The sequence below is a fragment of the Manacus vitellinus genome, unplaced genomic scaffold (assembly GCF_001715985.3).
Source record: "Manacus vitellinus isolate BGI_N305 unplaced genomic scaffold, ASM171598v3 scaffold_0_pilon, whole genome shotgun sequence".
Taxonomy (NCBI): domain Eukaryota; kingdom Metazoa; phylum Chordata; class Aves; order Passeriformes; family Pipridae; genus Manacus; species Manacus vitellinus.
Window position 1 is genome coordinate 13,154,802 of NW_021938789.1, and position 144,179 is coordinate 13,298,980.

Genomic DNA, 144,179 nt, shown 5'->3' on the forward strand with positions numbered 1-144,179 from the left:
ACGTCCAATTATAAACAGTATATCAGCACAAATATATATTGTAAAGATCAATAATATTTAATTTTCTATCTGTTCAGTACTATTTATTATCTAAATTTGTTCGATTATAAGTCAAGTGTCACAACATTTTCCCTTTTCTCCCATTTTTTTCCAAGTGCATCTGGGTTACAAAAACATAAGCATTGCTTTGAAGCCCAATCATTGTTCATTAATGTTAACATCAAGTTCTAACTATGGAAAACTGGCATAGCTACAGCTTGTGAAGAAAGTTCCAGTTGCTTGCAGCACTCACATTAGTGCTGAAGAAATTATCTCCATAATTTCTGACAATAAGACATAATTAGATATTTAATTTTAGTTTGTGATACATTTGAGATATTCTAACTATAAGCAGTTTCTAAAGGCGTTACAGTTAACAGACATGGGAAAGTGGTCTTATGAGTATTAATACCTTTCACCACTAACACATAGGCAGGAGAGCCTGTCTCCCAGCTGTGCCTCATGCTCATGGAATGCACTTCCACTATGGGGAAAGCTACTCTTGAAAGAAAGGATGTGTGGAAAAAGGTGCTCAAACTCTGTAGACTGTGACGTCTGCAACACAGAAAGGGATCATTTGCTATTTGTATGTTTAGCAAAGTCCACTTTGTTCTACTGACTTTATATTGCATCTTTATTCAACAATTAAAACATGTATGTCAAAAGGTAAAAAGGTGTTTCTGAATTCTTCTTAATTTTTTTATTTTAAAAGCTCAAATAAGTTTTGTTGATCATATGAAAGATAAAGTGTCTTTTTGGTATGTTCATATAAATTTTGAAATTCAAACTCGTACCACTCTTTCTGTTCCAGAGCTTTATCTTCTCCTCTCTTTTCTTTTTCCAATATTCAACAAACATCCTTACGTAGTTTTGCCTTATCTGGTTTTCCTGTCTTTGTGAATTACAGTTTACAGCTTACAGAAAATATAATCCTGTATGATTAGGGCTCTTATCTTTCCCTGAGAAATATTATGTTTCTATTCTGCTGTGAAGGAATCCTGGAAAAACTTTAAAATTTCGGTATTAGTCCATTTCTGCATTAGGTGGTAATAGGCATAAGGGGTAAGTGCTATAGTGGAGAGTCAGTTTACAGTAGGTATTATTTATTTAGGCGGATAATCAATATTCAGACCTGAAAACACACAGTTAAAAGATGAAAGTAGTAGATGCTTGGGCTTGCAACACTCTAGGTTGACAAAGACTAAATAAAGGTTTGAAATCTTAGAAAGCCAAATCCATCAAAGACCTTCCTGTCAGTGCAGTGCTCCCATAACAGTAGGGACTGATGCCCGGGATGTTTTCTTGAACATCCTGTGCCACCATTCTGAATGCAAACACTGGAGAAACTTTGTGGAGAAGGGGTGTGCTGCATGTCTGCCAGGCTTTCTGTTAGAAGGGGATAATGAGAGAGAAGCATGGAAGTTACAGACACCACAGTAAGTGCAAATTTTCTCAGGCTGAATGTTAAACTATGTGCTCGCTCAAAGGTGGGAAAAACCTGTCAAAGACCTTAGTGATCACCTTTCCTTTGAAAGAAATCACACAAAACAGTGTTATGTACTAACTTTCAAGCAGGTAATGGAATATTCCCAGAAAACTCATCCCTTTTACTGAACTTTGGTTGAGGGAAGGGCCAAGATGGTTGATTGCACAAATAAACTTCTTTGTTTTGTATACACTAGATCTTTACACAGTATTCTAGAACATGAGGCTAGAACAAAAGAAAAGTATTGTTTTCTCAGAAAAAAACAGAATGGTGAAACCTGGGCAAAGAAAAAAACCAAATATCATCTTACGTGGTATGTACAATAGGAATCTGTGATGTTAGAGTCTTTACACTTTTTTCTACTTTGTCAGACTTTTCCTCGTCTCTGCAAAATGGTGAAATTGTCCCCCTGAGCTTTTTCAAAATATTTTTCTTGTAAGTAAAATGTAGGGGTTTTTTTAACATAAAGAGCAAGAGTCTCTCTGACATGTAAGGCCCATCTTTGCCTATTCAGATCTGATTTTTTTGTTTTTGTTGAATAACAAACTTTGTATATTATTATATGTATTTGTATTTTCTCTAGTTTAAAAGCATTAACTGTAATCTCACAGTTATTCTGTGTTTTCAGCTCAAGGCTGCTATTCTTCTAGCTAAGCAATTCTGAATGATATTATAAAATCTCAGTTCAGTCTGTTTTACTTTTATAAAGGAAAATATCACCTTTTTTTTCAGCAGCTTAAACACATATGCAGTGTAAAATGTTATAGAAGAAATAGCCCCTCATAGACACAGATTTTTTGTTCACAAGTTCCAAACAGTTTAATGAAAAATATTCTGAGTTACACTGGTTTCGTAGTCCTGCTTTTATAGAATTTACTGCAGATCTCTCAGAAAACTGGGCACAACCCAACCGAAATGAGCATGTTCTCCATGTAAATGTAAGCCACCTTTACAATTTTCTCTAGACTGAAATGTTGCCCCTTTTTAGAAAACACCATGGTGAGATTATTAAATGACAAGTGCAGGATAAATTACTCTTTCCTGACTTCAGCCCAGACATTTAAACACAGAGATGGTTACTGATACTGCTCAGGAAATTGTTCCAATGCAAACAGGTCAAATCTGCTTTTCGTGGGACTGGGCCATTCAAAGGCAGGGCTATTACGGGACAGAAACATTCTTTCAAGACTCCGTGCTGTATTAAAATTTTAGTGAGGATTAATGCAAGCATTCAAGATTTTTATTTCCTCCATGATGGATTGTATTTTAAATTTTGACTACCCCTCCTTATTTAATTGTGAGTTTTCAGGCCATCAGTTAGATTTAAAAGAGGAAGTTAATAGAATTTCAGAAGTACATCACACATCCTTTATGGCTTAAAACTCTAGGGACAAGGCAACTGCTCCACTTTGAGGAACAATACCCACTACCATAGTTTATAGTTTACTGCACTCTCTCTCCAGTAACTCTGGATAGGTGTCACATCTGCCTCAAGCCTTTACAGTTCAGAAGCCATTAGCAACCTCCTAGATGACCTTTAATGTCTCTTCCAACCCAACCCATTCTATCATTCTATTAACCTAATTTTTTGGTTCTTGTAGCTAACTGTTTCTCGAGCTTGTCTGTTTTTACAGATTACAAAAATATAAATATTGAGTAGAAGTGACTAGCCCTGGAGTGATATTGAAACTTCCAGTATTGAATGATCACAGACACTGATTCCAGGTGAAGGAGAACACTGCTGGTGTTAGCACAGCTAATCCCACTGGGAATACATCTTTGGAGCCAGACACTTTGCTGAGTCTCTCTCTAGTCCTTCAAGATTGGTTCTGAAGATATTCTCTGAAATTACTGCTGTGTAAATATGAAGGCAGTTAATAAATAATTAGGAAAAGTTTACCTGTTGCTACTTCATATTCAATCAAACTCCTTAATGCTGTGAATACTTACTTTATGGTTGTTTTCTAGTTATATCATCCCAGTAAGGCCCCTCTCCTCCCCTCATGTGTGAAAAGTTGTCAGATCTTAGATGCTTATTTTAGTAAGAAATGAACAACCTGAAGTTCCCATCACTCTCTATTGATTCTGAAGGGATTAGGAGTTGACTGACTTCGATTTAGACTTTTAGTTGAGCCCTTCCCCATGTTTTCTATTAACTACCATGAACAATTTAAAAAGAACTGCTAAAACTCATTAAACAGTAGATAAATAGTAAAAAATATGACCTGTCCTATACAGATCATGTCAGAGAAAGTTAACAAACTTCATTGAATGCAGAACTTTTTTGTCCCACCCCTAACCAAAACTCTCCCAATTTCATCATGAAGGCAGATAAAGGAATAAAAAAAAAGTCCAGATCCAAGGAAGATCATGAAAGCTTGTTCAACTCCAGTGCTCAAGGATTGCATACAACCTTCCAAGTACCACAGCCTGCAAAGCAGGAACAAAAATGAACTGTGTGTACTGTTTCTGAAAATGTAAGCAATGGATGAAATTTTACTCTTTTCCCTGAGAAATAGAGCTGTTTGTAGTAAGTCATAATGCCAAATGCCCAAGATTGTGTTCTGACAGTAGCAAAACCATCTGTATTCAATGACCTTGTAACTAAGCATACGGTCTCTGATGCTTTTTCTCCATTACCCAAACCAAAACATATAAAAATTGAGGCAAGGACAAAATACCTGTTATGTGATTTTTCTCAGCAGTGGTTTCTACATCTCCTTCAACTTTCTGGGTGATTTGAGACTACCTGTCTCTGCCTCTGCAGAATGATCTTATTTATTATGTGCTGTGTCACTTACAGTACCTGGCAGTGCATGCCATGAATCTAGAGAGCTCCTATTTATTTACAGGATGTGCAACTTGCCTGCAGAAATTCCAGGAAACAGTCTACTTGCTGTGACCTTAGAGCAGCCATTTCAATTTACCACAAACCATCTGACAATAGAATTGTATTTACACGATACATATGTTCACTAGGCTTTTTATTACTTGCTGTTAGTCACAGATCATGAGAATATAATCTCCCACTCACTGAAGCTCTGGCCTCTGATTGAGTGATTGCTCATTCCACTTTTCAATCAACAGCTGCTAAAACTACCAAAACCACACTTGAAGTAAAAGCTCTGGTCACTTTCTTCTTGCTTTTTCATAAGGTCATAAATATTCTTTGTTCTTATCCCAAATTGTCTTAAAGGGGCAAATGATTTCCACTGTAAGGCAGACTCCATCCTGACAGTTCCTGTTACAAGCAAGTAGGAACTTTTTTTTTTCTGAGTGAAAACATACCCAAACACATCCCAGGAGGCAGCCTTCAATACTTGCTGCAGTCATGAGTACATGCTATATTATTATGTCCAAATGATATTTGTTAAAAATTGTGATTTTTTATTCTATTTTTTTTTTGCACAGTTGGTCAGTATGTTTATTATAAGATAAAAGCTACTCGTGAGCAGCAGTGACTTTCATCACCTCCTGATTGTGCTTTTTCTTGTTTCCTGTCTACCAGGAAGGGAGGGAATAAGAAGACACAAAGCACCGACTGTCTCTGGTTAGGTAATGGTGGATTTAGAGATTTACTGAGATTCAGGGAAGGTGAGAGAAAGATTATGTACATACTGGGATCTTTTTTTTTTTTTGCATTTGGCAATGAAATGATCTGTACTCTCTTCCCTCTGAGACAGTCTTTTTCAGTGAGTCACCTCTATAGCTATCACTTCTGTTTTGACATGGATTGAATTCTCACATTGCTTGAAAACTGAAAAAGAGATCCAGCAAATTATTTTTAATGTATGTATTTGTTGTGTTAATATTGCTGTTCATTAAACATCAGGAGTGATTATATTGATCATTTAAAAACAGTATGAACTACAAATGAACCGATTATGACTTTACTGTAGATGCAAAATTGCCACAATCAAAACCTTCTTAAAATTTAATAAGATGTCCAGACTTTTACAGTCTGGCAATCAATTCGGCAAAACCAGTTAGAGTGAGGTATGTTCTGGGTAGATCAGATGAGGAGAGGAACTCTGTTACATCACGACCTCCAAGATTGTACCTTGGCAGTTTTTAACATACTTCTGATCACCTAAATCTGTACTGTATTCATTCCACAACCATTTCTGTGTTACTCCAAATGCCCTTTAGCTGTCAAAACATCACTTTGTTGTAACCTAACTGACATGCCAAGTAATACTGAGTCAGATGGCAAGACCCCTGCTCCTGCATCACTGGTAAGATTGTGTCCTGGCAAGCTGTTTGGCTCCTACTATAGATTCCAGAAATCAAAGTGCTGCCTGAAATGTTTTATTCACTCATTTTGCCATTGTTTTCCTTCAGACTTCATATCTCCGGATGTGCCTCCAGATCTTGTATAAGCAGATTGAGTCTTTGTTTATTTTTGAAATAAACAGAATCCAACCACAGTCTGCCTAGCCAACATCTTCTAGCTGGAATGGCATCTTTGTTCCCATAAAGAATTCAACAAATTGAAAAAAGCTTCCATGAAAATAGGAGACTCAGCTACAATGAACATTTTGCTGAACATGGTATGCTCCAAGAATTCTTTTACATTTGTCTTTACTCCATAAATGTTATAGAAAAAGAACACTCCTGCAATACTAGTGACAATGTTGATGGAAAAAAAATATCTAAAATTAGGAGACTTAATCAAAAAGTTCTTTGTAGCTCTGCAGATCTGGTTTTCACTTAATTGACTGCTCTTTCTTGCTGATTGAAAGATACTTTCTCATTTTCTTCCAGCATTTTAGCCTATTACCAGGCAATTTGCTCATTTGAGAGATACCCAGACTCTTGGCCATTGATAAGAAGATCATAAGTGCTAATACTCTCATCAGATAATGAAGATGTTTCATTCGCTTCCATCCTCTCTGTTCCAATTTCATTACTGGACTGCAATAGCATCTATAACCCATAGTTTCTTAGTCCATTAACAGCTTGGAATACAGGACTATTTAAAATACTTGGTTAAGTTTCCTCTTGAACTAACGACTTTCCCTCCTCAAAAAATAAATTTCAGTAACCCGGAAACAATTGAGAAGGGGTTTCTAAACCAGTCCTCTCATCCTGACAAATACAAAGCGTATAAAATTCCACCTTCATCAGAGGTTTTATCAGTGCATGAAATCTGAGAACTAGAAAGTTTTATAATTTGGGTACAGATATGAGTAACTTCTCTAATCAAGAGAAGACATTTGAATTTTACTCTCAAGCTTGTTCAAAATTAATGCTTCTTTTCACATAATTTGTAGATTTAAATGTTTATTGGACAATTTACCCGTAATCTGGTGGTCATCGCTTATCGGAATTTGAACTTTGTCAGTTTGTATTTGCATTGTTTTTTAATAAATAAATTTCATTGTCTGAATCTTCCTCTCTGTAATGTGACCTTCCATCATTTTTTCAGCTTGTGCTTTGTTTCTGTTTTGCCAACAAGGTTTCTTTCTCTATTATCAGCCTGGTTTATATTTTTGCTCATGAGTTCTCACATCTACCCAGAGAATTCACAGCTTGTACTTTAGAGATATTGTAAATGGCACCAAACAGCAGCAAAAGCATTTTTTTCCCCTTTATTCTACCATTCAAAACTGCTTCAGGGTTATTTTAGAAATGGCTGAATGTATATATTGTAAAGCACTACGGGCATTAAACAACTCTGAAGATTGTTTCCTCTCCCTTTTTCTGTTCAGATAAATCAATGTAGTGATTAAGGCTAGGTGAATGATAAAGTTGCTGACAGAAATGGCAACTCAAAGCAGTAAAATACACACTAATGAAAAGAAAAAAAGCTTTCTGCTCCAAAGGTCAATGGAAGGATGGAGGACAGGACTCAAAAAAAGTCTCTCATGTTATCCATACAGCAAAGTACACTCGGAAAATTCAACCAAGACTGTAGGAGCCCATTAATACTGAGCAGGATTCATGACAGAAAATAACATAAATGGCTGAATTCTTAGATGTTAAGACCAGTTTGCTTCCTGCAAAAGATAAACATACCCACTTGTGGGAAATACTGTTGCAACACTCTATCAACAGTGTTGCACAGGCCAGTGCCAGACCTGCAGCTGCGAAGGTGGATGTATTTAAAGCAGAGCAGGACATGAGCTTCCATGAGCCTGTGCAGCCATGGGGCACCACAGCAGTGGTGACCAGGCTGCCCATTGGCCATGGCCATGTCTATGTCCAGATGCTGTTAGGTCCAGCATCCATTACAATTATGTGGGAGGGAAGTGACACTGGCTGTGAAGATCTCCTCATGTCTTCTGGGTTCTTCTTAGGCTGGCAACCATGCACAGATTTTGAATATGCCTCTTGGTAGCCTTTAGCAGCTGATAGTGATCAGTGTCCCCATCCTGTCCCACCTCTGTGAGTCATCAGGGTTTCTTCATTGCCCTTTTTCTCCAGAAAGGAGTGTCTTGTGAAACTGCCCAAAGATGTACTGGGTGATGACCTGCTAATCTGGATCCCAGTAGCATAGTCCATGCTGAGAGCCCTCTCCTTGTTGTGTGCTCCATCCAGTGCCCCCACACCCAGATATTACCATTCATACTCCATTCACACCAATGCCAGCATTTCTATCACAGCTGTCTACACCCAGAGGCAGAGAAAACCATCAAACCAGTCTCATTACAAGCAAGCAACCCTAAGAACTACAGGCTCTGCTGATGAATGGGCAGGTGACCTAGGAATGAAGGACCGTGAAAAGGCTGACATACTCAAAGCCCTCTTTCCTTTGTTCTTTACTAGCAAGGTCAGCCCTCAGGCCTCACAGAGCTCTATTTGGCAAAGTCTGGAGTAGAAGACTACTACTAACTGTAGAGGAAGGTTGAACTGGGGACACTCCAGCAAATGAGATGTTTGCAAGTCCTTAGGACTGGACAGAAGGTACTTGTAAAGGTGCTGAGGAAGCTGAGTAATATTATTAGGCTGCTTCCTATCACCTTTGAAAGGCTGTGGTGATCAGATGGGATTTCCAGTTACTGGGAAAAAAAAGCAAATGTCACATCTATCATCAAAGCAAAGTACAGGAAACTACAGAACAGTCATCCTTACCTAGCATCTCTCTCAGAGGAGATAATGGAGCAAATCTTTTTGTAAGCCTTTTCTGGGATGATGAAAGACAAGTCAAGACAGAAAAACCCGCACAGTTCTATCAACACGATTGCCTTCTGTCATGAGATGATTGGCTCTATGGTTGAGGTGATAAGAGCAGCACACGTAGCACAGTTTTTGCCACGGTATTCGGAGCATCTTTGTAGTCCTGTAGGGACTGGGTAAGTCTGAACCACTCTACTTGAAAAGTAGCCATCAACAGTCCAAAATGAAACTGCCATGTGGTTATGAGTGGTGTTCCTCAGGCCTGAGTAGGGAGGTTATATCAGATGAACACAAAAGGTCATATATTTTTCTCTGATTCTGTGATCAAGCCTTATAGGGCACTCAGCAGAATTTGTGTCCTCATATTGAAGCCAGAAGTTGATTAGGTTACTGTGGATTAATGGGTTAGGCTGAAGCCCTTTCTTGATTCTGAGCTCATGCAGCTGATTCTGCACAATATGAAGTGGCAGTGCATCATGAGGTGTTTCCAGTTAATGTGCTTCTCCCTGTGAGATCTTCTGCTAGGGTGACCTTCCCCCAGCTCCAGAACACAGGCACTGCTTGAGAACAATCCTTTTAATGCTTCCCTGTTTGGGTCGTAGTTGAAAGCAAGAGGTGAAAATGAACTGATATTGAAAGAGGATTTTTAACAAGGATAATTTTCTATTTCAGGCCCAGGGCATTTTCACTGAAGTGTTCTCCGTTAGTGCCCCATTTCACAGCTATTCTAATGCATGGCTTTTCTTCATAGGACATAGGACTCATGAAGTCCATATCCTTTGACTGCAGTGGCTCTCAGCTAAAATAGTTCACACTCCAGGAAACTTGCCTCTTCATGTACCCTTCATGAATACCTCTCTGTTTGTATTTTAAAATTAACTAATTAATTAAATTAACAGCTGGTTTCTTCATTTCCAGCTGGGAAATTTACTCTGCTCCAGCTCCCCTCCCTTAAGTTAAACAAACTGAACAAGCTTTCTTAAGATACAGGCTTTACATTTTTCTCTTTGCACAAGATCTACTCAGATACTATTGGTCTCTAAAGGCTGTTGTATTAACCAACAGAAATAATAAGGCTGTGCACGGACTTCACAATTCAAACACAACCCATTAGGTTTAGACACATTTTCCGAATCTTCATATGATATATGAGTACTTTAAAGTTTTGGTATTTTTTTTTCCCATAAAAATATGGTTCAGCTGGGAGGGAGTATGCACGCCAACTATGTTGCTAGAGAAATTGTTTCCTGCTGCATTTAATACTATTATAGGATTTCACAGTTAGCTTCACAGATTTTGCTGACCTGCAGAAGTACCTTGTACCACTCCATTTCATGCTCCTGTCTGCTTAGGGTCTACGAAGCCCGCAAAGGCTTTTCTCAAGACCCTTTGAACCCCTTTCTGTTATTTCTTAGGTAATTGCGACAGTTAATAGGAAATGTAATGTTTATATAGCTTTTGGCATCTGTGCTGCATTATTTTCTCATGTATTGTGTACCTAAAATATTAGAGTGAATTCGATCTTTAAAGGCTATGTTATTCTTGTTAAATGTCTCTAAACAGAATGGTGGAAAATCCCACAGGTTTCAACAGGAGAAATAGATTTTACTCCCATTCAGTGGCTTGATGGAAACACCTTAAACAAAAGCATTTTTTTTTCAGTCAAGGTTTTAATCACAATGACATCGGGGTTTAATCTCTGTGAAGACTTAGTTTTCTTGATTTCAGTTTGTCTGATCATATGTGAAACACCTCTTTTTTTTTTTTTCGTTTTGTTATTGTTTTGAGCGTGCTGCAGCACACACCGAAACTCCTTTCGTACTTCCCGTTCAGAACGCTCCTCTCAGGTGCCTGACCGGCGGCGGAAAAAGGGCAATTTTAACAAAGTCTAAGGTCTCGGTTTTGCGCTGTAGCCCAAAATGCCTTGTTTTCCCGTTGTGCCTTTCCTGCATTCGGCCAAGCACACGGGTTGCTCTGAGGGGTTCAGCGGCCCGGGAGAGCGGCCCCTCGGCGGGGTCCGGGGCGGGCTGGCCAGGGCCGCTTCTCCCGCAGCCGGACACAACTTTCCCCACCGCCCGCCGGCACGGCCCCGTCTTGCCGCACTCCGGCGCGCCGGTCCGGTCTGCCCGGGGCTGGGATCGGGGTCGAGAGCGGGACCGGGATGGGAGCCTGCACCGAGAGCCGCACGGACCCAGCACTGGGACCAGACCCGCGCTCCGCCCGCCGCCCCTGCCGGTGACGTCACGCGCCGGTGACGTGTCGCCCGGCGGCGCGGGGGCCGCCGGAAGCGGCGGGTGGTGGCGGGGCCGGCGCGAGCGGGTTCGACCCGCCGGGGCGGCAGCGGCGCAGCCGGAGCTCCTGCCCCTTCCTTCCTGCCTTCCCTCCCTCCTCCGTGCTCGTGTTCCTGCCTTCGCTCCGCTGCAGCGCGGCACCGATGAGCGCGCTCGAGCGCGCCGGCGTGCGGCGGTGCCGACCTGGCTGCTCCTGCCGGGGCTGCTCCTGCTGGCGTTGCTCCTGCCGGGGCTGCTCCTGCCTGGCGCCGCCCGCGGCGCGGGCTGCGACCTGGAGGCTGCGGCCGCTGCGGCGGCCGGCGGGAGGACGGGGAGGTGCCGCCGCCTCTGCGGCGGAGCCGGCGACAGGTAACGGCCCCGGGGTCCCGCCGGGCTGCCGGCGAGGGAGCCTTTCCCGCGGTGTCCGCGGCGCTCCGAGCGCCTCCGAGCCGCCCCCTTTCGCCGCGGGCAGCCGCGGTGCGGCTCTGCAGAGGGCGCCGGGCCGGGCTGCGGGGGGTCCGGCTGCGGCGGCGGCGGCACTGCGGTACTGCCCGACGCGGCCCTTCCGGAAGGAGCCCGCCGCAGGATGTGTGCCGGGTCCTGTTGAATAGCGATATTGTTGGGAGCCGGAGCCTCCGCTTCCGCGTTGGCTCCCTCCGTGCCGCCCGTGCGGGGTCCGTGTGTGAGCGCCGAGCGCGGCTGCGGGACCCGCCCCGCACCTCGCGGGTCCCGCGGTATCGGAGCGCAGCCCCGCGCTGCACAGGCAGGGGTGTCCATCCCTGCCCTCAGGGGCGTTCAGTTCTCCAGGAAAGTGTGGAAAGCATTCCAGCCTTCACTTAATTCTGTTAAGAAAAGTGAGTATGTTCATACTAAAGTACTTTAGGGCAAATGGTAATGCCTGCAGTTAAAACCAGCAGTTGGGCTGAAAACGTTTAAAACAATCTAATTTCAGCAGGCTCTGATGGCTTTGAATTGCTTATATGCATTCTGAATCTGTCTTGTAATGAGTGGTAGGAAGCTTTACCGTTTTTCAGACAGTTCACTTAGGAAAATGGGATTAGCATGCAGGGAAGTGCTGTAAAACATTCAGGAGTTTGTCATATCTCATAATGTGCTTTTTAAAAAGCTCTGTAATTGGAAGGAGGAGCATGGAAGGTGGAAGAAAAAAAATAACCCGTACCCCTTCATAATCACAGTAGTGTGGTTTCTTATCAGAGAAAAACTTCTGATGTTGTTTGGAGTAGTCTTGACACCCTGAGCTAAAATTACTGAACTTCAGCGGATGGGATGTGCATGGATTTCTTCCCAGCCTAACACCTTAAAAACATGAATTTTAATTATAACTAATGAAACTTCAGCAGTATTCACGAAATAACTCTGAGAGGGAGATGCAAGGCTACGTGATCTAGCGGTCTTGTTTGAGGACATGACACTTCTGAATTCTGAATTGTCTAATCTGTTGGCTTGCTGTATAAACTAAGGAAGTTGGAACATCCGCTGTCTGTGAAGCAGCAGTTGTACCTCCCAAGGGTGCTGTGAAAATGCTATATCGGAACAGCTCGCTCTCTCTTGTTTTTTTTTTTTTAATCGTAATTAGTCTGGCTGTAGGTGGTATTAAATGTTTCTTACTATGTATAGTGCTGGTGCTTTCTACATTTTGTACTTAATCAATTTTGATGTGTCTGTATGGAAAAAAGTAATTTTTTTTTTTATGTTTTATGGACTAAAATACTGAGATGCCTGTCAGCCAGCGAAGAAATACAATCCTTCTTCTCCGGTGAAGAAATACAATTATTTGAGAAATGTAACATGTTATAAGTGGGCTTATTGTGTTACATAACATTTTGTTCTGAAAAATAAATATGGTTAAAAGCCATCTTAGAATCAGTTTTAAACTTTAGGAGGTTTCAACGTAGTTCCATGTTCATCTGGTTGGTCGATACGGTATTTCAGTTGATCCTATAACTTTGCATGTCAAGTAACTAATCCCTAAATAGCTTTAAATTACCTTTTGCAAAGCTGGAAGATCTCTTGAAGGTTGGGAGAAAACCAGATGACTTGTTCTGAGGGTGATTTTAGTTATATTATCTATCATTTTCTTGAAAGTTAAAAATTGCAGATGTACCATTGAGTTAGGAGGGAATGCCAACACTTGTCTGGAGAAGAATAGAATAAACTTTTAATTCAATCATTTTAACAGGTTTGGGAAGTACAACCCAAAAGTTAAAAAGCTGCTATGTACAAAATGCCACACTAGGAAGAGGCTGTAGGATGCTCAAATACAGATGTTTGGGAAGCAGAGGTGTAGGAAATAATTCAGGACTCCTAGTCACAAATTGGTCTGTGAGCAACATGTGGATGGCAAAAGTGGATGTTATCCTTGGATATGTGAAATCAGTTTAAGTTACAGAAGGCTTTTATTTTTTCTTTTTGATTGCACTTTTGTGTTTAGTCTTGAGTATTAAACAACCCAAAAAGTACAGGGGAAAGTAGCAATGTGGATTGAGAGGCTCCAAACCCATGAATAATTTCTTTTTTTTTTGTTGAAGTATTGCATTATTTTGGTGTGGTGGAAAAGGCTGTGGGATGGGTATGTATGCATGCAAGAAATAGTTCACAGAAGCACTGTTTTCTTTTTAAAGTTTTTTTCCGTTTTTTTTTTCTGTGGTTCTGATGTAGATTAAGAGGAAGTAAATTTTAGTGGGCGAGATTTAGATTAAATATAGGCTGGAAAGTTTTTACCTATAACAGTCAAATTTCTTAGATTTTTAAACAAGTTCCCATTATCAGAGGTTATTAGTGGGTTAGAGCAGAAGCTGGCAAAGATAATCTAAACACTTGACAGAAAAGGGATGTAAAATGAATTTTAGGACTAGGGAAGAGCCTAAGATTCTATTTTTGCCATATTTCCTCAGGTATTCAAGGATTTATTTATTTGTTTATATAGATTATCTTTACTGTTGTTTTGCCTGTGTATACGTGCCTTTTTAACAGTATTTTTAAATGACAGCTAAATAGGTAACATCTGACACTGTGCTTGAAGGTATTTAGTTGTGGTTATGAAAATTGGATCAACAAAACTGTGTCTCCACTGGATGGAACACCATGAGGCTGTTTCCCTACTCACGCTGGCTCTGCTTGTTCCCTAGTTAATTTGGTAGAAAGTTTTAAGGAACCTTCTGTTCTGAGACTGCAGATGACACTGGGATTTTGCATGCTGTGTATTTATTGACTTTTAAGTTGCTTTGTAATTCTGGATAATTTTTGATAATTCTGGATTCTTGTCTTGTTTAAATTTAATCCATGATTGTGGATTAATTTGCTGCCTTTGAGGTGAGACAGAGAACCTGGACCTTTATTTGGCTAATAAATTTCTCTCAAATTATGTCTTATAATATTGAGCTAGATCAGTTTTTAATACAGCACTACATTGTATTTACTGAAGGAACAATGCACTGCATAACATAACCTTTCCTTAAAGTAATTCAAAGATTTTTCTTTCAATTGAGTTTCTATTCTGGAATTAGCCATCATCTTAACACTCTGAGCTCTTCAAATTAATCAGACTTTGGCATTTGAGAAGTGAAGGTTTCTGGAAAACGGGTTTTTAGATGCAGTGTTACAATTGGCTTGAGCCATTCTCCTGTGAGTGACTGTTAAAGTGTGGCTTTTTTCTCTGGAGTTGACCCCAGCTGGCCATGCAAACAATATTGTTAGCACAGGAGAGCTAGTAGGAGTAGGCATGCTCATCCCACTACTTGAAACCCACGAGGAGGGAAGGAGTTCATGCTCCCTTTCTGCTTTGTACCTGGGTTGCCCCTAGTGCCCATGAGCACTGTCTGTTGCTTTAACTTGCTTGGATGTAAAAAAAACCACAGGCAACTGGAAAAATTACGAATTTCTTATCCTGACTCGCTTTAAGCACTAGCACCAGTGCAAAGAAGAGGGAGGACCGTGTGGGTGGGGGTCAACAGGGGTGAACAAGGATGGTCTGCTTCCTGTGATGGCATCAAGTGATGGTCTGAACAGAGCTGCCCGTAGAATTGTATCACTAAGGTGACTGTGAAACTGAGGCAGTGACCTTTTGAGGCTTGAATAATGCATTTGGAATTTGGTGGTTGTGTGTTAGACTTCATGTGTGGTGGACTAATATAAAGAGGATGATGAATTTGGTCACACAGCAAAATGCTTTTGCATGATTATTTTGGCATGCACTGGTATTAAAAGTTTGTGAGCTGTGAGATTTCTGCTGCTTCCTTAGTAAACTGCTTTTTACGGCTAGTAGATTTTGCTAGTGATGAAAACTCAACATTACAGGTTTGGGATATTTTTAATTCCATTACTTCTATTTGTTTGTCTCTAGTTAAACTTATCATGATCTGGTCTTACCATTTCTGTTGAGAGGACAGAAATTTCAAGTCCTCTCTCCTCTAAAGGATGATGACTTCAAGCTGTCCTTTACTTTTTGATAGCATCTCAATGCAGTCATCTGTCTTGGAAATCCAATTAGTTTCTCAGTTTAATTAAGTTTTTAGTTTCTTATTATATTCTTTATTTTTAGTGATAAAGAATAGGAGAAATTCAGGAGAGATCTATGTTTGGATAGCTCAGTCAGCAACTGACTTGTTGTAACTATGGCATATAGCTAAAAAAGCTGTGGATGGCTGGATTTGCAGAGGATTTTGAAGCAAATATTAAAAAACAATTAACCAGGAAAATTCTTGGCCTTTAAGTAGCTGAGTGGCATTGGACTCCCACGCAGAGTTAAGATATCAAGCACTTGTAACTTCCTTTGCCCATAGTTGAGTATTTTTGCCTTCCAGCCTTCCAGTGTTTTGACTGTAACTCTTCTGTGCTTCTGCTAGTGCATTCTGCACCTTCTGGTGTCCTGTGAGCTTTTTTCCTTGACCATCAGCTTCACCTCTTCTGAAGATTCGACCTTACTGTTGTGATTTAGTCAGATTATTTAGCTGGTATTTTGTTCTCGTTTTACAGTAGTAATCCGTAGTGGACCGTTTCTTAAAACCCTCTCTCCCTGAAACATTTGGACTCTGTGTCATCCCTCTCTCAGCAGGTTTTTGTGTTACCCTTTCAGCTATAAGCTTTCTGAAGACAGCTCTGCTTTTCTGAGGACCTCCTACCAGATTCTGGCTGCCTGGTCCTACGCAACTTGGGCATGACTCATTTTCTTCTGCCGAACTCCAGGGATACTGATCTATCATGACTAGATTGAGCTGCCATATGTTTGTCAAAGGAGGACTGTACCCAGTGACAGGCGCAGTTGATCTGGATAAGATTTCCCATGATGATACTATCACTATGAAAAACACCTAAAAATACAGGGGTTTTCTAATATTTGTGTGAAGTAAGCAGTTTGATATCCTTTAATTGATTTTTAGCTTGCCTGCTCTAACTTGTATGTCTTTTTTGTATTTAGGATCTGTTTTCAATCAGCATTGAGGAACATGTAGCAAAGAGTTGTGATGAAGAAAATTAGTAGTGCTCTCTTTTTTTTTTTTTTTTTTAAGGCATTGTCAGAGAATGCTCAGAAGTCAAGAATATGTTATTTTAGACATAAGTGTTGAGTAATTTACTGCAGAAATCCTGATGTGTGAAAAGACTTCTTTGGGATTAGTCTGTTACATCCTATCTGTGAAACTGACTTATTAAAATACAGGGATTTGAGATGTTTATTTTGACCATAATAGGGTGTGTGTAAAGAATAAATAGCCACTGTGTTTGTTGTCCTAAAATAAGCACATATACATTTTAGAAACCAAGGTGAGTTTCAAGGTATTACATAAGTTAGTGCTATTCTGCCTTTGGTTACTACTAAGTCTCTCCTGTTACTATGGAAACTGTCTTTGCATATCTCAAAGGGGAGGGGTGAATAAAATGATAATGCGTTGTTAAAATTTAGAATCAGCATAAACAGAATGTGATGATTGTGTGGATACTAGAAAATTTGCATTTGTTTACTTCATTCCTCTGAGCACTTCAAACAACTGAAGGGAGTTTTATTTGTGATAGCTTTCTTCCCCCTGCCCTTTTCTTCTGGATCTTGCTCATTTTCTTTCAAATCCAAAAATCATGGCATTTTTCAGAGACCTGGTACAAATATCCTGAAATCTGTGTAATGAGAAGTACTCTAGAGTTTTAACTAAAAACTGTCGTGGAAATTGAAGGTAATGTGCTTGTCAGAACAGTTAAGAATTTGAGCTCACTGTGCTCAGAACTGTTGACTCATTTGATTCAACAGAATTTGAATTAACAGGTAAGAACCACTGACCTTTTAAATCTTATTCCTGTGGTCCCTTGCAAAGATCTTGAAGTATATCTGGAGAAAATTTACTCCCTATGCAGACAGTGTTATGCTGCTGCAGATGAATCTTGCTTCTCCAGTGATTCCTGGATGCTGAGGTGGGAAGGAAATCCATCATTGACTTATTGCAGCTTGTATTGCCAACCACAAGCAGCACCACAGAAGCTTGTGTACACTGGAATGGTTGTTGAGGCTACGTGGATTGTGTGAAGCTTTAACTTTTGCAGTAGCTGAGAATTTATAGGAATGCAAAGATAGATTTGATCTTTTTCCTTTAGGGAACACTTTCTGTTTTCTACCTTTTCTTCTGCATCATGAAGCTTTTAAAAGTGAACAGCAGCCCAGCCCTCTGGTACTGTCTCCAGTTAAAATTTTAATACCTGATTTTTTTTGTGTGTACCATATTTCTGTGGTTAGTGTTCATTTGTAAAAAGTTGGCATGTTCTCAGCTTCTAAAACTGAGATGAGCAATAAACAGTAGTTTATCTGAACCTATTTAAAGCTGTGTTTAAAAGCCAACAAATCTCATGGTAGAGTATTAATTTAAGCAAGATTATGTTGAATAAAAAACTGATGAAGACATTTTGGTTTTTTAGGCTCTGTGTACTTACTCCTTGGAAAGGGAAACCTTCCATACCTGAAGGTGTTGTATGAATGCTTTCTTGCTTTGTGGGTTAGAATAAAGTAAGGATTTAATTGTATGTAATTATTAAGCATGTGTAGTAATGTGACACAGATAAAGGAACAGTTTTTCTCAGTTCCATCTAGTGTCTCTGTGCACTGAATTACTTAAAATTCAGAGTTTTCTGCAAGTTAAATATGTTCTTTAGAAAGGAAATTTTCACACAAATGCTGTTTTATTCCTAATAGTAAATACCTCCTCTTGGCTTCCCTGGAGCTTGGTTAATGTTGATTCCTGAATGTTTCTTGTTTGTGTGTTTTGTTTTTTTTTCCTATGTGTAGCATTTGATGAATGAGTGAATGGCTCAATAAGTGATTTTTTTATTTTTGAAATTTATTCTGTTTACATGTAGAAATATGTTCAGTCAGCTTTTCTAGGGAATTATCAATTTTGACTAATAACTTTTGTCAGTCTGCTGAATTTTTTTTTGCCAGACACAGATTTTTACTTGAAATGCATTCCTACCCCCTGCCCTCACTAATTGCAGTAAGCAGGTGAATCTAAAGCAAATAAAAAGAATGTCTTATGTTGTTTCTCCCTGGCAGTCTTACAATAACAAGCTTGATTAGTTTTTCCTCATTTTGAAATGCTACACAATATTTTTGTTTGAATAACAACAACCAAAAAATACTATAGTGTTAACAAATAAAACCCACACCCAAATCATGTGTTCTGGGATGATTTTGAAACAAATATGAAAGGTAGTTATTCTGAGTAGGAGACTTTCCCCTACTGTAGTTTTAATTCTAGATTGCTATATATAGAAGGTTGGAAGGTAACTTGCTGTAACATTGTATGCCAAAATACCTTTGTCTTAGTTATTTTCATTGCCTGAAGTATTAAAAATTATTTTGAAGTGAAAATTAAAAGACTTTTTTAGTGCCAAGTATTGTTTACTGATTTGCTAAATATGAAAATTGGACTATGTAGTGTCATATAGTTCCAAAATTTATATTGTCATGTGTCAGGAAGGGAAAATATATTTATATCCTTTCCTAGTTGTGGTTTTTAGTTGCATACCTGGTTTGTGTTCCCTAAATATATTTACTGAAGCTGCCGGTGCCATAGAGGGTATTGTAGTTACTTTGGAAACAACACAGCTATGTGTCAGTCTAAAGTACAGATAAGAGCCCACGAAATGGATTCTATTGACTTCAGTGTACAAACCTCTATTATGTATTTATTCACTGGCATTTCATTCTAAGGCTGCCTTTTGGTTTTGGTCTTGTGAAACTCCACTTAGGATAATTGGCCTTGCTGCGTTAGTGTTGCAGGCAGCAGTGCCAGACCTGTAGCTCTGCAGCCTTTAAAGGATGTGACTTCCTTACTGGTTTAACCTGACCTTGGAATCGGCGGTTTCTCAGAAAGGGGTGCTCCTGCTTTCTGCTTGTTGCTTTCTCTCTCTCCCGACCTATTCTGTGTGTTCCAGTTGCTCACTTATCACATCTGGAGTTGGACTAGTTTGGGGGAATTGATCAAGATGAAAGTTGTGACTGATTTTTTTAATTTTTTTTTTTTACATCAGTATCATGTCTTTGCTTCAGTTCAGTGCACAGCTGCACAACAGCATCTGTGAGAAGGTAGCAGGGCTGGAGGAAGGTATTATTAACCATTTTAGTGGAAGCCCACTCATGGCAAGTAAAATAGCGACTGAGAGAGGTCGGTAAGGGAGACAGAAAAAGCAGTGTTTTACACAGGTAATACCAACTGTGAATCTGAAAAATGACATTCAAAATTGATAAGGAAATATCAAACTATCCATAATATTTGCAGAGGGAGTAGAGCCATGATTTTAGTAGGGCTTCTTAAAGAGATTAGTTATTCTAGATGATAGTAACTGATGTTAGATGATAGTAGGTAGTAAGCTTATCTAAAAATCCATGAATGAAACTTGTGTTTCGGGAATTAATTTGGGTTTTGCCAGTTGATTTATTGTAATAGAGGTCACTCTCAAAGCTAAAATTGCATGTCTGGCATAACTGTTTACTTCTGTAAAGTAAATCTGATGAAATATGATTTTATTAATACAGGATAATAAGAACACGTCCCATTCTGATTCAGCTGTAGATGTTTGAAAGAAAAAAATTCCACCTATCTGAACTCTAAATGCATCCAATTGACTACTTTTAAGCACTATTATAAAAGAATGCAAGTAAAACTGGTTTGTTTCCTCTATGGAGTAAATATCCTAAGAAACTATGCATCTGTGATGTTTCTCTTGTCTCAGAAGCACTGGGAAGCTTGTTTTATGTTGTCTCATGTCTGTTTATAGTATCCTATGAAGAGTAGTCAAGGCTCTAATTTCTCTTGATGTTGACGAGTGGTAAGACTTCCTTATTCCAGCCAAATGGAAGCTCTGTGTGCAACCTGGCCTGTGAGCAGTTTCACAGAAATCGCAATTTCCTTCTGAAAGAGTGATGAGCAGTCCCAAGTACAGTGTTATCTTAATGGAAAGCAAAAGGATGCATCTTCACAGAACTAGAAGGTTACAGATGGAGCATTAGAAGGCAGTGAAAGTTTGGTGTGTAGCAGGATGATGAAGTGGGACTCAAGATAAACTGCTATTGATTGCAGAGGTCTCTGGTATTTCACAGTATGTGTGACTGTGACAGGGTGATGAGATGGTAGTATTGAAGTGCAAAAAAGTGGTGCAGGGAGAGAAGAGAGGAAGGAGCTTACTTTAATCAGTACTTTCAAACCATTAAGTGTATACTTGGACTGGATTTAACTGATTAATTAGATCTCTGATTAGCTGTTATACTTGAGATTTTTTGGGAGTAATAGTGGATTGTTCTTTGGAAAAAGCCTAGTTATTGCTCAGGAAGAAATACTACAAATTATGAAGACAGGGAAATAAAATACTAATCATTGTCACTTGAAAGGATATGTAAAACTAGAAAATGTTTGAATAAAGTTTGCCAGTCAGTGCTTTTATATGTATGTTTTTGTTAAGAAAAGAAAGTAGGACTTCTTGGTGTTAAAAGACCTGCCTTGTGGCTGTAGTTCTTCAAAAGCTTAAGACATTATGTGTTGGCGGCTGTGGTTTAGGCCTTCAGCCTGTCCTCCTTCTCATGCTGAGCTATTTTAGTTTAGTTGTTGGATTCCTTTTTTTCTGGAATAAATATGCTGAAGTTAGCTAAACAAAGGTTGAATGAACAGTGGACTGGCAGCAAGGAAGGCCAAGGAGAGGTGGAGAGGGGGATGGAAAAGCACTGTGGCAGCCAGATGGGTTTTGGGTCTTAGGAGGTGATAGTGAGGATGTGGTAGACCTCTTTGAAATCTTGAGTATTGTAAGGGAGGCAACTATAGGAAGACTGGTACTTATTTTCATGCTGTGAGGCCTTGAGGCATTAACTGAAAATCAGGAGAATGTTTAAAAATAGATATATCCCCACCCCACTTCCCAGTTTCCAGGGCAAAGGGGCAGAACATGCCTGCATGAACAAGTAGAATTGAGCTAGAAAACTCATTACAGCAGACTGTTTTGCAAAATAAAAAGGTATTGTTTTGGGGAAGGTTTGTACTTCCATTACCCTTTGTCCTGCACCATTTGCTGCTAACTGGTCCTCTGCAAGGCTGAACTAGATGGACACCTTTGAGTCAGTGTGGCCAATTCACATAGTTGTGCTAGTCGTCTGTGAAACTGTAAGGTATGGTTGTGTTGTTTGAGACAAGACACTTTGACAAAATAGTTGCTCTTTCCATTAGCACTTCAGTTTTGTTTTTGTGCAAATGTTTAAATTAACTGCTAAAGTGGAAAGCCTAAAGATAAAATGCTTAAAGGAGAATGTCATAATGTTGTAGTAAGCTGCATCATAATTTATGTGGTTAGTTTTTGGGAGGTGTAACTAGGTGCCAATTTGAGGACTGGCAAAACTTTTGCTGGCACTGGCTCACTTTTTAAATTGATTTTATTGAACTGTGTTTCTTCTGTTGATTTGTATTGGTTTTCAGTCTCCTAAGACTGAAATTTCTTTCCTGCCAGGAGTTAGCAAAATTACAATGACTTTTTTGGTTTTGATTTTTTTATCACAGTTAGTTTTCTGTGCCCAAAAGGTTGTCAGAAGCAGATTAACATTCTTACAGAATCCAAAGAACAAGACAGCCATTGTTTTGTTACCCAAATTATTGCTTTTATTCTTTAAATATAAATATAATAGTTGATTATTCACTTGAATTGAATTTTTTTGATGCTTTAGTACAAATGTTTTAAAAATGTTGCTTTAATTCTAGTAATTTGTTGTTTTGATACTGTATTTTTGGGATCTGTGAAGTGTTTGAGAAGGGTTTAGGCAGAGGACTAATCATACCAACTGAATATACTGAGTTTTCAGAATACTGTAGTAATACTGTAATTTTCAGAATACTCAATTAAAGACTAGATATTGTGCCTTGCTATCTGTGATGGGAGAACCAGTCTCTGGTCTTTCACCTTCCGTTCTGACTGTGGGTGAAGATTTTAGGCAACTGTAGTGTTTTAGATAGTAATGTGGCAATTTTAGAGGTTGATCAACCCATTTTTGAAGATCATTCATCTAATTTGCTTAGGAAAATGGGCATTCACTCTGTAGTTCCTACCAGGCCACTCTTATTTGCAGGGTGTTGAGGGAAAATCACTGGCTGTTCAGACTTTGTGGCCTCTTGTATCTTTTATTCCAACCACCATCCCCCCCCCCCCCCCAAAAAAAAAAGGTTTAGAAGGCTTCGTGGAACAAAAGTATTTGTTTCACTGCTTCTTGTATGATTGTCAATACTTGAAGTGAAACTGTCTGGTCTTGCCTTGGGTTCTGCTCTGAAAACCGACTGCAGAAACGTTTCATGGATGTCTAGTTTAGTTTGCCTTTTTCAAATTTTTTTTGCACACGATTAAAACGAAAGTGGAAGTGAAACAATCTGCTGGTAACAAGGACATTTTGCACATGAAAATTAAGAAAAGTATGGTGTTCCAAGGAGAGAAAATCGAGTTTGCTTTTTCAGGTCCGTGCTGTATTTTTAATGATCGTAAAGTACAAGCTTTATTGGGAGTGTAGTAAGAGACTGGTTAGCAGCTGGAAAGGAGCATGTACTTCACGATAAAGACAGAGCTATAATTATATTTTCCTTGGCAAGTTTTGCATTCAGAATTTTGAAGAAGACTGACATATATAAAATTCTTCAGTGCTTTCTGCAGATGGATGAAAACAACAGCTTATGTCCTGGGATCAGCACAGAGGCTGCCGTTTGTACAACTGCTTGAATATTTCAAAGAGCTCCTTTTGATTGGCTGGGTAGTGAATTTAACATCAGAACTTGACTACGGAGCATTCCGTATTGTGTGGAGCTAAAGCATATAAGGCATTTCTTAAAGTATTTTACTTAACCCTAGAGTTGTTGGACACCTAGTGGAGAGCATAGTTCCTGAATATTTTCTTAGTGTTGGTGTGTGAAGTAAGTTAGAGATGTTGTAGAGGGTGAATTTTGACGTTCATACTGGTGTCAAGTAGAACCGCCAACACCAATAAGTTCTCAAAGTGTTGCAGTTGGAAGTGCTAGGGCAAGGTAAGTGCTGTACTTGTCCTGTGCATCTTGTCCAAGAGCTGTAAGTAGCCTGTAATATTTGCATGAATCCTGAGCCATTGGCTCTGACATGTTCAAGTGTTTTATGAAATACCCTCACCTGATGGTCTTGGATTTCTCGCTTATAAATATTTTGAAACTTGCTACCTCTTTGGCCTATCTTGAACTGTTGTTAAATAGAGAATACTTCAAAGTGCAAGTTTGAGTTAGTTGGTTTGTTAAATAGGAGAAATCCCTTGATTTTACTGATTGTAATTTTTTGTTTAGCAATTAAAATGGATATGAAGTTTAATTGTAATGAAAATAACTTCAATTATTTAATTCTTAACCTGAAAGATTTTAAAGACAATAGGTATACCTATATATCTGAATATTGGTTAAATACTTCTATGAGAAATTGTATTTTATTTTTCTTGAGGTGTCATCATCCAAAGGATGCCTTTCATGCCTCCTGCAGCTCTTGTGCAATTGTTCCTTTCAGAGGAAATAGGGAAATAATAGTTTGCATTTGGCAGAGCAGGCAGGAAGTTTTGCTGTTGGCCTCAGTGCTGGGTGAAGCATTTGTGGTGGTTACTGGTGAGGTACAGGGCCCAGAGTGGAGGAAAGCAGCCAGCCCAGCAGCAGCTGTTACTGCCCACACTGCATATATCCAGCAGCGAGCCTGCTTCCTTCTCCTTGGCTTTTCTGAATGGCTGTTGCTCATGTCAAGGCTATTGTTGTCATACTAATGCAGAAAGAATCGTGTCTTGCAGGATGTACCACCTAAGGAGTCTTTCTGCTGTGCCTTTTGCAATCGGATATGTCTATCTCGTATTGGCCTTTTCAGCCACCAAGGCCCTGGTAACAAACGTGGGTAGAGCCCTTCCCAAATCTTCGTTTGCGAAGCCCAGCCATGATTGAATGAGACTTTGAGAAAGCCAGCATCATTTGGGAGATGGTGATTCAGACCATGCAAACTTCAGGATGTGGTCAGAAAAACGTACTTGGGTAGCCATTGTTATGCACAGTTTCTGCTTCACCTATTCATATTACTTTAATTTGGTGTTTAACATTGTCGAGTTTGTAGGGCCCAGAGGTGTTGAAGCACATACCCATGGTGTTACTTGATCAGAAACTTTAAGGATGGGATTCATTTCACATCTCTTGAGGTGTCACCATCTGGGCTCCTTCTCTAACAGAGCAAACTTGTTTTGCCATGAGGAGAAAGCCCTGTTTCGACATATGGATCTTGTCACTAAGTCTGCTCACTGTTAATTTCTTTTGAGTGTGAAGAGGACACTTAGTTCAGATACAGTGCAAAAATATTGCTCTTCTGGCTTTATATATAGAGAACTGTTCTAGAAGCAGTGCCTTATTCTGTTTAAGGAGCCTCTAATCTGTTTAAGTTTATATGTAAACTTAAACTCTTTTTAGTCAGGTATTTTTGTCATATTTCTTTCATGTCTTTAAATTTTTTGAATGCTACAGAATGAATAATTACTGCTCAGGCTGGATATTAATTTGATATTTATGTTTGCAGTGCTTTCTAAGTGCACTTAAGCTTTGTTTTCTATGTGATTTAGCTTTCAAATGCTGCAGGATAAGGTTTCAGCCAATCAGTAATAGTACCTAGGAAGCTATAATTAATATGTTACTCAGGGAAAGGGAGGTGGTGTTAACTCCTTCTCCCCATCTTTGATAGCCTTGTTAGAAATAATTTATCACTTTCAGAAGGTTTGAGACTTAGTATATGACTTATTTACTAGAGAAGATGATCTATGTTTGCTTTCTCTTCACCTTTTGAACCATTTTACTGACTTCATCTGAATGTTTGGATTGCAGCATAAGGAAAATTTTTACTATGTAATGTTTCATAATATATTTGGTAAAATTTTTAAAAAATGTTTTATCTGTTGCATTTACCTTGCCTACTTCACCCCAACAAATCTTGTGCATGTTTTGTATGTTCTGATTGTGTACCCCAACCCTCTTTAACAGGCTTTCTCAACTCATTTGATTTACCCCTTATTTCTTGCTCCAATTTAAGAATGGAAAAGGAATATTGAAAAGCTAAATACAGCATTTCTCTACTGCTAAACTTTTGCTGCAGGAGTTGTGTGGGTCTTGTAAGATGCTGGGTGCAGTACTACATAACTGAAAATGCTGTGTAGGTTCCAGAAAGAATTTCCTTGCTTTGCTAAATTTATTTTTTTTGTGGGTGTAAGATGCACAGCTGGTGCTGCCTATGTTCATAAGGAATATCAGAAGTAAAGAGTAGCCATCAGCTAATGTAGTTCTGAAAACTCTTAACAGAAATATTTTAGATCTGTAGATAAGACTGAAGCACAGCTATGGAAAAAGGAAAGAACAGTTCCACCTCTGCATTAATTGCATCAGGGAAATTCAAGTAACACTTTGTACTTTGTAGCAGAATGTTGTACTAAATTAGAAGTAGTGATATCCTCGCCCACAATTGTTCAGTATCATGCAACTGTGATTGGTTTAGTCACAAGCAGAATGCTGTGCTGCCTACTCTGCTTTTGAAGCTACCATAGCCCTGGAGTTGCTCTGAGTGGTTCATTCCTGTTCAAACGTGTTTTGCAGTTGGAAGGATGAGAGTTGTGGGCAATGACTTTTCTTCTGATGGCATAGGCTTGTCTTTGAAAGATATCAGACAGACAGAGAAAACCCAGAATCTTCAGGAATGTTCAGTGACATATAATCTGAAGCTTGTTAGGAGGCTACAGTTGTTCTGCCTTTGAGGATCTTTTAAAAGTTGTTGGGAATATTTTATAGGATTCTCCTGAGTGTCTGTTCATTTTTTTTGGACTAACACTGGAATCTGCAGAGAAGTCTTATCTGTTATCTCTGATTAATGCAAGTTGTAATAAGTGAACACTTATGCTTAAGTTCTGTACTGTAATTTTGAGCACAGCTGAATGTGTTTCATGTAATTAAGACTTCTAGAAATCTGCAGGGTAACTCTTTATATGCAAATATTTTAATAACTAAATAATATATTTAGAAATACTGTTTTTTCTAATATAGAATGACTTATTCTGTCATGTAATTTTTTAACTTAATGTCTTTTTTTTTTTTTCCTTGGGCAAAACTCTGTCTTTGGATGCCTGTCCAACATGACCTTTCCTTTTGGTCACACCTGTTATTTACTTCTTCACTTGAATGTCCAAAGGAACTTGCTAAGCGAGGTGTTCAAAAAATATTCCAGGAGTAAATTTCTATGCAGCTTTTGCTTTTATGTTGTTTATGATATGAGGGTGAGTACTTGAGAAATCTGGAGCTTGTTCTTAATAAATATGATGCAAAGCAATTTAGATTAGTTAAGGCCTCATTACTATCTGAACTTATTTTGACTTTTTGTGATTTCTGCCCAATTAGTGAATGCCTGTATCATTGCAGTCGGAGTTTGATGATTGACCCAACACTTAATGTTGGAAATGATTTTTGTGTTCAGTTTAACACAATATATGCAAAAGGACCTTTGTATGTTGTGTGACTGTGTTAATATCTCCTCTGAACTGGGACCTTACTTAGGTATAGTAATGCTGAATATTGCATGAATATTAAATATTCTGTAATTAAAAGTAGCATAGTCAACTTTCAGCAAAAAGTATGTCAAAGTTAAGTCTTCCATTCTGTCCATGCACCTGCTTGGACTAATATGTGATGTCTCAAGCAGCTGTCACTGTTGCCCTACCAGATTGTAGAGAGAAAAGAGTAACTAAGGAGAGTTTGCCAGTCTGGCCTTATGAACGTTGAGCAGAAGATGGATACTGACTGAGCATGGATAGAGAAACTAAGTAAAAGTTGCCAGAGGAATAAGGGATGGGTCGGGAAAAGCTCTGTAAAGGGAGGGTAGCAAAGATTGTCCATGATGCACAATCCATTGTAAAAAGGCTGCATGTGTTTAGAAAAAAACCCTCTTGGCATTAACAACATGCTATCCTAGAGAAGTGCAGGTGTTTAGGATAGCAGTGGTGACAGCTTTGATTTGTGCAGGGTTTAAAGGGTTGCATATGCAGTTCCCAGCAGTAAACGAGTCAGGAAGCTGTGAAATGTTGCTCAGGATTATTCCTTGTCTGTTATTCTTTTGGTGTGTTTGTTCATGTAATTAAATAATAATTTTTTAGCTGTATAAAGTTTATAACTGCATAAGAAACAATTATAAAGCAAAACAGAAGTGCTAAATTAAGAAACATTTATAATTACATAGTTTATTTTTATATGAGAAATGTGGTGATTCTGAAACTTTCCACTCTGAGGGCGCCTGGCAGGTTACATTTTGTATTCTTTATTCCACTCATGGCATAGTCTTGCATACTTTTGTTACGTGACTGAAAGTTCTTAGCTAATTCATTGACAAAGCACCTTTGTTTTTAGGGTAGGTTTACTTTTTAAAAAAAACCTTAGTTTAGCAGAATTTATGTTAGTGTATGCATGAGAACGGATTGTTCAAAAATTACTAGTACTGAAAATACACTGCAAAAAACCCTAAATGCTTTTTTCACTTTTCTGTGCATAATTTAGCTTTACTTATGACTATTTGTTTACTTCCAAAGACTTGGATAACAGACAAGGACGATGCATGTATCACATTCTTCTGTTACCTTGTTTTTTAAAAAGTATTAATGGAGTCAAATTTTGGATGTGATTGTAGATCTTCACAGACTATCAAAATATTGTGTTCAGAACAAAGTGGTCTTGGGCAATATTTTTACTGCTTTCATAAAAGAGCCAACTTACTTGCATTTCTACAGAGCATCTATCACTATCTGTTATTCAGAACCATATTGGTAAAACTTCACTTCCTGAGGAGAGAGGATTCAATTCCTCTGGGATCAACTTTACTAAAACATTGGTGTCTACTTCTTTAAGCTAAAAGCCATGTATATTATCCATGATGGTGTAATGTAGAAATCCATGGAGACTCCTTAGGGAATTGTATTTTTTTCCAAAGATTACTCTTTCAGACAATAATTGATGCTATTCACAAGTAGGCTTTTAGGCATATTATGGTGTGCTTCTCACCCCTTGCTGGTCCAGAAGTAACTGGTTAAAACCTTGTTTAAGAACCTAATAATTACCTTACAAATTCAGAAAAATAAATAGTTTATCTAATATCTTGAAATAACCTTTCCCTGGAGCTTGAGAAAGGATATTACAGGAAGTCTAGCACATAGTTGCAGCACAGCAATTTAGTATAACTCTTCCTAACAAAAAACATTCACTAGTTGCCTTGTGTCCTGAAGTGTGAAGACTTGTTCCAGACTGCTTGATTTTTTTCTTATCTAAAATAAACATGGCTTTATGTTCCAGCATGTAGATCTCACTTGGAAAAAAGTTTGATGTCTTGGACATGATGATCAATTGAACTTATTGTCATAATGGTGTATTACACCATGTAAAGGCAGTTTGTCTCTCTCTCTTTTTTTTTTTTTTAATTAGTAGCTTTTCAAAATACTATCGATTTGAAAAAAACTCACTATTTGGTTTACTTTCCTTTACTTTGTTTTCTATCGTATGCTTTTTGCATATGAAGATCTCCCCTTTCTTCCTTTGGAATTATGCTCATTCTGTTTAGAGATGAGCAGAACAGCACACAGTACTCAAGCAAGGAAGGTGTAATTACCTCTGCTTTTCTCTATTTAGCAACTTTTAATAGCTGCTTATTAAGCAAATAACTTAATGTAGTTAACACCAATTAGCAGTCTTTCTGGTAAGAAGTTCTTTAAAACATTCCAATATGTTTAATTACCTTGGGTGACTTAGTGTGGAGATCAGCAGTGGTCAGCTGTTCTATCCCTTCCCCTCCACATCTCCCTCTCTGCAGCTCAGGCTTGGATTTCTCTGCAAATTGTCATAGACGGCATTTTCTGTTAACATACTTTCCTTTGTCAACAGCAAAACTCAGTAGGAAGGAAGAAGATCATTATGCTCGGTGTCATTTCTGCAATTGAACTTGTAGCTTTCCAGCACTGACAGGAAAAAAGGAAGTCTCAGTGTTTGTTTCAGGTATAAACTGCATGGTTCTAAGCCTCTGAGTACAAAAGATCTGCTCCATATGTTGTGTTCAATATTTTTCTTCTGCATTTATATCCTGTCTCTGAAAATTGTCTTTTGTTTTGTTTTACCTGTTGTACTCTCTCTTCTGTGGAGTACAACAGCTTATGACAAGGATTTTGTATGATTTGCTGGCTGTTGAATTTGTCTTCAGGTAAAATACTATCTCACCTTCAAGAAACAAAGTTGAAGCTTTTCAGGCAGAATTGAATGTAGCTGTTTTTCTCCTAGAATATATTTATGCAATATTTAGTGTATTGATGAGCGAAGAGAAAAACTCAAGGCACTCTGATAGGCTGAGTAAAAAAAGGCATTAAGGGGAGAGGTAATTTTCCCATATTTGGTAAATGTGTTAAATAGCAAACAAATGGAGGACATCATATCAGGAATCTGTGGCTCTTTGTGTCCAAGAATTCCTGTGGATTCAAACTGAAACAAGGCAAAATTGTCTTGATTTCTGCTAATAAAACATTTTACATACCAAATGAGGAATGGTTTGTTTTTTTTTTTTTTTTTACTAACTCCTATTAAGAAGCAACATTTTATTTACATATTATGCCCATTTTTCACAAACCTTCTTTGGTAAGGTTGCTTAGATTCTAGTGCGTTACAGTATATCCAATTGAGTATGTAATTATGGGGATATTATTTCCTTTAGTTTCAACACATTTCTTGTCTCTCTTGTCCCCTAACAGAAGAGAAAGTATTTTCCTACCTGTGAATTGAGCATTGTGCAAAACCACAGGCTGGTGGTTCTAGTTGTACTGCTCAGCGATGTGCTAAAAGTGATTATGTTCACTTTGTAAGTCCTGCCTGAGGCGTGTGCAAACCGAGTTAAATATTTACACCCATACAGAAAATCTCAAGACTGACTTAGGAAATCATCTTTCTGTTATCTTCCTGATTAGTTACTGACGCACCAGAGGCTGCAGCTTCAGCTTGGACTGGGCTTGTGCTGCAGTTTATTCTCCTGTCTCCAGCTTGTGCCAGGGACCTGGGAGTGTCCTGGCAATGGGGCTTTGGCCGGACAGGAAAGATGCTAATGAGAAGAGAGAGGTTTTTGGGTTAGTTTGCAGTCTCAGAGGTGACAGGAAGACATGATGCAGCAGACATAGCTGTATGTTTGGCCTGATTTCCTTGTTTTTGCTTGAAGCCTCTCTGAGGCGTGGCTTCTATCAGCCACATCTTCATGTGGGTGGGTAACTCTACACTGCAGAGACAGATTAAACTAATGTAGAGTGTGCAGGCAGAGCTGGGGTGGCATTTTTAGGTTTGGATCAAGATCATGGGGATGACTGAACAGATTCTAACTGACGTTTTTTGGAGGAAAAATGTAAAATGAAACTGTTGCCCAGGTTTGTTCTTTTTAAGTTGCCATTTGGCCTAATTTTGACAAGGTGGAAAACCATTCTTGCTTCTGTGTTTTACTGGGCTACTGCAGGTGTTGTTCATATGTAGGTCAACGGGCCTGTGCTCAGTTATTGTTATATGAACTTGGCATGTACTGATGTTGTTTATTGTGTAGCAATACCTACAGAAATAAAAATAAAATATTTAGAGGAAACATAAGTCTTCAGACCTCATTTGCATCAAGATGTCCCTGTGAAAAACTGCAGCTAAAATCCTGCTTGTCTTTATTTTAATTTTATGCAGTTGCTTGTGTTCTGTTACTTCAGATATCTTTTATTTAGCAATTATCTACACTCTTATTTGTCCTGATGAGTATACTGGGGTTTTTTTGTGCATACATAGAATTATATTATTCTGACAAATGCTGATCTAATTTGAAAAGTGCAAGTGGGTGTTTAAGCATATAAAAGCTTATTTCTTTTTATGACAGCCCTCACCCTCGTGCTGTCTCTTTTTTGGAGTCATTTCAAATAGGCCCGCAGGTAGAAAGCCCTTTCAGATAAGAAAAACGTGTTCTTCTGTTCATTTAAGGAGTTTTTTTTTAAGTGAATATATGATGTTGCATATGATGGAGTGTGGGCAGGAATTACTTGTTACTTGTTTTTAGAATAAATGGAATACTTGCTTTTAAAATAAAAGGGTGTAAAAATCCATGTTCTAGACTGATCCATGGAGCTGGGTATTTCATTTGTCACCTCACTGGTCTGCATTTATGGAATTTCCTGTATTTGTTTGGCCTATTCTGGAAAAGTACTGTAAATGACGGCAAAAGGAATGATTTTTTTCAAAGCTGTGCTTTGGTAGCAACATAAGATTGTATTTTTAGTAAAGTAGATTTTTTTTTTTTATTATCTCTGTAGGTATTTGCAGAATTTTGTTGTAATTTGAAAAATTGTACTTGACTCTGAACTTTCCTGTTGTTAAAGTTAGGGTTTTTTTTTTTTTACTTGTTTGACAGTTTCTGTAAGTTTTTGGTATTCAGTACTTGGAATAGTATATACTTAATTTTTGCCGCGGTCTGGGAGTCTTGCAGTCCTGTCTATGGCTTTAAGTTTGTGGTATAATATTTATTTTAATTGCCAAGGTAAAGGAATTCTAATAATCAGGTTTTACTACAACAGATAATCCTTTGTAAGGGATCAGTAAATCAATAACCATGTGATTTTGCATGAAACAAGGGAATTTAAAGAACCCAAGTGTTTAAGTTTGTTTGTTTGTTAAAACTTCTGTTGAAATAATTACGCTTCTTGGGGGGAAAAAAAACCCCAACAACAACCGAACAAAGAAACCCTTAGTGCTGAGATTAAATTTTACTATGAGTAATTTACATTACCTACTGACTTCTGCATTCTCCAAACCTTTAGATTTAAAAGCTCAATGAAACTTGCAGTTGTTTACACCATTACATTTAGTAAACTTAAGCAATGTTTGCTGCACTGATTTCTCTGTTAGTTTGCTACTTGAGACTGATTAAATATTGGTACTTAAAAATGTTAATAGCTTTACTCTGCTTACTAGGTAAGCTATTCCTGGCAAGTGTTAGAGAAAAGGTTTTAATTGATTGCATTAAAGCCTACCCTTAAGTAATGCCCAAGTTCAGTGTGCAGTTACATGGAACAGCTGATGCTGTTCAGAAAAGGTTGGAATGAATTCTTGTTGGTGTTCTGTTTAAGCCCTGAATGTGTTTCAGAGTTTGCACCTTCCCTAAGATGATGCTGTGGGTAGTTACACACTACTGAACTCAGTATTTTTCATGTTGAGGTAGAACTTGTTTCAGCTTAAGAACTGATCTATTGGATTAGATTTTCAGGGTGTTGGTTGCATTAAATCTGCATATCTCCTTAATTTCACTTCAGTTTATCTGATTTTGATTGTTTCTCTTTCTTAGTGCAATAATATATGCAATAATTTCTACAACTTTCCAGTCAAAATATGGCTAAAGTCTGTTACCTAAAATGGCAAATAATTATTTTTTGTAAATATATTAAATGTTTTTTGTGAGGTGGTGTTTTTACACCGCTCTTAATCAATCAGTAAAACTGATGATTTACTATCTTATCCACACCCTTCTCTTTCCCTTCCCCCTGCTCTTAATGGCAACTTAGCTAACAGCATCTTGAATCTTATTTTTGATCAAGATTGCAGTTGTAGTGCAGTAACTTATGTAACAGTTTTCATTAATTACTTTTACAGGTTATAAAAACAGTAAAAGCATTTTGAAACACCCCTGTCTTTTCTTCCCTTCTACATATGAAAATTGCTAATCGTTCTCAAAATATTTACCTTTAAACTTTGTAAATGGCATACGGCCGTTAAAACTTTTTTAATGTATTAGTCCCTAGAGAATCTCAGATGTCTCAATTTTTAAATCACTGAAAGGAAAGGTGAGGTTTCTTACCAAAACAACATGGAATCTTACCGGAGCTTTAGAAAACTAACCGTGTCGATGTTTCTTTGCTCTAGCCATGGCACAAATATAGACTTTTGCAATTGATCTCACTTAAAAGTGTGGGTTGTCATTCACTTGTGGCTAGACATGGCCATGTAAAGTAGATTTCTAGCTTTTTTGCCTTTATAAGATTGTGTGTATAAAATGTCTCTTTGTGTAAAAAGTATTTCTTATGGAACTACAAGATGCAAAGCAATTTTATACAACATAGTGTAGCTTGAAAGAAACCCCTCATTCTTGAAACGAATGTACCTGTTCTTGTTGAGATAGATTTTCAAGCTCTGGGCTTCTATGGGCATAACAATTCTTGACACCCTGTTCTCCTTAGCATGCCTTAAGTTCAGCTGAAAGTCATCTCTCTTCCTTATATACAATGTACTGGTTATAGCTGAAGTGATGGTAAAAGCATACAGATTTTACAAGGCATTGCTTAGGAGAAGTTGATTTGTATGCATGAATAGTTACTATTGACATGAGGAGTACATATACATGTTGAAAGGAAGTAAAACCTGTGCACAGATTTGGGATTTAAGCAGGATTTTCCAGGGGGTTCTTCAGAGTTGCCTTGTTCTTTCTTCTGCTTGTTATTAGGTATTTACTTCATACTTTGGGATGTAAATATGCTGGGTAAGCAACTTCTTCAATAAAGAGTGCTTCCTAGGAGCATCCTAGGAACATAGGGTGAGGATACAATTAAGATTTTGTAAATAAGGTTGGCTACTGCAATTACATGTTTATTTGTATTTGTGAATTGGAGCCCCCAGTATGGGGGGAAGAGAGCAGAAGTGATGATGACCCACAGTTGTTACTGTAGAATCGGCCTTTCAGAAGAGGTGATGGAGATGCTGATTGAAGAGGGACCACTGAATGTCAAACTTGTGCTTTGAGCAAGAATGTCACCAGTGTGAGATGATGTCATCTGGCCAGGTCCTGAAAGCTGAGAGAAGTAAATCTGTAGACTTGTTTAGAAGAAAGGTTTCAGATTGAATTTCTGATATGCCTGGATGGAAGACTTTTCCTTTAATGCTATGACACTTCCTCCTTTAAATATCTTAAGAATACCAAATTTAAATTTTAAACTAGAAAGGAAGGACAAACTGAGAGTTTAACTGATAATTGCTAAGCTAGTAGGGAAGTGGGTCAGTAGCGTTGTCTGTCTGGTATGGGCTGTGTGTAATGTTATCATAGGTAAAGGGAGGGAGAAAATAATTCTGTGAGATTGTTGTCTGCTTACAATATGGTGAGCATACTAAGCTCTCGATTTGTGATGCTACCACTTTGAAGTAAACTATGAAAATCATGGTTTTCAAAGTTGGGTTCTGTTCTCTTCTTGTCATAGCCCCATCTTTGTCGCATATACACATATTGCTGTTCTCTGGTCTGTCTCCAGCATGTTTTTCCAGAATTTCTGAGTAGGAGGGAAATTTTCCTTGAACATATCCTCCTAGTTTGAAAAATTTTAATTCTTTTTGTTGTGATAATGTTAACTGAGTAAGTTTAAAAATATTTTAGAGGCAGCGTTACCTGGCTTTGTTTTAGCATAGGTAGTAAAACTTCACTTGCATGAAGAGAACTTCAGCAAATGTTTTAAATGTCAGAAGAGGGGTTTTTTTATGTTTCTCTCTTTTCATGGTAACTGGAAACTTTTACAAGTGATACTTTATGGATGTTAATTTAAATATTAGTAAACTAATGACATTTAATGAAAGAGGGAAACTATTTCCTTTGTGTTTTAATAGAACAAATAGAGAACGTAGCATTTTGTTTTGGAGAGCAAGGCATAAATATGCTACCCGTTTTCTGGTATCCACTGTAGGTCTATGGTGCTTGGTATTCCTCAGAAATACAGAATAGAAAAACACTGTCCCCCTGCCCCTAGCTGATGACTTGGTATAAAAATTGCTTTAAAATTGTTACAGACAAAAAAAGATTTAAAGTAAAGTTTTATAACAAATCACTGTGTTAGTATAGAAAATATTAAAACATTTGTGCTGGTTGGTAGATATGACTGACATTGAATACTTGATTTTTGGATGTCAGCTTTGTCAGGTATTGCATTTAGGGCATGAGAGTAGGCCTTGGAGATAAAACCTGGAGTATGGATGTCCTTGTATTTGATTAAACCAAAGTGAAATTACAAGGCAGAATAGTATTACAAAACATGCCTCTCTGAGATAGGAGGCACTTCATTGTCTATGAAAGCCATAAACCAGCAACAGGACACCTAACAAAACTAGACAGAAACCCCAACACTAAACCCTACTGGTTTAGTAAAGGTGTTTTTTCTGTCTGGTCTATTTGTAACATGTTTCAGTGGGAAGCAGAAAGTGTTGTGTGAAACTAACTTCCTGGGTTTTTGAAAATGGAATCTAATTGAACGTAATGAAGTAGAATTAATCTTTCATGGTTCTGGTTTGTTTTTGTTTATGTTTAATGATGGGCAAATGGCTTTCTTTACTTTATGAGGTCACTTGGTTTTTGATATTGAAAATGACAGACTGCCTATATGTGTTGATATTTGATATATTAAAAGGAGGTAATGTAGTGGAAACACTTGTCTCTTGCAGTTTGACTCTGTGCCTGTTTTCCTACTGCTGTCTGTTATGGAGAGCAAATAGCAACAGAAGTATTGGTAATGCTGTGCATGAGACACACAGCTCAGCTCTGTTCACAGTATGTGTCCAGCAGAGTTTAAAAAAAAAATTAGGATATAAATTTTCATACTTTATTATTTTCAAATATGATAGATACAAATCAATATTAGTGTTTAAACTCTTATGCGAGAGTCTAAAATATAGACTGAAATTTTATGTTTAAATAAATTATATGCATATATGTCATAAAGTATTTGTAATGACTCTAGGAAGTAGAAGTAGTCATCATCTGGAAAAAGCATACTACCCTTCATTTCATCTTGACTTTTCCCAGTATATGTCAGGAGCATAAGACTTAAGAGTAGATTATATATCACTTAGCGTTAGTGGCTACCTTTAAAGATATCTTATACCGATATTCTTTTGCAGTTGGTTGTAACCTCAGTTATCACAGTCTTAAATTATAAAAGATCTTTATACTTTCTTGTTCTTCCCTTTAAGCTTTCCCTAAGTATATTTCTGGCTGTTTCTTATCTTGAGAAAGCTGTCATCTCGTGCTGCCAGTAATAAAAATTTAAAAAAGGCTCCGAAGAAAGCAAAAAAAATCCCCAAACACAAACTCATTTGGCTTTGTGTAGCCAAGTGTCATAGTTTGTCAGCCTTGGGATGGATTCTGCTATGCTGCTTTTTTTATAGTCCTGTGTATTTAATTCTTAATGCATGCTCTGGCGCCAAGGTTTTGGAAAATGAATCTTGAATGAAGGCACAACATAAATTACAGCAGTATTTGGGGCAGACATGCACTTAGCAGACACCTTGAGCTTGCTGGTGTGTGTTTGTAGAGATGTGGTGTCTCTCAAGACCTACTGTTTACGATGTGGGACTGACTGCCACCAAAGCCAGCTTTGCCTGGAACTTTCTCCAGGCTCTCAGGGAGAGCCTTGGAGAAAGGACAAATTCTGATTTTGCTGGCAGTGGTGGTAGAAGTTGTTTTGTCAAATGTTGTGGAGTTTTATTTGTGTTTGCTATTACTTCATCTCCTATAGCGTTACACAAGTCTTTTAGGTTTTATAAGGCCACAAGATCCTTGAAAAAAACTTGGAAAAACACTTGATAGTTAGTTGCAACAAGTTGTCTCGGAGACAGCCTTGTCCTATGCCTCCTAGTAGCAAAACCCAGGATCTAAAAAATGAGGTGGAGTTTTTCGCTCAAGTAGTGTAGATGTTGTTCCACTACATTAATTCAGTTTTTTCAGTTATTGGTCACCTAGCATGTTGCTGGTTAGATTCACTTGTAACATGGGGCACATCAGGACCAGGGTTTAGCAGCAGCACTGACTGTGAAGTGCATTTTTCTCTGCTTCTACATGGATTTCTTCCTCCTCCCCTGCACCGTTGCTGTCACAAGTGCTTGTGCAGGCGCATAGAGAAAACATTCAGACAGAATCAGTTTTCTGATCCTTCTTGCATCATGATTGCACAAATGTGCTTGTATTGGTACAAGAAAGGAGATAGTACGGGGACAGGAATGAATGGTGGGATGGTGGGGGCGTGAACAATTAGGAATCCTTTTAGCATTAGTCTTTGGCTTATTCTGCCTTGGAGCATATGTGAAATTATTCCTTGGCTTTTCCTTGCATCCTGAGTATGCTTCTGCTGTTGGGGAGCACTGATGGTGTTTGAAGTTGTATAAGTAGTATTTGGCAATGTGTGTTGTTCAAGCAAATGCAGAGTTTTTGGGGACCTTACTGTTTCCTTCTCTATGCAACGACTTGAGATTTATGTAGAGGGGGAATACTGTACTTTAAACTTGTATCCAAATTGTATCTAACTCGTTTTGATGGGAAGAGCCATGTGTGAACTTGTGTGAACTTTTTTTAAAAACAATCCGTCTGAGCTAAATCTCTAACATGATAGGACTTATTCTAGGTTTTGGAGTTCTTATTTAATTGAATTGAGTTTCTCTTTTTCTACTCTGAGTGATTCCAGTGCATGACTTTATGCACAGAGTATGTGCTGAGTGTGTGCTCATTCTGTAAGAATTGCCTTCTGTTTTATTCACCACTTTAACAGCTACAAAACACATGTTGGAAAACTACAGCATTTCCTACTCTTTTTATGGGCCTAGAAATACATTTGTTGGAACGGTATCAACCAAGATGTATCTGAGATATGTGCAACTATGGCTTTTTGTAACATTCTGATAATTGTAAATCTTACTATTTGTGCTAAGTTTGAGCCTGAGCATAATGATGTTATCTCCAGAGATGTGTGAGTGTCTAATTCTTAAATTTTTTTTTGCTTCCTTAAAAGGTTGTTTTTTTTAAAAGGCTCTTTAAATCTAATTTGCATCAAATAAGCCAAGGTGAACTGAGACACCATAAGCAGATTTGTCAGCCTGTTTTATCACTTGGTGAAATTCATCATGAGAAAAATATTTAGCAGCATATTAGTAGGAGCAAAACTGCCAGTTATGCAATCTGGAGTTGGAGTGCTAACAGCAGAGCAGTTCACGTAAGCTTCTGGAAGTAGGTTAGTCCTTAACTAGCCAGCAATCTGTACCACTAAATTTTTGCATAAGCTAATAGGACTATTTAAAGAAACTGATATTTATACATACTTACAATTACTGATATATTGAATGGTGCTAAAAGGAACTGTTTCATTATGCTGTTATTGATTAAATAAAATGAATCTATGCACTCAGTGCCTCTGTATTTCTGAAAGTATAAACGTAGGCTGGCAATTTAATACTCAAATGCTAGAACCCTAACAGACTGTGTCTTAAAAAAGAGGGTCCTGATGCTTTATTTCAATCTTCCTTTATTGTTAGTATTATGTTACATCTTTTTAATTTAAGTTTCAGTTGTATAATTCTGATATGATCTCTTAAAGTATAAATACATCCTGACAACATGTTGTTACAGGAACTTTGAGGGAACTGATGATGCTACAGATGGTGCTCACAGAGGATTAAATTTGATTCCTTGGTTGGAACAGTTAATAATATGCGTACTAGATCAGATGGTGTAGAAGAGTGAAGCAATTCAGTAATGCCAGCAATGTCATGCTTACATGCCTGATTCATGGATATAGGATATGATTATGAATCACATGTGAAAAAAAAAAATCAGAGGAAACAATGACGTGATTAAAACTTTAAAGTTATATATAAAACATTTTATGAAATGTTTTATATATTTATGAATTAAATTAATTATGAAATATAATTATTAATGAAAATAATTAATTTGACTTTATTACACTCCTAATTTTAGCAAATTTCAGTTTATTTGTTTGAAAGTGTAAGATGGCTTTTAAATCTTAAAACTACATCTGTAAAAATTTTATGCCTTTTACTACACTTTTTACAAAAATTTATAACATGATAAAATCCTCTTCCAGTGCTTCTCCTCTTCCTCTTTTTCAGTCTTAAAAGTTCATACCTTTTCAGTATGAATAAAAAAAATTGTAAATTTTTAAATCATAAGCCATACTATCCTGGTTGCTGTATTCTGCATGTCACTGTCTTCCAAAAAGGAATTTAGTGCCTTGTGCTCTTTTTAACTCTTGAGCCATATCTAGATAGAAATTAGTCCATTGAATATTGACTATAGGCTTTCACCAGGAGGCTGAAGATCCAGCTTCCAGATTAATGTGTTAACAAGGATGAAATTCTAAGCAAGAAAATGAGGTTTTAATTAGAAAATGATTACTAGCAAGTTTGCTTTGGAAATCACATGAGCATATTATCAGTCATTTGGAGATCACCTGTAAATCAGTCCTCTGATTTCCTGGCCAAATTAAGAAAGTCACTTAAATGCTACGCTGCTGTTCTTTCTTAAGAACTGAAAAACTCTTGGGCAGATTAAAGTAGACCATCAGGGATATACTGCATCTTTTTCAGCTTCCTGATGTTAGAAAAGGGAGGAAATAGTTAGAACAGCAGTAAAGAACCAGTCAGACCTAAAATATATAAAAACTTGGATATGTGTTGTTATATGTGCTTAGATGCATCTTATGCATTGTCACTGAATATATATGAATACACGCCTGTAACTTACTTCATCAGCTTAATGAGTGTTCAACTGACAAATGAACTCAAAATTCACAATTGTATTTCTCAAATAGCTGTAACTTCTGAACACGTATGGAATATAAGGCAGAGATACTTGACTGTCCTTTTTAATTTTGTCTGAGTTAAGGATGTGTGTTTATTCCAGGTGAAGTTAAGAATTTAGGTCATATTCGAACCCCTGTAAATTTTTTTTTCTTGGAGCTATTATAATTTTAGCTGCTGATAATTGCTCTAATGTGCAAAGAATACATAATACATTTTTAATGATGCATAATGTAGTTTTCACTACCAAATCATGAAAACTTAGATTTAAACTACTTTAAATACTCCCTCTCTTGGTCTTGTACTAATAAATACAAGTAAAGTGAAAAAGACCTTACTATTGCTGAGAATAAGAATGAGACATCTGGAACTTTTTTTTTTGCACTGAATATTCATATATGTTTGCAGCTTTGTATAGTAAGTATCATAGAAGTAAAGGTAAGGTTGGAAGGAGGAAAAAACAGAATTTTAGAGGGCTTGTGTAAGATGCATCTCCCAGTTTCCTCTCATCCTGCTTTGTTAGGGTTGGCAGGAGTTCCTTTTCTAAATCAGTCTACTTTGACCATTGTATACAATAATTGTCCAACTTCCTCTTCCCTTCAAACTGTGTCATTGCTCAGGGAGGGTGTGGGAAGGAGATGGAAAAGCCATGAATCCATCTTCTCGATTTTTATATAGTCAGAACAGTGTTGTAATTTTATAATTAATTTCCTATCAGTCTAAATGAAGTGTTTATACCGATATTTTTGTCTTGTCAGAATAATCCGTGGCATGATTAACATATTCAAAACCCTTTTTGCAATTTCCTTTTAAAACAAGCATTGCTGGTTTGGAATAGTTGCTTTTAATGCGGTTAAATTAAAGGAAAATTAGATTTGCCATCAAATATAATTCTCTGGAGAATTCCTGTTGTATCTTTTCCTTTGAGTAAATGTTTTTCTGGCTACAAAGTTCTTAAATAGTTATCTAAGATAGTGTAAGATGTTTTGAATGTCTTAACAGGTGATCAGAAAGTTAAGTGTCTGCTGTTCTGCAGTTTGTTTTGAGGCTTTTTATTTAGGAAAGATTAGAAAAACTTTAATCTAAACCTGTCCTAACACTTGGTTTTACTAATGACATTATTTGACTGAATTTCTGCTTTAAATAAACCAATCTCACTGATTTCCCCCCCCCCCCGTATAGAAAATGAAGTTCAGAATTAGACAGATTTTTTGTGGGTGTGGAGAAAGCAGAGATGAGCTAGTGGTGATTTAAGAAAAAATCAAAGCCTTGCTTGCCTCATCAAGTTTCCATGTGGGGGAAAGGAGGAATATAATTGATCTGCATATATTTAAAGATACTGAAGTAGCAGAATAAATGGACAGTTTTCAGTAGTGACAAAACCAGGTTTGGCTCCCTCATGCAAAGATCAGTTGTATACGTAGTGAAGTTGTAATGATTTATTTTAGAGTTGTTTGACATGTCATTTTTTTTTAAATGAAGAATGTTTAGTGGATTTTAAAAGAATCATGGCAGCTTTCATGGGGCCTGACTGTAAATAGGTGGGATTTTTTGGTGGTATGTATATATATATTTGTTGTTAAACTGCAGCATTACCAGCTACTAAGTATTACATCTGTATTCAGAAATAAGTGCTCCATATACCAGACTTTGCAGTCAGGAGTTTAATTTAGGAGTCTAATCTGCTGTTATTGAGCGAGTTTACAAACAGTTTCAGAGGTTAGTTCAATTTCTAATACAGAGCAGCAGAAAAACCTAATGTGAAACTTTACTCTTTCAAATTTTTTGGAGACAACATTGCTCTGAATCTCCTTTCCTGTTACACCCCTTCCCCTTGCCCTGCTGTCATTAGGGTTATTGCATTTTCCTCTTCAGGAAGCTCAGTTAAGTAACATCAGTGTTGTGATTAGAAGACAAGGTACTCTATGCTTTTTGTCAAAATTTTGTCTGTTTTTTTAAACTGTTTTTAGTGGAAAGATGTGTTGCAGTGATGAACTTTTATTGAAATGATTGGAGTGAAAAATAATGCCACAAATTACTTTGTCAAGTTAACTGTTAGATCCTGCTCAGCCTACTTGCCATATGGAGGAGTTTAATTATTAAGAGTAGGAGTGATTTGCTTTGGGAGCTTCTAATTGAAAGATTAAACGAAGCTCACTGTGAGGCTGTGTCTCAAGCATTTGAAGATTTTTATTGACAACTTATGTAAGGGTTTAAGATAAAAACATGTTTATTGCCTTTACTGTGAATAGCTGTTTGAATGTCAGGCAAAATTCTTGAAAACACTTGCTTTTTTCAGTAATTTCATTAGTCCCTCTTGTATTTGACACTTGGATTTGTACTCAGGTCTTCAAAAATTTTTGTTCTTTTACAGGTTTTGTGCATTGAAAGGAGTCATATTTTGAATTGGTGATGAAACTGTAATGTATTGAAGTACATGTAAAACTAGAGCACAACAGAAATATAAGGAAATAGAAATCCTAGTTAGGGGAAGATACATTTGGTAGGGGGTTGGGGGTATTGCAGATACCTTCTTTGTCTCTGGAAAATGCAAAGAAATCCACTTCTGTCATCAGGGCATGCTGGAACATGGTTATTTTAAGCTGAGAGTACGTACTTAGGAAACCGACACTGTATAGTGCTTGCCTTTTCTGTGAGGCTTCCCTTTATTCCAGATGGCTTTTTAGGAATGAGGAATCATAAACCTAGCACAACAGTGCTGAATTCATCAGTAAAAGGCAGTCATGGAAACACTGCGTGTTTCCATAGGACGGCCATATGTTATCGTAAAAACAGTGCTCTTCCTTCTTGGTGAGCGCTCACAGAACAAAAGGGATATGTAGTAGTCGGTCTCCAAACTTCCAACTGCTAAGTTTGAAATAACTTCCAACTGCTAAGTTACTCTGAGTGAACTAATGGGAAAATTTAAAGGCATTTAAATCTTAAATTTGATGGTTTGTACCTGATTCCAGGTAGCCCTGAAAAATCATGAAGGTTTTGTTTGTCCATTCATTCTTAAAAAGGCTCTTTCAGGCATTGAAAACACTCAAAGGCTCAGGCACTTTGGGGACAGATTGGAACTGCAAACACCTGGTTGGGGTCACTGTCACAGGCTTTGGCATAGGCGTAGCTTTTGTGATCCAGGGGCCACATGCAAAGGAAGTGTGTGAAAAAGAACTACCGTTTCTTATCTGTCAGTCCTTTTCGTTCTGAAGTCTGTTACACTCACAGCAGTAAATGCAGGATAGATGAAAGACTATGCAGTGCATATACCCTTTTGATTTGGAACCATTTCTAATGATGTTTCCCTAAATAAATTTCAAGGGCTTTGCTAACATGAGCTCTTGAAGATATCAAGATATCAGTGTAATTAATTTTCCTTAATGTCTTGTGTTGACAGTGTCACTTTCTAAGTTTAACTTCTGTTGTATTTTCCCCTGGCCTGTAAATACAAAGTTTCCTGTATCTTGGGTTGGTTAACTGTGCTTTGTTCATTATCAGACTGTCTCTCGTGAGAGACTCCTGTGGACTGGTGAAGACTTTCTGCCCTTGCCTTAGAGCTGAGAGGCAGTTACTGCCTCAAGGCAGGAGAGGGGTTTGTTTCAAAATCCTATGCCAGGTTTGTTGAGCCATGAGTTTGGCATTTAGTTTTTAGTAAGAAATTACCTCCTTATTATGACCAGTAATTCTGAAACTTCGTCACTTCTGACCAACATGAAAAACTAGGCTGTAAAATTACTGGTGCCTGGAGTGACATATGCTGTGCTTTTATGCCTCTTGTCCACCTTCTCTCTTTTGTTTGCTTTTGCTGATTCTTCTGTGCTTTTTGTTAAAGGAAGCCTCAAATTCCAAGCTATCTGTTCATTCCATGGGCAAATTTATCATCTCTACTTTTTCCTGTGATGATTATTTTGGACTAAGTGTATTTATGACAACACACCAGACTAGGACAGAGAAATTGGTCCAGACGTGAAATTAGGTTTGTCCTTAAAGTACAGTAGAAGGTTTGGAATCCCAGAACACCTTCAATAGGGTGGATTCAAAGTGAAAAATAAATTATCAACTAGTCTTATGACTTCTTGTGGGGCCTCAGGGCTATATCTGTGGTGTTTGCTGTATCTTAAGACTTTTCCTCTTGGCTTTTATCTTGGAAACTTCCCAAATAGCCACTTAACTAACCATACTTCATCTAGTATTAATTTGAATCGTTTTTACCATGCAATTGAGGCAAAATACTGCATGATAGAATATTCTGCAGAGCTGCAGATGATTCAGTTTCTGTCAGCTGTTTTTTGGATTTGGTAGGGCTCCATAGGTGTGCTTGTGAAATGCTTTTCACTTGTTCTTTAGGTTGGAGTGGCTTTCTAATTTGTTTTTGTTTTGAGATTGTTCTCTGAAGAAGGGGATGATGACCCGTGTTGTCAGTCTGGGAATGTTTAATTTTACCAGCTTCATAATAGTAAGTAGCTTCGAAGTAAATCTGGATTCTGTTTAGAGTGGGTTAATTTTTATTACAGTTAACATGTGGTCCTACTCTGTTTCTCAGTCTCAAAATGAGCAATTGGCACTCTATCGTTTCTTAAGAGAGAGATCAAGTGTTCTTGGAGCCAGCTCGTGGGACATTTGAAGCACTAGCAGCCTGTTTACTTCTCTCAAGAAGAACCATAGCTCCTTAAAGTGCCTTCATGCTTAAATATCCTAAAAAGGCATATTTAAGATAAGTACTCTGATTAAGGAACTGATCAGGCTCAACTGTGTGAAATGGTACTTGGAGAAAACCTTTTGATTTGAAAAGCTGGGCTTTCAGCTGAACAAAATGGAAGAACATTTGAGTGGGTGCTTGCAAATTGTGAACACTATCTGACGTTTTCTTCTATGTAAGAATAGAACTAAGTTCAAATTAAGCAAGTTGGGTGTGTTTGGGGGACCTCTTTATCAGTTTTTGATGTTTATACTTTCTTCTAACTTAAAATACAGTATAGATCTAAACATGTAATACAAAGATGGTTCTTCTAATTTATGGTTGTATTTTAAGTAAATTCATATCCCTTTTTCATGTCCACTGGAATTTAATTACTGGCAGAGGTGATTCATTACAGTTGCAAGGGAAGCCTTTCTACAGCAATTCTATATAGTCCTTTATTTCAGGGCTCAGTCCTTTAATGCCCCTGGCTATATTAATGTTTTAATTGCAGGGCAAAAATTTAAAGGCTGAGTATTGCGAAATAATACCTTTTGTGATAAAACAAAGATGGAAAAATAAAATAGATATTTTTTAAAAGTAAAAAAAAAAATTACTTGGTTTTTCTTAATAAAATATTGGTTGCATTCCAAAGTTGAAAATTATAGTTTGCGATTGGCCTGGTTTAATATTTAGTAATGAATTATTTAGTAATATTTAATACTTAGTAATTTAGTAAAGAAGAGATTTAGAAGTTTGTCTTTCTGAATTACATGAATTATTTCTGAAAGCAGCATCTGTGTTCTGGGACAGTGTCAGTGAGGTGTTTGAGTTTTTTTAATGTTGATTTTTTTTGTTTGTTTGTTTTTGTTCATGGACATAGAAGACAGATTTCTGTTGGTTTCTGTATAATAAAACTTGACCATAATTAAGAATGCGTTGACTTGCATCTAGCCTTGGGAATCAGTTATGTTAATTATGCATCTGAGATTCCAACTATGTTGTGGTTGTTATCTTCATTCTTCTACTTTGTAGCCTTATACATTCCATTATTTTTGATTTTTGATTATTTTAGAATTCATAATAGAAAAGCAGAATTATGATAATCCAACTAGTATGAAATAGTAAAACAATAAATTAGGTTTTCTGTGCAAACTCTTCATTCTCTCTATTTCTGTGCTTCCTTTACATTACTTATATAAAAGAGCCTTTAAATAAATTCTGTAGCAATATGAAAGCTTAAGTGTCTGATAGACTGGAAGAAGCAAAAATTACTCACATGTTGCCTCAATTTGTATTTGCATTGGTTAAAGTGTAGTGCACCAGTTTATGGGACTAGTCACTGCATTTTTATAATGGCTATCACGATGGAAATTCACTATCTTATTAAAGCTGAACTTTCAAAAAATGATTTCTGTATCCTTCTCCACATTCTGTTCTTTGATGGTGTTGGATACATCAGAATCAATGAAATAGTTAGCTATTAGTTAATGCCAAGGTCTGTGAAAGACCAGTTTAATGATGGTTGATCATCATGCATTGCAGATTTTTGGAGCATTTGGCATATGCCTTGTAGAAGGAAAGAACAGAGACTTAGCAGGCTGATATGGTGCAAGTCGAGCCATAAGCTGTGCACAAATCATGAGCCTTCAGTAATGAATGCAAATGAAAACATACTATTTTTGACTTGGAAATGTGCTCCACAGCGACTGCCGTTTGTAATCAGAGGGTACATGAGCGATATATCATGTATTATATATAATGTATTATATAAAATTATATTTTATATATCATATATTATATATAATGTATTATATAAATATATCAGCTGAAATTTTTTTGCAGTGCACTTTCTTCTCTTGCAGTCCTCTTTGAATATTTTGTGTTCAGTAGTAATACTACTGACTTAGGTTTCTATCTGCAATGTGATTACCATCCCTTTCTTATCTGTTTATAAAGCTATGATTGTATGACATGACAGTTCTTTTCCTTCTCCGCCACCGCTCTCTGTGTAGCCCAGAGGTTCAGAAAGGAGGTTGGGAAGTGCAGTGACTTTATTTGCTATTGTAGTGACATATTACTGAGAGTGGATGATAGAAGAAAAAGTGGAAATAGTAAGCTACTGGGGTGGAGAAAACAAAGTGTCAAAACTATTCCAGCTTATTTTTGGGGACTCCTTCCTGAATAAAAAAAAGAGTTGATTTACACACCCCCCCTTTCGCTCTTTTTGGTAATAATTATTATTTTACAGTTAAATTTGATGTCTATTACCTGGTGATTATGTGCAATGAAGTACAGGTACACAATACAGAAATTAAGCCCTTTCTTCTGCTTGGGAAAATTATATTCTGGAGTGACACTAACTAATGGTTTGTTTTTGGTTTTTTTTCCCCACTTTAGATCCCTGCAGTTCACTCAGCCCACCATGCTTTACTGAGGAGGACCGATTCAGCCTAGAAGCTCTCCGAATGATCCATAAACAAATGGATGATGACAAAGACGGTGGTATTGAAGTAGATGAAAGTGATGAGGTACGAATAAAAAAATCTTCACTTGTGCATGCATGAGGTCTCTTTTTTCCCTTCATTGTTTTGTATAGCTGCTCTTTATCTTCCAGCACTTGAGCAGTTGTTGCTGTTTTTCTTAATGCAGCCCTTCCCTCAGCCAAATATGGAAGGAAGGTCTAATTTCTATAATTGTCTGAAATGGCATATTGTTGTCCACTGTTCTAGCCTACAGGAAAGTTTTGTATGACTATGTATAAAAGCTGTTATTTTTGTGATTGGTGTAAGAAGTAGGCAAATGGTGTTGGCTTAGCTTGCAATGAGGTTGTTGTGATCCATCACCTGGTATTAGTTTCTTTGCTCAAAGTTTTCTTGCTTAAGGCATCACTGGCTTTCCTATTTGCCTTTGATCTGTTGCAAATACTTCATGGTGCAAAGCAATACCTTTTACAGACAGCAGTTTAGAAAGATTTCTGGTTTTGCTTACATTTTACAGGGAAGTAGTAATCACCTCCTGCTGTAGGCTAATGGTAGATTAAAACCTATGAACTAAGGAAGGTTATACAGACCTGCCTGAAGTTTTTTGTGTCTGCGTTCAAATGAGTTGGGTAGGCAGGCTCCTGATGGTCCTGGCAAAGGACATGCCCTTGCACTTACTCAACTTTACCATCAGGATTCTCAAAATTACTAGTAGGAGTGGAAATATCTGTGTAGTTTTGTTGTGTTTACTTTGCATTCTGGCAGTTGTTAGGCACAAGCTTTAGAAAGGAAGGAGAGTGATGATGTCCCCTAAAAATAAGGGTATTGCCATGTGGCTCTGATACCCATTGTCACTGTAGATGAATGGGAGAAGAATCTTGCCCTTCTTTGTCATCCTTTTTTATAACATCTAGGAGAAGATTGCTCTCCCTGAATGAGTTTGGTTATGAATTGTCATTTGTCAAGTTTAATATGATGCTACTTACTTTTCTATGTGCCTGTGTGCAAACAGCATCAACAGGCCCCATCCAACCTGATCTTGAGTTCTTTCAGGGATGGGACATCCACAGCTTCTCTGAGCAACCTGTTCTGGTGCCTCACTGTCCTCTGAGTAAAGAATTTATTCCTAACATGTAATCTAAATCTCTCCTATTTTAGTTTAAAACCTTTCTCCCTTGTCTTATCACTACTTGCCTGTGTAAAAAGTTGTTCTCCCTCTTTTTTATACCCTCCATTTAAGTACTGAAGGTCACAATAAGATCACCCTGGGGCCTTCTACAGGCTGAACAATCGCAGCTCTCTGTCTGTCTTCATAGGAGAGGTGCTCCAGCCTTCTGAGCATCTTGGTGGCTTCCTCTGGACTTGCTCCAACAGGTCAATGTGTTTCTTGTGCTGAGGACCCCAGAACCGGATGCAGTACTCCAGGTGGGGGTCTCACAAGAGCAGAATAGAAGGGGAAGATCAATTCCCTTGACCTGCTGGCTACTTTTTTTTTGATGCAGCCCAGGATATAGTTGGCTTTCTGGACTGTGAGCACACACTGTTGGCTCACGTACAGCTTTTCATCCATGAGAACCTCCAAGTCCTTCTCCGCAGGGCTGCTCTCAGTGAGTTCTCCCAGTCAGTGCTCATGTCTGGCTTGGCCCAACCCAGGTGCAGCACCTTGCACTTGGACTTCAGGAGGTTCTCCTGGGCCTACTTCTCAAGGTTGTCCAGGTCCCTCTGGATGACATCCCTTCTTTCTGTTGTGCCAACTGCACTGCTCAGCTTTGGGTCATCTGTAAACTTGCTGAGGGTGCATTTGATCTCACTGTCTGTCATTGATGAAGATATCACAGAGCACTTGTCCTGACAGAAGTCCCTGATGGGCACCACTCATTACTGGCCTCCACCTGGACATGGAGCCACTGACCTCAACTCGGGCTATGTCCATTCAGCCAGTTCCTTATCCACCGAATGGTCCACCCTTTTAATCCATCTCTCTCCAATTTGGCGAAAAGGATGTTATGTGGGATCATGCCAGAAGCCTTTCAGAAGTCTAGGTAGACAACATGGGTTCGTGTTCCTTCTCTGAGCGCTGCAGTCACCCTGGGGCCACCAGGTTGGTTAGACACTGTTTGCCCTTAGCGAGGCAGTGCTGGCTGTCTGGAATCACATCACTGTGTGTGCCTTAACATTGTTTCCTTGAGGATCTGCTCCAGACACAGAGCTGAGACTCACTGTTCTTTAGTTCCCCTGTCTTCCTTTCTTCTAATTTTAAATAGGAGTGATGTTTCCCTTTTCCCAGTTAGGGATTTTTCCTGACTACCATGGCTTTTATAATATAATGGAGATAGTCTAGCTCTGTTATTGCAGAATGTTGGGTGGTTGTCATTAATGTTTGGGATAGGCACAGTCCAGTCTGAAAACTGAAACATCAGTGATGGAGTGTGATCTTCCTAATGAACTTCCCAGCACTTTGATTGATTCTCTTCACTTGTACTGCATTTGTTATACATGGAAGCTGAGAAAGTTAGAAGAAAATACAGAAATATTTATACATTGGAAACTTTTTATTAGTATTCAGAAGATCTGTCCTGGTTTTCAGTGGACCATCTTTATATCTGACCTTAAGTTTCTTCCTGTTCCAGAGGAAGCAACAGAAGCTACTCTTAAGACCTGTTTAAGAGGCTGAAATTAGAACAGCTGATGAGGGATGCTGTTTCAGCTGGGGTACTGACAGATGAGTGAAACTGTGTATTCAAACTACTCATTGTGCATAAAATAAGATGACCGAAATGTAGCCCTTGTTTCTGCTAGTTCATTTTAAACTATTGAAGAAATATTTAATAACCCCCTCCCTGCAACCTAGCTCTACGTATATTTTCCATGCAAATTGGTGATGAATATGTATTTGCATAGGGTGTTTTCTTCTAAGGCATTAAATGCAAGTCTGAAATAATTAAGAAATGCAGTTTAATTGCAAGTTCAGCTAATTTTTATGTTCTTCTTTTACTTAGTAGTGCTTTTACTGGATCTTTACAATAATCTTAAAAGATCTACATTTCAACAACACAGTTACATAGTTCTCTGATTACAGTAGGTCTGAATATACGCTAAGTATATCCTAATATACACTATTTCAGAACCAGATTTTTTTTTGTTCTGTCACAGTGGGTAGTGCTGCTTGCCTTGATTAAAAATGAGGACTGATAATTAAAAAATCTCTATTAGAAGTAAAGCTTACATGAAATGCAGGGATTTTACTTAACAGCAGGGAATGGATTTTCTGTTTTATGCTGCATGGTTTTTACTTGCAAGAGTCCTGGAAGAGCGGCATATTGAGTATGTTGGTTAGATATTCCTCAGCTTTATATTTGGCAGGAAGAATGTCACAAAGTAGAATAACTTTCTGCTCTTTTACCAGCACTACAACACTATTACAAGTGTATATTTACACCAAGGAAGGAAGTTCTTGTAAATAAGTTATTTTGAGAGGGAAGGTAAAAAGAGCTAAAGGTGGACTATTTATTTTAACTATTTTAATTTGCTAATCCAGTTAACTCCCAATGGTGATTTCAGACACTTCATCTGCACACAGTTTATTTTTCCTAATGTTTTCATGCCCTGTTTTATGTTGTAGTTTGTTTTTCCTCTGTAAAATGAAGGGTCACATAAAATCATTCTGTAGAGAAGGAGTTTTTTTAGGATATAAGAAAATTAGAACTTGTTAGAAGAAATTTCTTATTTTCTCAGAAATGATCTGATACTGGAAGCCTGTTTGGACCTACTTTATATGGGCTGGAAAGAAGCTTGTATTTGACCTTGATGACATTAATGTGGGGAAACCTGATCTACATTTTTAGCACGGGATTTAATAGTTACGGAAACACATGAGGGATTTGTTGAAGTCTTCTAAGGAAGTTAGAGGGCCTCTAGTCTGAGCACAGACTAGTTAGATTTTTTTCTTCTTTATTTTTTGGTATGGTACAGCAGAGAAAAGGAAAAAGGAAGGATGTGAAAAAAACCCCGAACCTATGCTTATTGTTAGGGCAGTCTAATATGAATTTTTCTATCAGATCTAGATCCTGCTGTTATTACTTTATTATTAATATGTACAAGATTGCAATTGTTTAAACTGGTTTCAAGAGATATGCTGTAAATGGGTAACTTTCCCTTTAAAAGGGAGATGTAATATTACTAACTGAGATTTTAGTTGTGTTGTGGGAGGTTATCCACCTCAGGAAGCATCTGTTGCACCATGTGAACGTGACTTGTTTTAATGATGAGGAGGCACAAGAAGTAAGGCAGACTTATCATATGTTCACTATTTACATAGGTTCTTCCTGTTTCCAAAGAACCTCCATATGTAGGTTGTACATGAAGTAATTTCCTCAAGGAATCTCTCTCTAGTATTAGAATAAATTGATGTTTTTGAAATATTAGTATCTTACTGTGTGTCTGATGTCATACCAAACTAATGCCACAAATTTACATCTTTGCATGGGATATTTGGGTAGGTCACTTAGTGTATTCATATTTTGTTTAACTTCTTTTAATGAGGGAATTTGCATTATTACTTAACAAAAAAAAAAACAAACCCAAAACCAAACAAACCCCACAGAAAACAAACAAACAAACAAAAGACAAAGTACAGTATGGAGAGGAAAAGACTGCAGCATTGAAAGCATTGAATGGCTTTTAACAGAATGGTCAAAGAAGTTCAAACTGCAGAGATGAGATGCAGAAGTGCCTGACTTAAAAATGTTGTCTGGAGACAAGAATCAAATAGAATCTAGCTTTAGTTGCCTAAACCAGGGAAGATGATTGTCTTCTATACAGTGATTAAAGCAGGAAAATTAGCTAGTATGATCTGATCTGGAACAGTAATAGTAACGTAGCACTTTGGCTATAGTAACTCTACCAGGGGCAGAATGTTTGATAACCCAAGATCTTCCTTTTGAAGTGACCCTTTCTGAATGGATGGGCTCTGTGAAGATATTGTCTGAGGATTTATGTTCATATTTGCATCCATGATGCAAATAATCTGAGAGGTTCAACAAACGTGATGTCTTGAGAGAGAGCATACTTTGTTTTTTGAGAGAAGAAAAAAGGTCAAAGGAAGAATCCAGAAGGAAATAGAAATTGATAAAATACAGAGGTCAAGTGTAAACAACTCAGTTAAAAATTAATAATTTATAGAACGGGGATGGGTTCAGAAGCATATGCTTCAGTATATCCTGCCTTTAGTGCTAATTTATGATGCAAAGTTTTATAGTAGAGGAGAATCAGTCCATGCTGCTAATACTTATTTTTATTACGTAATTAATTTGCTAGTCATATTTTTGGTTGTTTATGCATCCTTTCTTTTAGCAGTTAAAATGGTACATGCACTGGTACATCATAATCTATTTTATAAGCTTACTAAATTAAATTATTTTGCACCGGCAATACTATTTTAAAACAACCCGGAGAAATAAAATTCAACATCTAACTTTGCAATGTGAAATTATTTTCTGAATTACTTCTGAAATAGATCTACCTATTCAATTTGTATGACGATGAACTGGTGAAAGAAGGCTGTAGATATCTTTGTTCTTTATTTAGTTCCTTAAGAGATATAAAAAATGAATGAGACATGAATTACTACTTTGGACCAGAGACCTATTCATTTGAATAATCTGTTCTGGACAGTAGTGAGCACCAAACACTTAGGGCAAAATTGCAAGAAATTCCATGACAGGAAATCTTCAAGAACTAGATGCTGAGCTGGTGTGGTGCTCCCATTTTAAGTATGTGTATTTTGGATATTAGGAGCATAAAGTGTGAGGTGAAAAAACATTTTGAGAATTTAACATTAAACGTGGAATGACGCTAATTGAATAACCCTTCTGTCTTATTGAACAAAAGCAAATTCTTATGCAAAATTTGTCTTTCTTTTGATCTTGGGGGGAGTAAAGATTTAGCAGAAGATTTTGAAGAGGAGGAAGTACTGCTGTGTATGGTGTAACAGATGATGTAGTTCAGAAGCTTGATTTCCATTTCTTTAGTGCATCTTAGGCCCTGGTTAAACTTCAGGAGCCTACCTCAGGTGTTATTTCAGCAGAGAGACGTTCTGCTGTAGACCAAGTTCTTAGTTCATTTTGTTCTCTGCAAATATACTCTCATTAAGATGTTAAATGTCCTTTAAAATTCCCTTAGTATTCTGGTTTTGTCCTTGTCATTTGTATAATAAAGGTCCTTAAACTGGTGTTCATATTTCTGTAAACTGCTTTATATTTCAGTGTCAGCTGGTTAGGCAAAATTCTGCATGTGGAGAAATACCTGCTGCAGTGGTTCAGAAACTGAAAACATTAGAACTGTTCTTTTCATGATACTGGGATGGCTCTTGAGCACGTTTTACATCTCACTGTACAAGAACATTCTGTTACAAACGCTGATCATTCAAATAAGTATTTTGAACTTCCTAACCAGTGTCTCAAACCCTTTCCCCCAAAGCTATTTGGTTACTTTGATTCCCTTAATTTCTTGTGACTCTCTTAATAGAGGCCTTTTGTGCATTAATTTTTTTTATTCAACTGCTAATGTATTTGTCCCCAGGCAGAATGTCTTTTAGTCTCCCGAAGTTTTGTGAGCAATTCTGAATGTGTCTACACAGTTTGTTTTTTCAGAGCAAGATAAGGAGCCAGGACTTGTCTGAAAACATTATGAGCGTGTTAGTTGACAGCTAACTTGTGCTAAGTCCTGTAGAGAAGCAGTGTATGTTATCATGGGTACAGTTGCGTGGAAACCTATTCCAACGTGATTTGGATCAGACCTTGCCTCCTTGGAGGTACTTAAGCTAATAATATGTAGCTGTCTGCACCTGTTTATGTAGCACTGAGGGCATTTAGTCCTGCTACAATGGAATGCCCCCTTGGAAATTCTTTGGCTTTGAAGAGTTGCAAAGTTTACTTTGCAGTAGGATAGCTGCAGTTTGTTTTGAGCTGCAATAAGTTTTTTTTCAGTAGAATGTGTAGATTACTTAAGGTATACTTGGTAGAACTTTCCTTATTATGTCCTACGTTTTTCTAGTAATGTTTTTATTATGCTTGAATACATTTTCTTATTTTACTGTGTAACACCTTTAGAAGCCACTTCTGTAGGGTAGGCAGTTGCAAAAGCTGTCATACCTGAATTATAGTATGTTGCCTTTTAAAAGCACATTTGCCATTATAATTTATTCAGTACATGTGACATTGCAATAGCTGCAACAAGTCTGCTTACAATAGATGAGAAGGCTGTCTAGCAATGACTTGGGTGTATCTGAAGGTTTATAGGAAATCTGAAGGGTTATAGGAGAACTGAAGTTGTAACTTTTGCAGGTTTCCCTTTGAATCAAGGAATAAAACTGAAGGAAATAACACTACTTGAGGAATAGAGTAATACTTAGGCAGGAAATATGAATTACTCTTAAAGTAAACTTGTCAGTTAGAGGGTCTATTTTATGTTGATGAAACTGAAAATCATGAACTTGAGCCTTCACCCAGAACAAAATATAAACAGCATATGAATGCTTCCTGCTGCTGTTAGTGAGTGTGGTTAATTTTACTTTTCTGCTGGCATTTGCAAAAATATGCAATTTCTCATTTGCTCTTCAAGGAGCGTCTCTTACAGCTTCCATATTTTAACTTGAGTTTAGTTTGTAAGCACTCTCTCTGATACCAGTCAAACTTGTATTGGATTCTGGGATGTCTTTTTACCTCTTTTACAATGGTCAGATTTTTTTTTTTTTTTTTTTGTGGTTCTTGCTTTAGGTTGGTCTTTGTTTATGAGTTGACTGGATTTTGGTGAAAGTTACAGTACTAAAGGCTTTCTGAAGAGGAAGGAAGGTGGCATGTACCTGACTCTGGAACTTCTCCAGGGCTCCACAAGTCCTGTCCCCTCCAGGCAGGCAGAAGTTTCCTCTCTAGCTATTACACTACCTAACCTTGGACTTTAGGATGTTGATCTTTGTAGAGGTATAGTTGTTATGGAGTTTTGGGATCAAGACTCCTTTTCAAGTCTAGGTGTGGTGTTTTTTTTACTATCTACTTGTTTTTGAAGTAACTACATTGACAAATGATTTTTTTTTTTGTTTCTCACAGTTTTTAGGTGACTTATCTGTTGCTTTCTTGGTTTCAACTTTGTAGTCTTAAAAGGACTTCTCCTTCCTGAGTAATTATGTTGGCTAAGATAATCCCTAGATGTGTTTTTGTTAGAGCTTATTCTTTTAACCTCCCTATTTAGAGTTATTTTTCTAACCTTTTCTTTGTATACTTAATGACCAGGGCAACAGAAGAGAGATTAGCTGCCATGACAAGGAACAGAAAAATCCTCTTTTTACTAGAGTTGTTCTGTTTTTGTCTTTCTTCAATTTAGGACACGGTTCTTTTTCATGAAGAAGCACTTCCATATTAGGCCAGTTTCAAAACGAAGATCCTTTAAACTAAAGAAAGATATTTGATGTTGTTATTTACCTCCTCTTTAGTAAATGCATTCATTCTTGGAAATACAATGGCCTCTTTCTAGCTATGTGTACTCTTAACTTTAGTGCTGGGACCATGTGGTGCCAGAGAACCTTGTTGAGGAAGCCATCGTGATTATTTTCACAGATCTGGGAGCAGCGTGGGTAGGATAGAACAGAAGAGGGGCTTTTCACTTGGGAGAAGTTCTCATGGGTGTAGAACCTCTCCCCCTGAGCAATAACTGTACTGGCTACTGACTGCAAGCTGCTCACAACTTTGAGTGCTGACAGCCCCTTTTTAAAAAAGGACGTTAGTCAAATCCATCTGTCCGCGTAAACGAGATCCGCTATCCCGCTCTCCTCCCGGGAAATCCCGTGTTGCGGGCTTGGATCCGCGCTTCCCGGGCCGCCGTGGGCGCGGAGCGCGGGGGCTGCTGCGCCCTCTGCGGGCGCCGGGGCCGAACGGCAGGAGCGGCTCCGGGACTCTATCGCTGCTGCCGAGGCACCGGTGTGTCCGTCCTGTGTTTAAACCGCAGTGCTCTCTTAGTGTTCCTTGTAGTGCTTAGTTTGGGGTGAGATGTAGCACCTTGAAGCTTTTCTGTTTATCATTTGGCATCTTCCTTCTCTCCTTTACTTCTGATCACGTATTAACCATTGTTAACAGCAATTCAGATTTTCCTTGACAGCACCTCCAACTGCACAAGTGTTCTCATCCTTCAATATTTTACAACCTTTGCTGACAACTAGCAGTAAAGATAGGAGCAAGTTTGTACAAACAAAACTGCTCTGAGTTTGCAGATCTGAGAAGATGCAAAATGGGTTTAAGCCTGCACATGCAACATATGTACATGTATGCATTCTGTTCCTCTTCAGAAACGCCATCACCCTACAACAATTTGTTTTTAAAACAAATGTCCATACCTGACATTTGGAGTCACCAAGGACAATCTTATCATCAGTCACTAGAAAGCTGAAGAGTGTTAGCATTTACCTTAACCCTCACATGAAGAGAGACAATCTTTACAGGGAGGGATGTAGAATATATTTTTTTGCTGAATTTTTAGTATACTTTTTCCAAGTTCACAAAAGATATGCTGGGGATGTCAGCTGATAATAGGTACTTGCAGTCTGGAGGGAAAAGGTGAGGTGGGCAAACATCAATTCTTTCCTGATGTCCAGCTACGAGACTACTTTACTCTGGAAAGGCTTACAGGCACAAGTGGATAAGAATATTATTTTGCTTGTTTTCTTACTGTTTAGTTCCTGCTTTTCAGTTTACCCTTTAATAAACATGGTATGGGAATGAATAAGATAATCCATCTTTGGTTGCACATTGTAGAATTTTCCAGCTTCATGGTAGTATTGCCAATGTGGGAAGGTTTTTCAGAGTTCCTGCTTGGACTATGGAATATGCAGCAAATATTTCTACATTTGCATACATTTACAGCATACAGTTCTGTGTTTATTAAACATTTTTACTGCTGCTGATCCGTAATGTTTCAGAAGTCCTGTAATAGCCCTTGCTCAACAGGCTGCTCTTTTCAGTTCTCATATGTTTCATAAATTTCTCCTATATTTCTCATGGATGTGCATGTTTGTGCATGTATATTTTTTTATATCTGAAATTGTACCATTCACATGGGGAAGAGGAGTTGAAAATGCTTGTGCAGTTCGTATGGGCTAAATGGAACTATTTTAGGAATCAAAAGGCTTTAGAAAGCTAATGTCTGACAATCAAAAAAAGTTTTGAAGTAATAGATAAATGAGAGAAGATTTGCATACAATCTGTATTGATACTATGGCTCTATGGCTGGCTTAGAGAAAGCAATTAGTATTGTATCCCAAGTTAGAGGAGAAACTTGAATCCTTTCACATAGTTTTAGATTTCCTTACATCCTAGTAAAAATATTCTAGTAAGGGAAAAGTGTTAGCTTTTGCTTGCATATTTCTGGTTTCATACTCTATATCTTGTTATAAAGATATGTTATGGTTTAGCATTGGCTACTTTTCAGTCTCTCTTGCAGTTTCTTGAATTATATAACCTCTAGATTTGTTAGAAATGGGGCCTATGCAGGAAGCTTTGCACATAAATTATTCCTTGGACTAAATTTTAAGAATTGGGCTCTTCTGCAGTGCATCACTAACTTGGCCTTCTTCCTCCCTTCTGCTTGAAGTGATGATGACATATGACCAGCCACATAGAAAAGCTGGTTTTTACTTAGCTGTTATGTCTATCTGTAGCTGGTTTTGTTTGAGCAACTTCATCCTTCAGGAACTGAAGAAAACAAGCTCTCTACTGTGGAAGATTACTTAGTTTTCTGGTACTGTTTGTACCAAATGTTAGTTATCTGATATGAATACTAAGGTCTTCACTCATGGAGACTGCTCATACTGTGATTTTAGGGACTGATACCTATGCAAGGTTTCCACTATTAGTGGGAGGTTGTTTGCCAACCACTATTCCAACTTTTCTAGGCCTGTACGAAATAAAAATAGAATGGGTTTTACAGTTCCATGGGGGGTTTTTGTGCATGTATTTGGTGAACCTGTTTGTAGTGACTTGTGAAATGCTAGTGCAACACTGCTGTCATAAAATCATAGAACGGTTTGGGTTGGAAGGGACCTTAAAGATCATTTAGTCTCAATCTCTGTGTTGTAGGCAGGGACACCTTCCACTAGATCAGATTGTTCAAAGCCCTATCCAACCTGACCTCAAATATTTCCAGGGATGGGGCATTCACAGCTTCACTGGGCAACCTGTTCCAGTGCCTTACCACCCATTATGTTTGACATGATTGCATGAACTTCTTTTATCATGTTTACTAAAAGGCTTCCTGTTAATTACTGAGAATGAAGCAGCTTTATGTAATGCTTCTGTACTTGGAGTGTAACCACCAAGGAATGATTAGTGAGAAGAAAATTGACCCTCAAATGGCTTCTGTTGTTTGATTTGATGAAATAAAGTCAAATTTTTGTTGTCTAATTAAAAGACTTTACTAATACTTAGTCAACAGTTTACTTTCATCCTCAAGCAGTTGCATTTAACTGGTGTTGCAGGATTCAAGGATTACTCATCCATAAAGGAGTGATGCACTTTCAAATCTTACGTGGTCTTATTTTCAAGTAGACAAAGTTGGTTAAATGTCTTCAGAGTACAGAAGTATGCAGTATGACTTGTGTGGTGCATTCTTGTAATCACTGTAAATCTAAGGCATGCTAAAAATGTTGTTAAATCTAGTATACTAGCAACTGAACCTTCAGTTTTTCTAGGATATAATCATGGTGAAAACAAATCTTATAAGAGATTTCTGATAATGTGCTTTCTGAGTCTTTTTAGAGAACTTAGATGAATTCTGTGTCGCTCGCATGGGGAAGAGATAGCAAAGAACTCTTGTCTACCTGATTTCCTTCTAGTTTCTGTTCAGAAATTGTTATTTTGGCATTTAATATGACATTTTTCCTTTTTCTTCAGTTTCTAAGGGAAGATATGCAGTACAAGGATGCCTCTAATAAACATAGTCACCTGCACAGAGAAGACAAACATATCACCATTGAGGATCTGTGGAAACGCTGGAAAACATCTGAAGGTAGGTAAAGAAGTATAGCTAAAAATGATGGTGGTTACTGACAGAGACATAAGTCAAGAATTTTTCCACCAAGTATAGAGTAGTAAATGAATGACTTGAAACATCTTCATTAATCCATTTTGATACTTTTATTTATAGGCACATGTAAACCTGACTAAGAACTTATTTAGTACAGCTAGTGTTAATTTTCTCTGCATGTCCTTGGTGCATTGTAAGTAAACTAACATAGCTTACACATTCATCTGTATAAGGTTCTAATTTATCAAGGTGACTGGTGCAAGTGCTGAATTCCAGATTAGCATATTTTTAATTTAATAAACCCTAAGGGTTGCTCTCAAGCTATTTTTAAATATTTATTGCATGTTGTATTGAGTTGAAAATTCAGTGTACTTCTACTTCAATGTAAATTTTATTTGGGTTATGAAGAGCTAGAATTCTTAGTCTAAAGCATTTTTGAAAATCCTTTTAAACTTGAGGCACAGTAAAATGGACTGACGACACCACCAGCCCTCCCTCATGCTGTTTTAAATGAAATAAGTTGAGCCAAATATTCCAAGTATCAAAAGACAGTATTTAATGTACAGTACAGTGTTCATTGCCAAATATGTTCCAGGATATAGTGATTTAAAAAAAATTCCAGATATCTAGAATGTTAGAATTGTTAGGAGAAAAATACTTAACTTTCCCCCCCCCCACCATTCTGAAGATGTTGTGCTGTCCTGGTTCTGGCCAGGACAGGGTTAATTTTTTACAGTATCTGGGAGGGTGTGTGGCTAAGGCCCTATGTTGTCCATATGCCCTAACATTGTTGCTGGGGGATGGGAAAGGAACTGTCTCTCTTCTGGGGAGAAGGGGTTCCTTCTATGAGAAATGTGGGGGATGGACCCATATTTGTTTATTGTGGGGGGGCTTTCTGTGTATATAGTTTCTTTTTCTTATACCTTTTGTTATTAATGTTGTTGCTGTTACTGTTAGTTTTCTTATTTCATTGCCTCTTACAGTAAATTGTTCTTATCTCAACCTCTGGCTTTCCTTTTTGTGCCTTCAGTTGGAGCTGTAGGGGAAACCAAGTACTATATATGAGAATACCGTTCCTAAACTAGGACATGTGCTAATGGTGCACATAGAGAGATCTAAAAGTTGGTATTGGTCAAACAACTAGAAGTAGGAACAAGAGAGGAATGGAGCTAGGAACATGCCATTGTTCATTCTGCTTATGTAGGAAGTCATTTAAGTGCAGTCTGAAGTAAGAGGTGTTTGCTATGTAGTAAATATCTGTTTTAACTAGTGATTTTTAGCCTCATCTCTTCAAATATTCTGTAAAGACTTATTTGCTGAAATTCTTGTTCTATGGAAGTATTACAACTGAATTACCAGAAAAAATTATCTCCCCATAATTGTTGATTTAACTCATGAGTAACTCTTCAAAAATGTAGGCTATAATGATCCCAGAAGTATCTAATTTGTCTATTACGTATATCTTTATTTTATGTTTCTTGAATATAGTGAGTAGTGTGAGTAAGACTCAAAAGACATTAAGAGGAATGTCATGTTTCATAGTGTCTGCATATAGTGGCTTTACTGGGCGTGCTGTTGAGAGAACTTAAGTTGCACCACAGGAAGACCTTTAGAATGAGACTCCTGAGCTCTGTTACCAGTGCTGTGCTGACTGTTAGAAAGCAGGAAACCCCTCAGAAAAAGAACTACCTTCATTTGATTTTAGGTGACATGGAAAATACTGTTTTTCCTTTCTAAATGTTTTAGGAATTTTGATTGATTTGTTTTCTTATGTGCTGCTGTTTTATAGTGCCAGTTTAATGCAATTTGACAACATTAAACAAGAGGAGGGAAGGTAGTGTAAATGACAGTATCAGTAATTTGAAACTTTTAAGTACTCTATTGAGACTGTGTGAGAATTACAAGCTCTAAATAGCGCTCTTGACAGTGTATGCAGAAGCATCTTATGGATCTATTGCTGCCTAGTTTATGCTGAGTAGAATTGCACATTCCTTGCCATAAAGCTGCTTTATGTGAATGTTTGTCTTAAGTATTTGTCAAATAGCTTAAAGGTGCTTTCTGTTTAAGATATTGGTGATGCAAGACAGATAAGATTTGAGGGAAGACAGTGAAAACGTGCCATTGCTGTTTGGTGTCTCTTTTTAGCATTAAGGAAAACAGAGTTTCCTTTTAAGTAATTGCTTCGGAAGGATCTTATACAGTGAGTGGAACCCTGAGGATTGGCTCCATTCAAAGCTTTAAAAATTGCCTAATAAAAGAAGGAGCTTCAGAATATTGCTTTTTAATATTCTTGACGCTGGGCAGGCGTTTGGTGTCCCTGCCTGGTGCAGAATCTTCAAGGCATAGTCTATGCTGGTGCAAATTAAAGGAATTTCAAGGCTGCTCTAGGTTTTACCTGCATGGAAGGAATCATATCATAACTTAAATCAGCATCCAGCATTTTGTTACTGTGTTGCCACACAGTTGAAATGAGTCCTTGAGTACAAAACAAGATTTTAATTTAATTTAGTTTAGTTTAGTTATGATGTGCTTTTTGTGACCTTTGAAATTTTATAATCTCATAGTCTGATTCTACAGAGTGCTCTATTTAGAGGAGTGACTATGAACTAGCACACCTGTTTAAAACAGAAAACATTGCTCTCTGAGTCATCTGACTTACTGTGTGTTACTGCTCTTTAAATGTAAATGCCAGTATATGCTTGTTGTATTCTTTGACTGCCTTGTCTTCTAACTAAGCAGTATTTATACATGCACTAGAGAACCTTTCAGCTATTCAAAAGTAATAAGCTTAGTAGCTACTGATAGGTTAAAATCAAAGGAGCATCTTCAGTTTTTTTTTCTACAAGATCCTTGAAGAGGTAGAGGTTTTGAGTGCAGACAAGGGGACAGATGAGCATTTGTTTTGATATCTCAGTACCAGTCTCTGTACAATTATCTTTGAAAGTTCTCTCACTCAGAGGTGCCTGCCTTCTCTTTTTGCCCCTGTGATGGGCCATGATCATATGAATTTTCTATCTGTGCAAGGTGGGTGGGTAGGTATTTAGTCTCAGTAGCAAGAGAGACTTAAAATCAGTGCAGGGCCTTCAGCTGGGTAGTTCTCTGACATGTCTCTGAGTAGGGTATGGTGCTGCATTCTTGGTGATGTAGCATTGTCCCTTGGGACTTGATTTTGTAATAAAGTAAACCCGGAGTTCATGAATGGCCAGCTATTGTCAGACTAATTTAAATCCTACCAAACCTACTTGTTACAAACTGCCTTAGAAAAAAGTAACTTTTTTACCATTATGGCATATTTGAACTTTAATATATAGTATGTCCTGCAGACTGCCCTATAATACAAAAACCTTCTCCCTTGCCTTGTATTTGTACCTTTTTGTTTTCTTTAACTCTCTTTCCTTCTCTTTGAAAAACAGATAGTGAACTAAAGTCTGGTACCTTATTTATTAGGGTAAAAAGATAAAAAAATGTTTTTATGTTTGTATGTGTGATCATCTGTTGTATTCTGATTTACTGTTGCACAAGTATTGCAGCAACTGGGACTAAACCGTGTACCACAAAGATGTTATGGTTGCCTTGCACTTTAATAATTTGGTTTCTCAGGTTTTAAATATATGGAGGTTAGAAATGTATGCCAGCAGGGGTTGGCTAAGGATGAGTTACATAATGCTGTGTACTGCTGATGTTACTGTTGAAGGTCCTAAAAACTAAGTTTTGAATGGTTTTGTATGCTTGATACAGAACAATCTTGTGGTCAGCCTGTTCTCAATTTTAAGCTTAATGTGTGGCTGTCATTCACTCCTTGCCATGAAATACTCCTGTAAAATGTAATTTGATTTCTGAAAGGAGTAGGAGGCCCATAAGAGTACTGAGGCTGACACTGCAATGTTATTTTACTTCAAGCCTCCCTGCCTGGAAGCACTGTGCTATGTGATAAATATTAAAAAATGATCTTCTAATCGGCCATTAATGTGGGTTAGCAAGGACAAACTTCCAGACAGGGCCAGTTTAAAGCTACTTTGGCTGTCTTCGTCTTCAGCATGTTGATAGGGCAGTTAAAAAAAAGTAGGAAAAAACCCAACCCAATAACTTGTGATCTGAAATAGAACAGCTGGTGCAACTCTAGAGACTGAGTGCTGCTCTGAGGTGTAAACACTAGTGTTGCTTCTACACCTGCCTTCCCAAGGCATGTTGTTGGCATCCTCTCTCTCAAGATATCTGTCTGTGAAAAGAGGTGTGAGAAGGAAGGATGTTATAATTACTCTGTAATGCTGTATGCATTTAACTTGGAGTATCTGTGACTTGCTACTCCACTGTCTGAGGCACTGTATTCTACTCCACTGTCTGAGGCACTGTATTCTTTTTTGGTGACTAAATTAAGGAAGTTACAACCCCACCTAATTAGTAGGAGTTGGCACATTATAACTGGCAGTGCTGATGAAGATGAGTTTCAGCTGGCCTGCTTGCCCTTCAGTACACCTGGTGTATATCACACTTGCCTTGTGTCGTGTTTCAGTGGGCTGGAACAGCTTCTGTTGAAGAAAGGCCAGTTTGCTTTTTGGTACTGTATACTGTTGTAGAATAAACAAATATGTGTTTCATAAGGTCTTATTCGAGATAAGTGAAGCAATACTTTTTACCAACATACAGCATATAGAAGATACCAACAAAAAGAAACTGACAGAGTTGGAAAGGGAGAACAGAGTAGTTTAGTCTGAGCCAACCTGGAAAATTTGGGGATTTGCAGACTCCTACAGTGAACTTGTGTGAATGAAGTATTAGTTTACATAATAAATCTAAATTTCTTGTAAAATACGTGCATGAGCAGAGATTCAGACTGTGAAATCTCAGAATAAGAGATGACGATGTATTGATAGCCTAAATGATGAGTGGTTGTTTAAAAGGACACAACATAATCAAAGAAGTAAATGATATTAATTTTTAGGTAAACAGGTAACAGTGTAAGAAGAATACAGGAAGTACAAGTTCTGATTCTATTTTTGGATAGACTTTAGTTACTTCATTTTACAATCTCTGTACTAATGGAATTATCTGATAGATAATGAATAATAAAGTTTTCCTGAATATAACTGATTTGTTTGGGAAAATATCCTTTATATTCTATGAAGACAACGTCACACCAGTCTAGACAGTAGAAAAGATATGATTGGCTCTATGGTAAACCACTTAAATATGTACCTAATTTCTTACAAAATAATATGTTTGAAATTACTACTTATAAAAAAACTACAAATTTATGTAAAATTTGATGGAGTGTCTACAAAATACTTTCAGCAACAAAAGTGAAACGTCTCAATGGTATTTTTTTCCCTTCCCCAAGATTTATGAACTCAGCGAATTGTGTGGCTTCTGAAATTGCATGTTCTGTCCTGTCAGTGATAGTCTGTAGTGTGTAGTGGCTATTTTAGGTAGGTTTTTTCCACATGTCACATCAAAGCAATGCTTTTGCTTTGCATCAGTCTCTGAACATATTTCTAGAATGCAGTTAAGGTGATATTTTTCTGGATTATTTTACCACCCTTTTGAGACTCATAATGACCAGTCTTGAATGACTTTGAATGACATGTAAGTCTGATTGCTTATTATCCACAAAAGAGTTAAGAATCTTTGCAATGGGAACACAATCTGTTTACAAACAGAGCCCAGACATTTTGCATAAAATCTTAGAGTAATATGATAAAACTGTTTCAAATCAATACCTGATTGTGGCTCAGAAGGAGAGAAGGAAATGGGACAGTACACTGGGAAGGTTGTGTAGGCATTCATATGGATAGAAAACAAGCTGTTTGTACCGCAAGTTTGTTTCTTAAAGCTATAAGTGGGTCTGTGGAATGTGTTCTGTCTCTGGTTTTCTGGAACGATGAAAATCTAAAATGTTTGAGCTTATTTTTCAGCTATGCTAGTGTAGACAAGAGACCTAGAAGTCCTTATTTCAGTTTCAGTGTGAAGTGAAATATGAATTTGAACTCACAAAAACTTCCATTGCCTGCAGCTTTACCAATCAAGCTTTTAGCAGCTCTTTTGAAAGGGTCATTGTCAAAATTCACCACTGAGAATGTGTCTTTATGATAAGGTTTCTACAGAAACCTCTACCTAGCATTGTCACATGCAAGTGGTTCTAGGTAGAGAAATATTAAAAAAAAATTAAAATTTTTTTGTGTGAATTGTCTTGAAAAGGAGGCTGTCACAGTTTCTTTCATGTGTAGACAAACTTTTGCAGAGTCATAAATGGAACAAATAATTTCCCTTCTATTTTGTCAGTGTGAAGCTTTAAGCTGTAGCAGGTGGCCTGTAAGGACCACAAGTGTGACCTCCCCCCCCTTTTTTAAAATCTCTCTGTAGGATTTTCTTAGAGCATTTGTAGGTATGAAAGTTTATGTAGACTATTGATGTTACAGAGGAAAACTGTTAATTATTCTCTACATACTTAAATAATTATTCTTAGTGGAAGTATTTTTGCATTTAAACCTGCTTTTTTGGGCAGGTTTGAGAGAGATTTAAGTGTTTTCCTGTTATATTATTACTGTCTTTTGGTGTTTTCTTTCAGTCTCCTCTATTCATCTCTCATTGGCTCCCATTTTGTGGTTGGTAGGCATGAGCCTGTAAGAAAATTCTTGTGAAAACAAGCTCTTAAGCCACCATCCAGGGAAAGATCTTGGTGTGTTGCCTCAAATGACTACATTACCAGCTGATGTGTGTTTAGTTCTGCAAGGGTAGCAAGGACAAAGGGATTGAGGCTGAGATCAGTTTAAGTAGATCAAAGTCACAAGAGATCACAAAATGCTGTCCTGATTTAAACTAAAGCAAAAGACTAAATTATTCTGTGGAATTTTTAATAAAGAAATGTTTCTATTTGTTCCATGCTTGTTTTTTTTTATAGTTTGCTTAAGCTTTTACTGAGAAGCATATAATGAAAAAGGCAAAATGCCAGAAACACCTTAGTGCTAATTTTTCTGCAATTATATTTGACTAAGCTCTCTTGGTCATTGTAGCCTGCTTTTCTACTGCTTGTCTTCTGTGTCTTGCTGTTAAATTTTACAGAAATGTAAGGTAATTAAATGGAATTTTTCTTTCAGTTCATAACTGGACTCAAGAGGACACACTTCAGTGGCTTTCAGAATTTGTTGAACTGCCACAATATGAAAAGAATTTCAGAGAGAGCAATGTCAATGGAACAACACTTCCCAGGTGAATGTTTCTTCAGGATTGGTTTCAAATAATTCCTTGTAGGTTTCTCTTTTAGTCTGTGTGTGGGAACAATGATGTGAACCTAAAGTCTAACAAGACACGGTCAAATGCTAGAAAAGAAAAACATCCTTGCAGTTTTGAAGAAGTGGCTGCATTTTTTTCCTGCCAAAATATTTTAAAATATGACTTTCATGAAAGTTTTGTTTCTTGCTGTGGAAGCTTTTATCAAAGGTCACATAATTCTGTGTGGTAGCAAACTTTCTTTTGAACATCTTCCAGTCTATTGTATGGGTATATGTAACAAACTATCTGTAGAACTTGTTTCCTGGAGTGTGACTACCACAACTGAGTATGTTGCATGTATTACAGAGTTGGTGTCACAAGTCTACAAATATATCTTTACCTTTAACTTTGTTAAATGGATTTATTTCACGATTTTTCCAGAAAGAAAAGAATAGGTAAATGATTGTATGTTCCTTTTTGCCACGTTCTGATTTGCTTTTTTTTCCAGCCATACTGTTGTATTATATTTCTTACTCTTAATTGCTTATCTGTAATCTATAGAACTATGAGAAATGTTGTGTATGTCTTTTTTTTTTTTTTGCATAGACTGATTCTGAGTATAATTTATGGTATAGGTAATGTTTTGTCTTATCATTAACAGGATAGCAGTAAATGAACATGCTTTCATGATCTCTCACTTGAAAATAATTGACCGGAGCCATAGACAGAAGCTTCAGCTTAAAGCCTTGGATGTGGTTTTATTTGGACCTCTTACCCGTTAGTAACTTCTTGGAGTTTTTTCTTATCTCTTAATTATAAGAATTCAACAGAGCATATTTTCAATGACACTTGATACTGTAGATGGGACAGCTTATCTATGTTGTGGATGTACTGATGGATTGCTTGGCATGTGTTGTGGAAGTCTGCAGTGAATTAAAAAAGATTGTTGAGGTGCTGTGACCAGGACAAAGGTTCACTTCTGTATATAAGATCATGTAGAAATTTTAGTATAACCCCACTTCAAAGATGGAAGTTGGCTTTTGTGTCACAAGATGTGTCCTCTAAATGTTTTTGACTGCTTAAATTACAGTTACAGCTAATGTTACATTCACTTCCCAATTAGCTTGGACAGTGCAGCTGGGATGCTGAAATGAGAGGGGATAACCTTCCCCAAGAAGAAAAAAGGAGAGGGTGGTGCAAATCCAATAACTGTGTCTTTTGTGCAGAGTTGAGTTTAAGTGTGGTTAAACTCAATGCAGCAGTTCCACATCTGACCTATTTTACCATATGCAGACATGTCTATACCACATCACCAATGCTCTGCATTCTTGCTTGTACACAGCTACAGATTTGTTGTGGTGCTGTGCATGTCTGGTGTTCCTGAATCAGTCAGGCCAGATCTGAGCTGGGAATTTTTAGGGGGGGAAAAAAAGCACTTTGTATTTGTATTATACCTTTAATGCTAGCAGAAAGTCTTACAAAAGTTCAAATGACTAAAATTGTACTAACAAAGATGTGTACGTGAATCTTGGATATGATAATTTGACGATCCAAGTTTTACTTTTAAGAAGGGCTGCTGTTAGCCACTACCATTTTAAAATGTACTTTATTTTTTCCAAGTGCATTTTTAACCCAGCATAGGGTATTCCAGAGGGTGCAAACTGGGGAAAATTTGCTCAAGCATAATTAAAGCTCTTACTGACCTGATAAAGTGTAATTGGGGAACTCTATTTAAATAAGTAAAAATAAAGATACAGAGTGTGTACTGTAAAGGTTTGATAAGCTTTTCTCAATCTAATGAATGTTGTAGTGTAGATTAAGTAAATTGTATTAGAGCAGAGCTGCTTATGTTGTATGGAAAATGCTCTGTTGTCTGTATCAGTGAACTAGTTAATGATGGTGTTATTCTCTGCACAGGTCCCCCTCACAACTGGATGAAGGATTTTATATTAACAGTTTCTATAGTTATTGGTTTTGGAGGCTGCTGGTTTGCATATACACAGAACAGAACCTCAAGAGAACATATCACAAAAATGATGAAGGACTTAGAAAGTCTTCAAACAGCAGAGCAAAGTCTTCTTGACTTGCAGGAAAGGTATAAAACCTAAAAATAAAAAAAGTTAATGTCTAGTTGTACTTTTGTTTTGAGGTTAAATACAAACATAGATCCTTTACAGTCATAAATTATTTGCATTAAACTGCCTTTGGATTTTGTTCATCTTCCCTTTGCATGGAAATTGTGATTTCATTGATACTGGTTTTATGGGTAGAAATTGCACCTGGATATTTTCGCAGGCAGTACGAACTTGTGGATGAAGGTAAAGAATAGAGGCTGTCTTTTTTACCTACAGATTTACAAGTATGTATTGTTATTTTCATATAATTACAGTTTACTTTGGAATATTTACATACAGGGGAATGAGCACATTTCTCCTGTTTTTAAGCTCTTAAGATTGAAACAAACCAGGACTGATTACTTTCTACCGCTTATATAGCAGTGTGAGAATTGAAAGTCTTCTCCAGTGCACCTGTAACTCAATTGTATATGGAGTCTTGTATTTTGATATTACACCTTTAATGATGATTCACTTAAAAGCTTGTGTATTTTGCCTGATGGGGATATCACAGTGTGATGCAGTTGCTGCTGATTCACGAAGCTTGCAGAGTCTTTATTATCACAGAGAGGTTGAGGTTGGAAGAGACTTCGGGAATTCATCTTGTCCGGCCCTTCCTGCTCAAGCAGGATCATCTGGAACAGGTTGCCTAGGACCATGTCCAGGTGGCTTCTGAATATGTCCAAGGATGGAGACTCTACCACCTCTCTGGGCAACTTGTGCCAGTGCTCAGTCACTCTCATGGTGAAAGTGTTTCCTGATGTTCAGATGGAACCTCATGCTTTGGTTTGTGCCATTGCCTCTTGCCCTGTTGCTGGATGCATTTTCTTCTTCTGAGGACTACAACTTTTAACAAATATGCTGTGTATTTTCTTATATTTTTTGTTCAATTTTGAAGGCTTGAGAAGGCACAAGAAGAGAACAGAAATGTTGCTGTGGAAAAACAAAATCTGGAGCGCAAAATGATGGATGAGATCAATGATGCAAAACGGGAAGCTCATCGCCTAAGGGAATTAAGGGAGGGAGCTGAATGTGAGCTCAGCAGGCTCAAATATGCAGAGGAAGAATTAGTACAGGTATCTGCAAACTGTTTATAACTTTAGTGTTGACTTTGAATTGGTTGTAGTTTTATGAGATCCTTAGGAGGTTTTAAAGCAGCATTCCTCAAATGCTAGATTTTAATGGAAAAATTCTAAGCGTGCTTAATGACTGTCTTTCAATCATACTAGATAAAAGTATGATTTTATCGAGTAAAATAATCCTGAAACTATAAAAAACCATAAACTTTGTATATTAGCTTATTGTAACATTTTTGGATTCACTGAACAAAAATATATACAAAAGCTTTTTTTATCTCACTATCAGAAGAGAGATAGTAGCTTTATCTCCTCTGAAAAGCAATAAATCTGGATTTATTGTACTAAAAAATTACTGTCTTACAAAAAAATTTAAACTCCACATTAGGAACCATATATCAAAAGAAAAAAAAATCTGAGTATAGTACAGTATATGAAAGGTCTTATGCCAGATTTCAGAAATGCCAGATCTGTCTTCCTGGTATAAGGGTGCTTATACTTCTCTTTCTTCTGCTAATACTTCACTTTCTTCTTGTTCTTTCAGTTCTAATGATACTCTTGGTGACTCTCTTATTTCTTATTGATTGCTAGGTTCGCATGGCTTTAAAAAAGGCTGAGAAGGAGTTTGAGTTGAGAAGTAATTGGTCTGTTCCTGAAGCTTTGCAGAAGTGGCTTCAGTTAACACATGAAGTTGAAGTACAATATTACAACATCAAAAGACAGCATGCAGAAATGCAATTAGCAATTGCCAAAGATGAGGTAATAACTTATTCTTCAGCTACTTAAAGACTTTTCTGATCTGTTGCTAGATACATGAAATAGTAAACACAAAGTGGATAAGCATTTGGGTGTTTTTTTCTTCTCTGAATTGTTTGCTACCTCTCAATATTGCTAATGTTTTATCATCTGTTATGTATATTACTCCTAGTTTTATGCATTTCATTTTATCTTGCCTTTTAGGCAGAAAAGATAAAAAAGAAGAGAAGCACTGTGTTTGGAACATTACATGTTGCACACAGCTCCTCCCTGGATGAAGTGGACCATAAAATTCTTGAAGCAAAGTAAGAGGATTACCAGGACAGGTTGCATAGTCTTTTGTGCTTACTTATTCCTGAAACAATGGCATTTTTGAGAGTTACAGAATTGAGTGTCATAGTGGTTTTGCATTTTAAGAAAAGCAGTTTAAAATATGTTAAAATCTGAATATTTGAACTGTCCTAATGAATCTTCTGGTATGCTGGAATGAATGCACTTGTGTTGCTTTGCTTTATCATTAAGACCAACGTGTGTAATTTTAATGTGTGCTTTTCTTCAGGAAAGCACTCTCTGAGTTGACAACGTGTTTGCGAGAGCGTCTTTATCGATGGCAACAGATTGAGAAGATTTGCGGGTTTCAAATCGCACACAATTCTGGGCTACCAAGCTTGACCTCCTCTCTCTACTCTGATCACAGCTGGGTAGTTATGCCTCGAGTCTCCATTCCTCCTTACCCAATTGCAGGGGGAGTTGATGACTTAGATGAAGATACTCCTCCAATAGTTTCACAGTTTCATGGTAAGTGGTGAGCTCAGTAAAAAGAAGGGGAAAAGTTGTGGGGACATGGGAGTTCCCAGTTAGGAGGAGAGTGCTGAAATCAAACAGGATTAGATCAAAGTCAAAACTCTATCTAGCATTTCAGATGCTAGGTCATGTGGGATTTAATGAACTGAAAACTGAGTTTTGCAATAAACTTAACATGAAGAAAAAGCCTTTATTCTGTTTCAGTGGTGGAGTGGGGCAAATCCAGCTAAGGTTTTGAAAGTGCTTGTCAAGCTTGGATTGCTACTTACAAAAATTCGTAATGAATAATGCTGAATTTCTATTTGCACATTTATTTTTTCAGATGGAAGAGATAGTGTTAATCTAGAGTCCTTTGAGCTATTTGGAAGATCACACCCTTTGAGAGGCCGCATGCCACATAGATGTGCAAACGTTCTTTAGTGGTTGGAGCAAAATCCTGTTGACAAGGAAAGCTTTCAGGCAGAATGTTTGTGTTTGGATACAGTGGGTTGTTTGAGTGCAAGGCAAAGAAGCCAAGTGCTGGAGGGAGGGCAATTCAGCTTTGGTTAAACTATGATCAGAAGATATACACTGGGGACTCAGACCACCCTGGTATCATGAGTCATTGTGTCAGTACAAGAGCCTGTTTTGTGGAAACTTTGGTTAACTGGACTCTAGAGGAAAATCAAAAAGATGAGCTCCCATGTAGCTATTCAAACAACCAATATCAAGCTGAGGACTAAGCAGGGAAAAGAGCTATCATATGAGTATATTTTTCTTCCAGGGCTGGGATTCTCAGAAGAAGTACAAACTGTATTTTAAAATAGCTTAAGATCACCACTTCGCTGGCTTCATTTAGCGTGCCTTGGGCACATGTTTTTCTTCTAAGTGTACTAACCTGTTTTCTACAGACCACATTGGAAAGTTCATTGATCCCCTTACAACACTGCTTACTACAAGTTCTGATCACTTTTAAGGCATGCTGTTTCTCTAGTTGTCTTCACTGTGAAGGCTTTGATTTAAACCCTAGCAACAAATTTATTGGGTGGCCCAATACAATATGGATGCCTAAACTTCTAATTCAATATAGAGAAACCTCTGGTCTGATTTCAAAATGAAGAGATCCATTTATTATCACGATTTTCCAGATAGTCTAAAATGACAACACTTGGATATGTATATAAGACATCAGACTTGTGTTTTTTTTTTCATCACTCTTCTCATTCAACTCTTGCTTAGAAGTGAAGCCAGAGAAGAGAGTGCAATTGGTTCAGAGCAACTACAAGTAGAAAGGGACTGTAGTTCGTACGAGCATACTTAGCTGAAACTTTACTTTATGCTTTTTCAATTATGGTTGAATTTCTGTGTATTAAAGTTCAGTTCATTTGGAAGTGTTTCTGTCTCAGTGATGAAAGTTATCTGAATCTTAATAACACTACAAAAACTTTAATTTTAGTAAGGCCCAAAAGCCTGATGTTGTTAAAGTGATCACATGAAGGAAGTAGTTTATCCTTAATTTACTGGCTTTTAAAATTTCTACTCAGTAAAAAAAACCTGTAAACATTTGGGAGCGGGGAAGGAGAGGGAAAATATGCTAAGTGATCTGTTGTTGAAACTAGTTTAGGAGTCAAATTATTGTAGGTTAGTTTGGTAACTGCTGAATTACTCCCATCCTTCAGAGAAAAATAACAAATGCACGCAAGGAAGGATAGAAGCAAAATGGCTTGTCATGCTCATGAGGCTTCAGGGAAAATGCAGCATGCAGAAGGTCAGTTAAGAGTGAGACTATTACAGTCTCTGGATCTAAACTGAACCGGGCTGTTACCTTGCCCCTGCCCTTTGATCTCATAAGATTGACAAAATTTGAAGTCTGTCAGACAGGCTTCTTTGTGGCAGAGCAGTTGGGTTCATAGGCTGAAATGGTGTCAAGTAATAGAGTGGTTTGATCAATCTCAAGCTGAAGAACAAAAGGCGATAAGAAATAGATGTACGACACTGGAACAAAGACCTTACAGGAGGGTGATAGTGAAACTTCTACTCTTCCATGGACTGATCAGGATTCAGCTGGTTCCTGGATTTAGTGACTTTCATTTGCACTAGAAAATTCTATATGTTAAATTGTCATAGCTGAACCCTTCATATTCCTGGGTATATACACCTACAAGGAATTAAAATACTTGTAACTTCTCTCGAAATTCACTGATGGTGCAATCTTGGGATTTTTTCTTATACCAGTGAGTAGGATGGCATCTGATTTACCTGGACATGTAGCACAAATTTACTAAAGGGATTCTTATTCCTATCTCAGTTCACATTTGCTCTTTTAGGAGTACTGTTATAATGACACAAGATGATTTCTGAGCTCCCAGCACCTGCTTTTAGGGTCAGTAGGGAGTTCATCAAAAGTAAAATGAAAAGTTTGAGATACATGACAACTCTCATGTTGGGGCTTATAAACCTTTCTTTTCTACTCAGGAGTGGAAATGAATTTATGTGCTGGTAAAGGTGCGGTTACTCACTGTTTTCTAAAAGTTGTGATTTCCTGTACTAAAATGGACTGACAACCTTTTCTGAGATTCTAGGAGGCGAATCTATAACTTACCTGATGCTAAACTGGTATTGCGAAAAATAAAATATATTTTGTCAGGCTAGACAGAAATAGTTGAATTTTTTTATTGTGTTGTGTTTGTTAAATATTTTGAACATCAGTAAGGGTCTGGTGTGTCTAACGTAAGCAGTGATGCATTCTATGGGACAGTTTGAGGAGGGGTATGAAAAATCCTGAGACTCATAACAGCTAGCCTGAAAACAGGTCTGCAGCTTTATTTCTATACTAGTATTGCTGTCTAATAACCTTTTGAAGGAGGAATTGGATTAGGAAAATTTGAGTTTGTCACTTTCTGTTGAGACTTTCCTGGTCAAGTCTTGTGTTGCTGTTTCCTCCATACTTATATTTTTGTTTCTGGAAATTCATAGTTAGCCTGGCAAAAGAAAGTGTTATCTGAAAGGAAATTCTTGAGCTTAAAAAGAGGTTGAATTATATATTTTCTATCCTGTTACATAAATGAAATTGGTCTTCCATGTCTAACCTACTTTTCAACTAATGCAGTGTATTTCAGTTGGCTGTTTGGTTAGGCATACCTACATTGCAAAACTTTTGCATATTTCTTTTAAATTCTAAATCACCACACAAGTAAAATCCAGGATATTGTGTAACATACTAATTTCAGCCCTGCTATTTTTAGTGTATAAGGGGTTGTGAGTTTCAATAAAATCTCTCTTTTTTTTTTTTTTTTTTCCTCAAGAGAGCACAGTGAACCACAGCTTTGGTGTGTGGTTAGTGTAGTATTTGGCTGGCACAAAATCTCTGCAGTTGCATCTTGATTAGCTGCTGCATCTAACTGTAGAATGTATGAGGTGTTCAGTGTTTCTTGCTCTGGAACGGTCAAACAATGTTAAAGTTGTTTAAAAATCACTGTCACTGAAGCAGATACCTGCTATTTAGGCTTCAGAGTAGATATTGTTAACATCAGTGTAACTTGGAGGGTTATGGTTTGCTTTTTCTCTGCCTCAGGGTCCATTGTGAAACCTCCCAGCAGCACACTGGCAAGAAGCAGTAGCTTGTGTCGATCAAGGCGCAATGTTGTGCCATCATCCCCGCAGTCTCAGCATGCTTTGCACTCCCCTGACCCTGACATCCTTTCTGTGTCGAGCTGCCCAGCTCTTTATCGAACTGAAGAGGAGGAGGAAGCCATTTACTTCTCTGCTGATAAACAATGGTACGGAGATTAGCAAACAGCACTCAGAACTCTGATAGGATTATTGAGACTAATAGTTTAGAATTAGAGGTTAAACCAAGCCAAAAGTTAAAGTAATCTATAGGGTAATATAAACTAATATAGTCTACGTGGAACAGAGAGTTCTTGTCTGGTATGTGTATGTAAATAGCTAGCTTGTCATATACAGTTAAGTATGTTACAATCCAGGGTGCACTGAACTAACCCTGATTCTCCATTACAATATGTTACTGGCTTTTACATCTGAAACTAGGATCAAAAGCAATGTCAGCTACTGGGCGAAGAGAAGATGGATGGTAACACAATTCTTACAGCATGTTGAGCGTGTACCTACTCTTGTTACATGGCCTCATAGGAAAAGGTTAAATTCCTTTTGGAAGGAGCAAATGAGCTTGTTGAAAGGTAGGGACACTTGTCCTGAAGAAACTTTTTATATATGATAGGCTTAAATCTCCTCCTTTCATTTCATAACTTTTCTGACTTCATGTGCCAGAAAGATAGTTTTGTTCTTTGAAGTGAGATACAAATGACTGATTCTGGGCAGATGTTGCTGCCCACAAAAGCAAGATTGCACAGATTAATGACCTTAAGTTTAGATAATAAAATGATGTAATGCAAGTTTTAACTTAATGTTTAACTTTATGTTTTTTGTTTAATTAACTACTAAGGAAAAGTGTGGGTGGTGCTTTTAGACTTAACGTTATTGATTCTAAATTAACTTCCTTTTTAACTGTATGAAGGAAATAGTTTCATTATGTTTTCTCTTCTCTTTGCTCTGACTCAGGGAAGTACAGGAAACCGGTTCGGAATGTGACTCCTTAAATTCATCCATTGGAAGGAAGCAGTCTCCTCCAGCAAGTCTTGAGATGTACCAGACAATTTCTCCTCAGAAAGTATCCCCAGAAGAATTCTCACTGGAGGAATCATCTACAGGAGACTCCTCTTCTTTAACTGCAGATATTTCTAGGGGCTCTCCTGACTGTGTAGGCATGGCAGAAACTAAGAGCATGATCTTTAGTCCTGCAAGCAAAGTTTATAATGGAATCCTGGAGAAGTCCTGCAGCATGAACCAGCTTTCAACTGGGATCCCAGTCCCAAAACCTCGGCACACCTCGTGTTCTTCGACCGGCAGTGATAGTAAACCCAGCCATGAAGCTGCTTCTGTCCCCAGGATAAGTAGCATCCCACAGGACCTCTGCCAAAATGGTGAAAAAAATAAAAAGCCATCAAAAATAAAAAACCTCTTTAAGAAGAAGTGTAAGTGAGATGGGCAGAAGAAAACCTATAGTAATGTTATGAGAACTCTATTTTTTACACCTTTAGGAATGTAATTCCATTTGAGCATTCCAGACTGGATGCCTTAGTGGAATGCTCGGTAGGTCACCTATATTTAACTGACTGTAACGGTCGTGCCAGCTGTCAATGAGAAATCCATTAAAAAGTTCAGACAGTTTACATTAATTTCTGCCTATTTATTTCTTTTTTTATTTTAGTTTGTCTTTTTCAGTGTGTTTTTTTTTTTTTTTTAAATTTGTTGTTTTTTTAAAGTTTATTCACAAACCATTTTTAAGCCACTTTGGACTCCTAAGCTTTAATGGACTAGTAAGCCTTCCTGGGCTTGCCAAAGTTTCTTGTTTACTGGAGCATCTTCCTATCTTTCCATAGAACTAGGACATTTGTCTACTGGACTTTAACAAAAATAAAAGAAGTAGAACTAAATGAATTGCACTACTGTTTTACAGACTGGAACAGTCTCTGCAAGTGAAACTGAAAGACTTGTATTTGACTGAGAAGATAAATCTTTTCACTTTTAGATCTTTTGGGGTTTTTAAGTAGAATTTAGCATTTCTAATTGACTTGATTTCTGGAAATGGAAATGTCATGCTTTTATTATGGGAAGCTTTGTTAGATGCGTTTATTATTAGAATGGTTCAAGTCCTGCTGTAAAGATCATTTTTTTCCCAGGACTTTCACTGTGATTTTACTTCACTGCAGGCTGTATGACAAAAAAAAAAAAAAGTAATTTATCAAGAGAAAAGGCTCTTGATTCCTTATGCAAGTGATGGTTGTGAAACTTGACTGAAGACTGAAAATATTCACTCTCTAAGTGAGGAGAGGAAATAGTAGCTTTTGTTTACAGACTGAGAGACAACGGACATTTGGGTTGTGAAAGTTTGTACTGTGGTAAAGATAATAAATTGGAAACATTATTGTGCTTGGGAATGTTCCAATTTTAGCTAATGCTTGTTTCAGACATGTTTCAGAGTTCCTGTTAATTGAAAGCTGTCGTAGGCTACATTGCTTATGCTTACTGCTGTGTATAAGTTATTATTATATTTTTTGAATTAGCTATTATTGTCTTAATGTCCTCCTTTTGTAAGATTTCATACACTTTATTTTTGTATAGTTTGAAGATCTAGCTGTTCAGACATGTCTGAAGTAAATGATATAATTTTATAATGCATACTGTCATACTAACTCATAATTTCAGATATAAAGATAGATATAAAGGTGAGACTTGACATGCTTCAGATAAAAGCAATTTTTGTTAAGCTTTTACAGGGAGAGATGAAATGACTGCGAGGTAACAAGGAAGCCTTCTTAGGGTAGTAGTAGTAGCTAGTTGTTCAAAAACATCTTTTTATTTTTTTTTAAACAGTTGGAGACAAGAAATATACTGCTTAAGCAACAGTGCCTTTTATTCAGTTTGAAAATATTAATACTGAGCAGGAATTTCTTTTGAGACAAATTCCAAAGAAATACTCCCTGCTCTAGTAAACACAAGCAATTTACCCAATGATGACTAAATGGTTTCAGCTCTTCCATAGGGGTGTTATAGTTGCCTCAGTAGCAGGTGCCATTGCCAGGGACCTGCGATTAGGGCCTCACTTCTTGCCAATATGTATGTGATGTACTGTACGAAAGAACTAATTCACTGAATGCCTAAATTTTTTCTAGCACGGAGTCTTCAAAACTTGTAGCTAGTTGAAATCAAGTGATATGTGTATTTTCTATCATTCTCTACTTAGGTTCCACTGTACATAACCAATGTGTTAGTTCTGTCCTTGAAGTGGTGGTGATTTTAACGGAAGGCATTTACTGTGGCTAGTGAAATGGTTAGAAGAGGATGGTTATAAAATGGGATGGAAACCTTACATGTGCAAGTACCTTAAAAGTCCTGATACATTGATTAATTCCTTAAGAGAACACAATGAATCCCAGAATTGTACTGTCTAACAAAGAATGATTGTATGCCATCTATACAGAAAAGCATAGGAGGAATCAACTGTTTGGCAGAGTTTGGAGAAGAAAAAATTGGGGGGAATAGAAAATAATGACAGCATAATATTGTTCCATTATTCTCTGAATCATCAGATTGAACAGCCGTAGCTTCAAAAAAAAGTCATTACAAGGTAACAATGGTCCCTTTGAACAAAGATTGTACACCCTGTACATGGCAGAGAAAAAAAAGAAGCGATGCAAAAAGACTTGTGCTAGAGAACCACCTCAATGCTAAGCCTTCAGAGATGTAGTTAAAAGCCTGATGAAGTACTTGAACATCTACAAAGGGAAAAATTACTTTTATAAAAGTAGGGAACTTATTGTGCCTCCCTGACAGCATGGAGAAGGCACTACCAGAAAAGTGTTGATGCAATTGAGAAGTCTATAGCAATAATTGAGTTTAAAGTAAGATCTGGGACTGAGTAGTAGATCTTGGTGTAAGGTTTGAGGAACTCTGTCTCTATTATCAAAAAGATGAAGTGGCATTTTGATACTGGAGAGAAAATATTTACACATGAAAAAAAATCTGGTACCAAGGAGTGGGAGGTCAGCTCCTCTTAATCTTGATATCAAAGTCAGGCAAAGTCAAATACTGAGAAGCCAAAACAGGCAAATTCAGTTTTCTGTAGTAAGTATAATTAAAAACTTAAATGGAGGACATGTTGAACTCATCACTGGCTGTGAGTTTAAGTGTTAAGTATCTTTTTAAAATAAACAATTTAACTATCTTAAAAAAAAAAAAAGGTGTTATACAAACAAATCAGATGAGAATATCATAGTGATAGATTTTGACTTCAAAATAGCAAACCTTTGGAGAACAGACTGCTCTCAACACTCAGTTTATTACCAGCTGTCCTCTTAACTTTATAGCTGCTTCTTAATAAATATTAGATATCTAAAAGCTTAAATTAATACAATCAGAAGTGGTGAGTATTGTATGTTGGAGCACAAACTAATTTTAAGTTAATTGAGTTAGGTTTATATTTTAATTACTTTAATAGACCGCTTTCATTTCTTGCTGCCTGAATTTGTCTGCAATGTAAGTGGCTTCCATTGCTCCTACTGCGGCTAATGCAGAAATTCCTGTCTTGAACCAGTTAGTGTCCTTTTAGTAAGGGGATGTTGAGAGCACTGACACTAAGGTAGATCCTCATTGGCAAACGTCAAATCCAATCCTGATGTTGAAATACCTGGCATGGATCAACACATCAGAAGTGAGACAATGTGCTTCGAAGGTCCTCTGTTCTGACTCCATTAGCTTACCAGTGTATCTTGAACTCGCTGGCAGTCAGTGAGTCTAGCCAGCATTCCAACCACTGGGATTTCATGAGACACATCAGTCATCCTAGACAATCATCTAGTGTCATTAGACATTTTTTTTGTTTGTTTTGGGGTTTTTTTGTTCTGTTTAACTTTTATAGCTAAAATCTGTGTTTTATTTTAAACTCTCCAGTATTTCAAAAGGTGAGGATCTTTGCTTTCTTCAATATTTTGTTAGAGTATTTTGTCAAGACAGCAGCCCCTTTGTGGAAATTGCCTAAAAGGTTTCTCCCTGAAGAGGTTATCGTTTAAGTCTTTTACCTGTAAAATGAAGAAGTGTCAAGTGTGTAGTTCTATACAAAGAAGAAGAAAAACCTTTCCACAGTTCTTACTAAAGCTATATGACAATTTTTTACTAAAAGCGTAAAAATTTTAGGAAAGGCATTTCTACTTGCCATGGGAAATACTTTTGACCAGTTTACAGTGGACTTAAAGATTAAAGCAGTTGATTTTTTTTTTTAAATTTTATTTTTTTTTCACTGCTTGGTGAATGAATTTAAAATAGATCATTGACAGTTCCAGGCCTATGTCAAATTTTCTTTCCCCACTGGTACCTACGTAGTAGGTTACCCTCATTTGGAAGCCTTGAGGATGGTGAAGCCAAGAATACGTGACTTCAGTTTTGTTATGATATTTATAGATGCCAACTGGAGTTAGGCATTAATTTATGACTGATTGTCTAAAAAGATAAAATTAATTAGAAAGCTTTCAAGATTTTGCCCTTTTGCTTCCCAATATATAGGAAGATGGCATGCTCAGGAGGGAAATGAGCTAATTAGCATTTCTCATACCACCAAGTTTTAGAGCTTCAGGATAATTTCATTCCATTTCCAAGATACGTTGTTGGAGAGGGATTACTACCTTACATAATGTATACAAAGAAATATTTGTTTTTCATTTACTTAAAAGTATATTTACAAGCAGTGGAGAATGTAATAAAATACATTTTTTTAAAAATCAAATAGAGGAATTACTAGTTCTTGGACCTCTTGTCTATTTGCTTATCTCCTTGTACAATATGTTAAGTAGGGTGAACAATCTTTCTAATCTGTTCCAGTTGCTCTCACTTAAGGGGTGTGTGGGTGCCTTACTATCATGTTTGAAACACTGCTCTGAAATGCTTGTAGGCATTTTGATCCTGGATGTTGCATCTTCATTGATTAATAGTTAAACCCACCATGGCTGTTTCATTCTAACTGCTGCTAAAATTTTCTACCAGTGGCAAAGATGTTGGGATAACTAGTAACCAAAAAAGGCTTTTGCCTGTAGAGTTGGACTGCCTGACAGTGTAAATGTTTGGGTAACCATTCTTTAAGGCTTCAGTAGCTGTTCAAAGGTGTCATACATATGTTTCATTTCCAGACCAGTAAAGTTGGTGTTTATCTGACACTCCACTTAGTTCTCTGTTGCATAAACAGAAGGCACTAATGATAACAATGGTAACAATATTAACCTTTAAATTGTTATTCCTGAGTGCTCTTGCATCTGACATTGCTTAAGCAAGATGGCAGTACTCACAAGTCCACTTCAGGCCTTCAGAAACACAGCAGATTTCTGTTACCTTTTGATTTTCTCTGCAGTTTTGAATCTCAAATTTACCAAATTGTGTGTGTGTGTTCTGTGTATTTAATGTTCCACTGAAATGAAAGTGGGAAGGTTGTTCTCAATTTAGCTGTTAGGGAAAGCACATTTGAACAAGGTAAAAAGAAATTCCTCTTGCTCATTGCAGAGGATGAAAAAGAGTTCAGAGGTATTTCATCTGCTCCTAAGTCAGAAGACTAGGGAACACTCACAACTTAGATTGCTGGAGGTAAAAGGTATACTCAATCTCAACCTTTCCGATCAGTAACTCTTTATCCAAGAAAAAAACCCCACTTTCTTCTTTAGGTGTATTCTTCAGGGCATTACCTTTGTATTTCTAATTTCTATTCTGTTTTTGACCTAGCATTAAGTTTGGTAGTCACAGCACTAACTTAGGTGATTGCCAGACCTCAGAGCAGTTTCAGATAAATTTCTGTAGCGTGTCTTAATTTTGTTTTAATATGTGCTAAAGACATCTAAATTAGAACTTTTCCCTTCACATTCCTTTTACTTTAATTCAACTCAGTTCTTTGTGATCTCTCTACTGTTAAAAAAATAAACAGGTACTGATAGTTGTTTATAGTTTAGAGTACTATAATTTTTTTCAGTTGGGAATTACTAATAGATAAATGGTAAATAGTTACCTTTTAAAGACTAGATCATGGTTGGATATTATAAAAACACTGCTGTACTTTAGTTGAACTAGGTAGAGCATTGACTGGTGCAATTTGTGAATGAATGGTAAATTTATCTTTCTTAAATAATCCTTTGATTGTTTATATGTGTCTAAAGTTAATGCTGCACAATTATTTTCAGACTTGAATTCATTTAAAATTAAGGTCTGTATGTCCAACCCTACAAAAGTCAGTCTTCAGTTGTCAGCCATCACTCCATTCTTACAGAAATTAATTACAATCTTGAATATTTGTACTAGCATATTAGGTGGTAGAATGGATTCCTGTAAGTCTTTGGGTGGAAGGCAGAGAACTTCTGAAGTGAACCAGGTAACCTGTGTTCTTTATCAGCTTTCAAATCCATCTCCCAGTAAGATGGAGTCTCCCCAGGGGAATGTAGATGTACTTACTGCTTGGAACTTTGTAGTTAATTATATTTGGCTCTCTAATTCTAATAACTTGCATGTGCGCTATGCTTGCTTGCTTATCAATCGCTGACAAAAGCTATAGGAGATCTTGGGGGTTTGTTTTAAAAAATTGCTGTGGGAAAAAAAAAAAAGACTGGCAAGAGAAATCTGTCAGGCTGTGAACTGAACAGAACCAGCAAAGATCCCAGCTATTTGTCAAAAAGTACTATTTAAGTAATTCTTAATGAAATGAATTGGGTAGCACGTGTATTTTCACATTGCTCTTCTCCAAGCAACAAATGTAATTAATATACCCTAGACTTCAGCAAGGCTATTTGGGAAATGTCTTGCCCTGTTTTTATTTTTAATTTAAATAACACTGAGTTGTAGTGAGTGTTCAGCATATTAATGCCTGACTTAAAAGATTAACAGAATTTGAATGACTTGCATTGTTTTGTTTAATTACTGCTTTATAAAAATGTAGATACTTGCATAAAGCCCATCATTGGAGCTGGGTATGTTTCAATGACATAGCAAGAAGAGGACCAAGACCAGTAAATATATGCACAATTTGAATCTTAAGATGCTTTACTGTTCGGGGAAGAGATGTTGTTCTCCATGCAGGTTCTGCTCTTCCTCTGCTTGCTCTTGGCTTCTGTTTGTTTTCATTAGTTGAACTAAAATAAGAAACAAAACCCTCAGACTGACTAGTTTCTGTCTCTAATATATACACTGTACTTGCTTTTAACCTCATTTACTGCATGTTGTTAATGCTGTACACAAATGCATTTGGAGTATTTCTTTGGTGTTGTACAGCATGATGCATTTCATTCCTTTTTCTAGTTTACCTCCCATTAGCTATATATTGCTTTACAACTGGAAAAAACTGAGTTTTTGGGAATTGAGTCTGTTTGCATATAAAAATATTTTTTTTTCTTTTCTGTGAGTCTTATGAGAAATGTCCTGCTTGGAGAGTCTCAGACAGTATTTTCCTGTGTTTATTCATGTTACTTTGCTTTATTTTATAAGTGGAAATTGATTTTATTGATTTCTGATGTGTTGTTACACTTAATGTTGAATAAATCTGACTTCCATTTTGAAAAGTGAAACTGTGTTAGTGAAAATGTTATGTAGTGTTAATCTTAGACTATCCCCTAAGTATAAAAACTTTGATTTTATTTTTTTAAAATTTTATTTTTTTTATCTTGAGATAAATTTTCTTTGTTCTGCTTAGGATTCTGGCCAATATTTCTTTGCTTCATGCTATTATTAAAGCTTGACAGCAATCTTACTGGGAAGGGAAAGGTGGAGACAGTTGTTTGGCAACCAGGGTGCTACAGTTAGGCTTAGAAATCCTGAGTCTTACTGCTTTTGCTGGAAAGAGCCTTTCTGAGTAAGTTGCTTAACATTTTGAAGATTTGGGATTTTGGTTTTGTGGGTTGCTTTTTTTTTTCCCCCTGAACAAGCTGAAAAGCCTTTCCAAGTGACTGCTGGAATAATGTGTAGCCTTGTAATTTTGAGCATGAGGATTAGTTTGAAAGCCTGTGGCTCTCTACCAAAAAAACCAAACATCTTTGTTGTTGTTTAATATTCCTTTTAACTTGTAGTGGCTCTAAGAAGGAAGAAGCTCAAGCAGAGCTTTTTAAAAGTGGCTTCTCCTGTAACCAAAAATCCCACCTATGTGGAGGTGACAAGATTGTAGTGCGGTAAAGGAGTGAGTGGCAATTCAGGTGAATTCAGGCAATTCAGTGGACCATGGGATCACTAGGAGTCATGTTTAGAGAACTTACAGTGCAAAATAAATTATTTTTTTCCTGGATAAAGAGAAAGGATAATTGAATCTGTATTTAAATTATTTTCAGCTGTAGTTTTCTAATACAGCCCACTTCAGAAGCAATAACTTGATGTGTGTGAGTTGATCACTACTTTTCACTTCGATTTGTCCTTATTGTTCTTGATTAAGCAGTGGTAACTGTTTATCAGTGGGAAAATCATATAGGCTGGCAAAGCCTCTATCAACTCGGCATCTTCAGAGGTAAATGCCTTTCTGTTGGGGACCTGCTGTTAATTTATTCTGCAAATTTTGATTGAGCTATTATAGCACAGCTTATGTTAAATGTCTTATTTTACTGTAAGACTTGGCACCCAAGCAAGTGGAACACAGAGCATTCTAATCCCATAGGACATTACTGAGCTTTGGTTAATTAACAGCTTTAATAAACTGGTATGCAGTTACTGAAGTCAGGGTTTGATTCGTTGGGTTTTTTTCCTAGACGAACTGCTTTTGATTACTATTGAATCAAAGTTGTGCCTTACCCTGCCAAAACTAGGCTTTTAAACTGATAGTTTTTCCAACTCCACTGGGTAATGGCATCACTTGTGAAATTCTATAGCACCCTGCTTGCCCTCAGTGAGATGGAGAAGGTGGAATAGGGTTGAAATGGGACAGGTAATCTCCTCTAAGGTCCTTTGGGCATTTAGCTGTTCCTAGGCACAGAGTGCTCCTGATAAAGTCAGTTCTGGAGCAGTTTCAGAAAGGTCTCCCAATACTTCCTGTTATTTTGAATGCCTTATAAGGATGTGCTAAGTATCCACAACCATAGCTATACGGTGGAAAATATTTCTTTATTCAATGAAGTTACCTGTATTTGAAGAGAGGTTTAGCTGAATTTTCTGTTGGCTTAATGCTGCAGTACTTGTCTGCTTCGATCCTTTCTCTCCTACTTCTGTACTTAAAATTATCACCATTTCCCTAGTGTTTGTAAGAGGAGGTTAAATAGTTGAGTTCCAAAAACCACATGTATTCTAAGAGGCCTTATCTTTCAGCTAGTGGCTGGTCATAGTCTGGAAGTGATTTCTGAACCTCATGTTGGATATCCTGTTTGTTCTGTGTACTACTAAGCTACTCACTCTCCAGTTTTTCTCATTGGTTTTATACAGAGGACACTTAGCAATAGAGAAATATTCCAGAAATTGTATGTGACAATTGCAACATGGGGGTGAAGGCATGTGAATATGTGTTTGGGTGAAGAAAGAGACTGGGGAGAGGGACACAGGAGAAACAGTATACCATTAATTGTTTGTACTCTGAAATGCAGGAGTCTGGAAGAATGATTGAAGGGATAAGGTTTGTGTAAGGGAAGTTTGAAGACAGACTATGCAATTGTAGCTCTTGTTTCGTTTTCCCCTCCCTTACTCCTGCTTTCATGAAATACACCCATTTCTAAGGTTTAGGTAGAAAATCCTAAGGAGGATTGTGAATTGAAATACTGCTTTGTGGGGAAAAAGAAAGGTCCATTCTGCTTTCTCCTTAGCCTATAGTTTGTATAAATAATTTTGTAGCAATTTTAGATAAAATATTTTGAGAAAGATAAATAAAAAAACCAGAAGTAAAATCTGATATACCACTGGAGATAAAATGTTTTTTACCAGGAACACTCCAAGATAGATAACTACCCTAAATTTCTACAACAACAACAGCAAACAAACAAAAAAGCAACAACAAGAAAAAACACACACCAAAACCAAACCAAACTCAAACAAACAAACAGAAACCCCAAAACAAAACACAAACCAGAAAAAACCCCAAATCCTGCAGTGTTTAAAGTGTTTTCTTTTTTTTAGATTGCTGTTGCCTAGTTAGAGCATATAACAGCCTGGATAATTGCAGTTGACATGGTCAGAGACTTTGATTAAGTTCTGTTCAGGGTGGAAGAAGCAGCAGAGACATAAATACACACTGAGTTTTGATGAAAGTTGATGAAGTTAGTGTATCACCAGTACCTAACAAGCAAAGGGCTTCTGAATGTAGACTTTTTCTGATAAGATTCCTGTCACTTTAAAAAGCCCTTGAATTCATGCATCTAGTCATTGCTGAATTGTTCAGCCACAGGGGTGCTTAAACTGTGTAGTTTCTGCTTTGATGTATGACTTCTGATTTGTAAACAATAAAACCTCTAAAATTAATATGTAGATGTAAAAAAAAAAAAAAGGCAATTCCAAAAAACTCAGGTTAGAAACCTTGAATAGAAAAGAATACATCCTCTTAAGTTTTCTGATGCAGACTAACTAAATATGACAATTAGTTGTGTGTTGGTGATCTTGATTTCTTTCAGTAAGCAGCTCATCCCTCAGTCCCACCATCTCCCTCAACGTGAAGTTATGTTTTGTAGTGAATCTCACTTTTGTCTTGTGTAATAAAAGTTTCTGCAGTGCAGTGTAGGCCCTCCAGTTACCTCTGCATTCTCCAGGTCTCTCAGGTCTGGGACACCTCTGCTGCTTTGCTGTTGGTGATATATCTCTTCATCTTACAAGCAAACCCAAGTTTTCTGGAAAGTTCAGATTTTTTAGTTGGAATTTTGTTTTGTTGAGCCTGGAATACTTCAGTCAGGCAGGTCTGGCCAGAGCTGCTGGGCATTGGTAGTAATCGTGTGTCTGAGTCAACTGCTGTAGCTACTTGGTGCCATTGCTAATATTAGCCATAGGCAAGTATATTAGTTGAGGCTCTGCAGGCAAATGGAGAAAATTCTCTAATTTCAAATCATGCCAATATAAATTAAGGAAAAGCCTTGAAGGAGTTCTAGTTATTGCAGTCTTGAATTAGGTTCTTTTCTTGAAAAGAAAACATTAGTATTATTTTGTTCTTCAACATCCCAAAGTAGTGTGAGTAAAAGGAAACATAGTAGTTCTTCTGAGAGGTCTGCAAGCTCTGTGTTTGTGACAGTGTTCATGACATAGCAGCCAGGAATTAAGAAACTAAAAGGAGTAATATACTTACATAGCTGATAGGAACAGTGAAGGCACCTTGATAGATTTACCAGTCTTTAATTTCATTAAAGATAAGAAAGATGGAATTTGCATAAAAAAGTGTAGAAGAGCAATTAGATGATCAGTTTTGATAATGTCAACTACTTTATTCCCTAGAATGCTCTAGATGTCATTTAGATCTCAGGAAAGAGACTTGGCAGCCTCATGTAGGATTTGGTGTTGAGCTGCTAATGAACTTGAACTTGCCCAATGTCGGGATTGGAATTAGGTGTGTAGAAAATATGATAAAGACACTTAGGGTGTTCCCAGTTGAGCAAGGCAATCATTAGCTGCTGTGATACTAGTTTCTCTTTAAGAGTTAACTTTACTCTTCTTGAATCAATCATATTGAGAGATATAATGTATTCTTCAACATTTACGCAAACTAAAGAAAAAAACAAATGGGGCTCCTCCACATTTCTGAAGAGACTCCTGCTGTTCAGAGCCTCGTTAGTAACATTGAATGGTAATAATTTGAGAATTATCTAGAGATTCTGTAATTAAAAAATAAAGGTTCTGCAGGAGCCTGTGAAGGAGAGCTGAACAAGAGCAGAAACTCCAGCTGGCATTTTCACAGCTTAAAGACTGTATACTTTTCAATGCCTTGGTTTTGGGTGTGTAGCAGAGAATACAGCTCTGCTGCTCATGCTCCCCTTTTTATCTAGAGCTATTGAAATCAAGTGTAAGATCCCAATAACATATACTCATTCAGTCCTTTATCTAGATTCTCTTAGAAATGTCCTTTACTGAAATAGGGAAGAATATTTGCCCCATGCAGCCTTCTTGCCATACACATCTGTAGATAAAGGTGGTGTCTTTTGGTTCAGATGATCATCTGATGTCTTTTTTGGCTTCTGCCAGATCTTTCACTATTTCTGTGGAACCAAACTGTTCTGAGGTTTGCATGGAAATAATTCAGCCTTCCTAGCTACTAATTTGCTGAACTGCAAAGGCTATTTTGGATTTGTATCAACTGTAGTTAAGTATTCTCAAGTGTCCTATTTTCCAGGGGAGCTCAGACAAACCTATCATCAAAGAGCTGTGATTGATTTTTTTTTTTTGTTGCATTACAACCAAACATAATTTTCTTCTTTTGTTCCGTAGGGAGAAGGGGATGTATGTTTTCCATGTCTTTAAAGACACACTCCATCTCCAAGCACTGTGTAAACCGGCATATGTTAAATTTCGAACATCAATGGAGAAAGCAGCACTGTAATTCACACATTTTGATTTGACAGTTAGGTTGCAAATATGCTAACGTTCAACTTGTTGGTTATTATTGCTGCTCCTTTTCACAAGGGAAAATTAGTATGCGCATTAGAAGATGACTTCTCTGCAAAGAATTACATAAACTAGGCAGGCAGCTCCATTTCTTAGCTGTTTGTGAAAAAAGCCTTCTACTTCTTACTGTATTCCCTGCCTGGGAGAAGTCAAACATTCATTTGAACAGAAAGGCTTGGAAATTAAACAAATAGTTTCCTCACTTTAAATGCAGCCTGAACTCTGCTAAAACATTAGCTATTTCCTCTTTTTTTCTTCAGGGCCTTGCACTGGTGAATGACTGTTTTAGTGCTGTGTTCATGATATGGCACATTCATAATTTGCCTGCTGAAGACTTAGGGAAATCTCTGTGTCCTACTGATAGATGCTTTTCTAGATAAGAAAAGAGGATTGTAGCAGTAAGACACTTGCTTTGATCAGTACTCTGCTGTAGGGTGTAATAGGAGCAATGAAGAATTTGGGGGAGAGAGAATAACAGAAATGGCATGAATTCAAAGGTCACATTGATACTACTTTTCAGGAAAATACTACTGGATTGTGAAACTATAGTTGGAAGTATCCTTGAATCTTTATGGTTTAGTGGTATAGACACCAGAAAGATTTACCGACATAGAAAGATTTACCAACACTTGTCATTTTTAAGTTGGTTTAAAATATTATCCTATAAATTGGAAACACTTGAATAGTGCTCCATCAACTTGCTGACTTGAAATTATAGCTTATGTAATTTAGCTCAGGAGTTTCTTCCGAATAAAGTATTTTCCGATAGAATTATTACTAATGTTTCTATTCACTTCTACCCCCCATGTGATCAGCTGAAATCAACAAATTCTTACCAAGTCCTACTGGAAGTGCAACTAAAGCCTTAGTTACTGAATCTTTATTTACACTTTCCACAACACTGTAGAACTGGTTTGTAGAAGTACACAGGAAACATCTCTTGTATATGAAGACACAAAGTGCAGTTTCACAGTGTAACAGTATAATTTACTATTACATATATTCTGCACTATTGCAAGTCATTCCCCTGTCTTTAGTGAAAATGAGGTAGAGTGGTGTTTATTTCTCTTTTTTTTTTTTCAGTGATAACACAAAGTAGTAATGCCTTGCTCACAACTGGGAAGAAGTTTGCTTTGTGAGCCTTTCTTTGCATAACTCTCTTCATCTTATGTGGTGTTGGCTGCTCTGGAAATACTTGAAAAAACACAGGTCTTTCAAAGCTGCTTTTAATGAACTGGCAGGACCTTGTTCTTTTCTGTTTCAGGAGCCAGATAAAGCAGTCCCAGCTGAGGTTTCCCAGTGCACTCCAGCTTAGCATTTGATCGCTCTGCCTAGGCTGCTGCTGGCTGTGCTTTGTATGGTTTGTGAGCTGTACCTGATAGAACCCAACCCTGAGCAGATCAACCAGGTTTAGTCTAGATGAAATAGCTACCGCCTAACATGGCAATCTTCACAGTAACATGACAGGAAAAAAAAAGAAACCAAACTCCAAAAACTTCCTTAAAAAAAATTGACATTGTCTACTTCAAACTCCATCTAATGTGTGTGTACATATTTTGTGTATATATATATATATATACATGTACATATGTATGTATAAAATAAATATATGGCTAAGTATCGATATAAATTGCCGCTTATACTTTAGAGCAATGAATCTTTCAAGTGAAAAATTCTTTTGTTTTTTCTATTGTCACTTTGAAGTGAAAGATTTCTTTTGTCTTCTGGCCCTTCAAAGGTGACTACCGGCAAAGGTAGTGCCTTTAGATCTTTGCTCTAATGAATATAAATAGATAACATAACACGTTTAGTTAAACTTCAGAAGTTGAAATCTAGTTCTCATTGTCACTTATTTGTTTTGTGACTTTTAATCTGACAGTTCAATTGTTCTGTAACATAAATGCAATAGTGACTGGCTTCTTGCAAGGGGTTGAATGAATGTTAAGCTTCTGTTAATTAAAAGAACTGTTCTGAATTCACCAGATTAAGGGATAAAACTCTTCTGAGAGCTAAGCATTTTCCTTTGCGAAGAGAAATGTTGATTTTCAAAGATACATTAAACTCTCTTCTGTCTTTCAGAATACTCAAACCTACTCATATTTGGGGAGGGAGTGGGGGAAAGTGAATGGAAAGTAAAATGAAAAGCCAGGAAGGAGTATAATGTAAAAAGCAGGTTTCACCTTCCTTCATCTTAAACAGGGACTTTCATAGTGACATGATGGGGGAATGGAAAAGACACTAAAGTATGAGGATGTAAAGCATAAGTGGTACGAAACCATCAAAAAGACTTTCAATAGTGCTCTCTATGTATTTCACATCTATGTTGGTAGTTATTCTAAAAACCTCTATATATTAATGGAGTACACACAAATAGGAGAGAGGAAAGCTCAAGCTTCCCTGTCATTTCTGCTCATTAGCTGATGCCATTAACATAATGACTTCGCTAAAGCATAGTCCCTGTTTCTGTAGTTTGTATTTCCAGTGAAAAAGTCTTGCAGCTTGACTTAATTGGAATTCAACGTGCCCAGTGAACCCACCTAGGGTTTCAAAAGTGTTCTGACCTTTTATGGTATAGATGTCTGATGGGTTAACCTGCTGGTGGATTGCAGTTCCTGTATGAGAATGTCTAACAATCTCTGGTCTCTTGCCATATGTTGAATTTGAAACATATTGAGGAACAGTCAAATGTTAAAAAACATTTTATTTTATTTTCATCTTACTTGATTACCAGAACATGGATCACAGAATCACAGAACCTTTAGGATCAGAAGGCACCACTGGAGACTGTCCAATGTAACACCTCTTGCTGAACACAGGGTTACCTACAGCAAGTTGTTCAGGACTGTATTCAGTTTGGTTTTGTTTGTCTCCACAGATGGAGACTCCACAATGTCTCTGTGCTGTAATTGCTCCAGTTTGTCCATCTCTCCCTTGTACTGTGGAGTGCAGGGGTGATGACAGCACCTACAATGTATATCAACAGTGGAATTACCTCTACATGCTGGCATGGCTCTGCCTAGTGCACCCTGAATGTTTCAAGGGTACAGCGGTGACTCAAGTTCAATTTCTTGTCCACCAGGATCCCCCAACCCTTCTCTGCAGAGCTGCTTTCCTTCCAGTTGCCCCTCCAAGCCTATGCTTGAGATTTGACTTCCCTGAACTTCACAGGTTACTGTTGTCTCATTTCTCTAGACTGCTGAGGTAGGTCCCTTGGAACTTATAGCCACCTGGTGTATCAGCCACTCCTCCCCAACATTTATTGTCTGCAAGCTTGCTGTTGGCATGCTCTGTTCCATCTTTCAGTTCTTTAATGAAAATGGTAAACAGTACTGGCCCTAGTATCAACCTCAGAGATATTACATTAGTGACTGGCCTTCAGCTAGGCATTGTGCTGCTGACCACAACAACCAGTCTGAGCCTGGCGGTTCAACCAGTTTTCAATCCACTTTATTATCCATTTATCTAGTCTGTATTTTGTCAGTGAATCTATAAGAAAGTTATGTGAGACTGTCAAAAGCCTTACAAAAGTAAAGATAAACCACATCCCCTACTCTCTTCTCACCTGCTAAGCTTATCACTTTATTGTGAAAGACTATTAGGCTGTTCACGTATGATTCCTGCTCTGTAAGTTTGTGCTGACTCATCACCTCCCTGTCCTTCATGTGCTTGGAAATATGTTCCAGGATTATCACCTTGCCAGGGTTTGAGGTGAGATCAATTGACCTGTAGTTTCTAAGATCTTTCTCCTTGCCCTTCTGGAAGATGACACTTGCTGTCTTCCAGTCCTCAGAAACCTTCAATCACTATGACCTTTCAAAGATCACTGTTTGTGGTCTCACAATGACATTGGCCAGTCCTTTCAGCACTTGCAGGTGCATCGGTTCTCTATTGACACTGTCTTCCCTGCTCTAGACTTTTCTGCTAATTTCAAGAAACTGAGATTTCTGAAAGGCAGATTTTGCTAATAAGGACCAAAGTGTAGGAGGCATTGAGTACCTCAGCCTTCTCTGTGCTGACTGCCACCATAGATTGTGTCCCCCATTCAGCAGGTCCACACTGGCCCTTGTCTTCCTTAAGTTGCTGATGTGCCTGAAGAAACCTTTTTTTATTGCCTTTTCTGTCCTTCACTGGGTTCAGCTTCAGATGGGTTTTGATGTACCTAGCTCCATCACTACACACTTGGACAGTGTCTCTGTATTCATTCTGGGTCACTTGTCCCTGTTTCCATCACTTGTTTTGTTTCCTTTTTGATAGATGAGTTTTTGCACATTGAGATAGACAATTATTGAGCTTGGAGGAGGTGATCCTTGAACAAAAATCAACCAGCTGCTATCAACCCCTCTTTTCTTCAGAACTGCACTCTGCATGGCTCCTCCAAACAGGTCCCTAAGGGAACGAAAAGTAATCTTTCCTGGAGTACAGGATCCTGCTGTTTGCCTTGTTTCCTCCTTTCTGGATCTTAAACTCCACACCTCATTATTGCTTCCAACCTTCATACCCCCCTTACTGGGTCTGGCTGGGATGTAGTTAATTTTCCTTACGGCAGACTATAGGGTAGTGTGTTTTGGGTGGGTGTCCAAAGTGATGCTGATTGCATGCCAATATTTTCACTATTGCTGAACAGTGCTAAAACAGTACCAAGGCCGCCTCTGTTTCTCACTGTGCCTGCTGCAGTGAGTAGGCTAGAGATGGACAAGAGGCCAGGATAGCACACAGATGGGACAGCTGACCCCAACTGACCAAAGGGATATTTCATAACGTGACATTGTTCTCAGCAGTAAGACTGGGAAGGAATTTCCCAGGTAGTTTCTGTTGCTGGGGGACTTAGCAAACAATTGCTTTTGCTAATTTTTATTTCAACTTTTTTTTTTATCTCAACCTACAATTTTTCTTATGTTTGCTGCTCTTCCAATTCTCTGCCTCATCCCTCTGTGGGGGTAGTGAGTGAGAGGCTGTATGGGGCTGAGATGCCTGTTTGTGGTTAAATCATAACACCCCCAATTATTTTTTCTTTCTTTGTAAGTATGAAATCCAGCAGAGCATCTCCATTTGTTGGCTGCTTGATTACTAGTATCAGAAAGTCATCATTAATGTGCTACTGAAACATCCCTAATCTCTTGAGCTCTGCTGTGTTGTCCCTCCACCATAAATTGGGGTGATCAAAGTCTGCATGAGCACCAGGGCCTGTGCATGTGAGGCTTCTATAGTTGTCTGCAGAAGTCCACAAATATCTAATACTTTGGATCAGGTGGTTGATAGCAAACATTCACTACAGCACTACCAGTTTTGGTCTGCCCAGTGATTCGACGCATAATCTGTCAACTGGTTTATCATTCATGCCCAGGCAGAGCTCTTATCCAACCTCTGCACTGCTCTCACGTCAGGGGCAATTCCACCTCCTTACTGTCATGCCCTGTATCCACTCCTTTCAGCAGGTGAGCTGTGTGAGCCACCCCACTATGTCTCCATGGTCCCAGGGAGATCGTAGCCCTGCAGACTTCGTGCAGACTTCTAAGTCCTCATGTCTGCACACTGTGAGTGTTGGTGTACAGGCAGTCCAGAGAGGTGCTCTGTCATCCTGGCTTCTTGTTGATAACATGACTGATGCTATAAAGACCTATCATAACACGGAACACACCAGTTACTGAACAAGTCAGGACACATTCTTCAGTGTGTTTCTGCTGTAATGGAGAGGAGAAGAAAGGAAGCAGGAATGGACACTGAATGCTTACTGCTCTTTGCTCCCAAGATCCACTATGTCTATTTACTCCCTGTTCCTAGCAATAGGAAATGATTTGCTCCCCAGGGAGTCAGGAATGATCAGCGCAGCATTGAAAAATGTGGTAAAGGTTGAGAAAGGAAAAATGTTCTCTGACTTCTGAGGGAAATGTCAAGTGAAAGAATTTGAGGTATAGGGTGTTTGGAGGAAATGTGATACTCAAAGGTCAAATGATTGGAAGTAGGTCAAGACTAGCAGATTTGGAAAGAAATGTGTATGTATTCAAGGTTAGAAAGATAACAGAATATACAGAAATAATAGTAGGACTGGGAAATGCTAATAATATATAATCCTGCAAGTGACAAGAAAAGAAAGAAAGGTCAGAAGAAACCAGTACTTTTAAAAAGTATCTATGCTTCATAAATCACATAAAAATCACCTGCTCTGTTCTGAGTAATCCTTGACTTTACTTTCTTTGTCCTGTAGGTTGATGTGAACTGTAATGGAGTCATTGTGCTTTCAAGGGCTTGCTTCCCTATACTTTGCTTCAATGGCTTTCTTTCCTGCATCCCTTGGGTGTGATAATGGCATTCTGTGAATCATATTAGCAGTGCAGAGCTTAATTAATGTTTGCAAAACACTTAGATCCTCAGACGAAGTGTGCTATGTGCATTCGGTGCAACATATTACTGCCAATAAGCACAGGCTTTTATAATTCCAGCAACAACTCATTTTTGGTGCTTTTTTATCACAAAAGCAACCACATGAGGATGGCTAGGAAGGGTCATGCCAAGGTTCAGCTATCTCACTATCTCAGCTTCAGGAATAGCAGGTGTTTTAAGGAAGACAACTGCAAAAAAGACAGATGCTTTATCTGGCAAACTCTCCTGGCTTCTAGCAACAAATTTTTAAAGACTTTGTGATCTGAAGGTTACATCCAATACCTGCCTCTGAAGGGAATTCTTGTGCATGTCTTTGCAAACAATATGTGGTGAGCCACAGATTTAACCCTGCGCACCCTCTATAGGGTGTTCTCCATTCTCTGAGATAGAGAACCTAGAGGAAGAAAATAATATTTTTAGCCTGTTTAGTTGCAAGCAAATCTCCATCTACCATAATGACAAATGTATTTGAGTCACTAGTGGAAAAATTATGTGCTATTTGGTACTTTGACATAACTGCTCATGGAAGAGCTCAGCATATGTTCTTTCAGCCCTCAGAATGGGATGATTTATTGCTTTAAATTTATCAGAATCCTTAAAACCACAGATTTATATTCAAGGAGACATAAGTTCTTCATCCTTGTGAGATAGAAAACTGGGTATAGATGCATTAATTCATACTAATAAGATGTTAAAATCCTAGCTTTTATATAATTAAACTGAAGATCATCAGCTCTTTGTAAGGAATTGCTTTGCCTTGTCATTGCCTCACTTTTCCCCTCCCAGCTAACAGGCAGTGTTTTACATATCAAATGGTAGCCTCTGAAATAGGAATCTTTAGAAATATAACACACACTCACACATATATATATATATATATGAAGGAATGAACTGGAGCCATTTTTCAGTTCAATAGGGTTATAATTTTCTGATTTGCCCAGATAGGCTAATTCCTAATTTAAAACCTTGTTAAGGGAATTCTATCCCATTTATATGGGGAAATGGATAACTATTTTGTGAAGTTGTGCAAATATTTGGATATATATGTAATGAAAAGGCCAATAAAAATGTAAATTATCTCAACTGTATTTATTATATATTTCACCTGGTTCTCTGGCAATGCTGCTGATTTTGATAGCAAGCTGCTGACTAAATATTTGTAGCATGATTTAAAAAAAAAGGTGAATAAACCCATAATATTTGCATTTCATTATCTGCCACAGAAAGTACCTCTTCCATTTCGAATTAGTCAAGCATGTAGTGCATGTTCACCAAAATCTTTTTATCTTGGACCTGGATTTTACTCTAGGTGGCAGAATTGCTCTACCTACAGCACATGAAGAACAGATTAGAAACAAAAAATGGTTAATGATATAGATCTCCCTAGTGTTAATAACTCTTGTTTCTTAAATCAGCTGCCTTATTTTTCCAATAGTGTCAAATGTACCAGTAAGCAGGTAGAATTCATAAGCTGTGTTTTTTACGAGGGGAAAAAATAATAAAGCACTTTTCTTCGTAAAAACTGCATGGCTCCATTAGAAGCTGCAGAATTTTTTGTAAAGTATAATTGCTATGAAATGCTGATATTTGAAGCAACTTTGAGGTAATGTGTATGAACTGCCACGTGTATATAGTTTCCTAGGAGGGGTTGAGGTTGGGGGAAGAGTTAATCTTTCCAACAATGTTGTGTCAAATTCTTTGCATATGGAGGAATTAAATTCTAACACAAAATGCATGCTAAACAGGGAGATGGGGCACTTTAGACACTGTAAAGAAACTGTTCTTTCAGCCTAAAATACATGTGCATAGACTGAGTGAGTATGGGCTCTATCTGTTCTGTGCATTGTAAGAGCCTAGAAGGATTGAGCTGCTCTAATGATTACCTAGATTAACACTTTGACGAAAGCTCCACCCTGAATTCTCTAATTCCAAGAATATTGTTTTGAAATATTGGATACTATTTCTTTAGCCAGTGTAATATATTTTAAGCATAATCTCTTGTGTCTTCCTGACAGTGTTTCTGAACTTTAGATTACAGAGAAAATAAAATAAAAAAAAATTGACAATAAAAGCTTTCAGGGGAAGGGAGGATTAAGTTAGACTCTTTAGGAGATCAGACATTTGAAGTCTTGAAACTCTTTCTGGAACTGTGGAGTGGGGTAGAGAATTCCAAAGATGTCATGTTCTTCCTTCCCCAGTTTTAATGACACTACATTTGTTTAGTGTGTGTTTTCCCTGACTGAGTTGTTAGACTACCTGTCCATCCTTGGTGAGTATGTTATTGCTACTTCTAAATGAAAACTACTTAGAAAAAAAAAATCTTCTCAGTGTGCTTACCATTTGTTCTGGATTTTGTAGCAGGGTTGCTGTTGTGGGAGTTGTAAGCACTATTGTGTAGTGCTACCCCTGAAACTGATATTGCCCTTCTTTGCAAGGTGAGGAGAGTGAGCTGGGCACATATTGAATAGAGAGTTAGCTGGGCAAATATTGGAACATGGGGGAAAGAAACAATACACTCTTTCAAAATTATGCTATGTTTTACTAAAAGCTTTCTACATTTTTAGGGGTTTAAAAAGAGAGGGAAGTGGTTATAGCATTGGCTTGCTTAAAGTTGGAGAAAGTATAATAGTTTTTTTCCCCTCCTTCTCATAGAAAATAGAATTGTTGACTACATGCTTGTCTTTGGTTTGTGGACTAAGTAGGCTTTTTTTTCCCCCTCTGAATGGCTGTTGCTGTATAATCTGCCTTGTATTTTGAGTCTAAAGCACCCTTTACTCATGCTGAGTGTTACTTTCCTTCTTGGAGGATCCGTTGGAATAAAATGGAGCTGCTTTGAAAGTGCAGGGACTATAAATTCTCTACACGAGTGTGAATGCAGTCCTTGCCTGAGCACACCAGAAGCAAGAATAAAAGGTGGAAGACTCCCATGACAATTTATCCATGGATACTTTTGAAGTGTATTTCTTGATTTCGCTTCAATCAGCAGTTTGTAAGGCCATGTGGGAGAAGGTAGGGGTATGTCAAACTAACTGATAAAGAATGTGGGGGACATGAGAACACTTATTTCTGTAAGATTATCTGGTTAAGGGCCTTCTCAAATGTGATGTAAAGGACAAGGGGGAAGCAATAACTGAAACAGAGAGACAGACCTGACAGACAAATATAATGGTACAAAGACAAGAAAAAAAATTAATGAACTATTTTTAAGCAAACCTGGACGTTGTAACTGATAAGGCTGTAAAACCTGAGGGTCCAGGATGTTGCAGTGTGGTACTGCTCAAACTGATGAGGGAATATGCAGGGGAAGAGGGTCAGGAGGAACAATGTGGGTGTAGACAGAAAGGTGTGTGAAAGGGATTGGTCACTTGTAAAACAGAGCTGGTCAGTATGTTTGCCTGGCTGAGCCCTGCACCTGATCACTGCAGTCTGTCCTGTCTTCTGGTTAAATCCTGTTTTAAAGATTTCTCTCTGTAATCTCATTGTGTGTGAGGGCTGCAAGGAGCATCTGCCAGCTGCTGAGGTCCTGTGTGAATGGATTGGGGGCAGCTGGAGTCAGACTGGGGGTGTGGGCACACCTGACCTGTGATGTCACCCACTGGAGCCAGTGGCATCTTTGTGCCACCCACTGGAGTAGGCAGAGAGGTCTCATGTCCCACCACTGGGCCAGGAGCAGTGTGAGTGAGGCGAGTGAGGGGCTCAGCGCCCGCAGCTGGAGGGGGAGTGTGGGTCAGAGCCTGTGTGCTGGTGCCGGCTGCTGCTGGTGGGGTGAGCGTATGTCCCCCAGATCAGGTGTGGGTGCGGGTTCACTGGCAAACCCCGGGCAGGACCGGCTGGCGAGGAGAGACCCTGTGGCGTGGGTAGTAGGGCACAGGACCTGGGCAGGGGAGTTGGACGGAGAAGCTGTGTCGGTACTTGAGCGACCCACAACGGGGCATGTTTGTGTGCTTTCACTAGTGACCTTCTGTCTCCACCAGCTGGAGAGGAGGAGGGGCTGTCTGGCTGTCTGGCTTGTGTTTTGTGAGCCCGGTATGTAGGTGCTGTTGAAGGCAGCACCTTGTGTGTGGCAGCCTGTGTGACCGGCTGTGTCAGTGTCCTCTGTGTGTGTCTGTGTGTGTGTGTGTGTGTCTGGGACACGTGTAGCTCCACTACTGGTTGAACCTGCAACTTGGAAAGCAGCAGCCATGTCCCTCGGGCCGGGCGGAGCCATGGGTCCCCAAGCATTGGGCTGGGCTTCAGCAACCGGGACAGAAGGTGTTGGACTGGAGATGCTGGAGGTATCTGCACCTCTCAACATCTCTTAACAAAGCTCTTTTTTAAAAGAAAAAATTAGGAGAACCATACTGATGAGGTTTTTGTTTGTTTGTTTGTTTGTTTGTTTTTTTAACAGTGAAAAGCGAAAGGAAGTATAAATAACTAGAATTTTTAATGTAAAAGTTTCAGGAAAATATGAATATTTGAATTTATGAAAAATCTATCATTCAGCTTGGCTCAAAGACTCTTAAATATTTTTAAACAGGAGTGAAAGGATGCCTTGCCTATTTCTGAGCTTCATCTTTATTTATGTATAAATCCTCAAAGCTTATAAGTTTAGCATTTCTATAGACTATAAAAGCAGCATTTTATTGACTAAAACTTGTATGAATTTGTACTCTAATTGCTTCTTAAAAAAATAAATCAACCCAATTACTAAATAAAATTGAGGACTGACTTCAATTGCTCAGTTTGTTTGTAGGAAATCTGTTGTGTTTACTTTCTAAAACTTTCCAAAATCAGTGATATATATTTGTGGAAATATTTTGGCTCTCAAGGGATTTGGGCACTCTGCATGCTAACTAGTGCTACTGCAATGCAACCATTTATCATTAGGGAGTCTTGAAGGTCTTCAGCATTAATGCTGCTATGCACTGCTTGATATGACAAGACTGGTGTTTCTATAGATTACTCATACCCTGTTGTCAATGGGAAAGGTCATACAAAACTGAATTCTTCCTAATGTAATCATATTTCTTAATTTGTAGTTTCTTAAATTTAAACAAAATACTTTCTCCTTGCTATAGGAGAATTGAACTAATCCTCCTTAGCTAGTTACTGCAATTCTTGTGCTGTTCTATTTTGGGAGAATAGGTTTATATTATCACTTCTCTATAAAACTATTCAGAGGTCACCTTTTGCGACATCATTTTTCTTCTGTCTTGCTCTAGTCACCATGAGAAGATTCTGTTCTCTGTGAAGCAGGAAGCTCTATGCTAATATTGTTTAATGTGTTTTCCACAGGGGTTTGCTATCAAGTAACATAAAGTGATGTTCAGGAGGTGAGGGTTACTACCTTTGTAGCTGTTCTCTGTACAAGAAGAATGTCATACTTTTACATCTTTTTAATGTTAATGAAGCTATCTCTTACAAAAGGCTTTTGACTGTGTTTTATGAAGCTATTGTACAAAAGGTTTTTGACTTTTCTTTCTCTGGGAGCAAATACATCAGCAAAACCTTAACACCCACTACTTTACCAACTATTGCATACAATGTTATTTATGTGAGCTGCAAACAGTATTGGTGTCTATTCCACCCCTTATTAACATAGCATTAAATAAAAGTGTCTCAGCTTCTCCCTGAGATGTCAGTTTGTGCGCTTTGACCTTCCTCTGTATCAATGTTTCCCTCATTTTCCTTCAGCAGTATTCTTTCAGTGTTTTAGTACTCAAACACAGTGATTGAAATTATTTGTCTGGCCTCTTGAAAGCAATGTGCTGTGCTGGTGACTGCCCACCTGGGTGAGCCTCTGTGCTCCTGTGGAGCCCATCAGGGAAAAATCTGTTGAGATATGTTTCCAGAACCTAAAGCTGGTGTTCGTTGTGGCTGCTGTAATTTCACTGAGAAAACCTGAAGACAACTTAGTAATAAATATTTGCTCAAATATTTTGCCTTTTAATCAAAAGAGAGAAGTTGGTTTTCAGAGATTTTTTTTAATTTTATTTTTTTTTTTATTCTCAATTTGAAGCTTTCTCTATGGAAAACTCATTTTAACAGAAGCATAGGCTGTTCTAGGTAGTGGTTGTTTGTGGGATGACCTGCAGAGGAAAGAGAGGTGTGAGAAATTTGTGCTTGCATAACAATGAAATATAACAAATTGTAGGTCTGACCTACAAAGAGACAGAAAAAATAATTTAAAGTTGAGTAGTTTTCAAAATGTTGTCTGAAGAAAGATATGAAGTCTATGCTGCATCTCAAATCCAGTTATTAAAAGGGAGCATTACAACACAGTAAATGCTGAAAATAAAGTAAATGCTGAACCCCCTCATGCATTAATGGGGGTTGATCAGAATAAAGATAAATATTTTGGAATTAAAAGATGTTTCAATGGAGTTTGATGATGCTGAAATACTGCTTAGTTATTAATTGACACATTTCATCATTGTTAGAGTACCTAAAATGTGTCCCTAGCTAAAGTTTACCTTATAGCCTTGCCCTTAAAAATGCTGTTTATGGGACAGTAACTCTCCTTACATTTTGAAGGAGGAGAAGGTCTGGTCTTCTTCCTGCAGCCACTGGCAATCATTGCCTGTTCTTCTCCCATACAACGGAGATATCACAGAGTCACAGAATGTTCTGATCATTGAATCCAACTTGTAAGTGATCAAACAGGGATCAAACCCACAACCTTAGCATTATTAGCACTGTGCTCTAACCAACTGAGCTAATCTCAGAGTTGTGTGTCTGGTTTGCCTGTATTTTTGACCTGAATTGGTTTTCTCTGTCTGTAAGAAAAGAGAACATGTGCCTGTGTCATTACTTTCATTTTAAGGGACAGTTCTGTTTCAAAGGGAGGTGAAACTAGGAACAAATTGGATCCATTTATGGGATGGATTTTCAGGAGTTATGGAAATTTTTTTTTAGCATTTCCTGGTGTTTTTTTTGTTTGTTTGTTAAAAAAAAAAGCAATCCAAGCAAAGATGCTACCTGAAAACTAAACAACATTAAAATTTTATTTCTCACAACATATTTTTCCTGACTGAGAGAGGCATTTGCGCTTGCAGTCTTACTTAAAAAAATTGTAATGATGAGTATTTAAAATCCAATTCATGGGAAAACTGTTTCTAAAAAATGAACTTCTGGGATAGAGATAGAATGGGCAGAAACAGAAAATTATGTGGGGAAAAAAAGAATACTCCATTTTAAATCATACTTAGTCTCATAAAACTCTCAGAGCAGACTGTGGCTGCAGGGTGTAGTTTGTAGTTTTTTTCTGCAAATGGTACAAAAATGGGATTTTTAAAGTTTGTACAATATGCTAAAACTCTCTTCATCTCATCTTGGAATGGGTTTTTAAGCTTTTCTTGATGTAGCTCAATCCCAATTTGCTTGTATTTTGGTAGTTTTTAGCTTTTCTAATGGCTGCTAAGTAATACATGTGAATACTTGATGTTTTACTTGAAAAGGTCTATGTTAGTTCTTGAATCAATGTGGAAAAAAAACCCCAAACATTTCAAGATATAATTGCAAAAATAATTTTCATGCACTTCATCTGCACAGATTCTTAGAATACAATATTTATTCATAGTATTTGGAGTAGATGGATTTTAGACAGCAAAGAAACCTATCCTTCCTAATATTGAGGATACCTGAACTTGTCTCAGGCTCTTTTATTTCTGGCAATGAGGATCTGCTTGCTTTTCTACATATATAGATTTGCTATTTCGTTAATTTTTCTTTTGTAGGCTTCAGGGATTTTCTCATTTTACATTCTTCCTCTTTTTTTGATGGTTGCTTGAATGGGGAAGGTAAAAGCAGAGGACATTGCAAGCAGCCTGGTGTAAGCCCCAAAAGCAGCTTACCTGGCATATTCACCTCTGGTTTCAATGGGTCTGTGTGTCTCCAAAGAAGCTCCTGAAGCAGCACACGTGGTCGGTTGCACAGAGCAGGGATGTCTGTATAGTCTGTGGGACAGCTTATGCCCACAGGGAGATGAGTGTCTTTGGAGAGACTATACAGGTCACATACACAAAAAATGAGAATATAATAATATCTAATACAGCTACCGTGGTTGTAGCTTGATATTGTATTTTCACTGTCACACCTATTTTTTCAGATTTTTCATCTTTCTTTTTAAAGGTCAAATCCTATTACTTCATAAAGTCATGTGGTGTTTTAGGTATCACCTGCACTCTCTTGTGTGCATATATCTCTATATGAGAATTTACTCACACAAATTCTCATGATTTCTGGGTACTGTTTTTGAATATTTTGGTGACTACAAGTTTGTATTCATTGCCTTACTCCCAATACGTGCAATGTTACTTCTAGAACTGAAGTTCTTTTTATCAGCTATGACAACTGAAGAACAGCAATAAGGAGAACAAAATATGTGGGTAGGAAAAGGGTCTAACATGTTCTTTAAGCTCCTACAAAAGTCAAGCAATCATCTGTAAAGACTCCCTTCTGCTGTCGAGCAGTAATTTGGACACTACCACTTGTGGTGAATTTGTACCCTAGTCATACCTATTCAGTACTGAAATATGTTTTAAAGCAATTATATCCTGCGTATTAAGGTACTGCTCTGTCATGCTGTGTTAAGAGTATAAATACTCTGGTGGAAACAGGAAGGGAATAAAAAAACCTATTTCCTATTCTACACATAGAAAACTTCCTAAAATTTGTTGTTGTGGTGTTTGGGGTTTTTTCTTTTCTTTTGCTTACTATTGGACATACAATTTTAATGCAATTAAACTATACTGTCTACATTGGAAATCCTATTTTTTTAAAATTATTTGTGAGAAGAAAGGGAATCTAACTCATCTACAAAGAGAACTCCAGTGCTGGATCAAGCCAGACTCCCATGTACTCGGTTTATCCATGTGACGCCTTGAAAAGCAGAGAGAATCAATAACTTTTGGTTTTGACTTAATCCAAGTGGTGTTCAGTCATGTGACTCTGAATGGGGAACAAATTTGCCTGAAGATCTTCAATAGGTCCCTTCTGAGGGGTGTGTCAGTCTGTGGACAGAGCAGGATTCTGCAGCCAGTGTAATTTTCCAATGACGCCAGAGTTACCTTATTTCACTGTGTTAGAAAAGCTCAGAGATTGTCACTAGAACTATTTTTTATTTGGAAAGACTCCTTAGAGTTCAGGAGACTGTACTCCCTTATTGTTAATTAAAAAAAAAATTCTCACCCATATAGCCAATTAAGAAACCCCACTTATGCTAAGAATACTAAAGTTGGCATTAAACACTGCCTGTAGCAACGTTCCCCAACACTGCTGGCCCGGGGGTAGTGATACTGAATGAGTCATGTGCTGCAGGCCTATTGTACTTTGTTCTTCCCTTCAGCTAAAATTCAACTTTATAATTTCTTCTGCCTGTGAGGGGTGTTGGAGGGTACCATGGGCAAACAGCGCTCATGAGCTGTAGGGATGCAGGAGTGGCCTACGGTGCCTCTCCCTCTGCTGCTTCTGATCTGTCACATTTGTGCTACTCATTATGGACTTATTCCCAGAGTTAACTAAATTCCATGAAAAGTTTCATAAACTGAAAACTGAGCTGGCAGAGAAGTGTGTGGCATGTGCAAGGTCTGTCGTATGATGATGTTACTATTGCACACAAGCGGGCACAATTATGCTTTCCCATGCAATTCTAATGTTTTAATAACATCTCAGGAAATTAAGCAAACATACTCCTGTTCTCTGAAAATACTGGGGTATTTAGTACAATAGTATGTTAAGCTGGAAGTCAGCTTGACATAGACAGAAGTTCTCTATCAACCTGCACCTCAGGAAGTCTTCCTTCATCCCCATATCACCGTTGACCAATCAGAACTCAAATCAGTTCATCAGTTTAATTACCTAGGTAGCCTCATCTCCTCAGAGGGTAAGATTGATGGAGAGATAGACAACAGGTTAGCAAAGGCACACAGTGCTTTTGGAAAGCTTCATAAAAGAGTTTGGCGAAATAAACACCTGAGGAAAAGTACCAAGATCAGTGTTTACAGAGCCATTGTGCTGTCTACTCTCCTGTATGGATCTGAATCATGGGTCATCTACCAACACCACCTGCGCCTCCTAGAACACTTCCATCAACGCTGTCTCCATTCAATCCTAAACATCCACTGGTCAGATTCTGTGACCAATACATCTGTTCTAGAACAAGCGCAGTCACTAAGTATATGAGGCCATGTTTGCTGAGAACACACTGCGTCTGGGCCAGGGCACGCTCTCAAGGATGAAGGACCAACGCTCCTCCCTACAATCTGCTTTATGCTGAACTTGCCACTGGCTGCCGCAAGAGAGGAGCCCCAAAGAGAAGATACAAGGACTCCCTGAAACAACATCTCAGCCTTGGCCATATTGATCAACATAACTGGTCTATTCTGGCCTCCAACTGGGAGGTCTGGAGACACACTATCTTTATTGCTACTGATGCTTTTGAGAAAGCACGCAGGATCACTCTCGAGGAGAAAAGACAACGCAGAAAGAATCGTGCCTTGCAGAATATACCACCTAAAGAGTCTTTCTGCTGTGCCTTTTGCAACCAGACATGTCTATCTCGTGTTGGCCTTTTTAGCCACCAACGTGCTTGCAACAAACATGGGTAGTGCCCTTCCCAAATCTTTGTTCGCGAAGCCCGGCCATGATGATGTTAAGCTGTCCAAATTCCAAGTTGGCTTTTTTAAGATGCTAAACTTGTGTTTAAACTCCATCTCTCTAAACAATTACTAAATCCAAAAATAGATTTTGGATCTTGTATGAGTAAAGCCTGTCACATATAGGTACATTGCACATTAACGCTGCACACTAACTGTGAGTTAGGTGATCAATTCCAAATTGTTGGTTTTCATCCACATTAAGCAATTACAGATGATTGTCATGGCTTTCGTTCCTCATGGGTTGTTGAGGCAGGTTAATGTCATAGTCTGTATCCTCTTAAGTGTCTCATCATTATGTTGTCTAGTTTAATATTGACATAGATCAAAATATTCACTTTTTCTCAGGTTCTTTGATGTCCAAAACCCCGATACTAACCCAGCACAATTCATAGTCTGATGGAGAGTTGTTGATACTACTAGAAATGAGTTTGGCACATTGATTCATGAACACTGTTTCTATTGTGACCTCATCGGAAAGCTCATGTCACATTAATGTATGCCATCATTTATGTGAAGTGTTGGGTAAACCTGGAGCTACTAACACTTATTTTCCAGGCAAAAATCTGCTCCTCTAGAAAAACCCTATGGATTTGGTTGTGTCTGATACTCGAGGCCAGATCAGATGTAGTGTCTAGTTTAGAGTCAACGATGTTACATCTTGCAAATATTAAGCTAATTCAACTCCAAGTGGTGGAAAAGAAATTCCTTTCAAGTAAAATTTCAAGGATGCCTATTTTATGAGCTTTATTTAATTGTTTTCTCTCTTCACTAGAGAGTTGGTTCAGATATGAACAGATTTAGGCATCAAAATTTCATCCTAAGTCCTGAAGCTTTTAGACAGCGACTTAAATATATATATATGGGGGTGTGTGTATATATATATGTATCTGTCTCTAAACGTGCTAATTCCTATTGTCCTCAGTGCTATATCTTGTTTTCCAAACGACAGTAAAGTGAGATTTTTTTTTACATGTACTGAAGAAAAAGAGTTGTGCCTGAATTGTCTCTGTGGCAATTTATAAGAGTATGCAATTATTATTTTAAATACTGACCAGCTTTGTAGCTTCACATAGCAGACATCATCTTACTGAAGGCCAGCAATAACCATTTCCCCTACCCTTGGTATTTCACTGCTTTGCTTGGGAAAATAGATTTGTATTTCACTTGGAAATGTACTGAACACCCTTCTGTGAACCTGCTACAGAAAGGGCTATTTTCACCTATATTTGGAAATGGCAATGTACAGTAGAAAGTGGTGTTGCCCTGGGAAGGTCAAAACTTCCGTTTAAAAGCAAAATGCTTTTGCCAATAAAGCTGGTGTAAAACAAGCTTGAGTTTTTAGATGTTTGCAAATCTAGGGCCTGCTGACTGCCAATGCTTCATGGATGCAGTATTGTAGCTTTGATTTAGCCTAAAAGTGCTGATAAATGGTTTGGCACAGGCTTAAGCTTTTACTGTGTGTGAGGTCTAACTGGAAACCATTATTGTTGAAGGAGAGTTATTTATATTACATGTTAATTTATATGTAATGAATTTTATGCAAGAAAAAATCATTTTATGCATATAAATAATTTTCAATATATATACACATGCATATGCTTGTCGGTGCAATGCTATTAATTATGGGCCAACTGTGACTGTCTGATCCTACAGCATTATAGTATTCTCAGGTGTAACAATTTATGCATTCTGTTGATGGGGATTTCTGCAGTAGTGTCTGTATTTCTTTCAGACATAATGCCTCAGAGCTCTATAAGAAAGTCTACAGGTTCTGGACTTATACTAGCCTACTGCAAAAGACCACCATTAATTTTTAGGGAATAATTGAAATAAAGTTTGCAAAAATCTAAGCATACCTATGTTATTATGACCGTACAGATGCAAAAAACCCTTTCATAAAATCAACGGGTATGATTTTGAGCGGTAGATAGACATTTATAATTCCTTTGAATGCAGTGAGTTTTGAAAATAGGCTGCAACACAATGGAGTTAGTGGCTTGACTTTCAGGACTGTTGAAGTTAAAGCTTCTCTTCTGTTGTCAAACAAGAAACTCCTATATGACAAAGATGCTACCAGTATCAGGACAAGAATCTTTTTGAGGGGAAAATGGTTAACCAATTTTCATCTGTGATCAGTATAATATGAAGCTGATGCGAAATCTTTGCTATAGCAGTTCCCATGGAGGTGATGAGCTGCTAGATGAAGGGTTTATACTGGTGTTATTTTTGCTCCTTCACTTGTGTATTATGTGTATGTGATATAAAAGGGACTTGAATGCTTTCTTTGTTTCTTTTCTTCTGCCTAAAGGAGCTTGCAAGCTTAATTTTTGGTGCGTACCAGAGAGTCTCCTACTCTGATGACTCTTTATTCACAAGAATTCGAGTGATGTCTCCCAAAGACTGCATGTAAGTTGATGTTGTTGCCTGAACAACACCAACTGAAGATTTTTTTGTTGTTGATGAAAGGAATGCTTATCTTTTTGGCTATGCTTTTTGTTGAATCTGAAATTATCTCTGAAATGATATTTATGTATCATGATTGTATAACCACATTCACAGCTTGGGGAGTATACAGAGGCAAATTACTGTAAACAGTAGTCAGATAAAGAAAAAATACATACCCAGATGGGCTGTGATTGCTAACACTACAGTCAAGCACAGTGAACATGCAGATCAAAAAAAGTATGGCTTGTAGCTGTTTATGGAAATAAAGCTAGGAAGAAGCTGTGAGGAGCAAAGTTTAGAGATAAAAATGTGTAGGAATCCAACTTGCAGTTGAGGGCACAAAAATATCTTGGGGACAATAGATATTCCTCGCTTCTGAAAAGGCTTTTCTCTTCTTCTAGTCAAATATTTTATGAGAAAAATACCTCACCTTGGAGCAGTAATATGTTGTAATATTCCTTAGTGCGATGAAAATCTAGGAGGGTTAAGGCAACTTCTCTAGATGAAGTTGATGGAAGCTGTTGTGTCTGATCAAGAAATGATCAAAGGGAAATGACTTCTAGAGATGTGAGCTTTCCTTTTCTCTACTACTAAGCCAAAGAATGCCTAAATTGTCTAGTTTCTGAGAAATATAAGTCTGGAAGCGTTGTTAAAACAGATTTTGCAAGTGTTCACTGATCTTATTGATCTTTTTAGATAGCGTACATAGTAATGGTAGAAACAGCCTTCAGCAAAAGCTAGAAGAGACCATCAGAAATGATGGAGGGAGAAGTTGAACCTGGTGACTCTTGCACTTAATGAAAAAAACTTCCCTTTTACTAAAGTCCTGTCCTGTCTACATGACTGCTGGCTGTAACAACTGAGTATGTTGTGTTTAATCAGCTTTCTTCATGGAATCTGTGAATATCCATTTATAGATTTGTGGAAGAGGGGAAATAAGTTACTTAGTATATTTGAGCATCTCAGGGTCTTTACTCAGGATAATAGCAATTTGATTCTCTGTTTAGGCAGAGCTCTCCCTGGTTTCGTAAAATTCTTGATGTACATGAATGGAAGTGTTGGAATTAATATTTTTCTGTGTCCCAAACAGAACAGCTATCATAAAAACAACAAAATTGGAGTGAGTGCCTTATGTGGGTGTTTTTCTGTGAATATGAAAATGTTAGTTTTCAGAAGTTTCCAAACTGGCTGATGCTGATATTGTGGTGTATCTGGCAAATATTTAGGAAATACTTCATTTAATGACAAGACTGTCTGCAGCTATGAGCTAGGACTAGGGACATTAGCTCTGTCCTTGAATTGCAATCTTATCTTGCCATCTATTTATTCTATTTGTTACTCTATACTTCTGCCTTTAAAGTGGCTTTACTATCTCTCCTATTGGATGTTTTGAAGGCTGGCACATGTATGCTGCCTTGAGCCTTTCGGATCGACAGCAAAATGGAATTGCAAAGGTTACTAACTTTACTATTTGCTGGCAATCTGGAAAGAGCTTGTATTCCTAAGGGTTAATACAAAAATAACTTTAGCTTAGCACAGTTGTCAGCCAATTTAAGGTGAAGATTTCAGAGATTAGTTCTGACAATCCTGTGGAACACACCATATGTCATCTTTTGAAAACTGAAGAGAGTATTCCTTCTGGTCTTTGTTGTGAACTTAATGAGGTTAGAGAAATGTCCTTTGTCTTTTACAAGACACAAGGGTAGAAGGCCTTGATTTGAAGAATACTGATCAACAATGTATCTTTAGTGAGAACCAATTGAATTATGCTGCTGGTTTTGTTCTATGGTGCCTCTCAATAACAGTTTCATCACAGAATTGTTTAATTGTAATTGCTCATAAAACCCACAGTTTGTTACAAGCCAAAGTGGAATCCAGTAAGGATGACTGATTATTATTGTGTTTGCTTACTGCATTTTAGGATATCTAAGCCTGATGGGACAGACTAATAGCTATAACAAAGGTGTAGGATCTCTCAGCTGCAGAGCTGTTTCTGGTTGGGAATCACTGGAGGAATGAGCCACAATCTTCCTCTGACTGAAAGAACTGACATGTCAGCATCCCTCAGGCCAATTACAGCACGATGATGTTTTCATTGTTTCACAGCTCCAAATATAATGAATGTTGCTGCTATGACAGAGAAGTAGTCTTTATTAGGAGAAAAGAGACTGAAAATAAATTGTGCATCCAGCTGCCTTGCTGACTATATTTTTTTGCTACCTGGGTCTCTTAAATGACAGCTCGAAAGCTACCTAGTTGCTGCACTACCAGCTCTGATCATTTTGGGTATTTGCATCTCTTTCACCTACGACCTAGTTAGCCAAAAATGCTTCTAAGTAAAGTTTTGAATATTAGAAGATCCTGAGGAATGAATCTTTATGATTTGACTGTTGTTCTTATGTAATTAATATTATGTACACCAAATTGAACTAAAATGTTTGTATCTATCTCTAGCAAGTTACTGTTAACAAATACTTGTAGATATTTTCCTTCCTTTTTTAATAAAAATTTCCTCATTTTAAACAAAAAATGTCCACAATTTCTGCTATTTATTTGATCTCTTCTTTTTTAATCAAACTTAAATTTTGAAGTATAGGATGTAGGGATGATGCTAGGTTCTTCTTTTTAATTTAAAACCAAACCAGGAAAATAAAGGACAGCTTGTCACTTATTTTTAATTTCACATTGAAAGTATTTCAAACAACTGGAATGAGAAATATGTCATAAATGAAACCAAGGTGATGTTAAAAATAAAGCACTTCTTGAGACTGTTGGATTTAGATCAAGTGATTGGAAGTTTTTCCAACTTTCTGATTTCCTAGGTGATGGTGTTTAACTTCTCTGTGTGTTTCTGCAGCCACTCTTATCTCATAAAATTTTCTTATACTTTGCATCCGTATTTTTTTATTAAGTGATATTTGGAGGGAGGGGAAAATTAAATAAGGTGCAGCAAGAGACACTGACTCCTTACTTATCCAAATGCTATCAAACTATGAGAAAATGTACTTTCTGAAAAGAGTAATAACCTGCAGAATACAACACTGATAAATCAAATGGATTGAAGTCTGTGTATATTTAAGATGAATGATCAAAAGAGCCAAGTGGCACAAAGCAGAAATGGGATGAGAAACAACAGTAATAATGATGGCAATTAGTTTACTTTCTCTGAGAGAACAAGATGCTTGCTGCCAACTGAATATCAAATTGCCTGGCAGCTGGGGATGGCGCATGAGGGGCAGGAGCAGAGTGGTGAGTTGGCAGCAGTTATACTTTTCTCTGTTTCCCAGAGAGGTTCTGGGCCTGGAGCAGATGGGAGAAGGACATTCCTTCCTGCACATGTAGGGCTGACCTGCCTTCCAGGACAGAGAGGTCTTGCACTGGTGAGCTGAAACTTCCTGCAGGTGGCACTTCTCAGGAGGTTCTTCTGGAAGTGCCTGAAGCCCAAATCCCAGGGATGAATTAGTACTTTCCTAAAAGCCAGAATATCAGGATGCCTTTAAGTCTGATGAGATGAGTTCTTGACAAGGTGAATGAGGTGGAGAGAGTTTGATGAGTAGCAATGGATGTCTTCCAGAACACAAGATTTGGATGTCTGATTTCTACATTGAAAATGTAGCTCAGGGTGATGGCTCAGTCTGCCTGTGATGTGAAACACAAAGTAAGAAAACAGCGATGTGCCTGCTGAACAGAGAAAAGATAGAAGGCTAGAAATGGTGCTCTGGGGCTGCTGGCTTGTAGGAATGGATTATTAGTAGTTAACTATCAACGGAATTTAAATTCTCTGATGAAACTGTCCTTGGACAACTTTGTAGGAAATACATTTGGGTCTTAAAAGGCAGCTAAACTAAGTCATCCTCTCATATTCCAGAAACTAACCGGTGATGAACATTCTTTTCATTGAGCAAAGCTAACATGAACAGCTTTATTTTTTTGCTGATAGTAAAGAATGTCTGCAAGGTATGGTGTTTTTTTTTTTTGTACCAAAATTATTTACCACATCTTTATGATGTAATCACTCAAAAATGGCAAAGTTCAGGGCCTTCCTAGCCCAATTTTAAGTAAATGAAGTGCATAAGACCCATGTCTGCTTAACAGAAACCCTTTCTCATGTGGAATTATTATCTAAGTTAAAAGTACTTCGATGTACATTTTGTACAGAAAAAAGCAGGAACAGAGAGATGAGCTTTTGCTTTCACAGCATGCATATGATTTATCATGCGTTGCATTCTTTCCCTGGGGAAAGGTAGGTCAGCTGAAGCATGCAGTGGGGGATGTAAGGTGTTTTTATGGGGTTGCTTTTTTTTTTGGCCTCATTTCTGTTACCTTCAAGATATGCTTTGTACACACGCATCAAGATAGCTTTCGTTAAGACTGCTTTAGAATTAACACTATTAAAAGCAAACTATTGGATTTAAAATTTCTGTGTTGCTAAGATGAGTTTTCTGTTGTGGTAAAAAATTATAAATTATTTTCACAGAAAAGACAAATGCATGAAAATACTTGTTACTGTGAGAGACGACAGTTCTATGGTATTATATTTCGAAAAGCTGCCAAAAAAATACTGTATGAATAACTAGCAATGCTCTGAAATGTCTAGTGCTGTGCCTGCAAATTGCTCCTTGGCATGAAATGTGTTTTGCAGCTGTTATAAAGGTACATCAAAGCCTGGGCTGGGGGAAAATTCAAACTGGCAAACAAAGAAAAAAGTCCTGGGTGCAAAGAGTTGATCTGCCCAGAGTGAGATGAAGCCAAATATTGTTTTTTCTGCATTGTCTGACAGAAGCATTGAGAAAAACTACACACAGGCCAAATTCACTCCTCGCGTAAACAAGCTGAATGTCACTGGAGTCAGCTGTTTGCACCAACAGTGAATTTGCCTTCCAGGTTTTAAATGATTCTTACATCTTTTAATGTCAGAACATAAAACAACGCTCATTAGAGGGTTTAAATTAACTAATTATGCATGTTTCCTGTTTCTCACTGCAGAGGTGGGAGTAAGGCTCCTTGTTCTACTGGGGAGCCTCCTGCCCTGGTTTGTGTCACTTGAATCTGGCACAGGGAGGTTCTCTGTGGATCTGCTCAGGAAAATGGATATAAAGGGTGGGGATCCTTGTCTGAATGCAAAGACAAACCCCTGGCAAGGCCCATGGGGTGCAGAGTGGGGATCAAACTGCAGAACACAAATGAACTGTGAGGCTGCAGTAGGGGAGGGGAGAAAATGTTTTGATTCTCTCTCTCTTGACTGTGTCAGACTTGGGGCCCTTGGGTGCTGCTTCTCCCGACTTGTGCACATGCCACAGCCCTTAGCTCTGCTCTGTCAATTCAGATCAGTCCTAGGGATATTTTGAACAGACTGCTCTAAGGCCCGCCTTAATTTTGCTTATCTTTAGCCCTGTTGGGTGGGTGGGTGGTGTTGGGAGCCTACAGGGAGGCTCAGTGAGAGGCCAGAATTAGTCAGAATTAGTGTTGCTGCCACCCACGTCAGCCTCCCCTCTCTTCCCTGCTGTTGTCCTGTTATCCTGCAAGATGTGGAGGTAGATGAACAGGAGAATAACTTCTAAGTAGTTAATACTTTGCAGGATGCATCCTGACATAAGGGACCCGATCCTCACCACATGTAGAAATATGATGGTAATTGAAATCTGGTTTATTTTTCAAATCCCTAAGTATTAATACTAACACATTACTTAATTTACAAGCAAAGAGAATAGTTTTGCCTGATAACAATGGCGTAATATACCATCCACATCTGTTAGTAAGGTCCTCTGGGATCTTCTCTCTATTTAACACTCTGTGTAATCATCTTGCTTTCACTGTTGTTGGGTTTTATTTAATTACCTATCTTCCAACAAGGGCAGAAATTAGTCAGGGTTTTTTATTTTATTTTAATGGTTCTGCTTTAAGTGACATGATGTTTTCGAAGGACCAATTGTTTAAAATGAAACAATATCAAAAACCCCTCCCTTCCTAAAACAGCTAAATTCTTTAGGAGGGACAAAAGCTTGTTTTTTTTATTTTTCATCTGGCCATCTGCAGAATAAAAATGTAATTCTTCTTACTTTTTGAACATAATTAGTTTTCTACAGAATTTTTTTTATACATACAATTCTGTGTTTTGCACAGATACAATGAAACATTTTGCTTCAGAAAAATAAGTCATAGTTGAAATGTTTTGGGATGAATTCCACTTAATCTTGTTCTTATCAGCTTCCAGATGGGAACTAGATGGAACTTAGGAGCGATTGCCTTGCTTTGCTTTGTCTTCCATGGCATCATGTCCTGCAGGAGGGAAAACCAATAAAAATAAATTGGAAATCCTTATGACATTGGGAAAAAGTATTTTTCTGATTAAATTGTCTCTGCTTCTTAACCTTTTATTACATCTTTTATTGATTATTGGTGTATACTGTGCTTTATAAAACATATGACAAAGACTACCCTGTGTGGCTCCCGTAAAATACCTGACTGAAAAATGAATGAAGGATGAATGAAGCTTAGTGAAAGACCATGGACTCAGTCCCCCACAATCACGTTTCAACAAGGTGAGTTTTTAGGAAATATTTGAATGAGAAGTAATAGTTTGATAGCTGTAGAGTGCTAATGAGGGGAACAGCAGTTTTCTATTTGCCTGGCAACAAAAATTTAAGCTCCCAAGTGAAAACTTGGCACTGGGGCAGAAATTGTGATTTATTTGAAACTGATTCTGTATATAGTTAATATGTTTGTTCTAAAGATTTAGCTTCAGTAAAAGACATAAATTATTTGGCAGATGAGGAGCGTTTGCAACATTAAATAACGACGGTTAATGTGCCAAAGCCGATTCCCATGTCAGTGCTTCCCTAGAAAAAACAAACTCTACTTGTGGAACCTGGAATAGGACTTTGAGAAACAGGCAATTACCCTCTGATTTAGGATGAATCCCCATCCAGAGCCACTGTGAAACACACTGGTGCCACTGATCTGAAATACTGACGTTTCCTTGAAGGAAGCTGTAGCTTTTTATCTAGGAATGGTATAGAGACAAATATCTCAGTAGTGCCTGAGTAAGTAGGAGATTTAAGAGATGGGAATGAAAAAGCTGGTTATATGAACTTTGTGTTTTGGCTTAGTAGCTTCCTTTACTGTGAGAGAATTTCTGTTTGTGAGCATATTTAAGGGCTCAAATTTCTGTATATAAATGAAGTTTAATTCTGTACATCACATGCTGGTACTATGAGGAAAACTACTTGAATGACTGAAGTGATCCATTTATCAGTAAATGCTGTGCATTAGAAATGACTCATGGTGAACACAACCACTAGAAAAAAACCCCAACTAAATAAGCCCTCTATTTACTTGTCTGTTTCTGTGTGATTTTTCTTTTGCACATAAATCACAGACTCAACCTGTTGAGTTTGAACTGCTTTGGATCAGGCCCTTAATGTGATATACTCTAATGGAAGTAGATCTAAATCTATGTGGAACAATGATATTTTGAAAACCCTGTTGTCTGTCAGTAGGTCCCTTCTTGAGCTATATATCTTGATTTTCAGACCACTACAGTCAATACATATATTTTTCTACAGGCTACCATTAAATCAGTTGTATTTCCCAACTGTTTTTTACTGCAAAGTGATATAAGAAAGAGCTTTAATTTTTTTTTTTTTTATTGGAGACAAAGGCAGAACTGCTGGGAAGAGGACAGAGAGGCAATGATCAGAATTTCACATAGAAAATATAAAATCAGTTTGATAAATAAGGGAAAACTCTGGGACTTTGATCATTATATTTTCTGAATAGAATCTCTCTGGAGCCTGTTCATTTTACTTGGCTTTATTTCAAAAGTAAGACTGTAAATTTTGGGAGAAACTGGAGGTATAGCCTCCAGATTAATGGCACTTTGTAAGGAAGTTGCATTCTATTTAATATGTGTAGCTGGATATTTCTAAAGCAATTCAAAATACCTTGTAGATCTAGGTCTTACAGTTTCATTTCCATCTGCATTGACTACTTTAGTAGGTCTTTGGATAAATGTCTAAAGAGCTTGGAAAGCAGAATAAGTATTTGATCCACTGAAATCTTCAGCTTTCTCCCAGAAAAAGATCAAGTTATGAGCAAATACTACTTTTACTGCTGCTTTCACATATATGAATACTACTGAAGAGATGTCTATAATAATGTTCAAGGAGAATGGGTGTTGCATCTATTATGCAAGTATTATAGCGTTTCTAAACCAGATAAAAATAATGTACTCAATAGACACTACAAAATGAACTCCAATCTAATTGCTCTCAACACTATATTATATCACTCCCGTTTGCACCTCGCTAATGATTTCAGATGTTCAAACAAGCCATTTTTAAACTGATCAAAGTCTATTGCTGTTTTAACACTGATTCATTTCATCATCTAATCAGGTCTCCGACAAATTTTTGAGTACTCATTTCCTTGGAAGTAATTTGAAAACGGTGATACTCAGGGTATTATGAATTGGTGCAACATTCAGCTGCTTGTTAAGAGATACAGTGAAAAACCTGTGTTTAGAAGAGCATAAAGGATACCCTTACTTGGTCAAACTCATTTTTCATGTTGTGACAATAGAGCAGACTTAGCATGTATACTTGAATGTGGCTTTGCACCTGTTTCTCTATGTGTTTTGTAGACACACAGCTGTCACAGCATCTCAGGATATCAATGTCTTTAGCATTCTTGCTCTTTGAAATGATCGACCACACTGAAGCTTGTTCAGAGGAGGAGCAAAATGAGGCAGCATTTCTCTGGCACCATCCTGTACACATGTATGACAGATGTATGAAAAGGATTTATAAAAGTCTAGCTTTACTGGACAGGAAGCAGTTTCTGCGTTTGTGTATTCCAGTCCTTCTAAGTCTATCAGTAACTAAAATTCTCTTGGGCTTCCACCATTCCTTGTGTCAGAACCTCGTGATCCCACTTATTTTTCCAAATACTGCATTTGCACTAAATTCCTGGGGAGTTCACTCTCACCTTGCCTACAAGTTGTGCTCAGACTGTGTTTTACAAATTGCTGTCTTGCACAACAGCTTTGGGTTTTGCAATGTGTTCTTAAAGGAGTGTGTATTTGTTCCCTCATCTAAATGGATTGGCTAGTGATTGCCATAGATGACACATCTTTCTTTTTAAGAGAAACATGGCATTAGTTTGTGCACAGTAAAAACCTCTTAACTTGTCCTTGGAGTTTGCTATAATTGTAAGGTTCTGGTCTTCAGTTTATACTGTTATTTCATTAGCTCTTTGTCTTTCACATTGAAGTTCCCTCACAGAAGACTGTTTAGTTTTGCATATTGAGGAATTTGCAGTATTAAATTGAACAAAGTAACGATTTTCCAAGAATTTGAGACTGCTGTTTCTCCAAGGAAGATTCAAGTACAGTTTTATTTAAAGTTGAAAATTATTGCTTTTCATATCCATTTTGCTGTTTTTATTGACAATGCAGTTTCCAGCATTTTAATGGATTCAAAAATGAGTTTGCAGTAGGGAATTTACTGATGTCAGAGCTGAGCTGACATCACCAAAGTAGTGCATGCTAGCCTGCCACTTCTTCTCAGGAAGTGCTAATAAATCAGACTAGAACCACTTTGGATGCCTACATGCAAAAATTCTGGCTGTTCTTCATCACTTGTTAATTAAAGAGACAAAATTCTATCCATAGTTAAGGTTAGATATTGTGTTAGCTAATGACTTGTATGTGTTGACTGAAATACTGAGGATTTTTTCTCTTAGTGATCTTTTTAAAATACTTAAAATTGAGAGGAGATTGCCAACTAGATAATAATGGTATCTGCACATCAAATTAAGTTCAAATATGCCAAGCTGTTTACTTTGATTTAGGAATGATTTAAAGTTCAAACTTCATAAAATAACACACATCAAATCTGAAGAACTCAAAGAATTTTGCAGATACAAATTATTTAGATAGAATTAAACACCAGTGGGAGAGGATTTAAAACAGGAAATGCCTTTAAAGAAGAAACAAATTACAAAAACCAGTAAATGGACTCTAATTTTGCTGTAACAATTGACAAGGTAGTTAAAATGCCTAATGAAGAATACAGAAAATTACATGTAAAACCAGTGGAATTTTGGGGATTTTTCATCTCTAAGTCAGGACCACTTCACACCTTCATTCTGGTTCCCACATGCACACGCATTTTGAGAGAGTTCCTTCTCATGGGGAAGTAGGCACCATCCAGGGCAGAAACTTTCACACAGATCTCGTAGACTTTATCTTGTAGAATTAGATTCTACACTATTCCTTTACTACTTTGAGATGGGCCTGAAAATACAGACACAAATTCACACATGTATTGAAAATACTGTATTTCCTGTTATAAACACAGTGAAATATTGAAGCACATGAACAGCATGAATTTGCTGTTTGATGAACAGCAGTAGGGTGAAAGCTGTGGTTTTTTTGTATGTTTTTTTTTAATGATAAATCCAGAGCTACATTGAGAGAGAGGTGGTGTGATTGCTAACTTTCCTGTAGTCTGGCTTTTCTAGCCATAAAATCTCAAATATTGTGAACTATATTTACACTTAAAATGAAATAAATTTGATTTTTGGCAACAGAGGGGTTGCATGGATGTGGAATAGTGTACTAGCTGTACCTCCAGTCACAAAATGGTTTTGTGGACAAGTTACACTAAGCCTATTATGAGAAGAGCTACAGCAAGTTGTTATGGTAACTGGATCTGTACAGTAACAGGACAGGATTAAATACTTGATTTTTTCCCCCCCATGTGGACTTCTGTGAAGCATTGTTTTCCACATACAAGGAAGAAAAAGCACTTTAGAAGAAAATTAATGAGAAAATAGGCCAGTTAAATGTTTGGGTAAATTGGCTGTTGTACTTTCATGAAAGGCCTTGCCCCTCATAAATGATAGGTCTTGCTTCCTTTCAGGCGGAGATGAATATATTTACTCCACTGAAAGTCAATGTTTGTTTCAACTGTATATTTTTAATACATTATCTCATTTTGCCATTCCAGTTTTATTATTTCTGGTATAGTGATTCATTTACTGTTTCCATAGTTCGCTTAGAGGGTGTTTGCATCATGAGATTTTGTGTCTCTGGGAAATCATGCTCATGTTTCCGTATCACTGCAACAGGGGCCTGGAAGTCAGAAGGACTCAGAAAAGTGGTGGTCAAGACAACAGCTGCTCCCTCCATCCTTCTTCCAAAGCCTGTTGCAACCATGTGGCACTTTGGTTATTTTGAATTGTCTTTGATAAGGATATCTTTCATAGCTGAAAACTTGCTTGAACCATGTTTAGCAGTGATCATATGTTTCTATGATCATTTTTAGTACAAGTAATTTGTTTGGCTCCTGCTTTTGTGTATAAGCGTGTAAGACTGTTTGTTGTCACTATTGTTGTATCTGTTGGATCTCTTTCATGTGTATTTATACATTATTTTTGAGGTAGATGTAATTTTTTAAAGCAGTATATCACAAGGTTCAATGTGTTCTTAGTAAGTTCTTTGTCTTATGAGAAGTCTGGTTACTTTTGTTTTATGAAGCACCCTTTTAAAATTCGTTTTGCAGATTAAATATGTTGACAAACCATACAGCACATATTATCCGAGTTCTGACCCTGGTGATCTGAGGCTCTTTTACATTTAAAATGATTACTAATATGTTGCTACAAATGCTGAGCTGTTTAGAATTCAGGTTGCTAAACAGACTCCACAAATTGCCTTTAACCCACTGATTACCAGCTCAGCTGGATTTGAACTGATCAGTTTTGTCATGAGTGTTTTTTCTAAAGCACTTCACTCTTCACATTTGCAGTCCACTTGAATTATAGCACTGCTCATAAATAAGAGTTAAACTTTACTGACCATCGGAGAAATCCTCTGGTACCCTATTAGTTTCTCTCCTCTTTGCATTTAAAAGCTGTAGCTATATAAAACACTCTACAGCTATACAAATCAAAGGTTGAGTCAATGTCTTGCAAAAACAAAGGAGGTCTCCATTATGTTGGTATTTCTTGCAATGAATTCCCATCTTCATATGCATAAATTTAAGCATGTACCACTTAAAAATTTAGGCTTACAGATTAGGAAATATAAAGCAGACAGTATATATAAAATATGCCAAGAAATAAGAAAAGAATAACAATGTAGATTACAAGATATCATCCTGGTGGAGAATGATAAAATATGCATGGTTCAGATGACAATAACACAAATAAAATGAAAAAATTTACAGAAGTGAACCACAGCTCCTGACATAGCTCTGGCACTAGCATGAGACTGGTGATTATTCCAATGTCTCCATGATTAATTCAGTTTGTATTGATGCAAATAATCCTAGAGGAGACCTGTGAGAGCTAATGCATTTTAGTTCTGTGGCTTTCCATTGATAACACAAAACAGCAAAGAGGAAAGTAATTTTCATGATATTAATAATGCGATTGCAGAATCAGGTCATTTAAAAGAATGGTGCTGACTCAGCTGTAGTAGTGCAGGGTTGAATGTGAAGATTAATTCTTGAGCATGCTACATAAAAATCCGCTGCTGGATATCTCATTGCACTAAAGCATATTTCCTCCTTTGTAGGAAATATTTAAAATGACAGCAGTTGATTTGATGCCTTCTTCCCTGCTGTTACGAATTCTTTTATAACATCAGAGCTCTTTCTGTTGAAGTATTTACCTTTACACTGTGAGAGGGGGCTTGCCTTTCTCCCTCCTCCTTTCCAGGAATTGAAATTGGTTCCTTCTTTTCTAATTCCCTGAAGGTCAGTGAAAGTCTGAGGGGATCATAACTGCTGTGCATGAATAGCTGTCTCAGCCAATGAATCTTATTAAAATCAGTGATGAGAGGGAGCAAACATTTCTTTTTTTTGAAAGGACATCTTCATAGATGTCACTGGAGGCAGGCTCCTGGCTGGCTCTTGCTACCTTAGGTAATTTTAGCATTAGACATCTGTGCTTTTATTTTACTTTTTCTTTTTTGAGCATGCCAATAAGCTTAACAGATATGCTGAAAGATGATTCTTGCACAAGTTCCTTGGAGAGAGAGAGAAAAGAAAAAACACTTTGCCATTGATTTTGGTTTTTTTGAAGTGCAAGTTATAGATGCACCACGTAAAAATTTTGTTCCTGATGTTTAAAAGTGCAGCATGGAAAAAGAGATGTTTAAGTAAAAAATACTTAAAACAAGCCTCTACTTGAGGTGGTTTTTCTTAATGTGGAGTTCTTGGGGACAGGCTAAAAGAAACAGGGAAAAAATTTCTATACATTTGCTATGTACTGTTTCTGCATTAGTGATATTTTTGCTTGCTTTGATTTAGAGAGCAGGAAAAGCCTATTTTTCTTTGTGGAACTACAAAATTAAAAATTAGTTGAAAGCTAAATGCACATTTGTCCCTTTATTATTTGTTTCTAACATTACATTTTTCTGATCCCAACAAATTTATGTTTAAATAATATATTACTTCTAAAGTAAATCAGAAAATAATGTAACACAATCTAGAAAAAACCCCATTCCTATATGAAATGGGGTTGGTTCATGATACTTGTAGTTTAAGCTTGCTGGTGATCAGTGAAAAAAATGAGAGGAGAGCATTAGTGCAGGATATTAGGAACATCATCTAGTAATTAGAGACATGAATATTTTTGAGATTCTATAGCAACACTGGAAGCTGAGAGACTTATTTTCCTCCTTAACATCTTGGGTGGTAAATAATTGAACTACTTTGGCCTCCCTGCACTTGCAAGTTAAGCTCATATTTTCTTGCTGAGAGTTATTTCCACATTTTGTGGTTTAAAATAGGTCAGATGCATGCCATTGCCTTTGGCTCTGCATTGAGTCATATCACATAGCTGCAAACTCACCATCTTTTCTGAGAAAGTTGCAGTTTGCTGTCCAGGAATACAGGCTTTGGCTAGGAGGATTGATTCTTACCAGGAGCGCAGCATGATGGTTCCACTCCCACAGAGACTTCCTCCACAAGTGTCATCTTAAGTTCCCTTCCTGAATGCCAAGATACTTTTTGGGTAGGATTTGGATAGGGGATTGTGATAAAGCCTTTGATGTTGATTCAAATCATCTGATGCTTTCATCACTCTTGCCAAGCTGGATTTGTACCTTGGTGCATTGCCAAGCATGGCCCAGCTGCCCTGCTGATGCCCAGCCCATAACAACCCCAAATGTTCTCCGTTCAGCTTCACTGGTCTCACTGACCCCTTGGCATTCCTCCTCTGAGAATAGGTCTCACCCGCTCCTCTAGCAGTGTTGGAGAGGGTTAACACTGTTGTGTGCCTTGTGACTGGCTCCTGCAGTACAAAAAGGGTGAAATGCAAGCCCTTTTGAAAAGCTTCTGCTCTCTATTGTTAATGTCCAGGCCATAACCATGGTCTTGCTTCCCTGAGGGCTGTCACAGGTCCATGTGCAGCCAATGGGGAAGGGAAGGCAAGAGCCTTGAGAACCTGTACTTCTTCGTCTTGCTCAGATTTTTGAAATGAGATTTACTCATGAATGGATCATGATTTTATGAAAAACATAGTTGAATGCCAAAATACTACTATGTCAGCCTGTACTAAGCTTAGACTGAACTAAACTGGGGTTCTGTACTATTGAATGCTGAGATGTGTGAAATTTGGCTGAGTCCAGGACAGTTGTTACCATATTTGTCTGTGCTGAAGGACTGGAAATTGGTATATTGCCTCAAAGTTTGCACAGGTGGGAGAATGATGTGGAAGAGTGAGTCACATCAATTTGAAATAGGAAAGGAAGCTAAAAAGGATTGTTTCAGTATTTGTTTTTCTTGTTGGTGTGACTCCATTTTTAACTACTTTATTATCCTCTGTAGTTATTTTTTGCAAAGACATTTGCCAAGGATTAGTTTTTGTTTGGTTGCAAATACTGTATGGCAGCTGGAAGCTTGCAAAAGCTGAGAAACTGGTTGTCAATGTGTGGAAAGTTCTTTCCTGGTATTGCAAACTGCCTTTCATTAGGATGTTGTATACTTAATGATTGCTAGCCCAATGGGGCATGTAAAATTTCCTGCTGTGGTCTTCTGTAAAAATTTATTGGATAAAGGCATTGGGAAATGTTGCTGGTGTGCAATGATGCATAGAAAACATTCACATTTGTGTAAAAGTGATGCAAATCCTCAGGAACAGTTGCTAGACTAAAACTAAGCCAAAAACTTTGTGATTCTAGATGAGTTATCCGCACACAGATACTGGCAGGTAGGGTAGATGTTAGGTTTTTATCACTGCCTTTAGGCAGCCAGAAAACTTTCAGATCCAGGATTAAACTGTTTTTCTTTTGGGAGAGAAAATTAAAATGTTGTTTTCTCACTTATTTACATTCATGTGCAAAATTACAGAACAGCCAGTATAAATTGGACATACAACCTACAAATAGAAGTCCATCTTTCAGTGCTTAAAATGAAATTTTGGGATGTGGTGTCTATCATAAATCTTGTTGCAGCTTTCTCTGTTATTTGTCAGTCTGTGATTTTGTTTGTTTGTTTGTTTGTTGCCATATTGGAATAGCATGGCTCTCTGAATGCAGATGTCAAAACAACCAATGAACTGGATGCACTGGATCAAATAGGTCTGACTGAGGAAAATATGATATAGCTCAGGCTAGAGTGGAGCTGACACAGTTCTGAACTAAAGCTACTTAAGTGGTTTTCTGAAGTCAAAATTTTCAGGGATAAAAAGGCAATTTTTAGACCAGTGACTGGAAAGGAAGTGACTGACACAAGAGCCGCTAGAAGGACATCTTATGTTAGCCTAAGCATTAGGTGGTATTCAAGGAGTGCTTTCCAGGCCAGACACTGCTGCTCTTGCTTTGAGCTAAACAGTAGATTGTATATTGAAAATACATCCCACATTCTAATTTCTAGCCTTTCAGTTTGATAATGAAATTGTGACTGTGGTTATTCTGCTGATGCATTCACTTCAGATTTTAGTTTTAAATACTGGACTTGTATATATTTGATCCAAGACAAACAATAATATCAAGAGCAGTATGCTTCTGCTAACTGATCTTTCACATGGCTCAATCCTCTCAAGAGGGTCAATTCTCTCTCAGACCTACTGAAAGTTTACCTGGAGTTATTACGAAGATCCATTATAATGATGTAGTTGACTGTGACATTATGCAACCTCAGAATATCTAGAAAGAGCTGAGCTATGATCAATTTAATGCATGGCATATGGCATTGTTCAGTTGTGTAAGGTGATATGACTCCCATCAAAATGATCCAGGGGTGGGTGTGAAGCACAACTATATGGCATGTTAACAAGATGCATGCAAGGATTTTAGTTTAGACTTAAACTGTACTTGAGGTAATATCAGCCACTGCGTAGTATTCACTGTGGAGAGGATGAATTTCTCTGTGTGAGTTCTTGCATAATAGCATTTGAGAAACCCTCTACTATTCTCTGTACTGTCCTGCCAGCAGATGATGCCTTAGCTGCAGCTTTGGAGTCTACAGCATTACAGTCTGTTTAAACATGAACCTCAGTGACTTAGGAAGTTTTAACTCAGATCACAGCCATGTTTCAATTAAGTAAATACGTAATTTATTTAGTGAGAGTCTGTCAGTGGGCCATCAAGATGGAGTACAAGGCATGTGCCCTTCGAGGGAGCTGGGCTTGCACACAGTCACACAGAGTTTAAGGAGTGATCTAGTAGATGTCTACAACTACTTTAAGAGGGGGACTTATGAAAATGAGAGAACCAAACATTCCTCAGAAGGTACAGATGATATATCAGGGGGTAACAACCACAGTCTCTGCATGGGGAGGGTCAAGTTAATCATCCTTTCTTCTCAGGAGTGCAGTGCAACACCCAGCTAGGTGACCGTCTTTTTTGGGGTTTCTATTGATGACTTGATTTGGTTCTGCTGATAATTCTGCTTGGAGGGTGAGACTGGACTGAAGAGCTTCAGTGATCTCTTACAAGCAACACTTCAGTGATTCTGTTCTCAGTCGTCTTTACCAAATTTGAACCCCTTGAGAACTTGAAGGTGTTTAAAGACTGAGTCCATGCAGCACAAGTTTAAGAAGAAAGCATTCAGACACAGACACTTTGTCTCTTCTGGCAATTAAGGTCCATTTCAGCAGAGGTATTTAAATGCTCTCCTATAGGAAACTCAGTGGGAGTTGCTGCTTCAAATTGAAAGTACACTTTTTTGACCTTGACTTCTCTAATATAAGCACACAGCAGCATGTATATATTTATGCAGAGAAAAACAATCTTACCAGATCCTACTTTGCATATGTAATTTGGTTACAGGGAAGAGAATGAGAGAACAAGCTGCTTGTGGCAAATATAAATAAATTAATTCATTACTGCATAGCACTTCTTGCTGTGACATTATAGGGTGTTTTCAAACCTTGTAGTACAAAGTCTTATTGTCTTGACCAGATGGACTAACAATCTTTCGGGTCCTATTATCTGTGGTCTGATGACGCTTTTAAATATTTGGATTCTGCACTAGACCAATTTTAAATATACCACTAAAAGACACATATAAAACTGCCGTTGGTAATTTTCTCGGCATTTTTTGGGTGTGATTAGTGGTATATGAATGTAAAAAGGTGATTGCTGATAAGTCTTTGTGAAGGAGTTTCTAATATAGAAACTCAAATGCAGAGACGAAACCACTTGCCATGGACCACACAGCAAGTCAGGTGCTTTTCTCTTCATTAATTCTGATGATAAAATGGATGTGAAATCAATTTTTACACTGATCTGGAACAGCTGTTGAAGATATTTTAATAGAACCCAAGTAGGAATAATGTCAAGCCAAAAGAGCTCTATGAGTAATCAGGCACAAATTAATAAAACCACAAAAGGTAGAGTCATAGTATGAACTCTGATTTAATCCCAAAGAAAAGAGAAAACTGAGAGGTGTTAAAACATTCTTGATGTATATGTGCAGTGGCTTTTGCCTGGGAATTTATATTCTTCTCATCGGTGTAAATGCTAAATATCCAAACAGGCAAGATCGAAGTGGTTACTGTGAGGGAGGGATGGGGAAAGCCGATGCTGCTGCCCTAATTATAAGGACATCTTTTCACAGAGTTTTGCCAGCTGGATGTATTTATTGATCCTCAACTGGTTTTGGGTTTATATGTGATAGTGATGTCCAAAGGACTCTCTTTTTTTTTTTTTTTTTATTATGCAGCTGAAAACATTGTAACAGTTTATTTCCATTTGACTTCCATACTGCAGTATAATTTATTTCCAGGAAAGCTCTGCAGAAGAAATTAGCTTATCACAATGCATCACAAAAGACAGGTAGATCCCTATACATCATGAGCAATATTTAAGCATTTAGAAACAAGCTCTTTCATACCGCTGCACTGTTAAGATTATCAGTAAATGAAAAGCAGAGATCATTTTGGGTGTACTCTGTTTTGTAAGGGAGAGAGAAATCTGTGGTTAAAGCAAAAGTCAGGTAGCTAAAAGCTCAGGGAATTTCAGATTTTTTTATGTAATTCTTGACAGGATTTTAAGCCACATCTCTTTATTTTTGTGATTAAAAAAAGGGACAATCCCTCTTTTGTTTTCCTTTACTGTGTCACAGAGCACTAGTGATTTGTTCACTCCCGAGGAAAACACAGGCAGTTAGGATGATGTGAAATGCTATGTCTGCATGCGGTTAAATAACTGCAGTTTTTAGCAGTATCTATTGCTGTAGCTGCTTACTTTGATGCAGCCAGCTGTGACTCTGTGAATGGTATCCAGGCCCTGTCACTCTGTTCCAAAGCTTCAGAATAGTTCAATCCATTCCATGAGTTTTGTTTTCCTAAATCCAAACAGAGCCATAGGGTCTTATCCTTTCTTGCTGAGTAGAGGAGAGAAGGTCTGGGGTCTGGATATTCTCTGTGTGGCTGTTGGCCCCTGGGCAGGGTCCAGCCTGCCATGTTGAGTTGGTGTCACTGCAAGCATCCTGGTGAGTGGGAGCCAGTGCTGAGAGCTGGTCCCAGAGTGCTCCAGCCTTCCTGACAAGCTCTCCCTCCTCTGTCACAGCTGTGCAGGTTAGAAAGGACTAGTACCTTTTCTTACTTTACGTCAATCCAAGGCCTTATTGGATTAACTTATACTAATACACATGCCCAGAGATACAAAATCCACTTCAACGACTGAAATTTGATGAAATTGACCGTAGGGAGATAATGAAATGTTGTTACTTGAAGTAAAATCTGCCAGAATGTTCTGTGTGCTCGGCCCTGGCATTGCTGTGCTAGGCTGGGATATTGCCTTAAACATGCACTAGGCGGCACTTTAAGACTGGCTAAGAGAAGCAGAAAACTTTGCAACACTAATTCCACATCATCATGAGCAGAGTAAACAGTCTGGTGCAAAACAAAATATAAAAAAAACATAAGCAATTAAATATGTATTTAGCAGCAAGTGTGATTCGATTTCTGTTTTTCCCGCAGCAACTGCACTTGCTGAAAGTGGACATGCAACTGAAAATTACATTCTTGTTCTAAACAGATTGTATCTTTGTCGTCTTGTTCTTCTAAATAAATGGACTTTGCTTTTCAGCATCTAGCCAAACACAGGATCATATGCTATATTTTTTTCGTTAATCAGCCTGAGTCTCTACAGCTATCTGTGATGGTAGGTTTGCAATTTTTTCATTTCTTCATAGGAACTGCTGAAGTTTCTATTCTAGTTTATTTTATTTCCTTCAACTGGTTTTATCTGATTTAAGCCCATTCAGAACTGAAGTTCTGTTCCAGGACAGCCCTCTAGGGTGTCTCCTGAATATGAGAAACTGGTTTTGCTGTCACGTTAATGTCCATTCCCCTGCAATGGATATATGTTGCCAAAGTGTTTGAATTCCATGATGATTTGTCTTGTTAAGCACATTAGAATGACATAATAATCATAACTCCTAATTCTAACAGAGTTTTTTCCTTCTGAATAGTTTAGGAAAGCTTAGAAGTAATCAGATTAATTTGCTAGATGCAGATAAAGAAGCATAGTTTTGTGATAGATTACTTTCCACAAAATGACAGACCATCCTTTTGTTAAAAATTTGATTTTGTAGTATCAATAAGATATATAAACTGTGAAAAGGTAGATAATAATAACCTATTCAGATCACAGCAACAGGAAAATATACAGTAGTAGCTGAGGTGACTTAACATCTTGCAACAGCAGTAGGTTTACACTGGTTAACAGATAAAATAGCCAGGCAATAAATTAAAACCTTTTTTTAGTTTAATTTGTGGTCTACATTGTCACTTTTTGCCTTTTTTCCTGCCTCTACTATGCATTTGACTGCAGTTCATTGTTTCTGATACTGATGCTTTTGCTTATTTTAAGAAACTGGTAGAATTTTTCAGCATTACTGGATGCACCATTTTTTTGTCAGAAAAAACTATTTTGTAGAAGCTGAAACATTTTGTGGAAACAATGATTTTAAAACTTTGTCAGGAAGGTGTCTTAGCATCAGGAATACTGAGGTATTGCTAAAAATATATTCACCCAAGAGCAGCTGACAGGCAGTCACTGAGGATGACTGTTTCTTTGAGTTTGGTACTTACACTATACAGAGGCATCTATACAACCCCTATATAAGGTGTTATGTAGCTATAGCTACCCCAAGTGCCGTCCCAACCTGTTATGAAGAATTATTCTAAGAAAAGTCTGAAAACGTCAGAAAAGTAATGTGAACAGAGAGCTCTGCAGGCACAACCCGAGGGCTGCTTTCTACTGTAATATCTGCATAGTCAGGTGTTTGCTCTGAGCCAACTTCAGCCTGAAGCTTTCAGACCTGTTAGTGTGCAGCTGTGCCTGCAATAAAATGCCCTGCTCCTCACGTGGACTTCTGGGTTTGGGCACAGGCAGAGGCAGAGCTGTGTGCTCATGGGGTTGCCAGGGCTGTGCTGGAGCAGGCTCACAGCCAGCTGAGCTGCCGTGGGGCACATGTGGGGTCACAGTCACTGCTTCCTCTGAACAGGGAGGAGGCATGTCTTTACAGTAAACAAGAAGAGTGGAAATCGATAGGTTGAACTTAGCAGATGAGAAATGAGGTCTAATTGGTGATTAAACAACAAGGTGGTTGAAACAATTAGATGTTGATCCATTTACCTCTCTCCTTTCTGGAGGAAAGCTAGATTGAAGAGCTTAAATTTCATAGCTCCTGCCACATCCTAGGATCCTTAAAAGTATTCTGGGCTTTGGGTCTGCTGGACTTGGGAGAGAAACAGAGACTGATCAGACAGCTGGTGTAAGAAAGGATCCCAGAGAATGTCTGGTTAATGGGCCTTGGTTGATTGAAATTAATATCTTGCTCTTATAGGCTCCCCATACCTCGCTGTGACTGCTTCTTAGCCAGGTGAGTCTGCATCTTCTGAAATATTGTGATGTGAACCTTTGAACAAAGATGCAGATAGATTTTTCTTAGGTGTTAGTAAAAGTGGTATAAATTTACAAAGTTGCTGCCTCTTTGACAGCTCTATAATCTGCTCCTACTCTTTGTCCATGGGTGATTTAATGTTGGAGAATATCTTTCAGTGGTACTAAATAAGTATGCCTTGTGACAATATATGAGGTTAGTTTTAAACATTCTGTTCCAAACACAGTTATTATTATTGCTTTGGAAGTGTAGGTCTTGGTAGGGATTACCAAAGGGTCTTGAGTAAGTTTCTCAAGTAGGTCTCCCTGTCTGCACTGAGATGCTGTGATTATGCTGACAATTACCTAATTAGCTTAAAGCTATCTTTGGTGTGTCTGTGCAAACAAGAGTGATACTGCATGTCATTGTGCATATGTGTGGGTAAGTGTATATATATCATATAACTAGAATATGTGGAGGTATAAGGTTCACAAGCAGCTATTATATCAATTATTTTATGTTCTACCTTTCTGATGTCATAGGTGCTTATTTTATCTTGTTGGCTTTTGTTCTTAAAATTAACCTAGTTCATCCCACGGATGAACTCCTTTTTGCTCTTCTAAAAAGAACTTCTGTTAACATTGTAATCATCCTGTGCAATGTCCTTGGTGGTAGAAAAATATCCTTTGTAAAAAACAAACCCTCATCTAGAAATACGTCCCTTTAGATTTCAACTTTTTTTGCTTATTTTTCTGTTTTCCATAAAATGTTAAAAAATTATAATGGTCTTTTTCTGCTAAGAATCTAAAGTGTGCAAACTTAGAACTGATTTATTTTAGTGCTTGATATTGTAAAGGCATAGTAAAGTCATATTAGCCCCACAGACTTTTTCTTTGCCTAACATATTCCACTGAATTAACCCGTAAGGCATTAACTGGGATTCTGAAGACCAAACTTCAAGTCCCTGCTTTGTTTAATTTAGAGCAATAGAATGAACCTCCATCTCTACTTTCCTTTGCAGGTGCCAGAGTCAATAGGATGGACTGAACTGGGATTTTTTTTTTTTTTGTGTCCCCCTCCCAATGGTTTCTGGTTCAAAAAAGTGAAAATAATTTAAAAAAAAATCTGAAAGATAGAAATATTTTGCAAACTAGACAGGTTATTTTTTTTCATAGCTGGTTCTAGTGAATGTGTGTTCAGTCTTCCTAATTCTTTTGTTAGCAAGCACAGTCTTGTATGTAATCAGAGTAGAAAAAGAATGCAAAAATATTACAAAAATATTCCAACACAGAAAACCTTCCTCATCTCTGCTATTATATTATGAATTCATAACAATTTTTTTTCGTGAAGTTTGAAATCCTCTGTGGAAAATTACTGTAAATCAGAGTAATTCTTCCTTGGAGTTCTACTACCAGCAAATATAGCTTTGAATCCATAGCTAATTATAACATCTCTGCTTAGGCTTTTTAACTAAAAGAATCTACTCCATCAGCAGTTCCCAATGTTTCTGGTGCAGTGCGGCATACACATGTTCCTACAGCACTCCAGGGCTTATAGGTCATGATCCTCTTCTGTTATGGATATGAATGTATTCTTGTAATACAGCTAAAACAGAGGAGTTTCCCCATCAAGTGAACACAAATATACACATGACACAACAAAAGGTCCCTGCGTTTTGGTCACGTGTTTGGAAAGGCAACCAAACTGATCGTGGAACCACAGACTCATTGGGGTGGAAAGGGGGATCTGGAGATCGCCCAGTCCCGTTTCTCCAAGAAAGGGTCATCTAGAACAGGTTTCTCAGGACTGTGTTAAATCTGATTTTTAATATCTCCAAGGGCCAAGACTCCACAACCTCTCTGGGAAACCTGTTCCAATGCCTAATCTCCTTCACACTAAAAATGTGGGGTTTTTTCCTTCTATGTTTTTTTTAATGGTTAAACAGAATTTCATGTATTTGAACTTATGGTTGGTACCATAACTCTGTCTCCATCTTCTTTACTGACAGGATCAGGTGTGAGCCTTCTTTTTCTAGAGTCCCAGCTCTCAGCTCTTCGTCATAGGACAGACACTCGTCTCTTAATTGTCCTCATGGCCCATAAATGGGGTTGCTCCACTATGTCCATGTCTCTCTTGTACTGGGGATTCCAGGAATGCATTCAGTGGCTTCACCAGTGCTGAGTGAAAGAGAAGGATCACCTCTCTCAGCATTCTGGCAACATTCTTCTTAACACAAACCATGAGACTGCTGGCTGCATTTGCCACAAGGGCATGTTACTGGTCCATGGTCAGCTTGTTCATTCCTTCCTTTGCAGAGTCTCTGCAGAGCTGCTTTCAAGCTAGTTGGCCCCCCAGCCTATGCTGATGGATAGGATAATTCCTTCCCAGATGCAGTACTTCTGCCCTTCCTTCTTCATGACCTCCCTGTTGGCTCAATTTTCCAGGCAGTTGAGGTGGCTCTGAAATGGCAACACAACCAACTAGTGTACCAGCCACTCTTCCCATTCATGTGCACGTAGGCTGATGCTCCAGATCATTAATGAACATGTTAACCAATGCTGGCCCCAGAATCAACCCCAGGGGTACACTCTTAAGGATTAGTCTCCACCAAACCTTGTGCTGCAGATCACAGCCCTCTGAGGCCGGTAGTTCAGTCAGTTTTCAATCCACCTTACTATCCACTCATCTCCTCTGTATTTCATCAATATATGAGAAAATTACAGGAGAAATTGTCAAAATCCTTGCTAAAGTCAAGAAAAAAATGTCATCATAAAAGGCTCTTAGATATATGCCTCATAAATGCATACTGACTACTCTCTCCTTTTCTTTCATATTTTTGGAAATTGCTTCCAAGGTTATTTGCTCCATTACCTTCCCAGGGACTGAGGTGAGGCTGACTACCCTGTGCCAAATTCAGCTCCAAATGGGTTTTGGTGTACCTAACACTATCACTCCACACTTGTACAGTGTCTGTGTATTCCCCCTGGGTCAACTGTACCTGCTGCTATCTCTTCTTCTTTTTTTTTATAGTTGAGATTTTCAAGAGTTCCCTGCCACCTATGCTTGACTTTCTGCATATCAGGATGGACCATTCTTGAACGTGGAGTAAGTGATCCTTGAAAAATCAAACAGTTCTTCTGGACTCTTCAGTGTCATAGCCTATGTGATCGTTCTAAACAGGTCCTTGAACAAGCCCATAGTCTGCTCTTCTGAGTTCCAGGCCTGTGATCCTTCTATTTGTCTTCTCCCTCCTTCACGAATCCTGAGCTCCACATCTCATGGTCACTGTAGCCAAGGCTGCCTTCACACCCTTGATCAGCTCTTCCTTGTTTGTAAGTATAAGGTCCAACCAATCATCTCCCCTTGTTGGCTGCTTGACCATAGATGTCAGAAAGTCAGCATTAAGGCACTCCTGAAACATCATCAATCACTTGTGCTCTGCTGTATTGTCCCTTCAGCAGATACTGGAGTGGTCAAAGTCTGCATGAGGACCAGGGCCTGAGCAAGTGAAGCTTGTTAGAGCTGTCTGAAGAATTTCCTGTTTTCCTGTATTTCCTCTTGATCAGGTGGATGGTAGCAGACATTCACCTCAGCATTCCTGATTTTGGTCTGCCCAATGATTTTGACCCATAAGCTGTCAACTGGCTCATCACCCATCTGCTGTTCTCACATCAAGGGCAACTCTACCTCCTCACTATTCTCACCTTCCAAATGGTGGATCCATCTTGATCCACTATTCCTAATAAGGCTTCCTAATAAGCCTGTATCCACCCATTGCAGCACCTGAGTGTACTTCTCCACATCTCCAGCCAAATGAGGTTGTAGCCCTGCAACTGCATACAGACATCTAATTACTCCTGTTGTTGTTCCCTGTGCTGCAAACTCTGGTGTTCAGGCACTTCAGAGAGGTACCAGTTTACTTATTTCAGAGGAAACGTGCAATCTGCTGTCCTTTTGGCGCTTCATTTTTTTGCATATGCTTGGGGCAGGCTCTTCATCTGAGATTGAGGTGTTTTCTGTCTATATCACATTGCACACTTTACTTGCCAACCCCATCCATCACTTCCTTTCTGTATTGGGTGTTGCCATCTCTCTTGGTCCCCTTGTTCCTGGTTTAAAGCTCTCCTTACTAGGCTGTCCAGCCTGTTGGCAAAGATGTTTTTACTCCACTTGGTTTAGTGGATCCTGTTTCTTCCAAGCAGTCCTCAGTCCTCAAAGAGGATCCCAGGACTAGTTGTTCCAGTCACTGGTGGGGATTGTGCCTTATGTCATGTCACTACTGCTGGCTAGGCACATACAAAAATTTTTTTGCCCCTCTTATGCAGAAACTAATGCACTTTAGGTACCTGCTGAAAGGGTGCTTGACCCTTCCTAATATCCTGATTAGAACTATAACACCCTTTGATCAAGAGCAGCTGTGAGATCTTAGAAGCTGCTAGAGCTTGCTAGAGACTTCAGTCTCTGTACCTGTCTTTTCCTGGCAGCAGCAGGAACTTTGATGACCCTCAGAGTACCCAGGAATTTTCCAGCATTCCCATGTGTTCAGGAAGATCTAAAAGGAGAGTCCAGAAACTGCTGCGCAAACCGCAGTGTCTGAATTCAACCCTGAGGAGGTCAGCTAGAAGCAGGTTGTAATTGCCTGTTTGAGGCATTCATTTCCCCTCCTGCCTATGCCTGAGGTGCCCTGACTGCAAAACAGCAAGTGGAGAGGTAGATGAATTGTACTTATGAGCTATCTCTGATCCAAGGCTGTAGGTTGACTGCTTCTTTTGTGTTTATTGAACACAAAAGGATAGGATGTGGAATGAAAGACTACCCTTGAATTTTGTCCTCAGTTGACTAGGTATTTTTCATAATTTTCTGCATGTTTCAAGTTGCTCAGAGGCAGCCTACTCTAGATTTAAGAAAATCAGCAATATACCTAATATTGTAGATGGCAGGAGACTTTGCCTACTGCTGACACTTTGTACTGTTTTGTCATCATAAGTACAATGAAGAAGCACTCTTGTTGTTAAAAGTTTTCTTTCCATCTGCTCATTCTGACTTCAAGCATAAGCCTGCTTAACACAAAGGGAAGGCATCCTATTTAACAAGGAGAGGTTCAGGAGGGTTCACTGTAAACAAAATGATGGGATGAATGTAAACAGAAGCAATGTATTCTACTACAGATGGCTACCCCTCCCTCTTGCCTTATAATTTCCATGTTCATAATGAAATATTTTTGTTCCTTAGAATCCTGTAACAAAATGTGAGTTAGCAAAAAATGGAATTTTGCATATAGGGTTGAATTCTTCATCTGCCACCAGTGATAATAGATGACTGAAGAATTAAACCCCTGACTTCACAGCTGACCTTGCTTTTGGAAGGGGTTGAACTAGATTGTCTCCTAACTGGAATTTTATTGTGATTTTATGAATTATCTCCTACATAAGATGCTATAGCAATATTTTTCAGTGTCGTAGTTTGGTATTTGAGTGCACCAGTATAGATCTTAGCACCACCAATAAAAAGTGTATCTTACCTAATTTCTAACCTTTCTCTTGCATTTCTTCCATAAGTTGTTACTGGATAAATGAAGGAATTTTTGATATGTTCTACTTCTGTCTAGAAGCTAATTTTCAACTACTTTAAAGATGATGAGGGAGCTGTAGCACTTGTCCTGTGAGGAGAGACTGAGGGAACTGGGTTTGTTCAACCTGGAGAAGAGATGGCTTTAAGGACACCTAACAGCAGCTTGCAGGAGGAAGAGGAGGTCATTGAGAAGATGGAGTCAGGTTCCAGGAGTCTGTCCTCAGAGTTGGCTCTGCTTTGAGCAGGAGGTTGGACTAGAGACGTGCTGAGATCCCTTCCAAACTGAATTACTCTGTGATCATCACATAAGAGGCTCTATATGTGTTCAGAAGATAATCATAATTCCTGTTATGAAATATCAAATCTTTGCCTCCCCCTGACAATTATAATATATAAGGCTTATGACTCAGGATTTTTTTTTATTTGTTTTTTATTTTTTAAAGCTGGCAATAATACGACTTTAATTAAGCTTGAATCTTTGGCTGTCATATTTCTTGCCCCCCTGGTTATGAGAGGAACCATTGTAATCTGTGCAGTGATGTCATCAGAAGTTTGTGAAGAGAATCCAATGGAAGGAAGGATTGCAGTCGATGAATTCAAGGGAGTTGATGATGGTTACCACTTTTGGCCCCAAGGACAACAGACCTCTCAACTTTTGATGGTATGGTTTCTCAGTTTAGTTCCTAATTGGGTATTCTGTGTCAGCCTGTGGTGAGAGGAAGAGGGTATAACTCACACTTTCAGGTTAGTGTTGCTCGTGGAATAATTAGTATCATAGCTTTTTGTTTCTGATCTTCCTGCATCTATGAATTTCTTTCTTGCTTTTTGAACTTAATTCAAACTTAAGGGATTTCTCTAAAATTGTGATAGCCAGACTTGTGCTTTTTTTGCCTTCCCCTCCTCCCCCCTGCCCTGAAGATGAAATTCCACAGTATCAGAATAAAGGTGCAAAAATGTGCAGAAATCATGCATGATCAAGGATAATGCATAATTTGAACTCTCTCTCTGCTTTTCTTACCCCCACTGCTCAATACTTATTTGCCTTGTTATATCTCAGCAAAACACTGAATTTTCATGTTGTTGTTGCTGATGTTGACATGCATTTGTGCACAGTCAGTACCTGGTCTGCTGAGAATTTTCTGGAATCACTTTGAATCATTGAGCAGCTGATCTTCAGCTTACCTTCTGGATTTTCAATCTATTTCTTGACTAAGTTGTTCAGAGAAACCAGAGCTACTATTTTTCAGAGAAGGGTTAGCACAAAAGTACCAGTTCCACTCCCTCTCCTCTGCTGTGATGCATATATTTATTTTATTTAAATGGTACGTAGCATCTACCACTGTGCAGGGTGTAGGAGAAGCTGTTGCTTTTGTGGTTAAGAGAAAGAGCTTGTGCTCCAGTTTATTTCCTTGCTCCATACAAGATGGTGAGATGACTGGCAGATCTGCAGTCCTGTCTGTTCCTATCAATGATAATCTCTGCCTTGCTCTTTTCATTTCTGGGTGAAGCCTGGACTATTGAATTTGGAGTGTGGAATCACCCACATATATTTGGAGACACAACTGAGGTTTTGCTGCTGTTGTGGTCCTTTCTCATCTTTGTTAATGATCCCTGTAGTGATGAAGAGAAAAGGAATAAAGTTTTCTCTCTGAGATTTTTCAAAGATGGGACATCAGTCTGGATATTAGCAACTATGCTTCCCTTTGATTTAAAGGGCTATTTATAGGATTGCAATGAGAAGGTTTTGTGAACTGAAAGCAAAAGAAAAAAAGCATTTTTACCTGTAGAAATCCTTACTGGAGCACACAGTATTTCTTCCAGGTGAGTTCTAGGACTTCTGTATGTTGTGTGTTTGTCTGAAAGGAGCCTTTCAGCTGCTCTGAATTTCTCAGAGCCAAACTGGCTACATTACTCTTTCAGTGTGCTCTGGCTTTGACTTCCAGTTACTAAAAACTTATAAACAATAAAAGAATATTATAATCACATTTATTCTTAAACCTAAAAGTGTTGCAAGTTAAAGAGTTCTTTTTTTTTCACATTTATAGTTTAAGAAGCCTTTTTCTAGCTCTAGGTCCTCATAAAGATCGAAATATACCTGATAAAAGGAAGAATGGTTTTAAACGGATGAAACATATCAACTTTGTCTTTCTGTCATTCCAAAATGTTGCCATTTATTGTATTCACTCTGAAGAGCTTTGCATATATTTTCTATAACTCTTTTATTTAAGCTTGGGTAAATTTTGAAATGATACCAAGAAGTTGACTGAATGGAGGCAAAGCGAGGATTTAATGAATAACCTATTGCAGTAGATATGCAATCTTACTTCCTTTTGTCCCTCAAATATGTGTGTAAATACATGTATACCTCCCCTCATCTTTCCCCTGTCTTGTCCAAAATTCCTTGCATTCCAGCCTCCAACTTTTTTGATTGCAACAATTCCAATCTTTTTTCCTCTCTCCCACATCCTCAGGAACTTTTTAATACTGTCTCTGATAGACTCAGCTCTCTCCCTTGCCCTTGATTCCTATTACTTCAAAGTAACAGTAAACTTTTGGTGTGAAGGAGAAACTTTCAGGAGGAAGAGAGGTGGATGCAACAGAGAGGGATAGGAGAGAAGATGCAGAGATTGAATGACATTTTCCTGGGAAGTTTCCCAGCATAATAATCCTGAAAGCTATTCTCTGAAGGTATAACTGCAAAGTAAAATGTACGTGTGATTATAGCACACTAAGAATAAAATGAATATATTTATATCCCTCTTTCTACATATGCAACAACACATGGACTATTAACTAAAATTCAAGCTGGATATTGAAGTACATGGCTGCCAGTCTGTGACTGTATCTCCATGGCTGTAATACTGTGCACATTGAAGCCAGCACAAAAGATTTCATTCTCTGATGTAAAGTATTCTATGAAACTGGAGACCTTGGCTTAACTTCTCCTTGCTGTCAAATTAATGATAAAGGATTTGATATTCCAGTGGTTCAAGGTTCCACCCATTCTGTCCTGTAAATAGGAATTTGCCCTTAAGGAGACTGTAATCCTGGGTAATCTGATAGGAAGGAATCTTGGTCTGACAGACTTTACCATACTTTTTTTTGGAAATGCTCAACATGCAGTTTGTCCCTTGGCCCTTTCAGACCAATTGCCATACACACAAGGGTGAATTTTGCACAATGCACAAAAGCACATTCCTAATCACATGACGCATTTGGAAACCCTCTTATCTTACAAATTACAATTCAATCATAGTCACTTTTGGAGATGTGGTGGTGTGCTCTGCTTCTCTTTTGTGGGAGCCATTAACTACAAGAGTAGATTGTAAGTCATCCTCTTTTGAGAAGAAAAGTTTGCAACCACTTTGGAACCTCTTCTTTAGCATCTTTAGAATTTTGAACAGCATTTGAATTGGTTGCTCTGACTTAGGATATTTTTGAGCCTCTTTAGATAGTGAATAACTCAGAATTGCTGAATGTCAATTAGAAGTAAACATTACAATTAAAACTAGTTAGACAGAAATCAGCTAAAAGACCAAAACCAATACTTATCTTACCAAATTAAATTGTAGAAAATTGCATCTGGGAAGATAAGTTAGATTGCTTTATTTTTGAACATGATACAGTTTCTACAAAATACTTGTCGTATAGTTTACAATTCTTATTTTTAATCTTTCCCCATGAGACTGGGTTGAAGTTTATTTTATGATGTTTTCTAGTGCACTCATAATTTTGAATCTATTTAATTTCTTCCTCTTATCCTTTTTTGTTTTAGTATTTCCCACAAAGATTTATTTAATTTGTTTTGCCTTTTTTTTTTTCTACTGTCTCAAATGGCTCTTCATATTCTTTCACTTCTTTGTTAATTGTATCTTATTTTCACCTGTTTAAGGCTATTTCCCTGAGGAGTTTGGAGGATTAAGCTTTTGTTCAATAACAAAAAATTAATTTCTCAGATTATAACTAGACACGTGTGCGTATGTATAACAAGCTTGAGACTATGCTCAGATCCCCTGCTCTGTTTTATCTTTCAAGGGAGCATAACTTGAGCTTGTATTTCCACAAGGTGTCTGAATTTAACATGTTTATTTGGGGTTATATTTGCTTCAAATATTAACACTTTAAAATTCTGTGTGAATTCAGTGTTTTAATTTTTATTGATATCTATAATCTTTAGTTAAAAAGCCCCCATTTTAAATGTCTTTTTCAGTTGAAATTGAAATATCTTCTAAACATAATTGGAAATATTTTCCATTGCACTGGCAAATCGTGGTGCTCCTACCTGGGTAAAAATGCAGGAACAGCAGCAATATCACTGAAATAACCTTTTGCAAAATCATCTGAATTCTAGAGCAAGTATATTCTGTCTGTGTGCTACATTCATATTGTTTTTAAATGCTGCATATCTTATTAACTCAGAGATGAAAAAAAAATTCCAGTTAAATTATTAAACTTTTTTTAAAGATGCCTAAGAAACTATATGCTGTGCTTTGCTCTCAATACCATGGATGTAAACTGGTTATGGTAGAACACATCATAGTATTTCAAGGTATATTTTTGTTTTATTAAAATAGAAAGACATGCCATTTATAAAACATTATGATTAGCATAATTTAAAAATTTTTTTTAGGTCCCTGTTGTGCAATTGGTTTCTGTAGGTCATAACTGAGTTTTCTTAGCAAGCTCCAACACCTACTGCTAATATTCTATGTGCTTAAGCCAATCAAATGATAAGTTAACCTCTAATTTTAGAGCTAACCCAGAAATATTATTGTATTCCTTTTAGTAACTATAATATGGCTTTAATATACTCTGTACAGTTCCTCTGATCTATCAAACATGGATGATGCATTTCTGACAATCCTCTTTAGACCCATGCTGTGATCATAAGTGCTGGTAGATTGCAGGACACTTTTGTGGCTATATTCTACAAAACAGGACTGCTTTTTACAAATGCATTAAACATTAATACAGACAAATGTGAAGTTTTTTAGTGCAGAAGCTTTATTTGCTTGGACATGTATTTATTTTTTATTAATAATTTTTACCATACCACACATTTTTCTTTAGAATTTGAACTCTGAGAAAGATTCCTTGGACTTAGTAAATGTTGCTTCATTTAAGACCAAGGGAACAAATGAAAATCGCTCAGATTTACATTTCAGTGAAATCTCATAAGTAATACATGAACTGTGTTTCAGAACTGACTTGTACAGGGCCTTAAGTACCTCACAACACTCATCACCTTCCATAAGGAAACCACAGAGAAGAGAAATTCTTCCCCCTTCTATGGTGATGGAGGCAATCATTGGTCAAAAAAAGTCAAAATGTTTATTTTTAATTGTCAGGGAATGTCCTGATTTATGGCATATCACAGAAAATACTTGTATTCTTGATGCATGTTGTGCAAAAGTCACTGTCACTGTCAGGACTTTTCAGTACATGTTTAATATGAATGGATAGATCCACTACCAAGAAACCTGATGGAAACAACTATACCAGTTCAAAGCCCTTACGAAAGCTTCTTTCTAAAGCTCCTCAGGTATTTTTCTTTGCTTTGTGAGGATTTGAGATCCTGACTCCAGTTTTAAATTGATTGTTTCATCTGACATGAAAATGGTTTTTCCTATAAGCCTACAATAATCCACTACCACTGTCTGTCTATTGGTATTCTAAACTTATTCCTAAAGCATGATCTGCTTCTATAATAAATAAACCCTTCCTATCATCTACTACTGCTGCTACACATCCTTTTGCATGTTAATAGTATGTATCACAGTTGACCTTTATTATGCTATATAATACTGCTGAATAGGATACTAACTTCAATACTTTTCATTCAAATATAACTTCTCTCTTGTGTAACATGTACTAGGTTGCCAGTTTAAGTTCTTGTGTGCATAAATCTACTGCAAGGTTATAAAAACTTAGAAGAAATGCCAAATCATAATCAATGAAAAATGTGTGCACATAGATGCAATACGAAGAGGAGAGAAATTAAAGATTTCAGTGACAGCTCTAAGCAGCTACTGTTGACATTAGAAATGCAAGGATTAAAATGATATCTGCATTGAAATGCTAACAAGTATGATGATTTAGACAATGTGCCCTGTTTCTAATTATTATGCATAGCTTGCATATAACATAAGTAGTTGTAACCTTTGTGTGAAGAGCAAAGTCAGGAAATGTTGATCCATAGGGAAACCATCACTTCTTTCCAACTGCCATACAGAAACTTTAGCTGAAATGATTGCTCTTGTTCTCCAGTTCAGGGGAAAAAACATCCTCTTCGTGGTTAAATACCCTCTTTTATGCTGGGTATGTATTAGTCAAATTGATTTTCATGAGAGTTCTCCAGGCTGACTTGCACTAAACTATCATTCAGTGCATCTTCAAAGGGCGAGATGGAAGGAAGAGGAAAAAAATGAGAAATATTGAAAAAATATTCTCTGGAAACCTGGAAGCAGCAATTTTGTCAAAGCCAGCAAGATTTGAGACTGGAGATCCAATATATATGTTGTCTGGAAATAAGTGTCTGGTGGGAAGGTCAGAATTTGAATTTATACTTCCTTGGAGCTCTGGTCTTCCTTCTCTCCTACAGATGGGCTGGCCACCTGGCTAAGGCTAGTTGTTGGGCTTGGTGTCACCTGGTAGGCAGGAAGGGACTGTTGGAGAAGGCTCTTAAGACCACTTTTGGCAAAGATCTGTTTATAATACTTATGCATATGTCCTGCCTTTTTAAGGTCTGTTCTGGCTACCTTTTAAATGCCTCTAGGGTAACCACTCCTTGACACTTCTGTAACTGACTTATGGGCAGTGGTTTCAGCTACAGAAAAATAAATACTGTCATGGATTTTGAGTGCTAGGACTAGAAATTATTATAGAGAGAAATAAGATGTGACTGATTGCAAAGTACAAATAAATTTTTTAAGCAAGTAGATATCACTATTTGATAGTCTGATCATGATCTTCAAAGCTATTGTGCTTTTGTTGCTCCCAGCTACATGGTTACTTCACTGAGTATCTGCTTTTTGCTTGAAAGGATTTAGTCAGCTTCAAGTAAATAACTACTTCTTGCCCTGATTTTCATATTTCTGGTCAAGAACTTGTGATTTGTTTTCCTGCACCTCAATACATACTGTTACCATGACAATTGATTTTTGCAGTTGAATTTTTTCTCACTTGGATCTATCTCAAGACTCTTAAGTGTTGCACTGCTTTGGTCTCTTTCTCCAATATAAACAGAGAATGCTAAAGAATGAAATACTTAATTTAGAAATTTTTGTGTTCTTTAGTATTATCTTGTGCATCTCATGCATTTTACATGTACACTCTTACACGTACACTCTTCAGTGCATGGGCTATCTGCCGCTGTACAGTGCAGAGGTGTTATAGAATGGTTTGAGTTGGAAGGAAACTTAAAGAACATCTAGCTCCAACTCCCCTGCCTTGGGCAGGGAATCTTATACTAGACCGGGTTACTCAGAGCTCCATCCAGCCTGGCCTTGAACACCTTTAGGGATGGGGCATCCACAGCTTCTCTGAGCAATCTGTTCCAGGTCCTCACCACTCTCACAGCAAAGAATTTCTTCATAATATCTAACCTAAGCCTATCCTCCTTCAGCTTAAGGCCATTCCCCCTTGTCCTATCACTACATGCCCTAGTGAAAAGTCCCTCTCCAGCCTTCTTATAAGCCCCTGTTAGGTATTGGAGCCTCCCCTTAGGTCATTGTCAATGAGAAACAGCTAAGTGTCTTCACACTTAAAGTCTCTAATATTCCCCAAACAACAAAATTTTGATTAATGAGCCATTTCTGGTGTTTATCTTTCAAATTCTACTCCAAATCCCGTTTTACACCCAATTGTAGTACAAATACTCTTAACTGATGAGAGAATACCAAGGTTCCCTTTAAATTTTTATGCTAAAAAAAAATAAAGCTACACAGAGCTAACTTGATTTCTGAAAACAAACTGGAAGGTGGTTCTGAAATCTTAGTTTTCAAAAGTTGCATGTGTTCACTCACCCCAACCCTACTTCCCCATTTTTGGGCTAGGCTACAGAACTCCATGATTATTCTGTGAACACAGACCTTAGCAATAATCCTTATTTATATACAAGAAGGTAAAATGTATACAGCAGAAATAACAGAGAAAAATCAATGTAAATATATGTGAGTATCGGAGCTTCACAATACAGGTGCAGACATAGGAAGAACTGTGTCTACCTTAGTCATACTAGGTATGATCTGAGAAAACAAAAGGTCTCTTGAGAACTAACCTCAAAAACTATAGGTATTACAACACGAAAGTGAAAGCTTTGATTCCTACACAGCTGCTTGGGATTTGAGCCAGACATGGTGGCTACCGGCGTGAGCTAAATCTGTGGTATGGAAATGCTGAGCTCTGGGGAGAAAGTATATTTGAGGAGAAGAAACTCTTTTAAACCTCAGCTTACTTTAGAATGTATCCTGTATTTTAAAAGCATATCAATAACTCAAGGAGTGAATCTGTAGCTGTACTAGCAAAATCAGTGCTGTGTCCTCAAACAGAACAGGATGAAAATTAAGTCTTTAAAAGGCAAAAAAATAAACACACATTAAATATATTCAGGATTGTGGCATTTTTCATCAGGTTTTATTCCTAGCAGTTACTCTGACACTTTGACACCTTCAGTTTAGGCCATTGTTATGATTTTTTTAATTAAAACCATTTTATTAGTGGCTCTTTTTCCATTAAATTGAACACTAAAAAGTACGTTCAACATTTATATGTGCATTCTCAATCTTAAAATATGCAGATGGCCGTCTCCTTGGAAGAAAAAAAAAATTGCTCCTGGGATGGACTTGATATGTTAAATTTCAACCTGTAGTAAATTTTTACAGTTGAGTTATAAACCTCTGGGAAATGGTAGAGTGGGTTATCACAGAAATGTTAATACAACTCTAACTCCAGCAGTGATGTTGTAATATATACATCATTAAGTTTCCATTCTCATGGAACACTTGGTGTACAGAATATTTACATTTATAGTACTATAGTGTATCTTACAGTGTCCCTCCAGGTAACAGCAAACTGATAGTTTCATGAGGAAAATTATGTGACATTATTCTAATATACCCGTGCTGATTTAAACTCAGAAAAGCTCAGGAGCAGGATTGTCATAATGCTTCCCTATATTAGCCTAGAAAGCATTCAGCCCCTTTTAACTGTTAGTTTAGTAGTTGCTCAGAAAATGGTGATAATTCAGAGGATTTTTTTATCCCTCTGGCTTCTACAGTAATTTTATCATACTGGGTAGGTGTTTTTTCTTTCTTTTTTTCTTTTCTTTTCTTTTTTTTTTTTTGTGAAATAAATCTAATATTCAGACTTGCTT

The 144,179-nt window shown here is 37.7% G+C and overlaps 1 protein-coding gene across 2 annotated transcripts; it reads left to right on the forward strand.

Moving 5' to 3' along the window:
• The first annotated feature begins 11,203 nt into the window (after positions 1 to 11,203).
• Positions 11,204 to 83,447, forward strand: STIM2 (stromal interaction molecule 2). Of its 2 annotated transcripts, XM_029960678.1 has the most exons (13): positions 11,204 to 11,283; positions 47,188 to 47,318; positions 59,207 to 59,321; positions 66,434 to 66,545; positions 67,210 to 67,325; positions 68,466 to 68,643; positions 69,561 to 69,738; positions 70,330 to 70,497; positions 70,699 to 70,799; positions 71,054 to 71,292; positions 74,852 to 75,056; positions 75,328 to 75,476; positions 75,859 to 83,447. In XM_029960678.1, the coding sequence occupies exons 2-13, from the start codon at positions 47,256 to 47,258 to the stop codon at positions 75,894 to 75,896; spliced, it is 1,662 nt and encodes a 553-aa protein (XP_029816538.1). In that variant the 5' UTR covers positions 11,204 to 11,283; positions 47,188 to 47,255; the 3' UTR covers positions 75,897 to 83,447. The 2 variants fall into 2 exon arrangements, with proteins under 2 accessions (XP_029816538.1, XP_029816537.1); XM_029960677.1 differs by lacking the exon at positions 75,328 to 75,476.
• The last annotated feature ends 60,732 nt before the right edge of the window (positions 83,448 to 144,179 follow it).

Excerpts from the sequence above, each read along its gene's own strand:
- STIM2 (XM_029960677.1), top strand. The coding sequence starts at position 47,256 with ATGATCCATAAACAAATGGATGATGACAAAGACGGTGGTATTGAAGTA. Across the intron at positions 67,326-68,465 it reads TTTATTTGGACCTCTTACCC|GTCCCCCTCACAACTGGATG; the intron begins GTTAGTAACTTC and ends TTCTCTGCACAG. Across the intron at positions 71,293-74,851 it reads AATAGTTTCACAGTTTCATG|GGTCCATTGTGAAACCTCCC; the intron begins GTAAGTGGTGAG and ends TCTCTGCCTCAG.